The sequence below is a fragment of the Capra hircus genome, chromosome 9, assembly GCF_001704415.2.
Source record: "Capra hircus breed San Clemente chromosome 9, ASM170441v1, whole genome shotgun sequence".
NCBI classification, from domain to species: Eukaryota; Metazoa; Chordata; class Mammalia; order Artiodactyla; family Bovidae; genus Capra; species Capra hircus.
In genome coordinates this window covers 57,755-201,933 of record NC_030816.1, presented here as the reverse complement: position 1 = coordinate 201,933, position 144,179 = coordinate 57,755, and the positions used below count along the sequence as shown (strand labels likewise).

The window sequence follows — 144,179 nt, the reverse complement described above, 5'->3', positions numbered from 1 at the left end:
GTGTACATGTGTCAGTGTGCGCGTGCTAAGTTGCTCCATCGTGTCTGACTCTGTGCTACCTATGGACTGCAGCCCGCCAGTCTCCTCTGTCCATGGGGAGTCTAAGAACACTAGAGTGGGTTGCCGTGCCCTCCTCCAGGGGATCTTCCCCACCCAGGGATGGAAACTGCATCTCTTACGTCCTCTGTATTGGCAGGTAGGTTCTTTATCACTAGTGCCATATGGGAACATGTGTCAGTATAAGAAATTTATTGGAGGAAAAGCAGATTCAGTTCAGTTCAGTTCAGTTCAGTTCAGTCGCTCAGTTGTGTCCAACTCCTTGCGACCCCATGAATCGCAGCACGCCAGGCCTCCCTGTCCATCACCATCTCCCGAGTTCACTCAGACTCACGTCCATCGAGTCAGTGATGCCATCCAGCCATCTCATCCTCTGTCGTCCCCTTCTCCTCCTGCCCTCAATCCCTCCCAGCATCAGAGTCTTTTCCAATGAGTCAACTCTTCGCATGAGGTGGCCAAAGTACTGGAGCTTCAGCTTTGGCATCATTCCTTCCAAAGAACACCCAGGGTTGATCTCCTTCAGAATGGATTGGTTGGATCTCCTTGCACTCCAAGGGACTCTGAAGAGTCTTCTCCAACTCCACAGTTCAAAAGCATCAATTCTTCAGTGCTCAGCCTTCTTCACAGTCCAACTCTCACATCCATACATGACCACAGGAAAAACCATAGCCTTGACTAGACGGACCTTAGTCGGCAAAGTAATGTCTCTGCTTTTGAATATGCTATCTAGGTTGGTCACAACTTTTCTTCCAAGGAGTAAGTGTAATTTCATGGCTGCAGTCACCATCTGCAGTGATTTTGGAGCCCAAAAAAATAAAGTCTGACACTGTTTCTACTGTTTCCCCATCTATTTCCCATGAAGTGATGGGACAAGATGCCATGATCTTCGTTTTCTGAATGTTGAGCTTTAAGCCAACTTTTTCACTCTCCTCTTTCACTTTCTTTTTTTTTTTTTCCTCTTTCACTTTCATCAAGAGGCTTTTTAGCTTCTCTTCACTTTCTGCCATAAGGGTGGTGTCATCTGCATATCTGAGGTTATTGATATTTCTCCCGGCAATCTTGATTCCAGCTTGTGTTTCTTCCAGTTCAGCGTTTCTCATGATGTACTCTGCATATAAGTTAAATAAGCAGGCTGACAATATACAGCCTTGACATACTCCTTTTTCTATTTGAAACCAGTCTGTTGTTCCATGTCCAGTTCTAGCTGTTGCTTCCTGACCTGCATACAGATTTCTCAAGAGGCAGGTCAGGTGGTCTGGTATTCCCATCTCTTTCAGAATTTTCCACAGTTTAATGTGATCCACACAGTCAAAGGCTTTGGCATAGTCAATATAGCAGAAATAGATGTTTTTCTGGAACTCTCTTGCTTTTACCATGATCCAGCAGATGTTGGCAATTTGATCCCTGGTTCCTCTGCCTTTTCTAAAACCAGCTTGAACATCAGGGAGTTCACAGTTCACATATTGCTGAAGCCTGGCTTGGAGAATTTTGAGCATTACTTTACTAGCATGTGAGATGAGTGCAATTGTGCAGTAGTTTGAGCATTCTTTTGTATTGCCTTTCTTTGGAATTGGAATGAAAACTGACCTTTTCCAGTACTGTGGGCACTGCTGAGTTTTCCAAACTTGCTGGCATATTGAGTGCAGCACTTTCACAGCATCATCTTTCAGGATTTGAAACAGCTCAACTGAAATTCCATCACCTCCACTAGCTTTGTTCATAGTGATACTTTCTAAGGCCCACTTGACTTCACATTCCAAGATGTCTGGCTCTAGATTAGTGATCACATCATCATGATTATCTGGGTTGTGATGATCTTTTTTGTACAGTTCTTCCGTGTATTCTTGCCACCTCTTCTTAAGTCCTAGATTCCCTCTCTATTACATTAATTCAATCATTCATTCAACCAATGTTTATTGACCATCTACTATGTACTCCTGCAGACGGTGAAGGACAGGGAAGCCTGGCGTGCTGCTGTCCATGGGGAAAGAGTCCGACAGGACTGAGCGACTGAACCACAGCAACTATATGCCAGGCACCAGATACCCTGGTAAGAGAAAGAAAGTCAGACAAGGTTTCTGCTCTCATGGATTATACATTCCAGTAGACAAGACAAAACTGAAATATCAGTAGTAGCCAATGGATAAGACAATTGCATGTTCTGATAAAGTGTCGAGAAGAAAAGAAAGAAGGAGCTATGATGGAAAAGCACAGCAACAAAGAGGATCCCTCTGAGAACACAGCATCTGGAATGAGACTAGAGGGAGGAGCTGGAGCCAGCCATGTTTCAACCCTGTGCTGGGCTCATCTTAGCAACTCCTGTGGCCACAGAAAGGTTCTGTGAGCAAAACGTTCCTGCACTGATTGTTTCATTTTATGACAGTTAATTAATACAAAATGCATTTTTTCCTCCTGCTTTCATAGAATCCTGTTTTCTAATTCCAACGGAGCATTCTGAGAGTGAAGGGTCCCAGTTTCCATTCTATAGCAGCAATTTTTATCTTCTCCCAGATTCCTGTCACATAATGGATGTGCCCACATCTGAAGAGGGTTTCTGTAGGTAACTTTTGCTTCAGGTTAGAAATCTGATAATAGGTTCCTTCTGCTGTCTGGCTCTCATCTACTTCCTTTATTGTTAAAGTTTAGTGTTGAAATAAATGTTTCTGAATTTAGGAAGACTTTACCAGAGACTAAACTTAATTTTGTAAAAAATGCTATATATATATTTTTGCTTTGTTGTTCATTTAGAGGTTTACTTAGGGGTGTATATATATATAGTGGGGTATTTTTTGCATCCTTTGGGTTATTACAGGTTTTTTTCCCATTTATTTCCTTAAAATACAATGATAATCATGAATTTGTTGTAAGTACCAACAGGAAAGTAAAACTTTAGAAAGTCTCTTCTCATCAGTTAGTTGTAATGTTTTTAAGATTTATGAATTATGGATTAACTTTTGTCATCATTAATGATGATGACTACTGTCTGTTAGACTTTCACTGTGTGCCAGATTATGTGCTAAGCATTTCACATTCATTACTTCATTTAATCTATTGAGTATTATATTCTGTTTCAAGTGAAGGAACTGAAGTTCAATAAATAAAGCTCAAGAACTTCCCTAAGGACGCAGAGTAAATATTAGAGGCAAGAACAATTCAGGAGTTGTTGTTTTAGTCACTAAGTTGTGTCCGGCTCTTTTGTGACCCCATGGACTGTAGCCCATCAGGCTCCTCTGTTCAGGAGATTTCCCAGGCAAGAATACAGGAGTGAGTTGCCATTTCCTTCTCCAGAGGATCTTCCCATCCCAAGGATCAACCCTATGTGTCCTGCATTGGCAGGCAGTTTCTTTACCACTGAGCCACTAGGGAAGCCTGATTGATAAAATATGTCATTAAGTAAGGTAATATTATAAATGGGATAATACTTATATTAAACATTAATGGGCCTGCTCAGAAACAAACAATGGAATGACGAAAGTAGTATACATCCAGTAATTGTTATAAGGAAATGATAATTCCACCAAACAGTATTTGCCAAGTCCATTATAATCACGTAAAAGAATTTTCTTTTCTGAAACCACTTGGACTGTGAGATCTTAGTTCCCTGACTGGGGATGGAACCCATGCTCCCTTGCATTGCGAGTATGGAGTCTTAACCAACAGACAGCCAGGGAAGTCTTATAAACTCTGCTTTTTATTAAAGTGCTTAGCCTATTAAATTTTTTTTTTTTTTGGCCATGCCATGTGGCATGCAGGATCTCAGTTTTCTGACCAGGGATGGAACCTATGTCCCCTGCAATGGAAGTGCAGAGGCCTAATCACTGCATAGTCAGAGCATTCTCCCTATTAACATTTATTGTAATTATTGGGTTTAGGTCTACCATTTTACCATTTTCTTTGTTCCTTCGGCTTTTTGTTCCTCTTCTTCTTTTGGATTGTTTGGAGATTCTTTAGAATTTCATTTTATCTATGGCTTTTAAGCTGTATCGCCTGGCATTTGTTTTTACTGTTTGCTCTAAGGTTTACAGTACACACCCTTAACTAGAAACCTTGCAACTAGATTGGCCCATTCACCTTTCATACCTGTCCTTGAAGCTATAATTGCTTTTTGGTTGTTGTTGGATTTTTTTTTTTTTTTCTTTTTGTCTGTGCTGGGTGTTTGTTGCTGTGTTAGGGCTTCTAGTTGTGATGAGCCGGGGCCACTCTCTAGTCGTGGGGAGCTGGGGCTTCTCTGTAGCTGTGAGGAGCTGGGGCTCCTCTCTAGTGGGGGTGCTCAGGCTTCTCACTGTGGCAGCGTCTCCTCTGTGGCATACTGCCCGTAGAGCACGGGCTTCAGTATTTGTGGCCCAAGGGCTTAGTTTCTCTGCAGCTTGTGAGATCTTCCCCAACCAAGGATTGGACCTGTGTCCCCTGCATTGACAAGCAGATTCTTTGCTTTTAAATTTGTTTACCTTGTTTTATTATGTATTTTTGGCTGTGCTGGTCTTTGTGGCTACTCTCAGGCTTTCTCTAGTTGGGGCCAGTGGGGGCTACTCCCTAGATTCCGTGCTTAGGCTTCTCATCGCGGTGGCTTCTCTTACCACGGAGCTCAGGCTCTATGGCATGACTAGAGTACATGGTTGCAGTGCATGGGCTCAGTAGTTGTTGCACATAGGCCTAGTTGTCCTGAGGCACGTAGAATCTTCCTGAACTTGCAAGCGAACGCTTGCCCCCTACATTGGCAGGTGAATTCCTAACCACTGGACCACCAGGGAAGTTTTCCCTAAGAAGGGTCTTATTGTCTTGCTTAAGTTTCACTGAATGAACTGACTTTCCTTTACCAGATTTGGGAAGTGTTCAGCCATTATTTTTCCATAACATAGTGATTAATGTTGACCGTCTACCCCAAATTTTTAAGTAGTTCTACCGATAGCATATAGATACTTCCTACAACTAAAAATATACATACTTTTTAAATTTTGAGGCAATTAGTTAACAATGGCACAGGAATACAACTCATTCTGTATTCATTCACTCATTCATTTAATACACAATTACTGGGCAGGATCTGTTTCAGGTGCTGAGGATAGGCTAATAAACACACAAAATTATATTAGTTAACACTTAGAAAATGTAACAAATATTAAAAATATACATTAAACGGGAACTCCCTGGAGCTGCAGTGGTTAGGACTTTATGCTTTCACTGCCAAAGGTCTGAGTTCAATTCTCGGTTGATCCCACAAGTTGTGCAGTGTGGCAAACAAACAAAATAAATTAACTTACTTAATTATCATAACAACTCAGTAACATTAGCATCCCTATTTTACAGATGAGGAAACAGAACTTAAAGAGATTAAGCAATGTTGTCAAAGGTCACATATCAGAGCTGGACTTTGAACCTAACTAGTCTGGCTCTAGGATGTGCACTTTAAAATCCTCGCTGACTGAAAAATAAATAAAATCCTTGCCACTTTACCACTGAAGGCCAAAAAATCGAGGCCATAGAGATGGGCAGCTGTTACTTTTAGCCTCATGAGCACAAGGTAAATCAAGACTAAACTCTTGGGAACTCCCTGGTGGCACAGTGGTTAGGACTCTGAGATCTCACTGCAGGGGAGCCCAGGTTCAATCCCTGGTTAGGGAACTAAAGTCCCACAAGCTGTGCAGCATGGCCAAAAAATAAAAAAAAAAACAAAAGACTAAACTCTCTTTCAGCTTGGAGAGTTTATTATTACAGCAAAGGTTAGTACAGTTTAACTGGAATTAGTGGAATCAAATGGAATTAATGAAATCAAGCGAGGACACAATACAGTACTATACAAAAAAGGAAATAGTCATCATGCTGCTGTGGATCCATAAGATAAATTCATGGAGAGACTGTTAACAGCTTTTAAGCACATGAGTTAAAAGCCACCTGGGCTGCCCAGGTGGCACTCAGTTCAATTCAGTTCAGTCACTCAGTCATGTTCAACTCTTTGTGACCCCATGGACTGCAGCACACACCCTGTCCATCACCAGCTCCCGAAGCTTGCTCAAACTCATGTCCTTTGGGTCGGTGATGCCATCCAACCATCTCATCCTCTGTCATCCCCTTCTCCCCATGCCTTCACTCTTTCCCAGCATCAGGGTCTTTTCCAATGAGTCAGTTCTTCGCATCATGTGGCCAAAGTACTGAAACTTCAGCTTCAGCATCAGTCCTTCCAATGAATATTCAGGACTCATTTCCTTTAGGGTGGACTGGTTGGATCTCCTTGCAGTCCAAGGGACTAGTGGTAAAGTCCAGGTGGTGCTGGTAAAGAATCTGCCTGCCAAAGCAAGAGATGCAAGAGATGCTGGTTTGATCAGTGGCTTGGGAATATCCCCTGGGAGTAGGAAATGGCAGACCACTCCAGTATTCTTGCCTGGAAAATTCCATGGAGAGAGGAGCCTGGTGGGCTATAGTCCACGGAGTCACAAAGAGTCAGACGTGACTGAAGGCACACCCACGTGTGCACACACACACCTACATTCACATGGTGGCTTTTAGATTCTTTTTTCATTTTGAGTGAGTGTCTTCTAAAAAAAATTAGATGATCTAAGAGCTTACCATAGTGGTTCCCCAGATATTGAGACTTGGTTTTCCCTTTTCATTAATGACTGTGTGCCATGCTGTTTCCCAAGCAATCATTTAATGTAAGATGGTTGAGTGTTTTTAAAGTTTCTAAGTTTCTAAGGGAACCTGAGTTCAGTCCCTGGTCAGGGAACTAGATCCCACATGCCATGACTGAGAGCTCACATGCCACAACTAAAGATTCTATACGCTGCAACTGAAAAAGGAAAAAAAAAAAAAGATCTCGAGTACCCCAACTAAGACCTGGTGCAGCCAAATAAACAAATAAATATATCTTATAAAGGTCTCTAAAGTTCTTTTTGCAGTAAGAACAGCTTGCTGGTAGATATATGGGAAGCAAACAGTACTGGAAAAACAGAGGCGATGACATAGCAGCAATTGAAAAAAAAAACTATGTTAAAATAATTTTCTGAAAAAGATATAGGGCATTTAATCTTGGAAAGTACAAGGATGTGAAAGGACTTCAGGATTAAGGGTAACTAAGCTGCTCGGAGAAGGCAATGGCACCCTACTCCAGTACTCTTGCCTGGAAAATCCCATGGACGGAGGAGCCTGGTAGGCTGCAGTCCATGGGGTCGCGAAGAGTCGGACATGACTGAGTGAATTCACTTTCACTTTTCACTTTCATGCAGTGGAGGAGGAAATGGCAACTCACTCCAGTGTTCTTGCTTGGAGAATCCCAGGGACAGAGGAGCCTGGTGGGCTGCCATCTATGTGTCGCACAGAGTCGGACATGACTGAAGCGACTTAGCAGCAGCAGCAGCAGCAAGCTGCTTTTGATTTTTAAAGATCCTATCCTAGTTTTAAAAACTTTAGCATTTATAACTTTACAATATTTAATACATAGCATTGCCAAGATTCTGAAAATGAATCTGATAGGCAAATTAATAAGCAAATCTAAACTGCCTGATGTTAAATACAGAGTGCAAAGCAAGGTCATTGTGGCATCTTCTTAGTAAAGAAACTTCACTCTATGACAAGATTCCAGCTAACTAGGACTCAAATAACAACAAAAAAGAATAACAAGCAACAATTAAGATTTATTGGATGTTTACCAGGTTCCAGGCATTGAGTTAAGCACTTTACATTGACTGTCTTTATTCTTGCCACAGTCCTCCAGGGAAGATATTATTTATTATTATCTGCACTTTACAGATATGAAAACTGAGACTTAGGTTAAATCACTTGCCTAACATCCCATCACCAGCTATGGTGGACCCAACATGGATTTGGGTGAAGGCTTTCTGACTGCAGATCTGTCTCATTTTGTTTGTTTGTTTGTTTTTTTTAGATCTGTCTCATTTTGAAAGCACTAGATAATACACACATCAGGTAATAAAACAAACAAAAGGAAAAAAGAAAAATTCCCTGTCAACTATTGTTCTAACTTGGTACAAAAAACCATGCTCAGCACTTGAGATTCTTACCTTATTCTTACAGCAGCTTTACAGGGTAAGTACTATCATCTTCTTTTGATAGAGGAGGGATCTGAAGTTTAAAGAGGCCAATACATTTGGCCAGAGCCACACATTCAGCAAGTGATGGATCCAAGATTTGGACCCAGGTCCATTTGTCTCTGAAGCCCTGGTGTTCTTCACCGCTTCTTTCGGGGACTCAGTGAATACCCCAGGAAGATCTTGCTCTCTGTTTCTATCTGTGACGGTGCAAACTCTCCTTTCTCACCTTTTCTAGGGCAATCATCCAAAACACCCACCCTCCAGGGCCTCCTTTCACTGACCAACTCCCACAGTTCCTACCCAACCAGGTGAGACTCTGAGTAGATCTCCTGTCTGCTGTCCTCATCCACTGCCCCAATCTGTGTCCTTCCTGACTGCTCAAAAGCACCCTAGGCTTACCTGCTTCCAGCGCTCATGTCCCACTGGAGTCACCTGCACAGTTTGTTTCCTGTCCCTACCTCTCCAGAGTTCTGCCACACATACCATGCAGCAGTGATTGTTTTTGTCTCTTCAATGTCTTACTAAGCATCTGGCACACAGAGGTGGTTGTTCGTGACCGTGCTCAGCTTGTGGGATCTTAGTTCCCCAACCAGGGATCAAACCTGGCACAGAGTCCTAACCCCTGGGTCACCAGGGAATTCTCTCAACTAATGTTCGATGGCTGGATAAATAAACAGTGACCTCTGAAGTCCTATTCAATTATTATATTGTACTGAAGGCCATAAGTTGAAAGTTGCTGCCATTTATGGAACTCACACACATACACACACACAGTCACATAGTCACATATATTGGTGAATTGACAGTTCTAATATTTATAAGGAATGGATTAAAGTACTCATTATTAGAATGAATAATTACAATTGGCAGAGTAAATTTCTCTGTGATTTGAACAGATTTTTCTTTCTTGCTTTTTGAAAGTGCTAACAAATTTTTTTCTAATTAAAAGAGCACTAATGTGTGAAAGTGCTGCACTCAATATGCCAGCAAATTTGGAAAACTCAGCAGTGCCCACAGGACTGGAAAAGGTCCGTTTTCATTCCAATCCCAAAGAAAGGCAATGCCAAAGAATGCTCAAACTACCACACAATTGCACTCATCTCACATGCTAGTAAAGTAATGCTCAAAATTCTCCAAGCCAGGCTTCAGCAATATGTGAACCATGAACTTCCAGATGTTCAAGCTAGTTTTAGAAAAGGCAGAGGAACCAGGGATCAAATTGCCATCTGCTGGATCATGGTAAAAGCAAGAGAGTTCCAGAAAAACATACTTTATTGACTATGCCAAAGCCTTTGACTGTGTGGATCACATTAAACTGTGGAAAATTCTGAAAGAGATGGGAATACCAGACCACCTGACCTGCCTCTTGAGAAATCTGTATGCAGGTCAGGAAGCAACAGTTAGAACTGGACATGGAACAACAGACTGGTTTCAAATAGAAAAAGGAGTATGTCAAGGCTGTATATTGTCACCGTGCTTATTTAACTTATATGCAGAATATATCATTAGAAATGCTGAACTGGAAGAAACACAAGCTGGAATCAAGATTGCTGGGAGAAATATCAATAACCTCAGATATGCAGATGACACCACCCTTATGGCAGAAAGTGAAGAGGAACTAAAAAGCCTCTTGATGAAAGTAAAAGTGGAGAGTGAAAAAGTTGGCTTAAGCTCAACATTCAGAAAACGAAGATCATGGCATCTTGTCCCATCACTTCATGGGAAATAGATGGGGAAACAGTGGAAACAGTGTCAGAGTTTATTTTTCTGGGCTCCAAAATCACTGCAGATGGTGACTGCAGCCACGAAATTAAAGGATGCTTACTCCTTGGAAGATAAGTTATGACGAACCTAGATAGCATATTCAAAAGCAGAGACATTACTTTGCCGACTAAGGTCCGTCTAGTCAAGGCTATGGTTTTTCCTGTGCTCATGTATGGATGTGAGAGCTGGACTGTGAAGAAGGCTGAGCGCCGAAGAATTGATGCTTTTGAACTGTGGAGTTGGAGAAGACTCTTCAGAGTCCCTTGGAGTGCAAGGAGATCCAACCAGTCCATTCTGAAGGAGATCAGCCCTGGGATTTCTTTGGAAGAAATAATGCTAAAGCTGAAACTCCAGTACTTTGGCCACCTCCTGAGAAGAGTCGACTCATTGGAAAAGACTCTGATGCTGGGAGGGATTGAGGGCAGGAGGAGAAGGGGACGACAGACGATGAGATGGCTGGATGGCATCACAGACTCGATGGACGTGAGTCTGAGTGAACTCCGGGAGATGGTGATGGACAGGGAGGCCTGGTGTGCTGCGATTCATGGGGACGCAAGGAGTTGGACGCGACTGAGAGACTGAACTGAACTGAATGTTTGTAAAAATGGTCTGCATCTTCAGTTACATTATCTCAGTTCTGTAACATACATGTCATAATATACTGTACAGTAGGATAATGAGTTAAAGGGTGACTTTTCACCGCAAGATCACACAGCTAATAAATAAAATTGCTTGGGGACTTCCCTGGTGGTCCAGTGGCTGAGACTGAGCTTCTAATGCAGGGTACTTGGGCTTAATCCCTGGTCAGGGAACTAGATCCCACATGCTGCAACTAAGACCCAGCATAGCCAAATAAATAAATAAATAAATAATTTAAAAAATAAAAAGGAATAATTCTAAAAATAAATTGCTGGGAACATACTCCGGCTCTTCTTTTAATCCAGTGTTTGTTCTATGTGTGTTCTATCTATGTATGTTAAGTAGATTTAGTCATGTTCAACTCTGGGCAATCCTATGGACTATAGCCCACCATGCTCTTCTGTCTATGGGATTCTCCAGGCAAGAGTACTGAAGTGCATTGTCATACCCTCCTGCAGGGCATCTTCCCAACCCAGGGATCGAACCTGCGTCTCTTGTGTCTCCTGCATTGGCAGGCAGGTTCTTTACCACTAGTGCCATCTGGGAAGCCCAGTGTTTATCTATGAAGACACAGATATTGTGGAGTCACAATAAGTAGTTAGGGAAGATTATTTATCCTTTCCTTTATACCGAATGGGAAAGCATATATCCTGGTAGGCACTGGATTTGACATCATGAGAGCAGTAGCAGAAGTATTTTTAGTTTCCTTAATATTCCTGGCATATCCTTTATACTTTCTCTAAACTGCTAAAAAAAAATGAGTAACATTTCGTTGTATAACTTCTGTACATTTTTTTTACTGTGTACCTATTTCAACATGTTTGCAAATAAAATGATAGCAAAAAGCTTATCTTCTCTACTGAATTAAGTTAGCATCACAACGAACGGCATACCAATTGAGGGCAGGTGTTCTCCTGCCTATAGAAACATGGTCTTTACTAGGTAATTGAATGCCCTTGGTGGTATCTTTTCATGTCATTGCATATTCGAATTGTGAGGTAGGTGCTCAGTATGAGTAACGAGCAGACCCATGTAACACATGAACTGAGAAGCAAAGACTTGGGTATCACATCTGTAAGCAGCAGACAGAGGTCTCCTTGAACCAAAACCTCTGCAATTTTCATTAGATTGTACTGCCTAGATCTGCTGGTAAAAGTCAGGACTAACTCTCTGGTCAGATTTTTTTGGGTTTCAATGCTGCTCTGCTGGACACAATGTCCTCACAGAAAAGATCTCCAATATGTATTAAGTGTAAAAAGCAAGGCGATATATTTTATTTTACTACTTTTGCAGAAATGAAGCGAAACTTTAAAAAAGAATTTATGTCTGCATTTGCTTATTACCCACATACTCTCAGTTGCCTACAGGCTCTCCATCTGTAAAGTATGGGTGCTGGGATTACATTAAATATTGCAAATATCAGAACAGTGTCTGGCACTCTGAAGTACTATTTTACTTGGATTCTCAGTTCAAATTCCCTAGCATAATCATTTTCTAAACTACCCTTTTAAAAATCGTTTTCAATTGCAGAGGCAAGATGAAAATGTGGCAAGCTACAGCAAAAATGTAATTACTTAAAGCTGCTCTAAATTTGGCCCGAAACAGAGCGATTAGCCAATACCGAAAGACGCTTGGTGAATCACAATTACTGTACAGATATCCCAAAGAAATTGTTCACTACTTTACTGAATAATTTATTTGGTTATTACCAAGATCTTCCCCCCACCCCTCCCAAAAAGGGTCGCGAAGATATTGACGACAATGTATTTCAACAGCTTGCTACCCTGAAGGGTATTAAGCAACTTGAAGGAAAATCAAGCAAAATAACGACCTTAGATTGCGATCCCCAAAACACATTTACAAGTCTCAACAACGTTATTGTTACCGCTTGAGCATCTAAGTTAAAGGCACACTGTAACTGCTGTAACGTCGTGGAAAAAGATGTGCTAGGATTACAGCACTGCAAAACTGGGGGTCCGGGGAAAAGGGCGGACGCGCGAAGCTAACGAAAACCATCCCCCTCCCCCCTGCCCCTCGGCCACGCGGGGTTTTCAGCCTCCTCCCGGGCGCTTCCTTCCGCCGTCCGCGTCCAGAGAGTGACCTCAAGCCGGGGGCGGGGCCGGGGCGGGGCCGCCTCGGCGCAGAGTGAGCAGATTCCGCGGCCGCCGCCCCCCCGGCCTGCCCACAGGTGTCGGAGCGCACGCGAGGCGCGGGCTCGCCCTCGCGTGCACGCCGGCGCGCCCTGCGCCGCGCGAGGCTGCCGTGCGACGCGCTTCCCGCCGCGCTCCGCGTCCACCCGGAGCACGGACGTGGGCTCTGCTCCGAGCAGCGGCTTGGGGCCGCCGTCTAACCCTGACTCGCTCTGTGGCTCGAGATCTCTCCTGTTCTCTAAAGTCTCGGCCCTTAGCGCAGCAGGGCTAAGAGCACCCGGTCGGTGGTGCTCAGTAGGTCACTTATGGGATCAATCAAGGACTATTGTAGGATTTTGCAGTTCCTTAAGAACTATTTTGAAGGATTTTTCTGGAAGGTATTTATAAAGTGTATATACGGATCCGCCCGCTCAGGCCTTGGGGACAACTTTCAATTAATTGTGCCTATTTTACAGAGGTCACGTGTCTCACTTTTATTTTTTTCTAAACTGAAATTATATTGGATGTTTTCCTCTTACCAATATCTGCTTTCATTTTGATTTTTCTTTCTTAGATTAGATGGATCTGCAATTCTGGATTTCATGTAAAACTTTGAAATATTCAACTTTTGGTGTCTTTAGTCTTTGTTGCCTTCCCTCCTGTCACTAAATAACCGGTTCTTAAAGTTTCCAAAATGTTGTCAGTCCTGTTAGTATGACCTCCAATAATGTACACACCTAAACCATCTGAGGAGTATGGAAAGAAAGCATGGTAAAGAAGCGTGTAAAATAATAAATCTAATGTGGCAACCTAATCTTAATATGAAATACTGTGCTGTTAATATCACTGTCGTACACAAATATGACTGTGGGAATATAGTTCCAAGAGATTAGCCATTAATTAATATTTCCAAGTTAATAAGAGCAGAGGTATTTGCATTGTTCTATTGCTAGTGATTTATTTTCACTTGTACTTCTTACATCTTTATCTTATTACAAACATGGACTAGCATATCAAGATGATTTCATTCCACATGTATATGACTGGGTAAGGACACTAGGAAAACGCACTGTGAAAAAAGAATTTGTGGAAGAAGAAAAGCTAGAAATATAGACATTATAGAAAAGGCTTTTGTTGCTAGAAACAGATATTACATGTGTTTCTAGAGAAACTTCATATGGCCTACTTTCTTTCATGAAAACTATATCAATGCTAAAACAAGCCTACAGACTCCTAATAAAGAAAGAAAAACTTGATTTTTAGAAATGTGTGGCTGCAAAGAATGTGTACAAAGGCTGTAACAAAAGACTTTCTTTTATAAAGGAAAGGCATTTGGATTCTGAGAAGTGACTGGAAGCTAGGATTGGAAGAACTGTATTATAGAATGAAATTGAAAGTAAACACCATGGAAATTTGCCTATAACTGCTTCCCACTGTTTTATATATGTTTTCCTCTTCTGATTTGATTGTGGGTTCCTCTCCAAAAGGAGGTACTTCTTTTGCACATGCCACAGAGTTTCACTTTGCCCTGGACACATAGTAGGTTCTCAAACTGTGTTAACAGATTGGCTGAAAAAGTTGTCCTGATGTGCTATATGTGGAAGAAGAGACAAAATGTGTGTTACTCTGTCGTGTCCGACTTTTTGCGATCCCATGGACCGCAGCCCACCAGGCTCCTCTGTCCATGAAATTCTCCAGGCAAGAATACTGGAGTGGGTTGCCATTTTCTTCTCCAAGAAAATGATCTAGTAATTAAGCTCATTAAATATAAAGCTTCTTCTGCAGGAGTGTTTCTGAGAGTCTGCCCTTATTGCTAAACTAAAAAGGTCTCATCCAGTCTCACCTTAGATTTATGCCTAAAATGTAGTTAGAATCAACAGGATGAGGGAAAACAAAGCTATTTACTTAGACGGGATAGGCCATTTTTGGGAAGCAGTGATTTCGCAGCAGTGTCGGAGACTGTAAACTGCGTGGATAAGCTTGCTGATGCTGTAGATCTTAGTCTCTACATGAGATCATGTGGAAAGGCTGAATATGAGAAACTCTTTTTAGGTTTTCCATGCTGGCAATCAATCAAACGACTGTACACTGGAAAATGTACCAGAAGACCAGGCACAGACTCACGATTTCGTTAACGTAATAACACTAGAGTTAGAAGTAAAGCAAACTGCAGGATTTAAGTCTATTCTAAACTGAAAAACTGGACATCTGGAGTACCACATGGCGTGACTGTGTGGTATGAACTTTGAATAAAAGCTATGAATGGCGAAAGCAAAGAGGCTGCCTCTGGAGCTTATTCGTCCGGCTGCTCGCCTCCGAACCGAACCAGTCGTGGACTCTCCGGCCCTGTCGGCCTCCGCCCTCGCCCGCCGCCCGGGTCCCCGGGCCTTAGACTTCTCTCCAGTCGGAAGGGGCGCGGAGGGTAGGAGGCGGTGAGACACCAGCCCTGGTACAGCAGGAGGCTCGAGGAGTTGGTCCGGAACCCGCGAAACTGCAAGGCTGGGGACGGGAGATGGACTGCGGGTTAAAGGGCTACCCTAATATCGGTGTCTGCAGTTAAACCGGGAATGGTATAGAGGGAAGCTTCTGGATGTCCCCACCCGGCCGCCTCCTCGCCGCCCCACCCCCCAGCTGTGCAGCCAGTAATTCATACAAAAGGACGACTCGCCTCTGCCCCGGGAAGCCCAGGGACCGTCGATAAACTCCCACTACCCTGGAACCGAGGGAGCGCTCGTCCCCGCCCCCCACCGACCCGCTCTCGTCCTCCTCTGGGTCTAGAGGAGCATGCGCGGGGCGCCCAGCGCTCGTCTGTGGGCTGAGCGTACATCGCCTACGGTCCCCGAGACGTTGGGGGAGGGGATGGAGATTGAACTGGTGCCTGGTGGAGGCGGCGCGGGGTAAACTGGGAAAGTGGTGTCGTGTGCTGGCTCCGCCCTTTTCCCCGAGGGTGGGGGAGAACCGTATATAAGTGCCGTAGTCTCCGTGAACGTTCTTTTTCGCAACGGGTTTGCCGCCAGGACACAGGTGAGTGCCGGGTGTGGCTTCGGTGGGCCCGGCCTCCCCCGACGGCCGCGGCCTTCGCGTGCGTGTACTTCCCGCCGCGCCCGTGGGCATCTTCACCATGTTCTTGACCCGAATTTCGGGGTGTGAGCGGGTGGGGGTGGGGGTGGGGTGGGCAGAGTTCGAGGCCTTGCGCTTTTCTCGCAGTACCTTCGCCTCGTGTTTGGGTTGAGGCCTGGGCTGTGGCACCGTGGCCGCTGCGTGTGGATCCTGCCGCACTTTGCCGCCCTGTTCCCCCCACCCCGCCTCCACACACACACTATTGAACAACTCCACACAGCCGCGGGTTTTTCGGCCGGGGCGGTTCACCCGAGGCCGGCCGGGGGCTGACAGGATGGGCTTCTCGGCGCTCGTCGGGATCTGGGGTGGGGGGCGGCCGCGAGGCGCAGAGGACTTGGGCCGACTTCCCCCGCGCACATGCCATCGCGGCCTCGCTGGCCCGAGGCGGGGCGGGAGAGCCGTGGCGGCCGGGCGAGCAGAGCGCCGCCCCACCCGGCACCAGTTGCGTGCGCGGAAAGATGGCCGCTCCCCGGCCCCTCTGCACGGCTTCAAAATGGAGGACGCGGCGGCCCGGGCGGGGAGCGGCCGGTGAGTCACCCGCACAAAGGCCCCGGCCCCGTCCCAGCCTGGCGCCGCTTCCTTGGGACACCCAGCCCCGGCCCCCGCGGCCGACCGGGTGCCGTCCTGGCCTCTCGATGCCTCGAGGTTCTAGAGCTACACATGGGGTGGGGGAGGGGAATCTGGACGGTGGAGCTTATGGGTGGAGACTTGAGTTGGGCCAGCTTGGCACTGGTTGTAATGCTCCTTGGAATTTGCCCTTGGAGTTTGGATCGTAGCTTTTTCTTCAGTTTCCAGACAGTGGTTTAAAGTGTTTAACACACCTCCACCCCTTTCCAATTAGGTGTCGTGAAAACCACCGTTAAACCTAAGCCAAAATGGGAAAGGAGAAGACCCACATCAACATCGTTGTCATTGGGCACGTAGATTCAGGGAAGTCTACCACGACTGGCCATCTGATCTACAAATGTGGCGGGATCGACAAGAGAACAATTGAAAAGTTCGAGAAGGAGGCTGCCGAGGTAGGCAAAATTAGAATGAATATTGGCTGAGCAAGTGCATTTGAGTGGCAATTTTCCGAAAACTAGCCACTAGTCTAGACTTAGTAGTTAAAAGGTATATTGCAAAGTTTGCTAAGTCAGTTAACTTTTGAAAATAAGGTAAATGCACTTAAGTGTACAGTTGTAAGTGAAATCCAGCATTTTTTCCAAGTTAGGGAAAAGAATTTCGTGCTGGAGTTCATGTTTTAGTTACCAAGTAATTGTCCTTAATCTTTCTAGATGGGAAAGGGCTCCTTCAAATATGCCTGGGTCTTGGACAAACTGAAAGCTGAACGTGAGCGTGGTATTACCATTGATATCTCCCTGTGGAAATTTGAGACCAGCAAGTACTATGTTACCATCATTGATGCCCCAGGACACAGAGACTTCATCAAAAACATGATTACAGGCACATCCCAGGTTTGTGAGACTAAAAACTACTGAAAATAACTTTTTGGGTCTGTCTTTACACTGGCAAAGCCGTGGATCCTTTTTAAGAACTTAGTTTAACAGGATGTGGACTTGTTTTCTTTCAAAGGCTGACTGTGCTGTCCTGATTGTTGCTGCTGGTGTTGGTGAATTTGAAGCCGGTATCTCCAAGAACGGGCAGACCCGTGAGCATGCCCTTCTGGCTTACACCCTGGGTGTGAAACAACTAATTGTTGGCGTTAACAAAATGGATTCTACTGAGCCACCCTATAGCCAGAAGAGATACGAGGAAATTGTTAAGGAAGTCAGCACCTACATTAAGAAAATTGGCTACAACCCCGACACAGTAGCATTTGTGCCAATTTCTGGCTGGAATGGTGACAACATGCTGGAGCCAAGTGCTAATGTAAGTGATTTTCAAGTTTTTAAGACTTAAGGTCTGTAATGGGGTTTAGTTTGATGGTAACCCAGCCTTTCTTGTTTTAGATGCCATGGTTCAAGGGATGGAAAGTCACCCGTAAGGACGGAAATGCCAGTGGAACCACCTTGCTTGAAGCTCTGGATTGCATCCTGCCACCAACTCGCCCAACTGACAAACCCTTGCGTTTGCCTCTCCAGGATGTCTATAAAATTGGTGGTAAGTAGAATAAAACCATTAGAATTTGTTAGAATTTGTCTGGGTTGGTATAATACTACCGGCCTCCGTTTGAGGCATTAAGTTCTGTAAACGTTTATTTTAGGTATTGGTACTGTCCCTGTGGGTCGTGTGGAGACTGGTGTTCTCAAACCTGGCATGGTGGTCACCTTTGCTCCAGTCAATGTAACAACGGAGGTGAAGTCTGTAGAAATGCACCATGAAGCATTGAGTGAAGCCCTTCCTGGGGACAATGTGGGCTTCAATGTCAAGAACGTGTCTGTCAAAGATGTCCGTCGTGGCAATGTGGCTGGTGACAGCAAAAATGATCCACCCATGGAAGCTGCTGGCTTCACAGCTCAGGTAACACTTAGAGACAAGTTTTTATTGCTATAACTTTAAGGGTTTTTGAGACACAACTAAATGCAAGTCGTCTTTCCAGGTGATTATTTTGAACCATCCAGGCCAAATCAGTGCTGGATATGCACCTGTGCTGGATTGTCACACAGCTCACATTGCTTGCAAGTTTGCTGAGCTGAAGGAGAAGATTGATCGTCGTTCTGGGAAAAAGCTGGAAGATGGCCCTAAATTCTTGAAATCTGGTGACGCTGCCATCGTTGATATGGTTCCTGGCAAGCCTATGTGTGTCGAGAGCTTTTCTGATTATCCTCCCCTGGGTGAGGATGTTTTTCTGCTGTAATTAAAAACTAAATTTTAGAAGTAAACTTAAAGGTTTGAAAAATGTCTCTAATGGTAATACAATGTTTGTTTTTCATAGGCCGTTTTGCTGTGCGTGACATGAGACAGACAGTCGCTGTGGGTGTCATCAAAGCAGTGGACAAGAAGGCAGCTGGAGCTGGCAAGGTCACCAAGTCTGCCCAGAAAGCTCAGAAGGCTAAATGAATATTATCCCCAATACCTGCCACCCCAGTCTTAATCAGTGGTGGAAGAACGGTCTCAGAACTGTTTGTCTCAATTGGCCATTTAAGTTTAATAGTAAAAGACTGGTTAATGATAACAATGCATCGTAAAACCTTCAGAAGGAAAGGAGAATGTTTTTGTGGACCATATGTTTTGTGTGTGGCAGTTTAAGTTATTAGTTTTTAAAATCAGTACTTTTTAATGAAAACAACTTGACCAAAAATCTGTCACAGAATTTGAGACCCATTAAAAAAAGTTTAATGAGAAACCTGTGTGTTCTTTTGGTCAACACTGTAATTCCCTATAGTACTACTTTGGTAAGAGTTGCTTATAAGCTATTTCTAGTAAAACAATTTTCAAATTATGGGTTTGTATTTCTAGGGTGGAGCTTCAGGTTTGTTAACCTTAAGTTGAGAGCTCATCTGTTTTAATAACATCTTAAGCATTGGTGCAACACTTTCTAGGTTAGGACAGATGAGCAAAGAGTAACTGTTTTATATGTAAGCTAGTTTGTAAGGTCAGATTCTATAGTATAGAAGCTCCTATTGCATATAAAATTTTGTATGGTTACATAAATGAATAAATCTATGTCATTTAGTTTCCAGTTATGAGTATGTGCATTCACATTTATAATAAGTAGTTAATCTAAAATGTGAGGCTTAAACAGTATTGAGTACTGCCCTGCTAGAGTTAATTGTATACAGGTTCTAGGGAAAATAAAAGACTAGGAAAAATAAAAGATGCTGGAGGCTAATTGTGTTTCCTGTCACTTAAATAGAAATGAACTTTATAGGAATTTTTATTTAATGGGCAAGGTTGGGTGATGAGAACATTGCTACATTGGCGAGGAGGGTATGGCCCATTTGGGTCTTGAGCGTAGGTTCATCTAGTTAATGTTTTCAAAGTTAACTGCCATTTAAAAAACTAGAAAGGAAGTTGGAAAGTTGTCATTTGCAGGTTGCTATAATTTGACAGTTGAATGAAAATAACCCTTAACACCAGAGGAATTTTGTAACCTGTCAATTGCAGGGCTTGGTCACAAATGGGAAAAGCTAGGTAGTCAGCTGATAATTGGTCTCTGGGTATAAGCAATGTAATTCTAAGTTAACCTTGGTTTTGATAGTAAGTCTTAACACATTTGTAGAAACTGAGTAATTCTGTATCTGATAACTTGGCTTTTATAATATGAAAGGAAAATTAATCCAGCTGAAACTGGTGAAATCACACCAGATAGCATTCTAGAAGCCTTTTTTGCAAATAGCATCCTGTGAAAGGTGGATTGTTAATTGCAATTTTTCCTTGATAAAAATAATTTATATGGCCATTGGTAGGGGCTCTAAAATGACAAAAGATTTGGTCCCTAGCTTGTTCCTTAATGTTTGACAGGTATGGGGTTAACTGAATAAAGATTGCTAGCTAGTAAATAGTGAAGATTTGTCTTCACAAGCAAGGTTTCATTGCAGAAAATAGCTTTCATTAAGTAAGTTTAAGGAGAGCAAGACAGTTGGCATACTTGGAGCCATAGATTTGTCTGTACAGAATTTCTGTGAGCGCCACCTACTGGTGGTCACTACAGACTAGTTTAAAACATGAATTTCTAGATTCAGGATGAATGTTTTGCTCAGTTTTTTATACAGTTGCCTTTTTCAGTATGAACTGACTGAAAAGATTTATAAAGCAAACTGGTGCTTGACCTTAAACCCCATTTTTAAAATTGCCTAGCTGTTGAAATGGAATCATGTTGAAACTTGGCCCCAGGAATTCTTGTGTGGTTTCAGAATGAGAGGCAGTATGATTTCTGAAAAAATGATTCTTAATCCAATTTCCACAATAGGCAGTCTAGTTGAGTTTTGGCCAGATTATGCTTTGGGGGTTTTTTCAAGAGCATGAGCAATTCGTTTGGGTTCTGGTCTGCCCAAAAGCAGATTGCATATTCTGAAGAGCTTGATTATTAGTAATTTGCAGAATGGGGTATATAATACCAGGACAGGAGTACAGATTTTTTTATTAAGTATTTACCTTTGTTACCTTTTGTTAGGTTGAGCACTGAGCTCATGCCAAAAACAGGCTGTTTCTGGCTCTATATACAATTCTTGAAATAGGCAACTCTAGAAAAGGGATGAAAAGTTGTGTGTCAAGATGTCCTTTTATGTTTTCAGTGGATAGGTGTTAGATGTCCTTTTGAAATGCTGCAGCACTATATATGGTCACTTGGGAATTATTAAAGGTATATTATTCCCTTGTATCTTGAATGAGCAGCATGAGTTCTCAATCTTGTGATAAGAGAAGAGCAAGCTCTTCCATATGAGAAGGTGGAATGAAATGTGTTTTCCTTTATTTGCAATGTTTCCTGAAATTTTTCCTGATCTGGTTTTGCTTTTCATGACTTCTCTCCTTTTTTCTTCCACCTTTCTTCTCACCACCTTTTTTCTTCTCACCCAGGTGGCATCAGAGTCCTCTGTTTGCAGGCCTCTGGGAACTTCCTAGACAAGTTAAAATCATAATTGAAGTTGCATTGCTTGCTCAGGTGATAGTGATTTAGAAAAAACCACATGGCTTCTGAAAGGTCATTGACCTCTGATCCAGTGGAAAACTTGGAAAGGATCATAATGGGTGTCTTTTCTAAATAGGTTATGCTACATAGTCCTGCTGTTAATAGAAATGAGTGAGATTAGTGCATTTGTTACATACCTGGGACAACCTTCAGCAGGCCCATGGATCTCCAAGCCTTGAGTGCTCAGTGAGAACAAAGATCACGTTAATATTTCAAGTAAGCAATAATAGAAAACAGTGGAATATTTTAAAGTTCTTACCACTTTTTTCATTGAGGTCCTTAACCTAAAATTTACCCTGTAAAAGCGTTTTGCAAGTTTTGGTAAAGTTTACCAAAAAACACTTTTATTTACCACAATCATGGTATAGAATATTCCCATCACCTTTCCCCCTCCCTCAAATTCCCCATGCCCCTGTGTGGTCAATCACTCTTCTCTACCTCTTATTCTTGGTAACTACTGACCTATATTCTTTTCCCGTTTTGTTTGCAGCAGTGTCAGAAACCTGAATTGATACCATATGTAGCCTTTGAATCTGGTTTCTTTACAGCATGATGCCTTTGAGATCTGTTTTGCATGTATCAGTAATCTGTTCCTTTTTAATAACTATAAGCTTGTTTACAGCTGAGGGACATTGGTTGTTTTGGATAATTACAAATAAACCACTAAACATTCACGTATAGGTTTGTGTGTGATTATAGGTTTTCATTTTCCTTTTGTAAAAACCAAGGAGTGGGATTGCTTATTAGTTCTTGGCAAGTGTATACTTTTTAAGAAACTGCTAAAATTTTTCAGTGAACCTTAGTAATTTAGGTGAAGTAGTTAAGTTTTATTTTGATATGAATTTTTTGAAAATAATTCATTTGGCTGTTATTGTCGGGTCTCAGTTGTGGCACATGGGATCTTAGTTATATCACTATCTCCCATTGTAGCACAGCTAGGGGCCCTCTAGTTGTGGCATATAGGGTTAGTTGCCTGACCAGGGATCGAATCCACATCCTCTGAATTATTAATCATTGGACCACCAAGGAAGTCCTTGATGTGATTAATTTTTTAATGAAAATTAATTTGAATAAGGTTTCCCTTGTAGCTCAGTAAAGAATCTACCTGCAGTGCAGGAGACCTGGGTTCGATCCCTGGGTTGGGAAGATCCCCTGGAGAAGGAAATGGCAAACTGCTCCAGTATCTTTGCCTGGAAAATGTCATGGATAGCGGAGCCTTGTGGGCTGCAGTCTATGGGGTTGCAGAGTTGGGCTCGACTGAGTGACTAAAGTGTTACACTGAGACTCTAGGACGGGGCGCCAGACACTATTCTCTTCCACACACTTGGGATAGGATTGTGAACAAAACAGATAAAAGGCTGTGCTCTTTGAGTTGACAGTCTACTGGGGGAACTAGATACTGAGTTAAGTAGGTAAAATTGAGTTCTGGTGATGCTCTTAAGGGAAAGAAGGATGCTGTGAGCAGGAAAAGTGAAAGGGATGTAATTTAGATTGTTTAGAGAAGGTTGTCAGAAATAGCTGAGATATTAAAGGATAAGTAAAAATTAGTTGAAAAATGTGAAAATGTTGCACTACTTTGTAACAATTACATAGAATCAGAAGCCTTGTGGGTGTGAATCACTCGGTTGTGTCTGACTGGAAGCTCACACACTGTAATCTGCCAGGCTCCTCTGTCCATGGAATTATCCAGACAAGAATACTAGAGTTGGTAGCCTATTCCTTCTCCAGGGGATCTTACCAACCTAAGGATCAAACCTAGGTCTCCTGCATTGCAGGTGGATTCTTTACCAGCTGAGCTACCAAGAAAGCCCTAGAAAAGTCTTGAAAACCTAAAAACCATTGAACTGCTCAAATCGATTTTGAATATTCTCATTGCAGTTTTTGGTTGATTACTTTCTCAGTGTGGGGTTGTCTGAGGCACAGTTGCTAGGTTGTGTCTGACACTTTCTGACCTCATTGACTAGCCCACTACTCTCTTTGACTCCACTAGGCTTTTCTGTTCATGGAATTTTCCAGGCAAGAATACTGGAGTGGGTTGTCATTCCTATTCCAGGGGATCTTTGCGGCCCAGGGATTGAACCCTCGTCTCCAGCATCCCTTTCCTTGGCAGGCAGGTTCTTTATCACTGAGTCACTTGGGAAAGCCCCATAGTGCTATCACTCCTATTACAAATGAGAGACAGGAATGGAGGCTACTAAATCATCCCGTTGCTGGATGAAATTTTTTCTTTAAATATTATTGCTGGTAACATAACTAGGGTATTCTCTTGGTCTAACTGAATGATTTCATTTTCTTTTGTAAGAGTTAATAATTTACCTGAAGACGCCAGTCAGTACCTCTCAGTCACACCTGAGCTAAACACTTCAGTTCCTACAGCTGTTTCTTAAATTGAATAGTTGATTTACAATGTTTTTTCAGGTGTACAGCACAGTGACTCAGTTATATGTGTATATATTCTTTTTCAGGGGCTTCCCAGGTGGCTCAGTGGTAAAGAATCTGGCTACCAAGTAGGAGACATGGTTTCCATCCCTGGATTGGGAGCTGGTAACCCACTCCACTATTCTTGCCTGGGAGATCCCTATGTTTCATGAGGGCTATATTCCGTGGGGTCGCAAGAGAGTTGGACATGATGTAGGGACTTAACACTTTTTCCCCAGACTCTTCCTATATAAGTTATTAAAAAATATTGAATATAGTTCTCTATACTATATAGTAGATTTTGCTGGTTATATATTTTTATTTTTTTGTTTTTTTCTTGGCCTCACTGCATGGCAACACGTGGGATCTTAATTCCACATTTAACAATGGATGGAACCCACACACCCTGCAGTGGAAGTGCAAAGTCTTAACCACTAGACTGCCAGGGAAGTCCCTGGTTATCTTTTTATGTATGATTCCATTTATGTGAAATGTCCAGACTAGACAGAGCCAGAGAGAAAGCAATGATTAAAAATATTCTAAATTTAGTGATGGTTACACAACAGTAGATATACTCCAAACCGTTGACTTATACTTTAAAGAGGTGAATGTTGTATGTGAGTTACATCTCATAGCTTTTTTAAAAAATGTCAGGTATCAGGACAGCCCAGAGGTCAGTTGTTAAAGGCCAAATGTCCATCATGGGCTGATTCTGCAGTCTGTCTTTGATCCACACACTAAACAAAGCAGTTACTACACAGATTACTAGTTCCTTGCCCTAGTAGAAATCTGCACAATTGCGGGATCTCAATTTCTCTAAATAGGCTGATATTAGGTGGGGTGTGTGAATGTGTGTATGGCTTGTGAATTAAAGTGACTTGACGCAGAACCACCTGTGTAGCAGGCCCTGGCTGGCTTTTGGGTATGTGAGTGGGGAGAGGAAGGAAGGTGTCCCAGTTTTCTGTTATTTAATCACTAAGTCATGTCTGATTGCAACCCCATGAACCATAGCACACCAGGCTTCCCTGTCCCTGTGCTTCTCTATCTCCTGGAGTTTGCTCAAGATCGTCCATTGAGTTGGCAATGCTATCCAACCATCTCATCCTCTGTTGCCCCCTTCTGTCCTCAATTTTTCCCAGCATCAGTCTTTTCCAATGAGTTTGCTCTTCACATAAAATCACCTGTGACCATTTCATGTGGCCTGGGTTTCTTGGTGGCAGGCACTGGGTTCCATGAGTGAGAATCCTAAGGGAAACAGATGGAAGCCTTATTATCTTTAATAGGACTCTCATGTAATGTCATTTCTGTAGTCGCTGGCTCACTCCAGAAACCCCAGCTCTAGGTGAGAGGAGTGTCACTGTCATGTGGTAGGAAGAGCATGTGAGACGGAAGTTGTGGTCGTCTTTGGAAAATACGGTATTTTTATGATAGTCTGTATAGTGCAGTCTCAGTCATGTCCAACTCTGGGACCCCATGGACTACAGCAGCATGCCAGGCCTCCCTGTCCATCACCAGCTCCTCCTGGAGTTGACTGAAACTCATGTCCATTGAGTCGGTGATGCCATCCAACCATCTCATCCTCTGTCGTCCCCTTCTCTGCCTTCAGTTTTTCAGGGTCTTTTCAAAGGCATCAGTTTTTCACATCAGGTCGCCAAAGTATTGGAGATTCAACATCAGTGTTTACAGTGAATATTCAGGACTGATTTCCTTTAGGATGGACTGGTTGGATCTCCTTGCAGTCCAAGGGACTCTCAAGAGTCTTCTCCAACACCGAGTTCAAAAGCATCAGTTCTTCGGCACTCAGCTTTCTTTATAGTCCAATTCTCACATCCATACCTGACTACTGGAAAAACCATAGCCTTGACTAGATGGATTGTTGTTGGCAAAGATGTCTCTGCTTTTTAATATGCTGTCTAGGCTGGTCATAGCTTTTCTTCCAAGGAGCAAGTGTCTTTTAATTTCATGGCTGCAGTCACCATCTACAGTGAGTTTGGAGCCCCCAAAAATAAAGTCTGTCACTGTTTCCACTGTTTACCCATCTCTTTGCCATGAAGTGATGGGACCAGATACCATGATCTGAATGTTGAGTTTTAAGCCAACTTTTTCACTCTCCTCTTTCACTTTCATCAAGAGGCTCTTTAGTTCTTCACTTTCTGCCGTAAGTGTGGTATCATCTGCATATCTGAGGTTATTGATAAGTCTCCCAGCAATCTTGATTCCAGCTTGTGCTTCATCCAGTCCAGCATTTCACCCGATGTACTCTGCATATAAGTTAAATAAGCACGGTGACAATATAGAGCCTTGACTTACTCCTTTGCCAATTTGGAACCAGTCTGTTGTTCCATGTCCATTTCTAACTGTTGCTTCTTGACCTACATACAGATTTCCCAGGAGGCAGGTCAGCTGGTCTGGTATTCCCATCTCTTGAAGAATTCTCCACGGTTTGTTTTGATCCACACAGTCAAAGGCTTTGGCATAGTCAATAAAGCAGAAGTAGATGTTTTTCGGGAACTCTCTTTTTTGATGATGCAGCGAATGCTGGCAATTTGATATCTGGTTCCTCTGCTTTTTCTAAATCAGCTTGAACATCTGGAAGTTCATGGTTCATGTACTGTTGAAGCCTGGCTTGGAGAATTTTGAGCATTACTAGTGTGTGAGATGAGTGCAATTGTGTGTTAGTTTGAGCATTCTTTGGCATTGCCTTTCTTTGGGATTGGAATGAAAACTGACCTTTTCCAGTCCTGTGGCCACTGCTGAGTTTTCCAAATTCAGTGTGTATATGTTAGTCCCACGGAGAAGGCAATGGCACCCCACTCCAGTACTCTTGCCTGGAATATCCCATGGACGGAGGAGCCTGGTTGGCTGCAGTCCATAGGGTCACTGAGAGTCGGACACAACCGAGCAACGTCACTTTCACTTTTCACTTTCATGCATTGGGGAAGGAAATGGCAACCCACTCCAGTGTTCTTGCCTGGAGAATCCCAGGGACGGGGGAGCCTGGTGGGCTTCTGTCTGTCGGGTTGCACAGAGTCGGATGCGACTGAAGCAACTTAGCAGCAGCAGCAGCAGCTGTTTCTTAACCTAGATACTTTCCATGCCATTCTCCCAGATAGTTTATAGCTTTAGAGTGTTTTCACCAAAATTAAACATTATGACCGTGGATACATTAAAAGACTGGTTTCTTAACCTAGAGTGTACTTTCATTAATGTGATCCAAGAGATAGTCACCCAAATTTCTTAGTTTGCTAAACTGATATATTTGACTAGATCTTCGGAGTGCTGTAAATGGATAAAAGCTGTCCTTTTCATCATCTAGCCAGTGGGTACAATACTATCTATCTCTTAAGACTGCTGTGATGGTGAAAAACTGCCAATAAAAGGTAACTTTTATCATTACAGTCATTTGGAAGATCAGTTACTTTGAGCAATACCACTGTTTCTCTGGACTTCCCTGGTAGCTCAGCTGGTAAGAATCCAGAAGACACGGTTTTGATTCCGTGGTTGGGAAGATCCCCTGGAGAATGGAGTGTGGCTACCCACTCCAGTATTCTTGGGCTTCTGTGGTGGCTCAGATGGTAAAAAAATCTGCCTGCATGCAGGAGACCTGGGTTTGATCCCTGGGTTGGGAAGATCCCTTGCCATCCCTTGGGCATGGCAACCAACTGCAGTATCCTTGTGTGGGTAACTCCCATGTTCACAGAAGCCTGCTGGGATGAAGTGCATGGAGTCACAAAGAGTCGGACACAACTGACTAAGTGCAGCACACTGTACTTCTGGATTATTCTAAACATTACCTGATTTTTAAATATAATTCCATTTATATGGAATATCCAGAATAGGCAAATCCATAGAGACAAAACTGATATTTAAAAAATTACCTTTGGCTGTGTTGCGTTTTTGAGTTCCAGAAAAACATCTTCTGCTTTGACTATGCTAAAGCCTTTGACTGTATGGATCACAACATACTGTGGAAAATTCTTAAAGAGATGGGAATACAAGACCTCCTGGCCTGTCTCCTGAGAAATCTGTATGGAGGTCAGGAAGCAACAGTTAGAACCTAGCATGGAACAATGGACTGGTTCCAAATTGGGAAAGGAGTATATCAGGGCTGTATATTGTCACCCTGCTTACTTAACTTTTGCAGAATACATCATACGAAGTGCCAGGTTGGATGAAGCACAAGCTGTAATCAAGATTGCTGGGAGAAATATCAATAACCTCAGATATGCAGATAACACCACTCTTATGGCAGAAAGCAAAGAGGAACTAAAGAGCCTCTTGATGAAAGTGAAAGAGGAGAGTGAAACAGCTGGCTTAAAACTCAACATACAGAAAACTAAGATCATGGCATCTGGTCCCATCACTTCATGGGAAATAGATGGGGAAACAATGGAAACAGTGACTATTTTTTTGGGCTCCAAAATCACTGCAGATGGTGACTGCAGACATGAAATTAAAAGACGCTTGTTCCTTGGAAGAAAAGCTATGGCCAACCTAGATAGCATATTAAGCAGAGACATTACTTGTTAACAAAGGTTCATTTAGTCCAAGTTACAGTTTTTCCAATAGTCATGTATGGATGTGAGAGTTGGACTATAAAGCAAGCTAAGCACTGAAGAATTGATGCTTTTGAACTGTGTTGTTGGAGAAGACTCTTGAGAGTCCCTTGGACTGCAAGGAGATCAAACCAGTCTATGGTTAAGGAAATCAGTCCTGAATATTCATTGGAAGGACTGATGCTGAAGCTGAAGCTCCAATACTTTGGCCATCTGATGTGAAGAACGGACTCTTAAGACCCTGATGCTGGGAAAGATTGAAGGCAGAAGGGGATGACAGAGGACGAGATGGTTGGATGGTATCACCGACTTGATGGATATGAGTTTGAGCAAGCTCTGGGAGTTGGTGATGGACAGGGAAGTCTGGTGTGCTGCAGTCCATGGGGTTGCAGAGTTGGACACAACTGAGCGACTGAACTGAGTCTTCGTTGCTTTTTTGTTGTTGTTTGGGTTTTCTCTGGTGTTGAGCAGGGGCTACTCTTAATTGAGGTGTGTGGACTTCTCAATGCAGTGGCTTCTCTTGTTGCAGAGCACAGGTTCAGTTCCGCTCACAGGCTCAGTGATTGCAGCTCTTGGGCTCTAGAGCATGGGCTCAGTGGTTGTGGTGTAAGAGCTTAGTTGCTGCATGACATATGGAAGCTTCTCAGATCAGGGACTGAACCCACGTCTCCTGCATTGGTAGGTGGATTCTTACGCACTGCACCACACGAGTAAGTCCCAAAGTTGACTGATGCTTGCCCGAGACTGGTGAAGGGGGACTAGAGAATGATCTTTAATTCAGGCTTTCTTAGATGGGGTGATGAAAATGTTCTGGAAGTAGATAGTGACTGGTAGTTTTGTGACCTTGCAAATGAACATACTAGAAACCACTGAACTGTATATTTCAAAAGGGTAAACTGTGTTATAAAAAAAACATGTATATGTACATACATATGTGTATATATAAAATGGCAGAAAACGAGTGACAGCCAAGGGTCAGAGTCCTGCTGTTACTATGCTTGAGCACAGCCAAGGGATCCTCTGCCCTCACTCTCACTGACCTGCCATGAGAACTGATGTTTTTAAACATAAGTTATATTTTAGGAAGATCTCTTTTAAGTTGTACTGAATTTTTTTTTTAAACAGGTAAACCTTTATTTTGGAATAACTTTAGATTTATAGAAAAGTTGCAAAGATAAGTAAAAGCGCCCATATACCCCTTACCTATTTTGTTTCTCCTCATGTTATCATCCTGCATTACCATAAAACATTTATCAAAACTAAGAAGCCAACATTAGTCTCTAGACTTTATTCAGATTTTGTCAGTTTTTTTTCAAATGGCCTTTTTATCTGTCTCAGGACACAACCCAAGATACCACTGTGTGATTAACTTTAAAAACTCAAATGTTCGGAGTTTACATCTCTGCTATACTTTATCATTTTGTTGAGATAATTTTGCATTTGGAGCCATGTTAAATAAAAATGGGGGCTTTGTCATTTATACATCTAGTATTTTGTGTTTCTGTAGTTTTACTTTAATTATTGATAAGTACTGAGCAAACCAGGTCCAGAAACAGGGAACTTGGTATTACATTAGAGAGCTATTGTTTGACTTTGGTCTCACCAATTGCAAATGCACCTAATAATACAATAACCTGTACCATACTTTACCATTTTAATCACAGGGTTACCACAGTGAAAATTTTTTCTTTTTTTTTCAGATTTTATTTTACAATACTGTATTGGTTTTGCCATACATCAACATGAATCTGCCACGGTGTACACGTGTTCTCAATCCTGAACCCCCCTCCCACCTCCCTCCCCATACCATCTCTCTGGGTCATCCCAGTGCACCAGCCCCAAGCATCCTGTATCCTGCATCGAACCTAGACTGGTGATTTGTTTCTTATATGATATTACACGTTTCAATGCCATTCTCCCCATAGTGAAAATTTTATCAAATGTTTGGTTAAAGAAAAGTGAAGTAGGTGAAAGCTTTAAATTGACTTGGCCTTTTTGAGCAGACCAAAAAAAAAAAAAAAAAAAATCTGCAGAATTTACAGTTTCTATTTTAACCAGTCTACACTTTCCCTAAAAGAGTTCAGGTAGTTTTGGTTTTTTGTCAAAGTTAATAACATATGCAGTCTGGATATTGCCTTTAACACTGTCTCTTTTGATACATTGTATAAAATGTAGGTTATTGCTTGCATAAAGCCAAATCAATTTTAAAACGGACAGAATCAAAAGTAGGTAGTTTATTTTAGTGAGAGTAACTGACAGCAAAAACCAAGCCAAGAGAGCGTGGTATGATCATGTACGTGTGGTTAAACAACAGATGGTTAATATAAAAAATAACTAAAAACCCGAAAATATTCCACTTGGTTGAGTTTTCAGTAAAATCATGTGGTTGAGAGAATACCCTAGTTGGTGTTGCACTAACCATAGGGTTGCCACATAAGGAGTTTGAGTTCCGGTGCTGTCTGGAGGAACCCAAGGTGGGGATGTGGTCTTCTCAGCCTGCTGGTGAAGCCATCTGCAAAATTTTCAGAGATTTGGGTTGTAACCTTTCAGATGTAAGGATTGCAGCTATGCCATTGCAACAAAGGAAGGACCTGATCTAGACTTGACCCGTAGCCCCTCTCTTTTAACTATTGCCATACCTTCCTGATTGATCCTTTGGACTTCTCTGTTTAGCCTCCTACAGGATTCTGTGTAGAAACTGGCAACTCGGTAAATGTCTGAGAAGTGAGGTGGTTTTTATTCAGTCATGGTTCGGTATAAAAAACACTTTCCCAAACTAACTGTTTGAGTCTAGGGGTTGCATCTCTTGGAACTTAATTTCTCATATTTTATATAGCTGCTTATAAGTTTTTTTCTTCAAATCTCTGATACCTGTCTCTGCAGTTTGTTAAATTGCCCCCCTTGAGGTTTTTCTGTATAAAATTGGAAATAAAATCAGTCAAGTTTCACTGTTTGAAACACCACATGCTTGCACTCATGTATATAGTCTGGTCTTGTATTAAATACAGTAGAGTCTAGATGTTTTGTTTTAAATTTATGCAGTGTGTTTTTATGTATATTTATGCATTTAAAACTTTCAATTTCCCATGTATCAAGAGGGTACAGACTGGACTTCCCTGGTGATCAAGTGGTTAGGCATCTGCCGTGCAATGCAGGAGACAGGGGTTCTATCCTTGGTCCAGGAGGATTACACGTGCTGCCTGTGAGCTACAACTGCTGAAGCCTGTGCACCCTAGGGCCTGTCTCTGCAACAAGAGAGGCCACTGCAGTGAGAGCCCTGCACACTGGAACTAGAAGAAGCCTGCTGCAGCAATGAAGACCCAGTGTAGCCAAAAATAAATTTTTGAAAATTTATAAAAGGGTACAGACTAACTCTAAAACAGAATTAAAAGAAAAACCAACATAAGACTAAAAATGAATTAATCAGGAGGCACTGGATTTTAAAAAATAGTCTAGCAAACACTTAAAAGAAAGCGTAACTCCATAAATACGTAGTATGAAATGGTCTGCAAAGAGTGAGAGTGGGAACTGAAGGGTAAGCCAAAACAGACTTCTACCCTATGTTGTTTAACAGGGAGGAAGAAACACTTTATCCAGTGGAGGAAAAAACCTACTTGAAAGTGACAGGCATTGTGAAGTCAGAATATCTGAGATCCACGCTCAATAGCAACTTGGAATTACATTCAGATCACATCACTTAATCAGGCACAGCACAGGGAGAGACCAATGTCTTGTTTTTAAAAGCTTTTTAGAAAAATTTGAGGAATGTATGTGTGTGTGTGTGTGCTTAGTCGCTCAGTCATGTCCAACTTTTGTGATCCCGTGCACTGTAGCCCACCATGCTCCTCTGTTCATGGAATTTTCCAGGCAAGAATACTGGAGCAGGTTGCCATTTCCTACATGGAACAAATATGCCTCTTAAAATTTATGAAATATAGTTTGTACATAAATTACTGAAACAAAAGTATTAGAGCACTTGCTGCATATGACAAAAAACTAATTTCATGATCTGATAATGAATTGCAGACAGCACTTACAAAAACGTAGATTTAGCTCAGTGACAGTCAAAGGTGAGGTTTCTAGATTAAAATAGCTGCATTTTTTTCTTTATGGCATAAAAACATAGGACCTCAGGGCTTCCCAGGTGGTTCAGTGCTAAAGAATCTGCCTGCCAATGCAGGACACAGGTTCGATGCCTGGTCTGGGAAGATTCCACATGCAGCGGAGCAAATAAGCCCAAGCGCCACGACTACTGAGCCTGTGCTCTAGAGCCCAGGAACCACAACTACTGAGCCCACGCACCGCACCTGCCGAAGCCTATGCACCTGCAGCCTGTGCTTCACAACAAGAGAAACCACCGCAGTAAGAAGGCTGAGCACCCAACTAGACAGTAGCTTTCACTCCATGCAACCAGGGAAAAGCCAGCGTAGTAACGACCCAGCACAGCCAAAAAATAAGTAGATAAAGCAGCACAGGATCTCAACCTATGTATCTGTCCACAGGCATCAAGTATATCCAAAAGTATATCCAAAAGTACATTTGAAAAAAATTTGCTTGCCCACAAATTACCATAGCCCACCTTAGCTGGAACAGCTTTTAGACTTGAATTTCTGTAACAATGTGAGTTCACTTTTCTGCACAACTGCTCTAGTACTTCCTTCAACAGTAAACAGTACAAATTATTTGTCATCTAGGTTCCTGAGCCATCACACATTATAAAGTTATAGCTTTGTTTCTGCCACAAGCTACCCAGTGGATATTTAATTATGAGGGAAAGTCAGTGACTCTGACAGTTGGCTGAGCATCAGAAACACAGATGTGTTAGGAAGGAAGTTAGACATGAGCAACAAGGGGAGGCTTGGCTGAAAGGGAGGAAGGCTGATCTCTAAACTCCAGCTCAGATGCACCCAGGAGAGCTGACATATGCTATAAAATAACCAGAGACTTTTCAACTGGTGCACATGCGCCCTGGGCACACAGTGGATACAAAATAACCACAGGGGCTTTTCCAAGGAACTTTAGGCAGTTAGGAGCCCAGTAAAGACTCTGATGCTGGGAGGCATTGGGGGCAGGAGGAGAAGGGGATGACAGAGGATGACATGGCTGGATGGCATCACTGACTCGATGGACGTGAGTCTGAGTGAACTCTGGGAGTTGGTGACGGACAGGGAGGCCTGGCATGCTGCGATTCATGGGGTCGCAAAGAGTCGGACACGACTGACGACTGAACTGGACTGAAGGATTCAGGAATATTTTACATCTAATTTTAACACACTGAATTATTGGAAGACATATACAACATAGCTTACAATTATTAATTGGCCTTGAGCGTATGCTTATTTGCATTCCTTTTCATTGACTGGTGGTGGGTATAAGCCTACTTTGCACACATCATAACCAAAGGAGGAGACTGGGAGTACAAAAAGGGGAAGCCAAGTGGGATCAGGTTGAAGAATGAGGAAGACTCCTTTAGGATCAGCCTGCTCCCATGTCTTGGGAGTGTCTGTTTAATAAAAGATCTGTCTGCTTGAGCTGAACTGGGCTATAACTTGTCTGTTGTTTTTTATACTCTTTAACCACTGCTCTAAATTTTTGTTGTAATGACAGGAACTCAGGAAGAGAGATAAACTGACTTGCCAGATGCCAAGACATTTCCAATGAAACTAAATTAGAATTGCCTGTGATAAAGTTGGCTGTCTACAAGCTAGTATTGAAAATTCCGATGTCTTAACTAGATCAACTGTAAAGAACCTGCAATGCAGGAGACCCTGGTTTGATTCCTGGGTCAGGAAGATCTGCAGGAGAAGGGATAGGCTACCCATTCTAGTATTCTTGGGCTTCCCTGGTGGCTCAGCTGGTAAAGAATCTGCCTGCAGTGCGGGAGACCTGGGTTCAATCCTTGGGTTGTGAAGATTCCTTGGAGAATGAAATGGCTACCCACTCCACTATTCTGGCCTGTAGAATTCCATGAACTGTATAGTCCATGGGGTTGCAAAGAGTCGGATGTGACTTTCACATTTTTCAACTAGGTTTTGGGGCTTCCTAGGTGGCACTAGTAGTAAAGAAACTGCTTGCCAATGCAGAAGAAACGCAGGTTTGATCCTTGGGTCAGGAAAACCGCTGGAGGAGGGCATGGCAACCCATTCCAGTACTCTTGCCTGAAGAATCCCATGGACAGAAGAGCCTAACAGGCTACAGTCCATAGGAGAGTCAGATACAACTGAAGCAACTTAGCACATATACACATCTAGGTCTAAGAATCACTGTTCAGTGACATCCCTCGTGGTCCAGTGGCTAAGACTCCATGCTCCCAATGCAGGAGCCTAGGTTAGATACCTGGTTGGGGAACTAGATTCTGCATGCTACAACTAAAGCCTGACACAGCCAAATGAAAAAAAATTTTTTTAAAATGTTTTAAAAACATTTTTTAAAAGATTAAAAAAAATCACTGCTCAAGGGCTTGCCAATCATACATACTTCATTTTTTATAACAGCTTTATTGATATGTCACATACTATAAAATTCACCCTTTTAAAGCGTACAATTCAGTGTTCTTTAGCATGTTCACAAAACTGTACAACAATCTAATTTCAGAACATACCACCTTAAAAACAGGTGCCCTTTTAAAGAGCAAAAACGCTACCTAGAGGACGGCCTTTCCAACTCATTGGGTGAGTTAGCACACCAGCCTCAGGCCTAGACCAAATGCTGGGGGGCTGCCATGACCAAGATTACGCTAAACTAATGAAGAGTTTAAGCTTCTGGGGCTGTGGAAGGAAAGAGTGAACAAAAGCATGGTTCTTTAGGCAAGGAGGAGGGCAGTGTACAGACATGGCTATCAGGAAGACAACTAGCAGTGTTTCTTAACGTTTCCAAGTGTTGTTTCTCTTGTCTGTAGAACAGGAAGAAAACTGCTTTATCATGGATTAAAGAGCAAGAATCTATGTAAAGCCCTTAACTTCGTATCTGACACACAGTAAATGTTATTAGGTAGTAGCTACTCTTTTAAAAGAAGGCTGAGCTCCAAAGAACTGATGCTTTCGAATTGTGGTGCTGCAGAAGACTCTGAGAGTCCTTTGGACAGCAAGATCGAACCAGTCAATCCCAAAGGAAATCAACCCTGAATATTCACTGGAAGGACTGATGCTGAAGCTGAAGCTCCAATACTTTGGCCACATGATGCAAAGAGCCAACTCACTGGAAAAGACCCTGATCCTGGGAAAGACTGAAGACAAAGCAGAGGGGGAGGCGACAGAGGATGAGATGGTTGGATGGCATAAAGACTCAATGGACCTGAGTTTGAGCAAGCTCAGGGAGATGGTGAAGGACAGAGAGGCCTGGCATGCTGCAACCTAAGGTATTGTAGAGAGTCGGACATGACTTAGCAACTGAACAATGAAAAGCATAACTCTCCCTATGGGGTTATGTGATTTCTCTTAGATTTTAGTTAATAGGAAAAAGTTTTCTTTTGGTCCCCTTGATGGGACAGAAAGAACTGGGGTTTAACATTTAAATGCAATGTGCCTTTTCCTCAGATAATCTTTAAGTCTGAACCCTTCTCTTTAAAATATCTCAATTATATTTTTAGAAATAAGAAGGGGATAAGTTATCAATCAGCAGGTTTTAGAGTCTGAGATACAAGTTAATTCGTGGCTTTTAAAATTGTTATACAATATAAATTTTAACATCTTAATCAGTTAAAAAAAAATTTATTTGGCTGTGCCAGGTCTTAGTTGCAGCACAAGGGATCGTCGGTACACGGGATTTTTTTTCAGTTGTGGCTTGCAAACTCATAGTTGTGGCATGTAGGATCTAGTTTTCTGACCAGGGATCAAACCCAGGCCCCTGCATTGGAAGCATGGAGTCTTAGCCACTGGATCACCAGATGAAGTCCCAGCATCTTAAATTGTTTTTAACTGTAAGGTGGTTTTAAGTACATTCACATTGTTGTGCAACCATTAACACCATCCTCCTGCAGAACTCTTCATCTTGCAAAACTGAAACTCTATCAAACAGTAAATTCCCATTCCTCCCTTGCCCCAACTCCTGGCAATCACCACTCTACCTTGTCTCTGTAAATGTAACTACTCGAAATACCCCATGTAAGTGGAATAATAGTCTGTCTTTTGTGACTGGCTTATTTCAGTTAGCATAATGACCTGAAAGTTTGTCCAAGTTGTAGCTTGTGTCAGAATTTGCTTCCTTTCAAAAGGCTGAAAAATATCTCATTCCATGTATATACATTGTTTATCCATACATCTGTTGATGTGCTTAGGTTGCTTCCACCTTTGGTTATTGTGAATAATGCTATGAACATGGCCCTTGAACAGATCTCAGACTCTGCTTTCAATACTGTTGAATATATACATGCATGTGAGATTTCAGGGTCATACGGTAACTCTACTTTTGAGGGGAACTGTCACCCTGTTTTCCAAAGTGGCTACACCATTTTACACTTCCACCAGCAGTTCTAAGTGTTCCATTTTCTCCACAGTGTTCTCAACATTTGTTGTTCTTTTTAAAAAATATGTATTTATTTTGCTGCACTGGGTCTTAGCTGTGGCATGCCAGATCTTGGATCTTTGTTGTGGCACCAGGGCTCTTTAGTTGCAGCATGTGGGATCCAGTTCCCCCACCAGGATCGAACCCATGCTCCCTTTACTGACAGTGCAGTTTTAGCCATTGGACTACCACAGAAGTCCCAACATTTATTATTTCCTGTTTGTTAACAGCCATCCTAACAGGTATGAAATGGTGTCTCTTTTTTTTTTTTGGCCACACTGTGCAGCATTTAGAATCTTAGTTCCCTGACCAGGGAGAGAAACTATGCCCCAACAGTGTAAGCTTGAAGTCTGGACACCGGACAGTCTAGGGAGTCCCTCACTGTGGTTTTGATTTGCACTTTCCTAATGACTAGGGATGTTCAGCATCTTTTCACGGGGTCATTGGCCATTTGCATATCTTCTTTGGAGTATGTCTACTCAGGCCTTTTGCCCATTCTAATATTCTTTTAAATGCCTTTTACTTTTTGCTGTACCAGGTGGCTTATGGGATCTTAGTTCCCCGACCAGGGATCAAACCTAGGCCCTGACAATGAAAGCACTGTGTCCTAACCACTGGACTGTCAGGGAATCTCCTCAATTGTGTCTTTAATCTGGCTTTTAAATTAGGAAATATTTTCTGATTGAATAAAATGGCCTGAATATAAAAAATAGGCTTTAGTATCATAACAGGAGCAGTGACAAGCAGGGATAACAGTACAGAAAGATACAGGACATGAAACGAAGAGAATGTGAAGACAGAAGAGAGACGGAGAAAGGCAAACGCGTAAGTATGCAGTTCTTAATATGTTATAAATCTTTTTATCCCATGTAATTATTCAGTCAAGTTTTAGTTTTGCCATCTCTTGCCTTTAGTACTATTTTTTCATTTATTCAAAAAACACGTTCTGTCTACAACCATGCCGCTGCCTGCACTGAAGAGGTTTGCATGTTGATAAGAGTAAGTTAGAGTAGGACAGGTATTGAGAATTAAGGTGGATGAGGTAAGCGCAACAAGAGAAGATTGTGAACAGGGAGCCTGGGGAAAGTTTATCAATTACGTGCACCTTCTAGCGTAAGCAGCTTTGCCAACCCCGAGGGAACCCCTAGTCTGCTGGTGGCGTCCCTGCTACTTCTGACCACTTCTCCTGAGCAGGGCATTCTTCTAGGAGTTGAAATTTCTGAAGGGGAAAAGTCATGGCTATTCCAATGGAGGCTGAAACTCAAAAGTGACAAACCAGTTTAAAACTCAAACACCTGTCTATAAAGTAACTTCGTAATTCATGGCTGTGATGGTTTAATTTAGCATAGGTCCTTATCTTCATATTCCCTCCCTCCTCAACCAATTTGACAAGTGCTTAGTGTTTCTTAGTCATTTCCTTTTTTGGCCGCTCAGTGTGGCTCGTAACATCTTAGTTCTCTGACCAGGGATTGAACCCATGCCCCTCCGTTGGAAGTGCAGATTCTTAACCATTGGACAACCGGGGAAATCCCTCATTTCCTCATTTTAAGTTTGGTGTTCCTGTTGAAATGAACTTCAGTATGTGCCCAACTTTTCAAACTACCAGGCTATGTGGTCTGTGGTGGGTGGAGGAAATCATAAGGCCAACTTCTGTTGGATGCTGACTGTTGTCATTGTTGGGGGATTCCCATGGAGTAACTGGACTAAGGTTACATTTTCAGCTGATTTGTTCTGAAATATTCTGTTAAGTGAGATAATTTTGTATAATATATATAACAATATATTTTAAATTGTGGATTTCAAGAGGTTTCATATCCTAAACTAAATGCAGAAGCTAAAACATATGTTTTCTATCAAACATTTTTCAGTAAGACAGTTACTACTGTAATGGAATCACATTATAAAACCCAAGCTTCTTTATATGTGGTGTCATCAGGCCCAAAGTACAGCTGTTGAGAACCTTCCAAAGCATTTAGGAATTTTTTATTTCCTCAAAATAAATTTTCGCTATATTCCATTCAATAAGCACCCTACTCACTGCTTTTACTCCTGCAATTAGCCAGAAAAAGAAAAGTTTACAATCAATGGTTCCCCTCTAGTGATAAACAGTAGTACAAAATACCCTCTTTTAACAAACACCATACAGAAGTGTACTCAATATGCCTCTGTGGTAAGAATTCTGCCTAGGAATGGCCATAATAACTAAAAGTTACCAGTTACTGAAATTACTACATGAAGTATCAAAAAGAATTCATCATTGCTAAAACATCCAGCATTACACATACTGTGTTGGCCAAAAAGTTCACTCTGGGTGTTCTGTAACATCTTCTGAACAAACGTTTTGGCTAACCCAATGCTTTTTACTTGCTACTGATCCTGGACTGTGTTATGGAAAGGCAAAATTAGATGAAACTCATGGAAACTGAGCTACGTCCAAGAGGCTATATATGATTATAGCAAGAAGATATTTGCCCCACATCCATAATCAGGCTTAACACACAGATCTGTAACCAAAGTGATTTCAGGGTGCTTAGAACTGTCTGAGATACCTGCTTTGGCTTGAGGCTGACATGGGAGCTTCTCCCCGGACTGACAGGAAAGGTCTAAGTTGGCATTTCCAAGGATAAGTAGGGTCCTCTTGTCCACTTGGCTACATTCATCCTCTAGTCAGTGAAGAAAGGTCAAGGTGTCTGAGGAGTTAGCCAAAGACCTGGCTGGTCACCACCCCCGACCCCTATAACCATGTATCACAAGTACTGGAGAGTACCAGCGCCATTGAGATTTTTCTGTCAATTCTGACTTTCAACAGGGGAACTTTAGTCACCATGCTGCAGCCCAGCACTGGAAATTAGCTGAATGATTCTGGATGATTTTGTACAGTTTCAAATTTTTAGCCTTAAGAATTTGAGGGCTTTGAAATAACACAACTAAGCAGAAGCCTGCCAACTTTCAAAACTAATTCAAAGATAAGACTTTTAATTTGGTACCTTTTATGGACAAAGTTCTTATTATTTATTTTTGGCCACGCCATGCAGATCTTAGTTCCCTGACCACGATTCCAACCTGGGTCCCCTGCAGTAGAAGTGCGGAGTTCTAACCACTGGACCACCAGGGAATTCCCAGTAAATTAGTCCTTATGAGTAGGCAAATTCGCAAGCTGAGATTTTTTTTTCAGGTTCTGTTTTAGTTCCACTGTATTTCTCTTTGATGAACACTGCCCAAATTTATATTAATAGGTATACTGTATTAGAACACCTGAAACAAAGAGTATAAATACACTTTATAACTATTTCTTCAGATATACAAAAAAGCAGAATTATAGCCTATTTATAAATTAATGACAAAGCCACAAAACCTAATTAAGAGTGTAGACAGGAGATAAGAAGTATTTATATTTAGCACCTGTTAAAATAACCTTATTTTTTATTTTTATTTTTAAAGTTATTTTAACAGGTGCTAAACATAAATACTTCTTATCTCCTGTCTACACTCTCGTTCAGATTAACTCTTCTATCAATAGAAAGCTACAACTGACTCTCTTCAAGTCTGTCTGTATCACGTAACTGTTGATCAATTTTGGGAACTCTATTCATAGCTGCCTGTCTTTGCTGAGCGGTCTTCACAAATCTGAGCAGGTTGACGATGGCAGCAGCTGTCACTCCAGGTATACGACTGGCAGCCCCAATCTAGGAATTAAAACCACAAGAGAAACATAAATGAGCTATGTCAGTTATAAGCAAATATATTTTCCTCTTGATAATGATCTGTACGTTATAGTTTATAAAATATTTTCAAAACTTTATCTTAATGTATTGTCAAAATAACTTTACAAAGTAGGTAAAAGAAATGTGGTTATAATTAATATCTTCACTTTAAAAACAGGGGAAACCGAGCCTCAGAGACATTAAAATGACTTGTCTAAGATGATATAACTAACAGATGTTAGAGTACCTAACCTTTTCTTTTTGTTAAACTATAAACTAACATCACTAGCAGTGTGCTGGTCAGCACCCTATGACTAATCTCAGTGATATTTCTATGGTATATTTTTGCAGTGAAATGTATGGCTTATTCACTCCACGTGGTATAATAGACCTCATATCAGTTCACGTCTGTTTTGCCACCAAATGACTCTGTAGCAAACGTTTGCCAGAGCTTTCAGTATTTCAGAATTTTGGTTAAGAGGTGAACTCTGATGACCAATATAATGCAATTGAACTTTTCTGTGATAATGGAAAATTTCTGTAACACTGGCAGTGTAAAAATATAACTGTACAGTATGACAGCCAATAGCCTTTTGTAGCTACTGAGCATCTGAAATGTGGCTAATATGACTGAGGAGTTGAATTTTTAACTTTATTTCATTTAAATTACTGTAAATGGTTGCACTTGGTTAGCGGCTATCATATTGGGCTGTGCAGCCTATGACTATCCACAAAAACATAACCCAAAATGAGTAAGATACAGCTATAAAACTTAAGGCCTCTCTGCTGCTTTCCATGATGACTATGACTAAGAATACCATATTAGTTGATGCAATCACTCCTCTTTTAAAAAAATCTTTTCAAAATTTTTTGCAGGCCATGGCTTTGTTAAGTGTCCCTTTATTTTATGATCCACTGAAAAAAATTTAAAAAAACCCAACGCAATGCCCATTAAACTATGATACACCATCAATTTTTAAGCTACAACTCAAGAGATGTTAAAAATGTATCTCAGAATCAATAAATACAGCCTACAAGTCTTTCAATATTTGTTATTACAAATTCACTGCTGTATGCTGCCAAGTTTTTAACAGATGTGTATAGCGTGTACACAGTTTTTAACAGATGTGTACAGCCCATGTACTCATGCAAATGCAAACCACACACAGACACACACAGGATCACGGGTGGGGGCCTCTCTGGCCCTCTACTTCCTCCTACTGGCTTCCAAGGCAACACTATGGAACTCCTTGGAGGGATCCAAGCAGTGATCTGAAAACCACTGACATGTATTCTATTTTAACCTAAAGTAGTTTAAGTCATGCATATAAACAAGCGTGCACATAGTTGGATAATTATAATCAACCCAATTCTTGACTTCCAGATACATATTTAGACTAAGCTTTTTTATCTCTCATAAAAAATATAATGACACCTGTCATATAAAGAGAATATGAAAATAAGAGGTTAAACTTTTTATGATGACATAAAACATTAGTTATATGGCCACTATAAATCCAGCTTTTAAAAATTAAAGCATTGGCTCTTTATGATCTGTTCCTGTCCACTGCCTGTTTTCTTACCGTCTGTGGGCGACTGAAATGGAGCTTCTCTCGAACTTCATAGGACAAAGATATATCCTTGAGAGTCAAATAATCTAGGTCCTTTGGTAGTTGGAGAGCTTCATCTCTCTGAACTTCCTTTATTTCTTGTTGCTGATGGAACAGTACTGATTCATAAGTGGCTGGTGAACGAAATTAATTATGTTGTGATACTCAGATAACATTAACAACCTACATGTTTCTAGCTTTTTACAATTTACAGAGAGCTGTTGCATATATGATCTCAGTATCACGACAGGTGGGGAAGGTGTTCCCTTTCACAGAAGAGGAGACTGAGGCTAAAATAAAAGAGAGGGAGTACCTTGTGTATTAACTACAATATTCTGTCTGGCAGTTTATTCCATGTCCTTCTCATTTAAAAAATCTAGAAAATTTTAAGTAAAAAAAAAAAAAATTGCTTTCTTTCTCAATGCAAATTTTGGTGGAACACTTTCTTCAATTGGCTATAGGTTTGAAGTTCTAAAGATTAGGTGTTTCTCCAAGAAGACGGTTTTCAAATAAAGCTATAATTGTTAAAAGTATATATTCTTGGATGATAACATATAATTTAAATAAATTAACTGACGTTTTATTCAGAGTGAAGTTAGAAAGACAATTCAGCAATTATTTTGTAATTAACGCGTCCCATTTTTAGAAAAATAAATCCAAGACCTTCATTCTGTCCTGTTTAAGAAAAGCAAGTCTTCCCTAGAGGTTCTGGAAGCTTCTGCTTCTATCACTTGGCTGGTAGCCAGAAAGTCTCAGCTCTGAGCCTGGCTCCACCAATAAATTACCCTCTGACAATGAACACATCATGATACTTCTGGGCCTCAGGCACCTTATCTAGAAATGTTACGGGCTGACCCAGAGACTTATGATGGTCTTTTTGACAACAAAGGAGAGCTGTGAGGTGCACAGGCCTTGCAGACAGATATACTAGGTTCAGAGCCCAGTTCTGCCACTCCCCAACTGTGTGACCCTGGGCAAGTTACAACTATCTGTAAATTAAGACATAATGCTAGTAGCTATCCTTTACACGACACTTTTTAAGTATCAAATGAAATAATTCACATAAAGGGATTAATATAACACATCAGCATGACAAATTGTAATGAAATTTTATGACTCAGGAATAGACTATAGGATCACAGAATATAAATAATGTATATATTAAAGATATATTTAATTTTTCAAATATGTATAGCAAAACATGAGAGATAGTACAAAGAAGACTCTGAAACTGATTTCTGCCTTCCAGAAATTTGTCTAAGGACTTCCCTGGCAGTCCAGTGGTTAAGACTTCACCTTCCAATTCAAGGGGTGCAGGTTTGATCCCTGGTCAGGGAGCTAAGATCACATATGCCTCAGGGCCAAAAAAACCAAAACATAAAACAGAAGCAATGTTGTAATAAATTCAAGAGATTTTTTAAATGGTCCACATTAAAAAAAAAGAAAGAAAAAACTTATCTAGTGGAGGATCTAGGTAGTGATTTGAAAACTACTGATATATGCTATATTTTAACCTAGTGTGGTTTCTTTTAAGCCATGGGTATTAGTTAGAGTCTTTATATATGCCAGTCTTAAAGAGCAGGGCAAAACAGTAACTACTCCATGGCTGAAGTCAGGGTTTCCTATAAACAAGTTGAAGATAATTATTTTGGACCATTTATTGGACACAGTAAACCAGCAAACCAAGTTTAAAATACAGAGTTTAATCACCTTTTCCCAGATGCTAACGGCCTAAATGTTCAATAAAGTAACCTTTACTCAATAGAGAGATCATGATGTTGAGATATAAGGTTAACAATACTTCTTACACATTAGCAAATGACCAGGCATGCTCATTTGTAAGAATGATAGGCAGCACGTGGGTCATTCTATATAAGCAGTCAAAGCATAGCAGGGTGACAGACCTCTCTGGAGCTGAAAGAAAATGTTACTGCTAGAAGGACTGCAACATTCTTACCACCTTCGCCGGTCCCCAAGGAGCCTGAAGGCCTTTCCTGTTTGAACAGTCCACCTTTTACCGTGCTTTTCCTACCCTTCTCTCCCATCTCATTCTGGTTCCTGACTTTTTCTGCACACAATTTTCCAGAGGAGGAAAAAAAAAATCTTCTATCACAATGCAGAAGCTAATGCTATTATCAGTATTTCTGTTTGAATTTTTTTTTTTTTTTTTGGGCATGCGGGATCTTCCCTAACCGAGGATCAAACCTGTGCCCCCTTCATTTGGAGTATGGAGTCTTAATCACCAGGGAAGTCCTGAAATATTTTTTTTTTATAAAGAAAAAGTTAAAAATTGCAGTACAACTCCAAAAGTCACATGTGACTTTGATGGTCAATATATTGACTAAGAGTGTGAGAACACACCAAATGTTATAACATACAGGAGCAGACTCTGAACTTCTTTGCCTGATACAAAATAAGTCTTTGTTAATGGAAGAGTATTATAACATATCATCAAAGCCAAAGATAGCATTATTTTCCTCATTATTAGAACATTTAAGTGGAGAAAACATTAAAAGAAAAAGTTCAAAAGGAGAAAAGATTTTTTTTTTTTTTTTAAAGGGAGCTCTACAGTGGCACTTCCCAACATGAAATATACACACAGATCACCTAGGGAATCTTGTTAAAATGCAAATGCTCACTCAGTGGGTCTGGAGTGGAGCTAGAGATTGTGCATTCCTAACACATTCTGATGTGTTACAATGCTACCCGGGAAACCTACTCGGAGTGGTCAGAGCCTAAGACGGTAGGTCTTAGGCTGGTCTTACGGTAATAATGGCTCCTCTTGACACAGAGCTCTCTGTGTATCCGCAGTTCATTCATTATTAGCACAAATGAAGAAGACAGCACACAGACATTCTCAGTAAAAAATTTTCTACCTTCTATTTTCAGTCTTTCGGCCAGCTCTCTACATAGGGTGTACTTCTTCAAGGGCTCTGGAACAGCCCTGGCCAACAACTCCATGTCAACTTCCTCATACTTCAGAACATCAAGAGCTCTACAAACACAGAAAAGTTTCATTAACACAAGGGTCCATATTATATCAGGCAGATTAAGAACAAAATTCCTTGAAAGTAATACCAAATCTCAGAATAAATAATATCAATGTATTTCTAATTTTCCCCAAGTATACTGAGCAAACACAGCAGCATCTGCGACACAGCGAGACCTCCAGAAGATCAGCATGTGATTCTCAGGCTGAATCCTGTCGAAAGCGTTTCTGCATCTACTGAGATTATCATGTAATGTTTATCTTTCAGTTTGTCGATATGGTGTATCACATTGACTGATTTGCGTATACTGAAGAATCCTTGCATCCCTCAGATAAACCCGACTTGATCATGGTGTATGATCTTTTGAATGTGTTGCTGAATTCTGTTAGAATTTTGTTGATTTTTGCATCTATGTTTATCATAATATTGGCCGGTAATTTTCTCTTTTTGTGATGTCGTTGTCTGCATTTGTTATCTGGGTGATGGTGGCTTCATAGAATGAGTTTGGAAGTGTTCCTTCCTCTGAAATTTTTTGAAAGAGAGCATGTGATTCTCAACTCCTTTCCTTTATCAAGATGGGTAAGTAGTTGGTAAAGTGGTACTGCAACAATCCATTTGTCCTCTGGAGCTTTCCTATTAGGACAGAATATCCTCTGAAAACAAGGGTGTGACTGAACTCCCTAAGAATTCATATCTAAGTCACATTAAGCCCACGTCCTGTGAATGCGTCATCCTTCTACACGCATGCTCAGAACCAACTAAAGGAGATCTCCTGCTTGTTCCAAGACTGGAAAATACCTTGCAGTTTCCTTCTCATTTTGCTTGGTTCTCATAAGGTTTCACTGATCTGTACACTTTCCCTACACTACACTTACTGCCTTAATTTTATTTTTATTTACTTTGCCCCCCTCTTTCAATAGATTGCTTTTTTGATCAACTCTGTCCACCCAAAATCAATTAAACCAATTAATTTATCAAGTCAAAAGAAAGTCAAATCTGCCCATCCCAGGGTCCCAAGTCCCTTCAGGCCTCCCAGATGTGTTTTTTTTCTTTTTTTGCAGCTCATTCTATCACCACAGTCTTGTGTCACACTCTCTGCAGAGGCCTGTCTCATCTCAGACAGTCTAGGAAAGGCCAGACACCTCTTTGCACAAGGAGCTGTCAACTTTGTTGTGCTCCACAAGATGAATTATGTCAATTAATTTCAGAAGTCTCATCAGATAAGCTATTGATACAATGAAACCAAATAACCCTAAACTCCAAAAGGGGTTGTCCTTTCAGAAGTTATAGAACAAGACTTCCCTGGTGGCTCGTGGTTAGGAATCACCTGCCAATGCAGGGAACATGGGTTCAATCCCCGGTGTGGGGAGATCCCACATGCTATGGGGCAACTGAGCCTGTGTGCCAGAACTACAGAGCTCACTCGCCTTGGAACTGGTGCTCTGAGACATGAGAAGCCATCACAACATGAAGCCCACGCTCTGCAACCTGAGAGCAGCCCGCACCAGTCACAACTAGAGGAAGCCTGCATGTAGCAATGAAAACCCAGGGTGGCCAAAAATAAAATAAAAAAAATTATAGAACCTACAGGAAAATACCTCCTAATGACTAACCAAAAAGAGAGCAATCTTAGAGGATCGTGACCTCAAAGAAAAGCCTATGACCATTTAACTTTTAAGAAGGTTTTAGGGTTCCCTGGTGGTCCAGTGTTGAAGTTAAGAATCTGCCTGCTAATGTAGGGGACGTGGGTTTGATCCCTGGTTTGGGAAGATCCCACAGGCCATGGGGCAACTAAGCCCGTGTGCCACAACTACTGACCCAGCACTCTGGAGCCTACCAGCTGTGACTACTGAAGCCTGTGCTCGTCGACAGGAGAAGTCGCTGCAATGAGAAGCTCCAGTTCCGCAGTGAAGAGCAGCTCCCGCTTGCTCCAACTAGAGAAAGCCCACAGGCAGCAGTGAAGACCCAGAGCAGCCAAAATAAATACATCTTTTAAAAGGCTTTTAAGCAATTTGTTTAGAAGGCTTGGAACTATTTTCAGGTCCAAACTTCAAGACCAGCTTTGAATAAAGCCTAAGCGTCAGAGTACAGAGGGCTGCCACTGAAGGACACGTTAGCACACTTCTGCAGAACACAAGAGACAGTTTCTGCACTACCTGACGCATCAGTGGGTCTCCCTACGATCCTGACAGGCAATGTGCGCACATGCTCTGTGGATCTCTTTTGTCAAAACGGTAGCTCAAAGTCTAGTCCCACTTCTCAGCGCCTGGCGGACAGCTTGCTATGTGTGCGGCAGACACAATACATGTCCTTGGACCAATTTTCTATCTTTCTGGCTTTATATGTCTAGGAATTGATCAAGTGAGTTCTTTCAGGGAGGCTCAACACTAGATTATAAATATTCTACCAAAATCAAACAGGAGGATGAGGGCCCTGTTTCCTTCTGAAAGGAAAGACACCTGAATTAACAAGAAAAGCATTTGGTCAAATTACTGTTTAAAAAAAGGTTACCTTAACAAAATGGGTACTCTTGGGATTAGGTAAAAATATAAAACTGACAGCCCCCTCCTTTTTCGTATTTTTATTCATCAATTAGCATTCTAAACAGTGTTGAAAACAATCACTTCCCTTGCTCTCACTATGACCTCAATCCACATGAGTCACATCGAATGCAAATTCTAATTATATAAAATCTAACACAGTGCAATATTTGATCTATGTTAAGCATAATGCTATAAATTCTTCTGCAAAGTTTGAAATAATAATAAACTCTCTTAAATTTAAACAAATAGCTGGACAACAGAGTGAAATACAAAACTGTGCTTATACTACTACCATCTCCCAGTACCACTTAACTGGTAAACAAATAAATCTGCCACCCTTATCTGTGAACCAAGCTGTCTTTCCTGTGAATGAGACCCCCTGGTTTAGGTGACAACCATGCAGATTCTTTATTATTTATTGTTGCTAAGTCACTTTAGTCATGTCTGACTCTTTACTATCCTATGGACTGTAGCCTGCCAGGCTCCTCTACCCATGGGATTCTCCAGGCAAGAATACTGAAATGGATTGCCATGTCCTTCTCCAGGGGATCTTCCTGACCTAGGGATTCAACCCACATCTCTTAGGTTTCCTGCATTGGCAGGTGGGTTCTGTACCACCAGTGCCACCTGGGAAGCTGATTATTTATTGTTACTATAATTAAAAACCTGCTTACTATCCTCTATCAGTGGTGCCAGTGCTTTGGGAAATTCTCATGAAAATGAAAATTTGGGAACATAAACTGTAAACAAAAAACACTGTGATGAGATGAAAGTCAAAGACATGTTATGCCTGGCTGTTAGTTAAAAAGAGAGCAGTTAGAGAGATTGGGGATGATAAAAAGTGGCATTAAAATGAATATACCATTAAGTCTACAAATTTCCTCACAAGCAAAACAAGGACTGAGAAAAAGAAAACTATCAACAAAAAACATACTGGAGACACAGCAGCAAGATCAAGTCAGCACTGTGTGCTTCTAAGACACAATGATTGTAGATTTATACCTTCCAAACCCACCCTCCAATCCCCCTCTCCGCATTAGCTTACATTTTTTAAATGGGAAAAATCAGTGGTGACTGATGTAAATTCTGAATTACATGAGGTTTTCAGAAATGCATCGCTGAATCATAAAAGCTCTCTATTAATGTCCTTTAGAGTCCATACAACCAGAATGGTAAAAACAAGGACAAAAAAACTCCTAAAATGTAGCAAGGGACTCTTTAAGAATTGATAACACTGCTTAATCAAAGTTTCCCTGCTATTGTTCATAGGTAAGATGAGACCATTCCAATTGTTCAATGCCTAAAAAAGAAAGCAGATTATGCTATTTCTTGGTTTATGCCCTCTAGATCTTAGGAAAGGCAGAACTCAATGGGAACCACAGAGAAATAAAATAAAAAATAATTTAGAATCATGTATATTGTCATTCGTGAGTAAGGAGATTAAATTATCTCTAAAGAATGTTGAAAAGAAGCAAACATAAGAGCTGCATTCATTTAAAATGTGTAGCTAGAGAATCTACAGGTAGGATCTGAGATGACTCCATTTTTCTATAAAAAGAAAGTTTATACAAAAAATGCATACCTGAGAGGCAGACTTTTACCACTACTTATAGAAGACTCTGGAATTAAGTTTTTCCATTTAGTACTTAAAAACTCAATCGATTTTAGCATAGAAATGCCTTCTTCTAAAGAAGACTTCATCCAAGAAGCTCTTTCATATCGTTGTTGGGACACACAACCAGCTTCCTTGTACCCTAGAAGGGGGAGGGGGAGATTATAATGAAAGAGGTCTTAAAGGAGAGAAAGTCTGGTTGCAGGACTCAGTGTAAGTTACCTCGGAATGTGAGCCTGCTGTCGGCGTTATCAGGACGCAGTGACAAACGGAACTCGGCTCGGCTGGTAAACATGCGGTATGGTTCGTTGGTGCCCAGTGTGGTGAGGTCATCAATCAAGACTCCTATGTAACCTTCTGTTCGGCTAATGACAAAAGGAGGCTTGTGTCTGACCCGAAGACTTGCATTGATTCCAGCTATCACGCCCTACAAGAGGACTGAAATGTTTAAAAGGCCATTATGAAATGAACCAAGAGCTATCCTATTCAGACACTACCTGGAAAAAATGGTTCAGGCAGTAAGGAAGCAGGCCTGCCCAGAAGGGACACAACAAAGACAGAAAATGTGGTTCACATTTACAAACAGAATATGGGTAATGTACCACTTTAGAATGCTATAATTCATTGTTTTCAAAAATATCTACTATTCTTGATAAACCAGGTGGCTAATCTTTAAAAAAAAAAAAATCCACTAATAAGACTTTTTTAGCCTTTTCCCACTTCCAACTAAAAATAACATAACTTTCTGTTTAAAAAGGAGTAACAACAGGGTAATTTTCAATAAAGTTAGGTTAAAAGAACTAAATTTTCTTTTTTTAAATTTCAGAAGCAATACAAAAATCTAATCAAAATATGCAACTGGATCTAGGAGCTCAGAAAAGAGTAACAAAGACACAGTGTTTTAAAAATCCTGTTGTATACAGAAGCCACCCCCATATGTCCTGAAATAGAAGTCAGTTTTCTATTACAGTTACGAGTTGTATCTAAGCTCTATATAGCAATCATGACAGATGTCAAGAGGAGGAACACCAGTTAAATAGTCCTTTTCTGTTTATAGTAACATTTGAACCACTTCTTACTTGAGCTGCAGCTTCCTCGTAACCAGTAGTGCCATTTATCTGTCCAGCAAAGAACAGCCGCTGCACCAAATGAGTCTCGAGAGAAGGAGAGATCTGCCGGGGGTCCATGTAATCATACTGAACACCGTAACCTGGCCAAAGAACAGATGGTACAAAAAGCAAAAACAGGGCTGGGTTTGCCTCAAGGCAGAGATGCAAAGATTATCATTAAATGCTCTTCAAATGTGAAGACTATTTTATTAACAAACGTGCAGATGCTGGGTTTTGTCTTCTGGGGCTCTAAGCACCATGACTGTAGCTTCAATTTTCCGCTGTCTGCTAAGCAACGCTGAGCTCAGACCAAAGGGCAGCTGGCAGTCTCTTTACCTGGCTGAATCATTTTAGCGTTCTCCAAGCCTCTGATGCATGTGATCATTTTCTCCTGTAATTCAGCTGGCAGTGTCACAGATAACCCTTGGGGGTAGATGAGGTCAGAATCCATTCCTTCAGGTTCCAACCAAACTTGATGTACACGGTTTGGAAAACGCAAGACCTTTGATTCAATGGAGGGACAGTATCTAGAATAGGACATTGGAATTAAAAAATGTAATGAAACAAACAAAAGAGGGTTGACATTATTCCTTACTGCAATTAAGCACTGGTATTTTGTCCTTACCGGGGTCCTCTTGTAGTTTCCTTAACGTGACAGTTAAGGTGAAGGTTCTCAAGGACAATCTCATCCACTCGAGGGTTAGTGTGAGTCAAGTAACATGGCAGCTGATCTTCTGGCTAAAACATGGGAACTCGTCACAACACTGTTTCACTTCTCTATTAGTTTGCCTCTAATTCAAATAAATTCCATACATGATATAAACTTACTTGTACAGACATCAAATCTATGCACAAAGCCAAATACTAATGGTGAAATATGCTTGTTAAAAACAACCCAAAAGATGAACCTAAATTTACACAAGCCTCCAGATCAACAGTTCACAAGAAATATTGATGATGTAGGAACATGTTTAAGGCACCAGAGCAGTGAAATCAGACAAATCTACAAATCTAGAATGTAGGAAATTCCAGAAATGTCTGAGTTTCTTCCCCATGTAGATGTCAAAGAGGCTCCCCTGGTAGCTCAGGTAGTAAAGAATCCACCTGCAGTGCAGGAGACCCTGGTTCGATTCCTGGGTCGGGAAAATCTGGAGGAGGGCATGGAAAACCCACTCCAGTATTCTTGCCAGAAGGCCCATGGACAGAGGAGCTTGGCAGGCTACAGTCCATGGGGCTGCAAAGAATTAAGACATAACTGAGCGACTAAGCACAGCACAGCACACAGATGTAAAAAAGAGAGGAACTATTATAAGATATGTAATGTATGAACCTCATTCGGTTCTTGGTTCAAATAAAACAACTATAAAATACTAGGAATGCACTTGGAACATTGTAGTTCAACTATACTTCAATTATATATATATTTAATACTAGGGAAAATTGAGCACTGAGTATCAGATGATATTAAGAAATTATATTTTGCTATGTGCGCTAATAGTATTATGGTTGATTTTTACAAAATCCTTATTTGTTAAAGACATGTACCAAGGTATTTCTGGATGAAATGATGTCTGAGACTTACTTTAAAACTCAGTAAGACAAAGTGTTGAGGAAAGATAAGAATGTCAAAAGAGGGAATTCCCTGATCGCTTAGTGGTTAGGACTCCACACTTCCACTGTAGGAGGCATGGATTCAATCCCTGGTCAGGGAACTAAGTTTCCACAAGCTGTGCAGCATGGCTAGATAAATAAATAAATAGCCACTCATCAGGGTAACACTCACCCAAAATTAGGACCGTCAACTACTGGCCCTTAATTCTAAACACACAATATAGAGCTTGTTTTTTTCTTAAATTACAAGAACAGGTAAAAGTAGCCTGTATCTTCAAAAGTATCAGTACTATTAAGACTGAGGAACTATTTCAGATTAAAAAGAAATGACAATTAAATGGAATATATGATGCTAGGTTGGAAAAAGAACATTGGGACAAAAAAATTTATTGGGGTGGTCAGAAAACTCTGTAAATTTTATTTTCGATAACAGCACTGTCAATGTTAAATTCCCCAAATTTCATCACTGCATTGAGGTTATATGAGGATGTCTTTGGCTTAGCTGAGATGCAGACTGAGGTATTTAGAGGTAAAGGGTCATGATCTCTGCAACTTACTCTTAAATGTTTTGGGAAAAGAAAAAAGAACAAAAATAAACGTGTATGTTACTGTTCTATATGTTAAATATATGTATCTATGTCTATATATACGGAGAGGGCAAGTAACAGTCCTACAACTTTTCTGTAATTATTTCAAAAAATTTAAATAGGTAAAGTTACCACAGCAATGAAATTTAAGAATTTATGGGATTTGGGGAGGGAGGTGGAGGGAGGGTCAGAATGGGGACCACATGTACACCCATGGCTGATTCATGTGAATGTATGGCAAAAACCACCACAGTACTGTAAAGTAATTAGCCTCCAATTAAAAAAAAAAAATTTATGAGGAAATACCCAAGTAGCCAAATCAGCTAATCCTTCTAAAGAACACATTTTTGTGCCCTAATTAATAGTGATGAAAAATGAATACAAAAAAAAAGTCTATATTCCCTGTTTAAAGCCACATTTTCATAAATTATCTCACCTTAATCCACACTGTCTGATTGATAAAGCTGAATGGTATGGATGGATTATCTGGTGTCTGCTTGTTTAGAATGCTGAAATTAACGGATTCTTTGGCAATTCGGGGTGGAGTCCCAGTCTTCAATCTTCCCACCACAAACCCCAACTTCTCCAGAGTCTGAGCCAACCCTATGGAAGGCTGATCCCCTAAACGTCCTGCTGGATGCATCTCCAAGCCGATTACAATCATGCCTCTCAGAAACGTCCCAGTAGTCAGAACCACACTCTCTGCATACACTGTACTTCCATCCGCTAAAGGACAGGAAAGAGAACAAAACTCATGCTCTAATTGTCACCATGGATCAAATTAGAATGTTACGCTTTTGTAAGAGAACTACAGAAACATTTGTCTTTAGAAACCTGAAAAAGATTTTAAATCAGTAAGAAGGCTATATGTTACCAATCTGAAGAATCCAAAAGACCTGAGATGGAGAGGATAATGTATTATCACAGATACACATGTTCCCAAAGTCTTGTCAGCACTGAATAGCTGGTCTCGGTTAATTTTTTAAATTAATTAAATTTAGACTTCTAGTTAAATTTAACAGATCCCACCTCACATCATTTCTTCTCCTTCTTAAAATTCCGAAAGAAAATAAAGGAGCAAAAAAGATATGAAACCACAAGAACCACAAGAATGGGAAAGAACTTGTCAAAAGATAAAAAACTTCAAATATTTTTGAAAGATAGAAAGTGGTTGGGGGGATAGATAAATTAGGAATTTGGGATTAACATATACACACCACAATAAATAAAATAGTCAACAAGGACCTACTGTATAACACAAGGAACTCTACTCAATATTCTATAATAACCTACAGTGGAAAATAACCTGAAAAAAGAATGGATAATATACATTATATACGTTTAACTGAATCGTTTTGCTGTATACCTGAAACTAACACAATATTGTAAATCAACTATACTCTAACATAAAATAAATTTTTTTTGAAGTGGTTGGAAGAGTGATACCTGACTGAGCAGAGGGGAGAACACTATAACTCAAGAACCTGAAGACAACATACAGATGACAGTGAAGTACTCTGCCCTGCAGCAGTGCAGAAACGGGAGGACTGAGTGTGAGAACTGTGGGAATGTAGCTGGGGGTTGAAGATGAGAAAGAGCTGAAATTCACATATAAAGGTTTGTCTATAGATGGATCTACCATACAAGAAAATGTAGGTTAATTCTTTGGGTAATAGAGAGTTACTGTTAATGGGTACAGTATTTCAACTAAATTTCAAAAGTTCTAGAGATGGAGAGTGGTGACAGCTGCACAACACTGTGCGGGTACTTGACGGCGTGGAACTGTATGTTTAGAAATGGCTACAGCGGCAAACTTCATGCTATGTACATTTTACTACAATAAAAAACTGATTATTAGTAAGCTATAAAAAACTGATTATTAATAAGCTATAATGGAGAAGACTGAAAAAGAATATATATATCACTTCACTGTACATCTGAAACACTGTAAATCAACTACACTTCAGTAAAAAAAGTTAATTAAAAATTGTATTGTTGGGCCCATAAAATATAGATAGGGTCCAAGAAATAGCATTTGAAGACACTAATTTAAATAACAAGTAAAAATAATTAAAGAGGATAAAGGGCTACCCTAATAAAAACAATATAATCATCAGTCTGGAGAGGAAAGGAGGCAGAGAGAAAGGGAAATGAAAATAAAAGTAGTAACTGTTCAACATAGGGAAGTCTCGAAACGCTGACAGAAGAAAGGGAAGATTAAGTGTATTACAAAAAATCATAGTTACTAAGGTAATCACAGAACAAAAGCCATGAACTTGTAGGAAAGACACATAGCTCCCAAAAAGCAAAGCAAATATAGACTAAGTGGTTAAATAAAGTACAGCAGAGTGTGTACAATATGTTACTACTGTGTGTGGGGGTGGAATATATATACCTATGCGTGAAGTCAAGGATAAAATCACAGACAGAAAGACCACACCAGTGCCTAGGAATGCTCCTGAGGAAGGAAACCGGCTGCCTGGAGCACAAGATGAGAGACAGCCCACCTTTTCACTCTGCCTTCTTTCATCCCCTTTAAACTGTTGATGTCGCAAAAGGAACATTTAAGTTTTTAAATACCTGGGTTGAGTTCCTGACTGTGATATTTTCTAGCTGTGGGACTTGGGGAAACTACTTGAACTTTACGAAAGTTGGCTTTCTAATCTATAAAAAAGATATGCCTACATCATAAATATACTTATATGGAATTTAAAAAATTCAGGTGGAATGTAGAGCAAATTGAAAATTTCTTCAGATGCCTGGCTTTAATTGCCTGTGGTAAATGGCAATTTTTCTTAAAAAAATTTTTTTTAGGCATTAGCTGGCTGCAGCTACCATGTTTGTTTATTATTAATGTGGCAGTTATTTATTAAGTAATTCACTATAATTATTTATTAAATATTATATTATGATCTATTAAATCCTTACTATATGCCAACCTCAACATTAAGTCACACTTTTCTCATTTGGTGAAATATACATTACTCTCCCAATTTTGTAGATGAAGAAACTGAAACTCAAAGCTAAGTCTGAACACTAGTCTAATTCCAAAGCACCTTCTCCAGTCAATGTATTTTCTTTTTACTCTTTGATTCCACCAAATTCCTCACAGTAAAGTTTGAGCAGTATCATTCTGCTTTTCTTCATTTTGTCTTTCCTTTTACCTTTTAATTAGAGGATAACTGCTTTACAATGTTGTGTTGGTTTCTACCGTAGAACAACTATATGAATCAGCCAGACGTACACATATGTCCTCTCCCTCTTGAACCTTTCCTCTGATTCCCCATCGATTCCACCCCTCCAGGTTGTCACAGAGCCTTGGATTGAGCTCCCCGTACTATACAGCAACTTCCCACTTGCTATCTATTCTACACATGGTTTTGTATACGTTTATTTTTTTTCATTTTGGATTTATTTATTTTTAATTTTACTTTACTTTACAATACTGTATTGGTTTTTATACGCTTTAACGCTACTCTCTCAATTCGTCCCACCCTCTTCTTCCCCCACTGGGTCCACAAGTCTGTTCTCTATGTCTGTGTCTCTATTGCTGCCCTGCAAATAGGTCCATCAGTATCATTTTTCTATATTCCATATGTATGTGTTAATATACGATATTTGTTTTTCTCTTTCTGACTTATTTCACTTGTTTAACAGGCTCTAGGTTCATCCACCTCATTAGAACCAACTCAAATTCATTCCTTTTATGGCTGAGTAATATTCCATTGTGTATATGTACCACAATCTTTTTCTCCATTCATCTGTCGATGGACATCTAGGATGCTTCTGTGTCCTGGCTATTGTAAACAGTGCTGCAATGAACACTGGGGTACACGTGTCTTTTTGAATTATGAAATTTTGTCAGGGTATATGCCTAGTAGTGGGACTGCTGCATTGTATGGCTACCACAGTATTTGATTATTGTTTTTACTTGTAACGCCAGATATGCTCAATGTCTATGTGGGATGTAAATTATAGGTGATGTATTTATGTCACAATAGCACTCTCAATATAAGTAATTCCTTATCCAACTGACACACTTTCTTGACTAATAACTCTAATTTTCCTTGGGTGAAATATACCAATCAAAAATATTTACCTTTTTACACCAATCTGAGGCCACAGAAGGCCATTAGGATGCAGTTTTGGTCAGTGGACTTCAAGAAGATGCTGGGCTAGACCTCTGTTAATAGGAAGGTGGAAATCCTCTTTGAAAGGAAATGCAGCTTGTTTGCTCTGTCTTTGTTTGGTCTTTAGCCTTTCCCTCTTTTTCCTTTTCTTTCTGATATGATAATGGATACCTGGATACGTGACTTTGGTCTTGTGAACACTGGAATGAAAGCTACAGCCACAGGCGATAGAGCAGGACGATGGAAGGGGCACGGGCGCCTGGTGACCTGGCTAGGACTTTCATGTGGATTGTCTACCCACGTCCTTCTTACTGTGTAGGACAAATACACTCAATTTTTTCTAAGCAGAAAAATTAATATGTATGTCCCATTCTAAAAAAATAAGTCTACAATAAAATTTAAACAGGGAAAACAAGTTAATAAGTGTATTTTAAATGATGAAATTTTTATGACTGATTTGAGATGTTATATGGCAGAAACCAATAAAACATTGTAAAGCAATTATCCTCTAATTAAAAAAAAAAAAAGGATAAATTTCTCCAGTGCAGCCCCTTCTACTGCTTTGTTCCTAGAAAGCTAACAGTCCAGTCCTCTGGCAGAAGACTGATTCTTCTCCTTAGGACTAACAGACGTAGATGTTTGGGAATTCCTCAACAAAAAAGCCAGTTTAATCCCTAATCATTAGACTGTACAGAGTCAGTCAAGCCATAAAATAACTATGCACACACAAATCTCCCAATTAGTGTTTGCAGTGAAGGCTAAAAAAGCTGAAGTGGTTAAGTCTTTAAAGGGAGAAAACAGAGATAAATTGCTTTTCCATTCTTCTGTAAAAAATATGTGCATGTGCAATTTTATTTTAAAAATTAACATGTAACTCAAATAAAAACATAAATAATCTTGTAAAATATAAATTTAAAATGTTTAAAGTCAGAACTAAGAAAAATAAAAATTATCACAGAAATACCAAGAGGAAAATACACAATTATGCAGGCTATAGAGTCCCAAAATAAGATGGTACAGAATGAGAATTTCATGGTGAAAATGAAATGAGGAATAGGATTTTTTTCTATACAGGTTCCCTCATACTTGAACAGAAAACACAACAATTTCCTAGAATAAGCAAAACATCTCCATACGCTACTCAGGATAGAATTTTCACATGGAGGTTGATACCATTATTAGTATCTATGAGCAGCACATACCCAGCACAACGCCACTGACACGGTATTTCCCAGTGTGCTCAGGCTCTGGTTCTGTAAGGATGAGATCTTCTACAGCTCCCTCCTGGACAGTAAGCAGCGGTGTATTGAGGATTTCTTTCTATCAAAAGAGAATTCAAGTTGAAAATAACTTGTTAAAAATAACTTGCCTGTTAAATAATCACTACAATCCTTCCTGTTTTCATGCCCTGTTCTTACCTGCATGTTCTGCTTATAAAGCTTCCTATCAATTTGAGCTCTCAGACCCCAAACAGCTGGTCCCTTGCGCCGGTTTAATACTTTGTAATGTATACCAGACTGGTCACAGATTCGAGAACACAGGCCATCCAAGGCATCGACTTCCCTCATTAAATGCCCCTTTCCAATGCCACCAAAGGAAGGATTACAGGACATCTGACCTAAAGAGAACAGACATAAACAAAATAAATATATGAGCATCTTGCACATAGTGCGTGCTTGATAGGGAAATGTCTGTACAAGTGACTAGAATCAGGTGATTAAAAATAAAAAACTTGATGCAAACACTAAAACTGCTGAAGTCCCAGTGGGACGCAAGAGTTATTCAGGGCATCTTGGAAGACAAACCATTGCTGGACGTTTCTTTTGAATCTTTCTCTTGTACATATTTTTAGCACTTCATTACGCTGCCTCTTCCTTTACAATGTGATTTTGAAAACTTTACCTCATGAAACCTTCCTAAATCAAGCATAATTTAAGAAATTTCTTTGTACTGGTTCACAGTTATAATTAATTATGTCTTCCATAAAGGCCATCTGCTGATCCTGTGACCAGCATTTAGGCCTCCAAAAGTTTTCATGGTCTCCAGAGGGAGGCTGAATAGTGCTGTCATTATGAGCATGGGTTAGTAGCAAGGCAGAGTTCTGGTTCAGTTCCTATATTTACCACTTATAAGCTCTATGTGATCTTGGCAAGTTGTCTAATATTCTGTATCTCAGTGTCCCTACAGTAAAAACAGGGATGACAGCTGTGTAGATTATTTTCCTCCTTCCTTTGATATAGAACCACTGTTTATTTAGGTAAATACTCTTCCTGATGAGGCTTTGTGCTTGGGGAGTTTGACCTAAACTTAGTTTAGGGATAAATCTTTACTGATCTAAAGTAATCCTGTTCCTACTTGCCAGTGAGTGGTTTGGTGTTAAAAGACTTCTCTTTCATCATGAATGGCAAACAAGTTTGTCAAAAAGTATTATTTCCCAGGTTATTAATAAAATAAAAAATTTTCTACCTCTGACTTTATTATGGCAGATGATATGACAGAATTGATACAGGACAATTCCTGCATTCTGTATTCCTATGGAAGTTTAACCTTCTAAGTCAAAGCTATCTTTCTGAGAACAAGCAGAAATACTTCATACTCCACAACATCAAAGTACCTTAAAAAAATGAGACTTTGATTTTAAGATAGCACTGTCATTCATTAAGCTCATTTATAAGAGTTATTAAATATCTCTGAAATCCATTTATTTAAAAAGAAAACTTAGGTCACATTGTATTGGTATAAAAATATAAATACAGGTTTTGATGGGAATTCCTTTATCCTTGACAAAACTACACCACTTATACTATTATCTGATCATCATATTTCAATAATAATTTTTGTTCATTCAACTTTCAAAATTATTATTATTGAAATGCAGTACTTGCTTTTTACTTGGGTAATCACATAGCCTCTATCCAAAAGAATCGCTGTTAACAAAAGTATATATTTCTTCACAGTTATAAACTGAATGGTTATTTCTAAACAGTATTTCAGTACAGAAAGCATAGTTAACATTTCAATTCCTGCTCCCTCGCAAGCAAAAGGCACAAGGAAAGACACAGGCATGCGTAATTTACAAGGTAGTGTCCTGCTGCTGCCGCTGCTGACTCGCTTCAGGCGCGTCCGACTCTGTGCGACCCCATAGACGGCAGCCCACCAGGCTCCCCCGTCCCTGGGATTCTGCAGGCAAGAACACCGGAGTGGGTTGCCATTTCCTTCTCCAATGCATGAACGTGAAAAGTGAAAGTGAAGTCGCTCAGTCGTGTCCGACTCTTCGCGACCCCATGGACTGCAGCCCACCCGGCTCCTCCGCCCGTGGGATTTCCCAGGCAGGAGTACTGGAGTGGGGTGCCATTGCCTTCTCCGAGATAGGGTCCTAGCTGGCCCTAGCTGGCATCTATGATGATGCCAGAGAGGGGTCTTACTTTAAATTATGGCCGTCCAGCCACTGCTTGTGAGGTGCCAAAAAGCACAGTTGGGTCCTAACCATAAAACTGGGGAATAAACATTCAGTATGAATATAAAATACAATTTAAAAAGTAGCCTCGTTCTTCAAAAGGGTTTCACAAAAATCTCGAGAAAAACACAATGGGTATTTAATAAACGAGTACTAATAACGTTGATTCACTCTTTAACCGAGGCAACAAGCTAGTAAAGGGCAAAAGACAACATTGAAATCAAGTATCACCAATGTTCTTAAAAGTTTGTTCTTTTCTTAACGTACCTCTCCCCCAGTTCTCCTCCAACCAATTACCTCTGTCAACAGCAGCACAATTCGTGGTCCACAGAATAGCCGAGACCAGAGTTCTGGCCCGGTCCCGCCTGATCTGCGAAACACACATCAGGCTAAAACAATATTCGGTAGGATTCTCACCAGAGTAACAGGAGGAAAAGGTACTGGGAGGGGGAGGAGGACCCTGGCAGCGTGCGTCTCTCTGCAAGCCTCACACCGCGCCACTCACCGATGGTGTCCACTCGGTGCGTGAGCAGCAGAGTCCGGGAGCCGCACCGAGCTGCTGCTGCGGCGGCTTCGGTCCCTGCGTGTCCTCCGCCGATGACCACTACGTCGAAGTGCGGCGTCCAGGGCGCCGCGCTGTCACCGCCGAACCGGACCGACGCAAGGTGCTGTTTGGTGAGGGAAGCCGCGACCCGGCGGCCACAGCCTCGGATACAGAACATTGCTGGAGAAACGCAAGTCTGTAACTCGGATCCTGACACGAGCGAGGGGAAAACACTTAAGAGAGAAAGCCTTCAGGGAGCAGCCATCTTGCTATGATGTCACAGCGTCACGTCTACGTCCAGCGTCGCCGCTGATTGGCAGTTTGGCGCGACTTTCCCGGCGAAGCGCGTTGGTGTGGACGTGGATTGGTGCCTGTGTACCTCGTTTCTTGCCTGGCGGAGGTTGTTGGATTACCTGTGGTTGGAGAAGGGGACGACAGAGGATGAGATGGCTGGATGGCATCACCGACTCAATGGACATGGGTTTGGGTGGACTCCGGGAGTTGGTGATGGCCTGGCGTGCTGCGGTTCATGGGGTCGCAAAGAGTCGGACACGACTGAGCGACTGAACTGAACCTCGTTTCTCGCCTGGCGGAGGAGGCTGTTTGTTGGATTACCTGTGGTTCTGGATTTTGGGGTCAGGGGAGACTTCTAGTCAGTCATCTTTTGTTCTTTTCAGCGAACTGCTGCCCTAATCACCAGGTGACTGCCTACAAACAATAATTTAGGTCCCATTGCTTCCCTGGTAGCTCAGACGGTAAAGCGTCTGCCTACAATGCTGGAGACCCAGGTTCGATCCCTGGGTCGGGAAGATCCCCTGGAGAAGGGAATGGCAACCCACTCCAGTACTCCTACCTGGAAAATCCCATGGACTGAGGAGCCTGGTAGGCTACAGTCCATGGGGTCGCAGAGAGTCGGACACGACTGAGCGGGTTTTGTTTTTTGTTTTGCTTTATATGAGTCTTCGAAATTTATGGTGCAGCCATCACCTTGCCTTCTGTTTATGAAGATTGGGATAGATTCCAGAGACATTCAAATGTATTTGTGGATGGAAGGTTCATGAGGGCTAGTTAGAAGAACTGAAAAGTTGAAGGTTAAATGTCCAGCCTTTTGGAACTGATAGTTTAAAGCCTCTTTGTGGTCAGGCACATTGCCTGCTCTTTGTGCATGCCCTAGTCAGCCAGTGTCTACCTCACCTGCACCCTACTCACATGACTGACTTTCCTACATGCTCTTGCCCCAGACCTTAGCTGGTGACTGCTGAGCCTGCTGAGGGGGTCATGACCCAGTAACTTCACCATGTAACTGCTAACCTCTCCCTTTCACTGGGAGGGAATTCTGCTGTGGTCTGTCCCCGCTCCAAGGTACGCAGTGGGGTGTCGCTGGAGGACCTTGTTGCAGACAAGCAAGCACTCCCTGTCCCTTAAACCATTGATGTCTCTGTGCTGACTCTAGGCTGTTTCTTCAGTTTTCAAGCTGTGCAAACACACCCCGGTTGAGGGGAGGAGGGTAGTGTACAACCCAACACCTTCTTTAGAAAGGAAAATTTTCACTGGTTGGATTGTGAAACGATCCATGTGGCCGTTTTATTATTCTGATTATTAATCTCTATCGAATACATAATTTTTGTCATTACATTATTAGTATTTTTCATACACAGTTTAAAGCTTACAGAAATACAAAACTTTGAGAGTTAAGGAACTTGTAACTTCCATCGGGGCCTTCAGACTTTCATCTCTAATAATTGTCAGCATTTTGTTGCTAATACCTTCTAATTTTTATTTATTAAAATAAAGACTGCACCAGGTCTTATTTGTGGCATGCGAACATAGCTGTAGCATGTGGAATCTAGTTCCTCTGACAGGGATTGAACCCAGGCCCCCTGTGTTGGGAGCGTGGAGTTTTAGCCACTGGACCACCAGGAAAGTCCCAGTGTCTCATTTTTTATAGTTATACCAATGCTACTGTTATTTTGCACATGTAATATATTACATGTGATTATATTGTTTTTTAGTTTGCTGCTTTTTTAAACAATTTTTTTTTTACTATCTCTATGCCAATATATATGAATCTATCTATCTCACTTTTTAGTGATCTAGTCAGTTGTTCATATGAACCATAGTTTATTTTTGAGCAGATGGCTATAGCAGTTGATTGCTAGATGGTGGGCATTCCTGGTTTCCATCCTGCGTTCCCTCACCGCTCACCATCCAGACATGTGGTGGCTTGATGGCTCCAACATCCTTTGTTTACTAATATGGCAAGCAGCACTCTTAGTTCACATTTCTAATTTTTTGATATTATGATCATCTTTGTACATATATCTTTTAAAAGTTATGGGACTCTTGGGCTTCCTTGGTGGCACAGTGGTAAAGAACCCACCTGCCAATGCAGGGGCCATGAGTTTGATCCCTGCCTAATCCAAGAGGATCCCACCTGCTGCAGAGCGACTAACCCCACGCACCACAACTACTGGAAGCCCGTGCACTGCAACTTAAGAGTAGTCCCCACTTGCCGCAACTAGAGAAAAAGCCCTCACAGCAATGAAAACTCAGCAGAGCCAAAAATAACTAAATAAAAACTATTAAAAAAAAAGTTATGGGACTCATTAAAAGTGAAAATTCTGGGTAAAAGGACTCCTCAATGTTTAAATTTTTCATAACTACTAAATTAACTTTCTAAAATCTTTGTGTCAGGTTGCATGGACAGTGTAAGATTATTTCATCTCATCGTAGCCAGCACTGGATTTTAATTTTTAATTATAAATGTATTTTCATTACCTTTTAATGAAAATATGGTCATACTGTGATCTATATACACTGTTTTGTAACCTACTTTTTTTTTTTGCTATTACAACATCATGATTTATTAAAGCACAGCATTCTGTACAACAAAGGGCCTTAACAGTGGTCTATTCTCAGCCAAATTTCTCTGTAAGTTAGTTTCTCTTAATAAAAAACATGTTATACTTTAAATTAATAATTTAACTGATGAGGAAGTTACCATAATACCTATTTTAACTAACCACCTATTGGACATTAATGTAAAATCCTGACATAGAATTTGATTTAAAACTTCTCAAAATAAATTTATTAAAGCAAGTTCCCTGTGAAAATATGTAAGAATGAAAGCCAGCATAATAGCAGGTGCAGTCTTTACATTTTATTAACCGTAAAAGATACTTTTTTAAAGAGTCTAATAGAGACATTAACTGTGCAAAACCTGATGAGATTTACAGTCTTAAATACAAGCACCAACACAGGAGATTGTGTCAGTTCAGTTCAGTCGCTCAGTCATGTCCGACTCTCTGCGACCCCATGAATCGCAGCACGCCAGGCCTCCCCGTCCATCACCAACTCTCGGAGTTCAACCAAACTCATATCTATCGAGTCGGTGATGCCATCCAGCCATCTCATCCTCTGTCATCCCCTTCTCCTCCTGCCCCCAATCCCTCCCAGCATCAGAGTCTTTTCCAGTGAGTCAACTCTTCACATGAAGTAGCCAGAGTACTGGAGTTTCAGCTTTAGCATCAGTCCTTCAAATGAACACCCAGGACTGATCTCCTTTAGGATGGACTGGTTGCATCTCCTTGCAGTCCAAGGAACTCACTCTCAAGAGTCTTCTCCAACACCACAGCTCAAAAGCATCAATTCTTCGCTGCTCAGCTTTCTTCACAGTCCAACTTTCATATCCATACATGACAACTGGAAAAACCATAGCCTTGACTAGATGGACCTCTGTTGGCAACATAATGTCTCTGCTTTTTAATACACTATCTAGGTTGGTCATAACTTTCCTTCCAAGGAGTAAGCGTCTTTTAATTTCATGGCTGCAATCACAATCTGCAGTGATTTTGGAGCCCCCAAAAATAAAGTCTGACACTGTTTCCATTGTTTCCCCATCTATTTCCCATGAAGTGATGGGACCAGATGCCATGATCTTCATTTTCTGAATGGTGAGCTTTAAGCCAACTTTTTCACTCTCCTCTTTCACTTGGATCAAGAGGCTTTCTAGTTCCTTTTCACTTTCTGCCATAAGGGTGGTGTCATTGGCATATCTAAAGTCCATTAAATCTACACTTAAGAGGATCTTTTCTTTATGTCAGCACAATCTCATTTATGAATTACACATGATATGCAGTTTAGGATCTATCTACATTATGTTTGTAACTGCGTGCTGCTGCTGCTAAGTCGCCTCAGTTGTGTCCGACTCTGTGTGACCCCATGGCCTGCAGCCTACCAGGCTCCTCTGTCCATGGGATTTTCCAGGCAAGAGTACTGGAGTGGGTTGCCATTGTCTTCTCCTTGTAACCTACTTTTGCATATAATAGTTCATCATGGACATTTTTCTATGCCAAGGAATACAGGTTTATATCATTTTCAAGGCTACACAATGTACTGTTTTATTAATAAGTATTTTAAAATTAGTAGCTTGAGCCTTTGATTAGAGAATCACAGGCCTACGTTTTCAATTTGACCATTCCTTTCACATGGTGTATATTTATTTATTTATTTTTAACTATTTATTTGTTTATTGGCTGTGGTGGCCTGTGCTGCTGTGTGGGCCTTCCTCTATTTGTGGCCAGCAGGGGCTGCTCTCTAGTTGCAGTGCACTGGCTTCTCATTGTGGTGACTTCTCTTGTTGTAGAGGACAGGCTTTAGGCTTCAGTATTTGCAGCTCCTGGACTCTGGAATAAAGCCAAAGTGAGCTGCAATTACAGGGGGCATGATCCTGCCCACAGCAGATGATAGGAAATGCTTCTTAAAATAATTGATTTATGAAATGGACTTGAAGTCAGTCATCCTAAAAGGAAAGCACAGTGGTTGGATTCCTTATTATCTGGCCTCCAAATACCTTCTTAGTCTTTTTTCTTTTGCATTTGCTGTTCCTTCAGCCTGTAATACATTTTTCTTTTAACCCTTGCCCTGCAACCACATCTCCCCACAAACTTTATGGTATTTCATGCTTAAAAAAAGAAGAATAGCATTCAGCAGAAAAGGAAGTTAACTGTAGGCAAGAAGGTGGACATTTGTATGGTAATCTTCCCCTTCACAGCTGTTTCTTTTTTGTAATACTGGATTATAACATGATGTGCTTCACCAGTACCATATTATGGGCTTCCCAGGTGGCACTAGTGATAGAGAATCCACCTACCAATGCAGGAGACACAAGAGACACAGGTTCAATCCGTCGGGCCCCGGGAAGAGGAAACAGCAACTCACTCCAATATTCTTGCCTGAAGAATTCCGTGGACAGAGAAACAGGCTACAGTCCATGGGGCTGCAGAGAGTCAGACACAGCTGTGGAACTGAGCACAGGTACCACACTGTATTTCTTCTCTGTATACACTACAGAAGGGTACTCACCACCAAAAGTTTAGTTTCCACCAGTCACCATACAGTTGACCCCCTTTACCCATTCACTTTCCTTCCACTCCCTTTTCCCTCTGGTAACCAATACTCTGCTCTCTATATCTGTGTGTTTTTGTTTGGTTTGGTTAGTTCACATATTTTGGTTTTTTTAAATTCCACCTATGAGTAAAATCATATGCTGTTTGTCTTTCTCCATCTGATGTATCTCACTTTGCATAATATCCTCAATATTGTTGCCCATGGAAAGATTTCATCTTTTAATGGCTGAGTAGTAGTCCATTGTACATATCTTTTTTTTTCATTCATCTGTCAATGGGCACTTAGGTTATTTCCATATCTTGCCTATTGTTAATTTTAATAATACTGTGGTGAACAAAGGGGTACATATCTTTTCAAATTAGTGTTTTTTTAAATTCATCAGATAAATACCCAGAAGTGGAATAATGGGATCATATGGTACTTCCTTGGGCTTCCCTGGTGGCTCAGATGGTAAAGAATCTGCCTGCAATGTGGGAGACCTGGGTGTCAGGTTGAACCTTGGTATCTTCATTTTGTCAATCCCCTGCTACTCCCTCTATTATGTGGAAACTGCGGGAAACGTCTTCCTGCAATGTTCCTCCAGCAGTTTCTACTGAAAAAAGTTACCATAGTGCGCACTTTCAAAGAGAAATGCTTGGGCTTCCCTGGTGGCTCAGTTGTAAAGAATCTACTGGCCAATGCAGGAGACACTGGTTTGATCCCTGGTCCAGGAGTATCCCATATGCCACGGAGCAACTAGGCCCATGTGCCACAACCAGTGAGCCTAGGCTCCAGAGCCGGGAGCTGCAACTACTGAGCCCATGTGCCACAACTACTGAAGCCCGCACGCCTAGAGCCCATGCTATGCAACAAGAGAAGCCACAGCAATTATAAGCTTGAGCATTGCAACCAGAGAGTAGACCCAGCAAAGGCAAAAATTTTTCTTAAATATATAATTGATTTAAAATAAATAAATAAAAGAGGAATGCTTAGCGGAATTCTGTTTATCAGTAAGCTTTTATTGAAGGGCGTGTTTGAAGCTGAGAGGCATTAAGGGGATAACCCACCCTCTTCCCCTGGGTATCCCCTCCTTTAACTTTTGCTCAAGTATCATTCTCTCACTATTTTACTGAGAGTGAAAGTTGCTCAGTCTTGTCCGATTCTTTGTGACCCCACGGACTACACAGTCCGTGGAATTCTCTAGGCCAGAATACTGCAGTGGGTAGCCTTTCCCTTCTCCAGCCCAGGGATCAAACCCAGGTCTCCCACACTGCGGGTGTATTCTTTACCAGCTGAGCCACAGGGAAAGCTGAAGAATATTGGAGTGGGTAGCCTATCGCTTCTCCAGCAGGTCATCCTCACCCAGGAACAGAACCGGGGGTTCTCCTACATTGCAGGCATATTCTTTACCAACTGACCTATCAGGAAATCAGTAGAATGGGAAGGACTAGAGATCTCAAGAAAATTAGAGATAGCAAGGGAACATTTCATGCAAAGATGGGCACAGTAAAGGACAGAAATGGTATGGGCCTAATGGAAGCAGAAGATATTAAGAAGAGGTGACAAGAATACATGGAAGAACTATACAAAGAAGATCTTAATGACCCAGATAACCACAATGGTGTGATCACTCACCCAGAGCCAGACATTCTGGAGTCCTAAGTTAGGTGGGCCTTAGGAAGCATCAATGAATGTTGAGTTTTAAGCCAGCTTTTTCACTCTCCTCTTTCATTTTCATCAAAAGGCTCTTCAGTTCCTCTTTTTTCTTGCTGCCATAAGGGTGGTGTCATCTGCATATCTGAGGTTATTGATATTTCTCCCAGCAATCTTGATTCCAGCTTGTGCTTCACCCAGCCTGGCATTTCACATGATGTACTCTGCATGTAAGTTGGACGTGATGGAAGTCCAGCTTTCAAGTCCTGAAAGATGATACTGTTAAAGTGCTAGACTCAATATGCCAGCAAATTTGCAAAACTCAGCAGTGGTCACAGGACTGGAAAAGGTCAATTTTCATTCCAATCCCAAAGAAAGGCAATGCCAAAGAATGTTCAAACTACTGCACAATTGCACTCACCTCACACGCTAGCAAAGTAATGCTCAAAATTCTCCAAGCCAGGATTCAACAATACATGAAGCGAGAACTTCCAGATGTTCAAGCTAGATTCAGAAAAGGCAGAGAAACCAGAAATCAAATTGTCAACATCTGTTGGATCATCGAGAAAGTAAGAGAGTTCCAGAAAAACATCTACATCTGCTTTATTGACTATGCCAAAGCCTTTGACTGTGTGGATCACAACAAATGGACTGGTTCCAAATTGAGAAAGGGAAAGGAGTACATCAAGGCTGTATATTGTCACCCTGCTTATTTAACTTATATGCAGAGTACATCATGTGAAATGCCAGGCTGGGTGAAGCACAAGCTGGAATCAAGATTACTGGGAGAAATATCAATAACCTCAGATATGCAGATGACACCACCCGTATGGCAGCAAGCAAAGAGGAACTGAAGAGCCTTTTGATGAAAATGAAAGAGGAGAGTGAAAAAGCTGGCTTAAAACTCAACATTCAGAAAACTAAGATCATGGCATCTGGTCCCATCACTTCATGGCAAATAGATGGGGAAACAATGGAAACAGTGACAGACTTTATTTTCTTGGGCTCCAAAATCACTGCATATGGTGACTGCAACCATGAAATCAAAAGATACTTGTTCCTTGGAAGAAAAGCTATGACCAACCTAGACAGCATATTAAAAAGCAGAGACATTGCTTTGCTGACCAAGGTCAAAGCTTGGTCAAAGCTTCTTTCATAGCTCCTAGTCAAAGCTATGGTTTTTCCAGCAGTCATGTTTGGATGTGAGAGTTGGACCATAAAGAAAGCTGAGCGCCGAAGAATTGATGCTTTTGAAATGTGGTTTGGAGAAGACTCTTGAGAGTCACTGGGACTGCAAGGAGATCCAACCAGTCAATCATAAAGGAAATCAGTCCTGAATATTCACTGGAAGGACTGATGCTGAAGCTGAAGCTCCAATACTTTGGCAACCTGATGGGAAGAGCTGACTCACTGAAAAAGACCCTGATGCTGGGAAAGATTGAAGGCAGGAGAAGGTGATGACAGAGGATAAGATGGTTGGATATGAGTTTGAGCAAGCTCCAGGCGTTGGTAATGGACAGGGAGGCCTGGCATGCTGCAGTCTGTGGGATTGCAAAGAGTCAGATACGACTGAGCAACTGAACTGAACTGAACACTATTTTAGTATTGTACGATTCCTCATTCCTGATTTTTCTTGCACTGTTTTTTTTTTTCCTGTTATTTCTTGCACTGTTTTCCCCTGGTAGCTCAGACAGTAAAGAAGCTGCCTGCAAGGTGGGATCCCTTGAGTCCCACCTTGGGGATCTCCAAGAGCCCCTGGAGAAGGGAATGGCTACCCACTCCAGTATCCTTGGACAGAGGAACCTGGCAGACTATAGTCCATGGGGTTGCAAACAGTTGGACATGACTGAGCAACTAACATTTCACTTCAACCCTTAAATGGTCCCATGTTCCATGTGTTATTTGGGCTTCCTTGGTGCCTCAGGTGGTAAAGAATCTGCCTGCAGTGCAAGAGACTGTGTTCAATCCCTCAGTCGGAAAGATCCCCTGCAGGAGGGAATGGCAACCCACTCTAGTATTCTTGCCTAGAGAATTCCATGGACAGAGGAGCCTGGTGGGCTACAGTCCGTGGGATCCCGGAGTTGGACATGGCTGAGCGTCTTCCACTTTTTTAAATACAGCTCATCATTTTCTGTGATATGGAGTAATTTATGTATGTATTATTTTATTGTGTTTTTCCCTGCCAGAGTGCAAGCTCTAGGAGGGCAAGATCTTTGTTTATCAGTATATTGTGAGCGCCTATGGTTGAGCTTGGCACATAGTATTTGTGCCAAATATTTGTTGAATAAGTGAATTACTGAGATAAACATGGGACATAAAATAAAATACATAAAATCATCTAGGTAAAATATATACCCATAAGCAAATCTCTTGTGTTTTCCTACCTGATAAAGTCCAAACTCCATATAGTCATTCCTTCTGTGATTTGGACATTGATTGCTGCTGCAAGATTGAGCAAAGAATGTTTTCCTTTTTTGACAGGTCAGCAGAAGAGGTACTTGATTGTGGTCTTGTGGCCTGTTGCTTGCACGCTTTTGGTTAAGCTAACACTAGTGCACTTTGAAAACAGCTAGAAGACAGCATTCTCCACTACTCTTGACTGGAAAATCCCATGGACAGAGGAGCCTGGTAGGCTGCAGTCCATGGGGTCTCAAAGAGTGGGACACGACTGAGCGACTTCACTTTCACTTTTCACTTTCATGCATCGGAGAAGGAAATGGCAACCCATTCCAGTGTTCTTGCCTGCAGAATCCCAGGTATGAGGGAGCCTGGTGGGCTGCCGTCTATGAGGTTGCACAGAGTCGGACACGACTGAAGCGACTTAGCAGCAGCAGCAGCAGAAGACAGCATTAAGCCGGCTACCTCAGCATTTACAGGATTTCAGGACAGGCATGGAGCCCTTGGAAGACAAAAACAGAATCACAGAGCAGAGGTCTTCAATGTGGAAGAGGCATACTCCTGCACATCCTGGAAGACAGTCCGAGGGACCTGCGATTTTAAGGAAATGGCTTCCAACTTTCAGCTTCCGTTTTACTCTTGCCTGAAATTGGTCTGCTTGAGAAGTGTGACTACACACTAGTCCTCCTTCCATTTTACAAAAGAAAGACATCTTTTAAAATTCAGAGAAGGATATATCAAAATACTGGTTTCAAGGAAACCTTTTAGAAAAGTAATCAAGGCATTTTGTCCCTTGACAGATGAATGGAAAACAATGTGTTTTATATACATACCTATCAATTCAGTCAGTCGTGTCAGACTCTTTGAGACCGCATGGACTCCACCACATCAGGCCTCCCTGTCCATCACCAACTCCGGACTTTGCTCAAACTTATGCCCATCAAGTTGGTGATGCCATCCAACCATCTCATCCTTTGTCGTCCTCTTCCCCTCTACATACATATAATACAATGAAATTATTCAGCCTTACAAAGGAAGGCTGAGACGTGCTACAACATAGAGAAACCTTGAGGACTTTATTATTGAATAAGCTCATCACGAAAGGGAAAATATGATTCCACTTACATAAGGAACCTGGATGGTCAGATTAGAGACAGAAGGGTGCTTTCCAGAAGTCAGAGCAAGCAGGAGGGAACGGGGTGTTAGTTTAATGGGTAGAGTTTCAGTTTTTCAAGATGAAGAATTCTTGAGACTGATGGTGGCAATGGTTTCACCCTGAACTGTACACTTAAAATGGTTAGGATGGTTAAAAAAAAAAAAAAGTACCAAGGCATGCTAAACCTAGGACTTTCTACCAAACATGTATTTCTGTAAAGGACTTGGCTTTAGAAATCGATACTTAAAAGCTTGTATTGAAATACTCTGGAATCACAACGGCCGAAGCAGTATTATTTAAAAATATAAGTGCTGATGTGCCGATGTTTGATGGGCTTTTGAGAACCAGTGGATAAAACTCACCAATAAGAACTTTACACTTTGATTGTGGGTGCTTTTAAAACGATGTTTTAAAAAAAGGTTAAGTAATATTTATTCCATATTCAATCCATATTATTCAATCCAATTATTATTCAACATTCAATTTATATGATTCCACCAGTAAAAAAAAATCTGTTTACTATTAATAAGAAAATCCTTTACTTATACTTGCATTTAGAAAGTTGCTCCGTCAAGTTCAATGTGTGAGATAGTTTTTCCCAAATGTTCTTAGGCGATACGCCATTAAACCCCTCTCGCTGTCAGAGCTCTTTTGCGCTTTCCTCGGTTCGCTTCTGCCTAGTTCCCAAGCCACAAGGCAGCGCTAGACGCGAGGAAATCCAGCGGACGCCTGGGCGCGCGCGCTCGCGCGGCCCCGCGCTTCTGAGGCGGGGGCGCGCCTCCGCGTGACCGCCCCGCCCCGCCAGGTTTTCCGCGCGTGCGCCTCACCGCGTTCGCTCAGTTCCCGCCACATTTTTAAGTTTCATTTCCTACCGCGACTGCCGGTTCCTCCTCCCGCGCGGCCTGTTCCCCGAGCTGGTCTCAGGGAAACAAGAGAACGCCAGCCATGGCCCCACCGCGGGGAAAGGCGACGCGGAGAGCTTCGGAAACCGCCTCCGGGGTCTCCGCGCCGGCTGTGGAGGGCGGAGCGTCCGCGGCGCCCAGCGAGCCCGCGGCTGTCCCCGAGGCCGCCCGGCCCCGCGCGCGCAGGTGCGGTCCCGCTGGGGCGTCGGGCTCCCGGAGGGAGAAGAGCCGCCTGGATCCTCGGGAGAAGCCGCAGGTGCGCGCGCGGGCGGCCCGCGCCGAGGACCAGGCGGAGGGCCTGGCGGCTCCGACCGCGGACGCAGAGCCTCCCGCGGTCCCCGGGCACCCCCTGCCCAGGGCTACCGCTCGCAGCCGGGCGACCCCGAGCTCCGCTCGGGCGCGGAGACCCCAGTCCGGGCCCCCGGACGGCCCCGGCCCGTGGGCCCCCGCTCCGCATCTCGGGCGAAGGGAGGAGGCGCCCGGTGCCTGGAAGCCCCGGGCCGTGCTGGAGAAGTTGAAGCTGAGCCGTCAGGCGATATCCATGGCGGCGGAGGTGGTGAACAGGTTGGTGGACCACCTGCTGCGGCGGCTGAACAGTTGCGAGTCGGAGTTCAAAGGCGTCGACCTGCTCGGCACCGGGAGCTACTACGAGCGCGTGAAGGTGAGCCGCCGGGCGCCTCCTCCGCGCCCCTCACTTCGCTTCGGAAGTAATGCTTGAGTGAGTGGTCTGTGACACCTGATAAAACGCTGATTTGTTTTGCCTTTCCATCTAGATTGTAAACTGCACCGTCAGAGAATGTTTTACACCATTTTGAACCCTATATGGCTGCTCATTGTTATTGGTCACAACTTGGAACCCTATATGGCTGCTCATTTTATTGGTGTGGGCTCAGTGCTATTTGAAGTTCATTGTTGAAGCTGAAACTCCAATATTTTGACCACTTGGAAGAGCTGACTCATTTGAAAAGACCTTGATGCTGGGAAGGATTGAAAGCTGGAGAAGGGGACGACAGAGGATGAGATGGTTGGATGGCATCACCGACTCAATGGGCATGAGTTTGAGTAAACTCCGGGAGTTGGTGATGGACAGGGAGGCCTGGCGTGCTGCAGTCCATGGGGTCGCAAAGAGTCGGACACGACTGAGTGACTGAACTGAACAGTGCTATTTGAGCTTCCCGGGTTAGCACAGTGGTCAAGAATCGCCTGCCAATGTGGGACACCTGAATTCGATCTCTGTATGGCGAAGATGCCCTGGAGTAGTAGTTGTTCGGTCACTAAGTCGTGTTTGTCTGACTCTTTGCCACACCATGGACTGCAGCGCACCAGGCTTCCCCGTCCTTCATCTCTGGGAGTCTGTTCAAACTCCTGTCCATTGACTGTGTGATGCCATGGAACCATCTCATCCTCTGTCTCTCCCTTCTCCCCCTGCCCTCAATCTTTCCCATCATCAGAGTCTTTTCTAATGAGTCAGCTCTTCGAGGTGGCCAAAGTGTTGGAGCTTCAGCTTTAGCATCAGTCCTTCTAATGAATATTCAGGGTTGATTTACTTTAGGATTGACTAGTTTGATTTCTTTGCTGTCCAAAGGACTCTGAAGAGTCTTCTCCAGCACCACAGTTTGAAAGCATCAGTTCTTCACAGGTCCAACCTTCTTTTAGGTCCATCTCTCACCTCCATACATGGCTACTGGAAAAAGCATAGCTTTGACTAGATGGATTTTTTTTGGCAAAGTGATGTTTCTGCTTTTTAATACACTGTCTAGGTTGGTCATAGCTTTTCTTCCAAGGAGCAAGTATCTTTTAATTTCATGGCTGCAGTCACTGTCCACAGTGATTTTGGAGCCCAGGAAAATAAAATCTGCCACAGTTTCTGTATATTCTCCTTCTATTTGCCATGAAGTGATGGGACTGGATGCCATCATTTTAGTTTTCTTAATGGTGAGTTTTAAGCCAGCTTTTTACTTTGCTTTCAGCTTCATGAAGAGGCTCTTTAGTTCCTCTTCATTTTCTGCCATTAGGTGATATCATCTGCCAGATGGTGATATCATCTGCATATCTGAAAATGAAAGTGAAGTCACTAAGTCGTGTCCGACTCTTTGTGACCCCATGGACTGTAGCCTATCAGTCTCCTCAGTCCATGGAATTTTCCAGGCAAGAGTACTGGAGGTTATTGATATTTCTCCCTGCAGTCTTGATTCCAGCTTGAGTTTCATCCAGGCTGTCATCTGCATGATGTACTCTTCATAGAAGTTAATTAAGTAGAGTGACAATATACAGCCTTGACGTACTGGTTTCCTAGTTTGGAACCAGTCCGTTGTTCCATGTTCGGTTCTAACTGTTGCTTCTTGACCTGCATACAGATTTCTCAGGAGGTAGGTAAGGTGGTCTGGTATTCCCCTCTCTTTAAGAATTTTCCACAATTTGTTGTGATCCACACAGTCAAAGGCTTTAGCATAATCAGTGAAGCAGAAGTAGATGTATTTCTGGAATTCTCTTGCTTTATCTGTGATCCAGCAGATGTTGGCAATTTGATCTCTGGTTCCTCTGCTTTTTCTAAATCCAGCTTGTACATCTGGAAGCTCTTGGTTCACTGTTGAAGCCTAACTTGAAGGATCTTGAACATTACTTTGCTAGCGTGTGAAATGGGTGCAATTGTGTGGTAGTTTGAACATTCTTTGGCATTGCCCTTCTTTGGAATTGAAATGAAAACTGATCTTTTCCAGGCCTGTGTCCATTGCTGAGTTTTCCAAATTTGCTGCCAGTTTGAGTGCAGCACTTAAAACGGCATCATCTTGAAGGATTTTAAATAGCTCAGCTGGAATTCCATCATCTCCACTAGCTTTTTTTGCAGTAATGCCTCCTTAGGCCCACTTGACTTCACTCTCCAAGATGTCTGGCTCTGGTTAGTGACCACACCATCGTGGTTATCTGAGTCATTAAGACTTTTTTTTGGTACCGTTCTTCTGGAGTAGCAAATGGCAACCCACTCCAGTATTCTTGCCTGGAAAATTCCAAGGACTGAGGAGCCTGGCAGGACAGACCACTTGGTCCCAACAGGTTGAACAGGACTGAGCAGGAACGCATGCAGGATATTTATCACAGGAAGATGTAGTGTATGTACCTGGTTTTGGATTTTAAATGCTTTTAGCACTGAAGACCACTCATAATTTCATCTAAAGCTACTTGAAAGCCAAGTGAGCAAAACTTATATCAACTATCTGTCTAGAGCATGATTCTTACTACATAAATATCAAACTGTTCAGTTCTATGGATGGTTCAAAGGAAAAGAGAAAGTTATTAGTTAGAACTCAAGGACAATTAAGACATTTAGAGAGCAGTGTCCAATCAGAATCACTCTCCTTTTTATTTATTTTTAAAAAACCTTATATTGGAGTATAGTTGAATATCAGTGTTGTGATAGTTTCAGGAGTACAGCAAAATGATTCATTTATACATATACATGTATCCTTTTTCAAATTCTTTTCCCATTTAGATTGTTATATTGAGCAGAGTTCCTTGTTATCCATTCACAAGTCTCCTTTTTAAAATCAAGCTGATGAAAAGAAACCCAATGAAATTTGTTTTATCTAAAACATATATTGATTTTTAAAAATTGATTATAAAAGGTCTTCATGTTCATTTTAGAGTTGACCTGGTGCCTGCCCTCCAGTAGTAGACCATGGCACAGCAGTACGAACCCTCTGTACCTCTGTCCTCAGCCTCTCCCATATTTGCCACTGTTCTGTGTTGATGTCCCTGGAAAATTCAGAAAAGCACATAAAAGAACAATATTATTGCTTTTTATTTTGTTCACTGTTATTTTGGTGTATTTTTTATTTTATGCATGCACTTGAATTTCAAAATGGGATTCCAAACTTTGTGACCTGATACTATTACTTTGAGAAGTAAAAGACGCTTCTCATTAACCTTTCACTTGGATTCATGTTGATGCATTTCCATTCATGTATGTAATATCAAATTCTGGGTGAAAATATGGAAATTTTCTTGTACAAATTCTCTGCGGGATTACCAATTCATATGTTGTTTTTTTCAATCCCCAGCACCTCACCCCAACCCCCATCTAAGCCAGCATCTTTCACCTGAACTTTTGCCCTTCTGATCTCCTTATTTACATTCTTGTATTATCTCTCCACAGAGGCCAGAGTAAATTTTCAAAAATAGAAAGCTAAAACCTGCATTCTCAATGAACACGGTGGAATAAATCTGAACTCCTTTCTGGGATCTGCATGTCCTCGCAGAATCTGGGCCCTGGCCTCCTCTTCAGCTTTGTTTCATGTCATCTTCCTCTTGTCCACATGAACCTATTTTTTGCTCATTGAGCTAAAATTTTAAATGTTAAAATTTTGACAATTCCAAGTTTGAGGAAGATATGAAGCAACTGAAACTCCCTTATGTTGATGATGGGAGGATAAATTGGTACTTCTTTTGAAAACTAAAAATTTTTCTAAAGTTAAAGGTTTGCCTGTCCTATGGTCCAGCAGTCCCATTCCTGGGTGTATAACCAATAGAAATGAGTGCCCGTGGCCACCCAAAGACATATGTAAGAATGCTCAGAATAACTATAATAATTAAACTCAGAACTATTTGTAGTAAAAATTGGAAACAATATTCAACAACAGAATACATAAATCTATTTTGGTATATTCCATTAATTCAATGGAATACTATAAAGAATGAGAAAGAACTGCCACTATAGATACAGTGATATGGATGAATCTCACAAACAATGATGAATGAAAGAAGTCAGATGTAAAGAGTTCCTACTATATGATTTAGTTTATATGATGTTCCCAAACAGGCAAACCTAACATTTGCTGTTAGAAGTCAGGGTCGTGTCTACTCTTGATGGAGGTTTCTGATCAGAAGTGGGAATGCTGCTGGGCATGATGGTAGAATGTAGAATTTAGAATGTCCACAAGGCTCATTGTCCTTACCGAGATTCAGCCATTTTTCTTGAATAAATCCTCCTTGGATTGTTGCAGGTCATTTGGTTAATTTACAAAGATCTGAAAAAGCTGAATTTGACCATTTCTGGAGGAGTGGATTTTCAGAGGCTTGTACTTCATTCCCACGGATGGCACTTCAAGTGTTTGTTTTACCCTTGTAGTATCTCCTAGTCAGCTTGGGCTACCATAACAAAATATCATAGACTGAGAGGCTTAAACAGTAGACATTTATTTTCTCACAATTCTGGAGTCTGGAAGTCCATGATTAGGGTGCCAGAATGGCTAGGTTCTGGTGAGGGCTCTCAGCCTGCTTTGCAGATCTTGTCCCTGTATCCTCACCGTGTTCCTCAGCACGTGTACAGAGGGACATGACTGATCTCACTTCTTCCAGTCCTGTCAACTAAGACCCTCCCCTTTATGATCTCATTTAACCTTCATTAATTCCTAAAAGCCCTCACATTGAGGGCTAGGGCTTCAGTATATGAGTTTGGAGAGGATATAGTCCACACACCACCTGGTACATCTCAATGTGGACTAGCCACATTGATGTGGGAGGCAAAAAACATAGGGCCACCAGATAATTGTGTTCAATAAGACAGTCCAGTACCCGTGTTTGAAGCTTACCATTAATGAGTGAAAGACTTGTGCATTTAAAATATTTATTTTTTATTTATTTTGGCTCCATGAGGTCTCCGTTGCAGCACGTGGGATCTTATGCGGTGGCTCGTGGGCTTCTCTGGAGTTGTGGTGCACAGACTAGAGTGCACAGGCTCTGTAGGTGCAGGTCTTGGGCCCAGCTGCCCCATGGCGTGTGCAGTCTTAATTCCCTGACAAGGATTGAACCCATGTGCCCTGCATTGCAGGGGAAGTCCCTGCATTTTTAATATAAGAAAGTAATCATTGATTATAATTGCTATCATTATTATTGCGGTAATGAAGAAGATTCTTTGATGCTCTTTATATATATGATGATATTTATTTTTTATCCATGCTGTGCAGCTTTTGATATTTTCGTTCCCCCACAAGGGACTGAACATGTGCCCTTGGCAGCAAAAACTTGGAGTCCTAACCACAGGACTTCCAGGAAATACTGTGAAGCTTTTAAAATGGTGGTGTTCAAAGACACTAATTAGTTAGTGTGTGACTTGGAGCTAATACTCAGTTTGGATGACAGTTAGCTATAAGGCGAGGGCCCTTGATCAACTAGCCAGGAGGTAACTACACACACTTTTGAGACCAGACAGGAGGGTGGCTCAGTGTGTAGCTTGTGACAAAAGGTAGCATCTTAAAGGTCTTTAATTTTATCAAGCTTTGAACTCAGGGAAAAAACTGGTACAGATTTTAAACCTTGAATAGTATTTTAAATTGTTTTTAAAAATGAGTATAAATGAGTGTAGAACCTGCAAGTGAAACCAATAATATTCTCCCAGCTCTACTAATCTCAGTGGGTATAAATATTAGGATTCTTGCTTTACACAGTATGATTTTAAGTGGAAATTTCATGAAAAAGATTGTAGTGGGTTGGAAAATATTTACAAGCAAACACAATCAGTGCTATTTTTCCTATTTCTTAGATTTCTGCTCCTAATGAATTTGATGTTATGTTCAAACTGGAGGTTCCCCGAATTCAGCTGGAAGAATATGACAACAGTAGTGCTCATTACTTTGTGAAATTCAAAAGAAATCCCAAAGGAAGTCCTCTGGATCAGTTCTTAGAAGGGGGAATCTTATCGGCTTCTAAGATGCTGTCCAGGTTTAGGAAAATCATTAAGGAAGAAATTAAAAATTTTGAAGGTAAGATCATTGACTTTTGATTCTTTAAGGTGTAATCATACCTACTAATTTCTTCTCCTAATCTTTTTTGATTTCCCTGCAGCAGACTGTTGACTGCACGCATGCCAAGTCATTTCAGTCGTGTCCAACTCTTTGAGACCCTACGGAACTGTAGCCCACCAGGCTCCTCTGTCCATGGGATTCTGCAGGCAAGAATACTGGAGTAGGTTGCCATGCCCTCCACCAGGGGATCTTCCTGACTCAGGGATTGAACCCATGTCTCTTAGGTCTCCTGCATTGGCAGGCGGGTTCTTTACCACTAGCACCACCTGGGAAGCCCAGACTGCCTTCTAGAAACAAGCTTTTGCTCTTAATTTTAGTCTACTACATTTTCTTGGTATTCATCCTAAATGTTGATTGGCTCTATTTTGTTTGTTTTTTGTTTTTTTTTAGCTGCACCATGTGGCCCTGCAGGATCTTAGTTCCCTGATCAGGGATTGAACCTGGGCTCCTGGTGGTGAAAGCACAGAGTCCTAGCCACAGGACTACCAGAGAATTTCCAGTTGGCTCTATTTTGATCTTCACTGAATATTTGCTGAGAAGCTGCCTGCACCCTTGGGTGTAGGTAGTTGAGTAAAATCAATGGGACTCCCCTCCTGAATTTGCAAAAACAAATTACAGTGTGTGCTTTGAAGGGAATGAACTGGGAGACGTGGTAGCAGTTGGGATAGAGTGGGTGGTGGAGTAAAGCCCTGTGGCAGAAAAGAGCTTGATAAGCTCAAGGAGCAAAAAGAGGGCCGTATGGACAAGGGGAGGAGTGACATGAAATGAAGTAAAAGTGGCGATGGGCCAGATTCTAGGAGGACTTGTGGATCCTGGAAAGGAGTTCAGATTTTATGCTGTGTTCCATTGAGAATTCAGGTCTTAATTAGAAGGTAATTGATTCCCTTGTGGCTCAGCTGGTAAAGAATCTGCCTGCAATGTGGGAGACCTGGGTTCATCCCTGGGTTGGGAAGAACCTCTGGAGAAGGGAAGGGCTACCCACTCTAGTATTCTGGCCTAGAGACTTCCATGGACTGCAAGGTCCATGGGGTCACAAAGAGCTGGACACAACTGAGTGGCTTTCGTTCATTAATGATTGATTGGCTTCATACTTTTAAAAATTTGCTCTGACTTCTGTGAAGAAGATAGTTTAAGAAGGCAGTTGGGAGTTTGGCTTTGGATAAGTTAGAGAATCCTATGGTGAAAAAGTATTGTAAAGTGAGAGGGTTCAGGAATGCTGGGGGGATGGCCTGGGGGGAAATTGAAGTATTAAGCAGAGTGGTAAGAAGAGGATCTCATTAGGGGCTGGAGAGAAGAGAGGGAGCAAAAGGAGACTATGCATGTTCTGCAGGAGTCATTAGTGTTTACAGCGCACTAACATCCAGATCATGTTTGCACTTGGTTTGGTTTGTTTTGTGGGGATTGTTGGTAAGTTTGACTCAGAAGTTTCAGTGGAGTCCTCAGCACATGAGAGAGAAGGGTCAGGATGCTGTAGAGACAGCATCATGGTAACTGTCTAGAAACTGTTGGCTGCAAAGGAAGTGGAAGGATGGATAAGTGGGGAGGCAGCATAGATGCAGGGTCGACGGAGAGTGTCCTTTAGGATGAGAGACATTGGATCCCCTTTGTGTGAAGACAGGAATGATCCGGTAGGAGGGGAGGCCACCGATGGGAGAGGGAGCGATGGAAGGAATGAGGTAAGAAGGAAGGGATCCAGAGACCATGTGTGGGGGTGCCTCTAAATGGTGGATGGACACTCCTAGGTGGTAAAAGGACTAAAGGAGACGTAATGGGTAAGAAGGAGGTGGGTTTCTGGATTTAGTGACAAAGAAAATGAAGGTATGCAGTGGGATTTTCTCCTTGGAGATACGTCCTCTCTCCCATTGTGGTCCTTTCCGAAAGTCTTATCTGGGAGCGGTCTTTCACTACTGCTTGTACATCCTGCCCCCCAAAGCCAGTATCTCTCCTCTAGAAGCCTTTCCCAGATTTCTGGCCAGTGGCCATCTCCAGTTGGGTGTCCCACATGTACCTAGAACTCAGTGTAGATGAAATGAAGTTCATCTCAATCCAGTCTGTCTTCCTTCAGCCAACTCTGTGTTGAACAGTAGACTCAGCGTCAACCGTTTCTCAGGCCAGCGTCGGGGGATGGCTTCCCCGACTCCTACCTTCTCCCTTACCTCACAGATTCAGGTTTACCTACCAGTTCAGTTCAGTTGCTCAGTCTTGTCCGACTCTTCGCGACCCCATGAATCACAGCACGCCAGGCCTCCCTGCTCATCACCATCTCCCGGAGTTCACTCAGACTCACGTCCATTGAGTCAGTGATGCCATCCAGCCGTCTCATCCTCGGTCGTCCCCTTCTCCTGCCCCCAATCCCTCCCAGCATCAGAGTCTTTTCCAATGAGTCAACTCTTCGCATGAGGTGGCCAAAGTACTGGAGTTTCAGCTTTAGCATCATTCCTTCCAAAGAAATCCCAGGGCTGATCTCCTTCAGAATGGACTGGTTGGATCTCCTTGCAGTCCGAGGGACTCTCAAGAGTCTTCTCCAACACCACAGTTCAAAAGCATCAATTCTTCAGCACTCAGCTTTCTTCACAGTCCAACTCTCACATCCATACATGACTACTGGAAAAACCATAGCCTTGACTAGACGGACCTTAGTCGGCAAAGTAATGTCTCTACTTTTGAATATACTATCTAGGTTGCTCATAACTTTTCTTCCAAGGAGTAAGTGTCTTTTAATTTCACGGCTGCAATTACCATCTGCAGTGATTTTGGAGCCCCAAAAATATAGTCTGACACTGTTTCCACTGTTTCCCCATCTATTTCCCATGAAGTGATGGGACCGGATGCCAGTTCTATTAATTTGAACCTCTTTATTGCTTTCACTTCTGCTACATGGGTCTTTTTTAAAAAATAAAAATTGTCCATAATCGAGGTGAACAACGTGATGTTTTGATACACATAATGAACTGACTAGCACGGTCTAGGTAATTAGCGTCTTCTCTCAGAGTTGCCTTTTTTGTATGTGAAGTGAGAGTATCTGAAACCTACTCTCTTGGCACATTGCCCGTAAACAGTACAGTTGTACTAACAGTCACCACGCTGTACGTTAGATCTTACTCTCCCTACATAACTGCAACTCTGTACTCTTGGATGAACGTCTTCCCATTTTCCCCACCTGCCCACCACCTGGTAACCACTGTTCTACAGTCTGCTGCTATGTATTCGACTTTTTTAGATTCTTTGTATAAATGAGGTCATGCATTTTGCTTAGCACAATGACTTCCACTGCTGACCTGTACCTCCGCAGGAGACACTCAAACACAGTTCTGTCTCAGTCTCTGTGGGGTCTTTGGGTCCTGGTGTGCACAAGGTTTGTTTGAGCCCTCTGAGCATCTCTGGCAGGTATGGGGTTTGATTCTAAATGTAATTTTGCCCCTCCTACCGTCTTGCTGGGGCTTCTTCCTGCTCTTGGACGTGGGGTAGCTCCTTAAAGATGCTCCAGCGCTGCTCAGCCTCTGCATTGGGAGCGAGGCGTCTTAGCCACTGGACCGCCAGGGCTGTCCCCGAGTGTCTTCTGAGTGTCCTCTGAGATAGAGGGGTCATGCTCAAACTTGGAAAACAGAGCTGAGTAACAGCTGACTTACCTGCTCCCACAAGCAGGGTTTCAATGCAGGCCTGACACACCCTGACACATGGGAAGCACTCAGATGGCCTGCCCAGGATGCTGAGACTGGATAGGAAGTTGTGGGGGGGCTCCTGTCTCGCCCTGCTCTGCCCCTTCCTTGGGTGGGGACCCCAGCAAGGCTGGTGGAGCTTTGTCTCCCAGGCTCTAGCTCCCTCTCCTTCTGTGTCACTGGCTGGGCAAGGGTCCATCCTCCCCAAAGGTTTGCTTGTATCTGGTTCACTCTGTTCCCTCTTCCTTTCTTTCCTTTCATACTGTCATCTTAATCCCTTTAAGACCTGAGGCCTCAAGCCTAGACCGTGTCAGCTCTTTTAAATGTTCAAGCTGGATTTAATAAAGGCAGAGGAACCAGAGATCAGATTGCCAACATCTGCTGGATAGTTGAAAGAGCAAGAGAGTTCCAGGAAAACATCTGCTTTATTGACTATGCCAAAGCGTTTATTGTGTGGATCACAACAAATTGTGGAGAATTCTTAAAGAGATGGGAATACCAGACCAGCTGACTTGCCTCCTGGGAAATCTGTATGCAGGTCAAGAAGCAACAGTTAGAAATGGATAGGGGGAAAAAAAAATGGATATGGAACAACAGACTTGTTCCAAATTGGCAAAGGAGTAAGTCAAGGTTGTATATTGTCACTATGCTTATTTAACTTATATGCAGAGTACATCATATGAAATGCTGGACTGGATGAAGCACAAGCTGGAATCAAGATTGCTGGGAGACATCAATAACCTCAAGATATGCAGATGATACCCCACTTATGGCAGAAAGCGAAGAACTAAAGAGCCTCTTGATGAAAGTAAAAGAGGAGAGTGAAAAAGTTGGCTTAAAACTCAACATTCAGATCATGGCCATCTGGTCCCATCACTTCATGGCAAAGAGATGGGTAAACAGTGGAAACAGTGACAGACTTTATTTTTGGGGGCTCCAAACTCACTGCAGATGGTGACTGCAGCAATGAAATTAAAAGACACTTGCTCCTTGGAAGAAAAGCTATGACCAACCTAGACAGCATATTAAAAAGCAGAGACATTACTTTGCCAACAACAATCCATCTAGTCAAAGCTATGGTTTTTCCAGTAGTCATGTATAGATGTGAGAGTTGGACTGTAAAGAAAGCTGAGCACCAACGATGCTTTTGAACTGTGGTGTTGGAGAAGACTTTTGAGAGCCCCTTGGACAGCAGGGAGATCCAACCAGTCTATCCTAAAGGAAATCAGTCCTGATTGGAAGGACTGATACTAAAGCTGAAACTCTTAATATTTTGGCCACCTGATGCGAAGAAATGAGTCATTTGAAAAGACCCTGATGCTGGGAAAGATTGAAGGTGGGAGAAGGGGATGACAGAGGATGAGATGGTTGGATGGCATCACTGACTCCATGCACATCAGTTTGAGTAAGCTCCGGGAGTTGGTGATAGACAGGAAAGCCTGGCATGCTGCAGTCAGTGGGGTCACAAAGAGTAGGACACGACTGAGTGAGTGAACTGAACGACTTCCACATTCATCCACATTGTTACAAATGGCAGGATTTTCTTCCTTGTTAAGGCTGAATAATATTCCATTGTCTGTATATGCCACAGTCTCTTTACTTATTCATCTGTCAGTGGATTTTCTCCATATCTGGGCTATTGTGAATAATGCTGCAGTGAATGACAGTTGATCCCTGTGCCTTAATGCTCACTGCCTCTCTGTACGACAGGCCTCTGCCCTCTAAGTTGGTCTGTTGCTGTGTTTTTGTTTTTTTTTTTTTAAATTTGGCTGCACCACATGGCTTGTAGGATCTTAGTTCCCAGACCAGGGTTTGAACCCCTACCCTTGGCAGCATCAGCTCGGAATCCCAACCATTGGACTGCTAGGGACTTCCTGCTGAGGACTTCTAAATCACCTCTCTCCATGCTGGTCATCCTACCTCGTATGCAGGCCTCCCTCCAACTGCCAAACAAATATTGAAATGAAAATTTAATCACAGCGCTCCCAGATCCCACAGTCCTTGGGGGCTCTTCATTCTATATATGAAACAGAATCTTCATGATACCCCCACTGCTTGAGGGGTATCAATCAATACTGGTTAAATGAGTAAAACACTGCCTTGTGGGGTCATTTTCTTCTTTAGAACTAATTTTTGTCTTACAGTTAGTATTTACAGATCTCCAATTATAGTTATTTTTCCTGTGTTAGAGAAAAATGGATTGATAAGCCCTTTCTTCCTTATTATATCTTTAAACAGATACTGATGTCATTATGAAGAGGAAGAAAAGAGGGAGCCCTGCTGTAACACTTCTGATTAAAAAACCTAGAGAAATATCTGTGGATATCATCCTGGCTTTGGAATCAAGAAGCAGCTGGCCTGCTAGCACCCAGAAAGGCCTGCCCATCAATAACTGGCTTGGAGCAAAAGTTAAGAGCAATCTAAAACGACAGCCATTTTACCTGGTACCCAAGCATGCAAAGGAAGGAAGTCTTTTCCAAGGTATCTTGATTATGAAGCTTTATGTAAAGATATCCATAGATAAAAGAGTCGTTAATGTTACATCCTAGGGCAGTGAAAGATCAACTGGTGCTTTTGGCGTTTCAAGAACTGTTGGGCTAAGATGAGAGTTTGGTGAGAGATGGAATTGCAAAGGGCATAATTTTAATAGTAATATCGAATACTCAGCTTTAAAATGTTTATTAGCCCACGTTTGAATGTTGTTTTTGTTTGTTTCTTGCTAGTAAAGGAAAGTAGTACTGGCCTTGCAATCTGACTGCCCTGGATTTAAATCCTGAGGCTTCTTCCCTCATTAGGTGTGTCATCTGGAGCTAGTTATCAAGCCCCTCTAAACCTGTTTTGGTCATCTGTGTATGTGGGTTAATCAAAACTACTTGAAAGGTTCTGGGAAGATAAAAATGAGGCAGTGCTTGCAGAATCCCTAGTTGAATTAATAGCAGCTGTGTATTCCTGATGTTATCACCAGAGCCTCAGCTGTCACTCCAGCCTTGTTCCTCTCTTTCCTCTGTCTGCTTCCACTGCTCCCCATGCCACTGGCAGAACTTCCTTGCAGCCTCAGCTGCAGTTCTGCCCACTGATTGGGTCTCCTCACCCGTGTACCCTGGTCTCCTGGGTCAGGACAGGTTTTCAGGTGGTGCTCTTGGGTAACATTCAAATTGTGAAGACTGGGCTGAGATAGTCTACAGGTGAAGCTGAATAATGGCGATATCTTCTGAGGTAGAAAAATATTCACCTATTATTTTCTTTTTCTCTCATAAATTATAAAGGACTTTTAGCACCTACTACTGCTGGACTCCAGGGAAATTGGAGGACAGATAACAAATGAAGTCAAGTTATCCGATAACAGATGAGATCAGATAACAAATTAACATATCCGAGAAATCGTCCATCATGCTTGGTTTGATGGATTGTTTTGTGGACACACATCATAACTTTATATTGCATATATGTAGGAGTCATTTTCTGTAAGAAAAGTTGTTTATAACAAGGAATTACATGTATCATAATTTTATGAAAGAAATATAACTTCTGGAGAAGGGTGTACAGTTTCTACAAGGGCTATCCCAAGAAACCCTCATTGCATGTGATACAGAAGTCTCAACAGGACCCATACTGCTCTCTTTGTGGCCCTTGGCCAACTACGTTGGGGTTGACTGGGAGACTCGTCAGCCTAGGGATGAGGAAGCATCCTTCAGTGGCCATGTGCCTATACAAAGGCCAGTGTGGTTGGATAGTTCCTCATATCCATGCCCAAGATAAAAGTGGAGGCGGTCAGGCACTCAGCTGACCTCTGCTCTGGTACCCTTGGCTGCTCTCCATCTCTCCTCATTTCAGATTATTCATATGTAGGCAAAACCCTGTGGCTATGTCTGTGTGTATGTGTGTATCTGAGTGGCTAAGAGGGGCAATGAAAATAACTTGTATTATCAATAGATAGGCATGTATTACACCTATTTTAGCTTTTTTCTTTTCAAATGTCTTATTACAAATTTCCTGGTCACAAGGTATATTTTAAAATATATACTTTGTTTGATTTTTTATCAAAAATTTCAATCTGTTTTAATCAAAATCAAATAATATGATTTTGATATTATCAAAAAATGAAAAAATTGATATTATCAAAATAATAATACAGGTGTTGTTACCAAGAATATAATTATTTTTTAAAAGTATAAACTTTATTTGCAGTTCTTTTTGTTAAGATAAAAGACAGTCAAAATATTAAGTTTATTTTTTTACCTTAATACTTGAAACATATAGTTTTTATTACACTAAAATGTACAAACATTAAAATACAAATTCCTTCAAACTGGTAATCATCCATAGTTGGCTTTATCTAACAAAAGGGATTGAACGTCAACTAAATGAAAGTATCATCATGTATAAAATAAAGCTAGAAGATATTTCTTTGCGTTAAAGATCATTTTCAGAATGATACTTAATGAGCATGGCAAGGACTATACATTTCATCACATTTATCAATACCTCATTTCAAGGCATGTATGCAATTAATGCTAAAATAGAAAAAAAATGAGTAAAGCTGCAGTGTTCTCAAATATCTAAATAGTCTGCCTGCATTTTAAATTCAATTAAATGCAGAAAAGTTATTCATCAATTTCAGTTCTGATATTCCAGTCAATGAACATGAAAAGCTTTATTTAAAAAGAATAATCCATACACTGTTGATGGAAGTGTTAAATGGTACAACCACTTTGAGAAACAGTCTGGCAGTTTGTTTTTTTAATTTTTATTTTATTATTTATTTATTCATTATTTTACTTTACAATATTGTATTGGTTTTGCCATACATCAACATGAATCCGCCACGGGTGTACCTGTGTTCCCAATCTTGAACCCCCCTCCCACCTCCCTCCTCAGAGGGACTGGCAGTTTCTTATACAGTAAAACATATGTCTTCCGTAATCCAACATGAAGTCCATAACACATTTATACAAGAATATATGTAACAACCAAAATCTGTAAATAGCCCAGAAGTCTGTCAAAAGATAATGGATATAATATTTATAAACTAGAAGACTACTCAGCAACAGAAATCAGGGAACTACTGATAAAAGAGGGTCTTAAAAACATTAAGACAGGTGAAAGAAAAGAGAAGCAAAAGGTCTGTACTGTGTAAGCTCAATTATATTACATTTGAGAACAGGCGAGATTTATCTGTGGTTTTTTATTTTCAATTAGAACATTGGTTGCCTGAGGTGACTGGGGATTGATTAGGCAGGAGCACAAGAGAGCTTTCTGGAGTGATGATAACTTTTTAACTCCAGATACAGCTTAAATTACACAGGTGTAGTCATTTGTCAAAACTCATCAAATGCAATATTTAAGATTTGTGTGTTTCACTGTTTGCAAATCTTACCTTAAATATCAAACACACAAAGATAAATACTGGCCTCTGAAATACCCATGCTGAAATGTTTATGGGTAAAGTATTCTAGCTAATTCCACAACTTGTTTAAAATAACATTTTTCTCGGGCATCCCTGGTAGTACAGTGGTTAGGAATCCACCTGCCAGTGCAGGGGACATGGGTTTGATCTCTGGTACGGGAAGATCCCACATGCCATGGGGCAGCTAAGCCCGGGCACCACGAGCTACTGAGCCTAAGGCTCTAAGACCTAGAGCAGCAACTACTGAGCTCATGTTCTGCAGCTACTGAAGCCTGGTGGGTTAAGCTAACCAACTCAGCATGCTTAACATTCATTTTCATTATTGTTTCTAATTTTAGACATTGGATTTTAAATGTTGATTTAGTTTTGTTTTTTTAAATTTATAAAGCATTCATATGGTCCCAAAGTCAAAGCTACAGAAAGAAGTATTCTTAGGGAAACACAGCTTCCCTGTATGTTTCTTCTACCCTCTTCTCTCCTTTCCCGATTGGAAATCCATTAATTGTTTTGGGTTTACCTTTTGTTTTTAAAAAGTACAAGCATTTTGTGTGTGTGTATATATATATATATATATATGCATATATATGTATATGCATATATATATTTATTTATATGCAACCCCCTTTTTAAGATGAGTACAATTTTTCTATTTTTACTTAATAAGATGTCCTGGCGATCATGCCATAGCTCTGTATAGAGATAGCACTCATTCCTTTTTTTGTTTTTTAAAATACTTCCATGTATTTATTTTCTTTTGGCTGTGCTGGGTCTTCATTGTTCCTTAGCCTTTTCTCTAGTTGTGGAGAGCTGGGGGCTTCTCTCTAGTTGTGGTGCACAGATTTCTCATTGCGGCAGCTTCTCTTGTGGTGCACGGGCTTCAGTGGTCGTGGCCCCCAGGCTCTAGGGCACAGGCTGTATAGTTATGGTGCACGGGCTTAGTTTCTCCATGGCCTGTGAGATCTTCCCAGATCAGGGACCTAACCTGTGTCTCCTGCTGATCCTCTGTTGCCAGGTGGATTCTTTATCACTGAGCCAACCCGGAAGCCCAGCAGTCATTTCTTTTTTTAACAGAATTTTTATACTCTTTTTAAAGGTTACTTTCTATTTAGAATTATTACGAAATATTAGCTGTATATTTCCTGTGTTGTATGATGATACATCCTTGTAGTCTTATCTTACGCCCAGTAGTTTGTCTTTCCCACTTCCCCACCCCTGTATTGCTCCCTCCACTGGTAACCACTTGTTTGTTCTCTTTTATCTGTGAATCTTATTGTTATTTTCACTAGTTTAATTTTTTAGGTTCCATGTATAAATCATGTCATATAGTGTTTTTGTCTTTCTCTGCGTAATGCCCTTCAAGTCTGTCCACGTTGCTGCAGATGGCAAAATTTCATTCTTTTTTTTAATGACTGAGTAGTAGTCCACTGTATATATACCACAGCTGCTTTATCCATTCGTCTGTTGATGAACACTTGTGTTACTTTTATATCTTGGCAATTGTGAACGATGTGGCTGTGAACACTGAGGTGTATGTACCTTTTCAAAAACCTCACTAAGGGTTTTTTGAGCACCCGTTCCTTTTTACAGTCTATTTTTGCAGTTTGTCAAGGAATAGTAAATCCATATCTAATTTTGCTAGTATTGCCAAAGTCACCTCCATACAGAATTTACCAATTTGCATTCCCAACAGCTGTGTGTAGGAGAGTGCCCATTTCACCCTCAACATCATCAGCAGAACTCATTAAACTTTGGAGTGTTTGCCAATAATTCAAAAAGGGAGAAATGAAGCCTCAATGTCATTATTTAAAATAAACTTTTAATTTTAGAATAGTTTAAGATTTGCCAAAAAAGTACAAAGATAGTATAGAGAGTTTCTATATACCACATAACCAATTTTCCATTTTAGCATCTTACATTAATATGACACACTTGTCACAATTAATGAACCAATATTAATGTAGTCCTGTTACTCAGATTTCCTTGGTTTTTACCTGATGTCCTCTTTCTGTTCCAGGAGCCCATGTAGTTTGCTACATTCCATTTAATCGTCGTGTCTCCTTAGTTTCCTCTTGACTGTGACAGTTTTCCCAGTCTTTCTTTGTTTTGATGACCTTGACAGTTTTGAAGAGTACCAGTCAGGTATTTTGTGGAACAGCCCTCATTTGGCATGTGCCTCATGTTTTTCTTGTGATTAGATTGCAGTTCTGGGTTTGGGGGAGGACTGCAGAAGTGAAGTGCTGTTCTCATAACATTGCATCAACAGTACATCGTGGGCCTGACTTAGCACTGCTGGTGTGGACCTTAATCTCCTGGCTCAGGGAGTGTTTGCCAGGATTCTTCCCTATTAAGATCTTCTCTTTCCCCCTTTTCGTACTGTGCGTTTTGGAAGGAAGTCACTGTGCACAGCTCACACTTAAGCTCACCTCTTTAAGAACAGAGTATTTACACAAATTATTCAGAATTCTTCTGCATGGGAGATTTATCTCTAATCTGTTTACTTAAATCATATCAGTATGGACTCATGGGTATTTGTCTCATATTTTGGGCTATAATTCAATACTGCTTTCATTTTGTTGCCTAAATTGTTCTAGCTTTGGTCTTCAGGAGCTCTTGCAGTTGGCTCCTATATCCTTTGGACATATGTCCCATAATTGTGGGGTTTTTTGTATTTATTTTCAGCACTAACTCACTTTCTGGCACTACAAGATGCTCCAGGCTCATCTTGTATAGTTCCTGCTTCAGTCCTAGAATCAGCCATTTCTCCAAGGAACTCTCTGGGTCCTTTTATTGTAGAGTGTGTACTAGAACTGTAGAAGTGTGATCTAGGTGCTGCGTGTGTTCTGCTGCTAGAGTGTCATCCCTTTCAGCTGGAGGAGCAAGGAAATATTTGTATGTATACTATCCCCAGGATATGCACAGCTCACTACCTGTATCTGTATCAAGTGGTACATGAGTTCATGCTGATGTCTCTAACTGTAATCCATTACCACGTGGGTCATCCTGCCTTCCCTCCTTGCTATCTGTAACCTTTCCTTCCAACAGTGAGAAGCCTGGCTCCTACCATCTGCCACCCACCTAGCCCATCGTTCCTTGTTCAGTTCCCACCCACACATATGGGCGCGTCAGAATTGCAAACCCATTCCCCCGTGTGCCTGGGGCACGTGTACTGTTCCTTTCACCTTCAGTCTTACAGATTCCATTTCCAAAGCAACTTTAGTCAGCACCTTTTGCCCCCAACCCCTTCAGGGAGGTTGCGTCATATGTTTGTGATACAGTTAGAGCCCCTTTGCACAGTCTGCATTCCTTCCTGAGATCCCCTGACCATCTAAATGACTTTTTAAGTTTGTGTACGTTAAGTTTCACTCTTCATGCCATGAAGTCCTATTGATTTTGACAAATGCATTGCATCATTATCTATAATTACATAATAGTTTCACTTCCCTGAAAAGTCCCTCTACTTACTCAACCTTCACCATTCCAAATCTCTGGCAACCACTGATCTGTTTACCATCTCTATCCAGAATGGCATGAATGGATTGTTTTAAATGGATTTATATAGCAGCAGTGAGCACACCTCTCTCTGTGCCACCTTTTCCATATATTTATTATCTGTATATTGTGTACATATTATATGCTTTATTCTGTCCCCCCCAAATCTTTGTCTGTCCATGGGCTATATACCATTATGTCATACATAATGTCACTTTATAGGTCTTGATATTTGCTTTCCCACTCTGTCCTTCTTCAAGAGTGTTTTAGATATTCTTGACCCTTTGTTATTTTTATAAAAATGTTGGTATTGTCAAGTTCCACAGTCATTTTTTTCTGGAGTTTTGATTGTGAGAGCGTTGACTCTACAGATGAATTTGGGAAGATGTGATGTATTTATAATAATGAGTCTTTAATTCATGTGCAGCTGCACATCTCTGTTTATTTGGATTGCCTCTAATAGTTTTCAGTGAAGTTTTAGAATGTTCTTCACAGAAATTTTGTATATCTTTTATCAGATTTACTCATAGGCAGTTGTAACATTATGAAAAGTTGTAAAACAGAAAAGTAGACTGAAGAATATATGGAACTCACACATAACCTGTCATTCTGTTTCTTTTGTATTTTCTATATACACGATTATATCATCTATCAGTAATGATGGCTTTGTTTTTCTCTTTCCAGTGCTATCACCCTATTTTTCCTTCTCTTACTGTGCTTGCTACGATAGCTATTGCATGTCAAACAGAATGAGGATAGCAGCCTGCCTTCCTGTTTTCAAAGAAAAAGCTTCAACTTTTTAATGTTAGATTATCATATTGCTATCATCAGATCAAGGTTCCATCTGCATTTAAATTACTGAAAGGTGTTTTAACGATGAATGAATATTAAATTTTATTGGCTGCATTTTCTGCTTCTGTTGAGTTGGTCATATGTTTCTCCCCTGTTCTGCTAATGCGACAGGTTGTGTTGATTGATTTTTAAAACGAAAAACCAATTCCTGGTATTAAAACTCAACAGTGATAGGATGGGTCAGAGCTATCCATGGTAAAACTTGGGGAGATGGGGGAAATCATTCTATTCTTATGTAAACTTCCAAAAAATAGAAAAAAAGGAAACGTACCCTGATTCATTTTGCATAAATACTAAAACTTTGCAAGGATAGTATAAAAGAATAAACAAAAAATTTCAATCAATGCAAATTATTATAGAGACAAAACATCAGCAAACAGAATTTAGCAACACATAAAAACCAATAGATCTTACCATAGCTCACTATATTAAGCTCTGACTTCTTCCGCTAATTGTTCTCTATCTTGGCCCATTGTTTGCTTGGTCAAATCACTTGTTTTAATATGTAATCACATTATTTATCCGTTCACTTCTTTTGGTCTGTCTCCCCCTAGAAATTTTTCAGAATTATATTATAATGAAGGAAATCACTTAAATATTTGTTGTTTGTAAATTGATGTTTTTGGTAAAGTGCTTTTCTGTTTTTGTTTTGGATATTAAGAGGAAACATGGCGGCTGTCCTTCTCTCACATTGAAAAGGCCATTTTGAAAAATCACGGACAATCTAAAACATGCTGTGAAACTGATGGAGTAAAATGTTGCAGGTAAGCTCCTTATTTTGTAAATGACAGACATACTAATAGAATGCTTAGTTCTTTGTTGACTCTAGTTGAAACCTGAAGATTACCACTGCTGGGTTGAGTTCTGGGGGCAGCACGTGGCTGGATTGCCCAGGGGTATTGGAGTAAGCATGAAACCAAGGACGCCGGGTCTAAGGGACTAAGGAAAGAATGTTGTTAGAAGGCAATGCTGGGACCTCCCTGGTGGTCCAGTGGTTAAGACTTCAGCTTCCAAATGCAGAGGGTGTGGGTTCGATCCCTGGTCGGGAAGGTAAGATCCCATGTGCCCTGAGGCACAAAAACTAAAACAGAGAACAGAAGCAGCATTGTAACAAATTCGATAAAGACTAAAAACGGTCCACATTAAAAAAAATAATCTTAAATAAAAAGGGACTGCTGGGGAGCATAGACCTGAACCTGGATGCTGTGGACGTCTGAGAGGAGGAAAGAGTGGAGAGTGTGAATACTAGTCATGACTAGCCATGACAGTTGGGTTTGCCTTAATGTTCTGGTTGGTTCAAGGCAATGAATAATAATGTTGCATAATGGGAAGAGACCAAAGGACCACTCTTATTGGATTCTGGGGCTTGCTTTGAGATGGTTTAGCTATGAGGAAGGCTAGGGAATGACAAGCCAAGTTTGAAACAACACTAAGATGTTGGTAATTATTTTTCTTGATTAGCATACTTACCATAAAGTACTGAGTTTTGAAAAGAATCATTCATTTCAGTTTTTAAAGTCGGGCTTTCCTGATAGCTCAGTTGGTAAAGAATCTGCTTGCAGTGCAGGAGACCCCGGTTTGATCCCTGGGTCGGGAAGATCTGCTGGAGAAGGGACAGGCTACCCACTCCAGTATTCTTGGACTTCCCTTGTGGCTCAGCTGGTAAAGAATCCGCATGCAATGTAGGAGACCTGGGTTCGATCCCTGGGTTGGGAAGATTCCCCGGGGCGGGGAAAGGCTACCCACTCCAGTATTCTGGCCTAGAGAATTCCATGGACTGAATATAGTCCATAGAGTTGCAAAGAGTCAGACATGACTGAGTGACTGTCACTTTCACTTTCAAAGCTGAATAGAATAAGGATCACAAAAGTTAAAAGGTTAAAGCAAGGATACCCAAAGTGTGAGCACAGGGGGTCTTTAAGGCTTCACATGCAGGTTTTGAAAAAAGCATTAAGAAAAGTATATTGTTGATAAGGCTTAATAATTGTATAAACGTTAAATTTTGTCAGCTACCAAAATAACTGAATGATTAATGTAAATCAAAATAAGACAATGATTTTATAAAAATTAAAACAAGATTTTTCTAAATATTAAACTGGATGAATAATGTAAAGTATCTGCTAGTTTTCCTGTAGTTGAATTAATCCTAATAGAATAAAATACTTAAGCTATGAATGAAGAAGAAGGAAGGAGAAAATATGTTTTTGAAACTTTTAAAGTATGTATTTGAAAAAATAATTAGGTTTTAGAATGATTCTAATTATATTATTTATACATATAATTGGGCTGCCCTAGTAGCTCAGCAGTAAAGAGTCCACTTGCAATGCAGGAGATGTGGGTTCAATCCCTGGATTGGGAACATCCCCTGGAGGAGGGCATGGCAACCCACTCCAGTATTCTTGCCTGGAGAATCTCATGGACAGAGGAGCCTGGTGGGGTACAGTAAATAGGGACAGAAAGAGTCCTACAGGACTGAAGTGACTGAGCACATACGCACATATACATACCTTTATTGTTTTTTGTGTCTTTATAAAAAATGTATTATATATCTGTATTGTTTATTACATCTTTGTATGTTTTTCCTGTAAGATGCCTAAAGTTCTTTGTGGAATGAAAAAGGTTGTAAAGAAATAAAACTAAATGCTTCTCTTTTCTGTTCAACAGGAAAGAGTGTTTAAAGCTGATGAAATACCTTTTAGAACAACTGAAAAAAAAGTTTGGAAACCGAAGAGAACTGGATAAGTTCTGTTCTTATCATGTGAAGACTGCCTTCTTTCATGTCTGTACCCAGGACCCACATGACAGTCAGTGGCATTACAAAGACCTGGAGCTCTGCTTTGATAACTGTGTGACATACTTTCTTCAGTGTCTCAAGACAGAACACCTCGAGCACTATTTCATTCCTGATGTCAATCTCTTCTCTCGAGACAAAATTGACAAGCTAAGTAAAGAATTTCTGTCAAAGCAAATTGAATATGAGCAAAACAATGGATTTCCAGTTTTTGATGAATTTTGAAATTTTACTTTTAAGAAGAATCCAAGAATTAGAGTGACTTTATAATAATTGAAATGTATCACAACAGTGATTGACTAAAATGAATATAATTATTCAGCCATCAGGTTGTCTTCATCAAGTCTAATCAATATAAAAGGATGGATTATCCTAGAAAAGAGATTATGTAATAGAAGCAAAGGAGTATTTAAGGGTCTCCCTGGTGGTCCAATGGTTAAGAATCTACCTGCCAATGCAGAGGACATGAGTTTGATCTTTGCTCTGAGAAGATCCCACATGTCCCGGGGCAACTCAGCACGTGTCGCAACTACTGAGCTTGAGCTCTGGAGCCTGCAAGTCGCAACTGCTGAGCTCATGTGCTACAGTATCCCCTAGAGCCTGTGCTCCATAACAAGAGAAGTCACTACAGTGAAAGGTCCTCAAACTACTAGAGAATAGCTCTCATTCTCTGCAACTAGAGAAAGCCCTCATGCAACAATGAAGACCCAGCCATAAATAATAAGTAAAATATAAAATATAAAAGCTTCATCAGAGTGGGGTGAAAAGAAGGACAAAATACAGATCACCTCAATTAAATTCATCAAACACTTACTGAACAGCACTCCTCACCTAGCACAAATGTGTGGAAGGTGGCAAAAGACAGTGTTAGAAATGATCATTGCCTCTATGAACGGGTAGATTTTGTTGAACATATGGACATATTTGGAAGCAGAGTCCTGTCCTATGTGATAGGATAGGTAAGAAGGAAATGAAAAAATTGGTTCTGCATGTCTTGGGAAATTGATTAGCTTTTATAGAAAAATATAGGATACTTTACTACATGGCTAAATAGAAAACAACTTATTTTCTTTTACTTTAATAATTTTATATGTATTTCTAAAACAATAATACACATACGGTACAAAACTCAGAGTATGAAAATGTTACCCTCTCTCTGTACTCGGGAAGCATTCGACTTGAGGGAGCTGCTGCTTGTTAACTTTTTTCTATTTATGTATTTTGCACATTTTCTTATTGGCTATTTTATAGTTTTCTCATCGTCATTTTATTTTGTTATCATTCTCATGTAATGAATAACTTCTGTGTGGATTGTCTATATCATTTTTTGTGTCTCTTCGTGAGTGAGGTTTTAAAATTTACTTCTTGAACTTATCAGTCTTTATGCTTATGTGCAATTTTATGTATCTTGTTTAACAACCTAATGTGTTTGAACATACTAATCATTGGACATTTGGAGAAGAGTTTCAGTGATAAATAAATAGAAAATCGAGCAAACAAAAAAATCCAAGCTTCTTTTAACTCCAGGAAAAATTGTATGCAAGAAAAGAAAATTAATCATAGTCTAGTTTGAGAAAATTGCTCAGCTGTATTTATGAAGTCAAAGTAATAACTTTGACTGATACAACTTTTAATTGTATCAGAATTATGATTAGTTATATGGAGAAGATAGGTTAACAGTCTGAGTGCTTATGTGTAACGATGGTGGAGTTGGGCTATATTGGTTTTCTACTGCTGCGTTAAACTTACCATGAAATTAGTGGCTGAAACAATACACATTTATGATCTCACTGTTTCTCTGGGACAGGATTCTGGAATGGTTCTGCAGAACACCTCACAAGACTTCAATCATGGTGTAAGTGGGGGTTGCAGTCTTATCTGAGGCTTGCCCAGAGAATTCAGTTTCTTACGGTTGTAAGACTGAAGACTTCAGTTTCTTGCTGACTGTTGGCCAGAGATTGTCCTCAGCTGCTAGAAACTGCCTTCAGTTCCCTGCCATGTGAACCAGCCAGCATTGGCAGCCCTCAGCATGTCAGCAGTTCACTGCTGGCAAGGGAGGGAAAAACTCCAGCAAGAGGGTGTAACAGTCTTATTTCACCTAACAATGAACACATAATCGTGTGTATCTCGTAACCTTTACCACATAATTGGTTGAAAGCAAGTCACTATTTCCACTCATATTCAAGGGGAGGGGAATCACTGAAGAGTGTTATGTCAGTTTAAACAACTGTATAGTTAGGGGGAAGACAGTTCCCCTAGATCAGTCCTGACACCAAATGCAGCTTGAGGAGGTTCTCCAAATCATTCTTAGGTTTGATAAGTCACTGGAAGATAGAACTCAACTGACACCAGTATATTCATGGTTACAGTTTATTACAGGGTAAAGATACAGGTTTAAATTAGCCAAGGGAAAATGTCCACGAGGGTACCAAACACTGAGGTTCTGTTCTTTTTTTCCCTGGGAAGTCATGGGTATGTTTTTTATCTCTTGTCATTCATGAATATCAATAAACACAAATACTGCCAAGCAGGGAAGCTCACCTGAGTTGAGAGTTTTTATTGGACCTCAGTGATTGTCTTGATTAAATGCTGTGTTTTCAGTTTTGTTATCAGTTATCCTAGCTTTTGGGCTTCCCAAGTGGCTTAGTTGTAAAGAATCCACCTCCCAAGGCAGGAGACACAGGTTTGATCCCTGGGTGGGGAAGATCCCCTGGAGGAGGAAATGCCAACTCTCTCCAGTATTCTTGCCTGAAAAATCCTATGGATAGAGGAGCTTGGTGGGCCCTAGTCCTTGAGGTTTCAGAGTTGGACACAACTGACTAACACTTTGACATATGTATATGCATATGCTGGGCACAACTGAGCAATTTTCACTTTCACATACATGTATAATTTTACTTATATGTACATACGTCATGTCTTGCCAAAATATTTCAAAGTAATTTACACATATCACTATACTTCATCCTTAAGTAGATCATCATCCTCCCCAAACCAGTAATTCCCTACCTCATACTATTCTCATACTAACAATAATTATCTAACATTACCTGATACCCTTTTCTCCAACTCTCAAAATCTGAGAACTTTGAAAGGCAGAAGTCCTATCCATAAGTGATAAGATATTTCCTTAAAGTTTAATAAATGTAATTGATACATTATGGTTGATAATAGTTGAGTATAATGAAAAATGTTCTGGTCTGTCACAGCACAGCACACAGCACACCCTAGCTTTACATGAGTTGAAGAATTTTCATCTTTTATTTCTGGTATGCCAGATCCCTCTTGAAAGCCCTTGATTACTTATCCTGTTTCTTCTGTTTTATCTATGCAACTTAACTACCAGGTAAAATTTCCTCATTTAGGAAGATATAGTCACACTTGTGAATTCATATTTGACATACAGTGATCCAGTGGTTAGGAGTTTGCGTTGCAATACAGGGGACATGGGTTAGATCCCTGAATTGGGAAGATTCCACATGTTTGGGGGCAACTAAGCCCGTGTGCCACAGCCACTGAGAGTGCAGCCTAGAGCCCGTCTCTGCAACAAGAGAAGCCACTGCAATAAGTCTGCCCGCCCCAGCTAGAGAAAACAGGTATAGCAGGGAAGACTCCGTGCACACAAAAATAAAAGGAGTCAGTCGTTTTTCACCAAACTTGTATTTTCTAATCTGTTAATTTCTACTTTTACCTTTCCTTTTCTCTACAATCTGCCTATCAGTAATACCAGGAAACTTACTGCATAAGTAAATAATATAAGATTAGGTAATGAGGGCCTAACTAATTATACACAAACATAAATACTAAATGTTAATATTAGTGATTATCATATAGGGAATAGAATACTACACAAAACTATAGGGAAAAGTAAGAGAACATCAGTCATATGTTTTCATGCAGATGAATTTATCCAGGATTTATTCTAGCATGGGGTGCTAGTCTAAAATGTAAGGAATAGCTGTTACATATTTTGGTCCCATGAAATCCTTTCACTGTTTCATCTCAAGGTAGGTTAAGTGTTAAAGTACTAAATAATATTTGGTAAGTCTAAAAGGCTATGGAAAAAGATCAGTTTGTTTCTTTTTTCATAAAAAAATTTATTGTGTTGACAACTTTTTCACAGCTTTGACAACACTGAAAAAGCTTTTAACTCTTTAAAGACTGCTATTGAGAAAGATCAATTTGTTTCTTTTGTCATAGAAAAAAATTTACTGTGTTAGCTTCTTTTTCACTGCTTTGACATCATTGAAGAAGCTTTAAACACTTTAAAGGCTGACCTTAACACAGCAATATTATAGGAGATAATATTTACTTTTCTTTAAATATAGTAAACCCCTATGTAAAAATGTATATACTCCTTAAGTAAAAAATGCTATAGTTCTTAAGATCCATACATGAAATTTCAACTCAAATTTAAGTACCTGGGGTTTTACAAAAACAAAATACTGAATTCTACATTTTTAAACACTTGTTTTAAGAATCAGTCAAGTCTCTCCAAACTGCCATCATGAATCCAGTACTTCCATATATTATTTAAATTTCTCCAAGAAAACTTGAGAAATGTAAAAAAAAAAAACCCCAAAATTCATGTTCCCAAATCCTTAAAAAATTTAATTTTGATAAAATTTACTGTTCTAACCATTTCAAAGTATATAGTCTAGTAATATGAAGTAGCAGCTATCCTAATTGAGGTGTGGTGAACTTTAATATGCATTTCCCTAGTGATAAGTGCGGAGAAGGCAATGGCATCCCACTCCAGTACTCTTGCCTGGAAAATCCCATGGATGGAGGAGCCTGGTGGGCTACAGTCCATGGGGTCGCTAAGAGTCGGACACGACTGAGTGACTCCACTTTCACTTTTCACTTCCATGCATTGGAGAAGGAAATGGCAACCCACTCCAGTGTTCTTTCCTGGAGAATCCCAGGGACAGAGGAGCCTGATGGGCTGCTGTCTATGGGTTTCGCACAGAGTCAGACACAACTGAAGTGACTTAGCAGCAGCAGTACCCGTGATAAGTGACCATCTTTTCACTTGTTAGCCATTTGTATGTCTTCAGGAAATGTCATTCAAGTCCTTTGCAAGTTTATTAGTTTTTATTGTTTTAATTGAAGTTTAGTTGATTTACTATGCTGTGCCAATCTCTGCTGTACAGTATCTTTGCAAATTTTAAAATCAGGTTGTTTTGTTCAGTTTTAGTTCTCCATGTTGTTGCCATTAATCTCTTGTGCTATATGATTTGCAAAAGTATTTTCCCCACAGTTTGTTCATATGGCCCCCTACTGGGCATTTATGTTATAGTCTTCCTGATGCAAATACTGCTGTAATGTGTAAATCTTTACTTGCATATACAGAGGTATTTATAGATTACATTCCTAGAAAGGGAATTGCTGGAGTAAAAGGTATATGGCACCCCGCTCCAGTACTCTTGCCTGGAAAATCCCGTGCACGGAGGAGCCTGGTAGGCTGCAGTCCTTAGGGTCGCTAAGAGTCAAACACGACTGAGCAGCTTCACTTTCCCTTTCACTTTCATGCATTGGAGAAGGAAATGGCAACCCACTCCAGTGTTCTTGCCTGGAGAATCCCAGGGACAGGGGAGCCCGGTGGGCTGCCGTCTATGGGGTCGCACAGTCGGACACGACTGAAGTGACTTAGCAGCAGCACTTAAAATTGCTGCAGTTCAGTTCAGTTCAGTTCAGTCATTCAGTCGTGTCTGACTCTTTGCGACCCCATAAACTGCAGCAGCCAGGCCTCCCTGTCCATCACCATCTCCCAGAGTTCACACAGACTCACGTCCATCGAGTCCGTGATGCCATCCAGCCATCTCATCCTCGGTCTTCCCCTTCTCCTCCTGCCCCCAATCCCTCCCAGCATCAGAGTCTTTTCCAATGAGTCAACTCTTCGCATGAGGTGGCCAAAGTATTGGAGTTTCAGCTTTAGCATCATTCCTTCCAAAGAAATCCCAGGGCTGATCTTCTGAAGGGACTGGTTGGATCTCCTTGCAGTCCAAGGGACTCTCAAGAGTCTTCTCCAACACCACAGTTCAAAAGCATCAATTCTTCGGTGCTCAGCCTTCACAGTCCAACTCTCACATCCATACATGACCACAGGAAAAACCATAGCCTTGACTAGACGGACCTTGGTCGGCAAAGTAATGTCTCTGCTTTTGAATATGCTATCTAGGTTGGTCATAACTTTCCTTCCAAGGAGTAAGTGTCTTAATTTCATCTGCAGTCACCATCTGCAGTGATTTTGGAGCCCCCCAAAATAAAGTCTGACACTGTTTCCACTGTTTCCCCATCTATTTCCCATAAAGTGATGGGACTGGATGCCACGATCTTCGTTTTCTGAATGTTGAGCTTTAAGCCAACTTTTTCACTCTCTTCTTTCACTTTCAAGAGGCTTTTTAGCTCTTCTTCACTTTCTGCCAGAGGGTGGTGTCATCTGCATATCTGAGGTTATTGATATTTCTCCCAGCAATCTTGATTCCAGCTTGTGTTTCTTCCGGTCCAGCGTTTCTCATAATGTACTCTGCATATAAGTTAAATAAGCAGGCTGACAATATACAGCCTTGACATACTCCTTTTCCTATTTGGAACCAGTCTGTTGTTCCATGTCCAGTTCTAACTGTTGCTTCCTGACTGGCATACAGATTTCTCAAGAGGCAGATTAGGTGGCCTGGTATTCCCATCTCTTTCAGAATTTTCCACAGTTTATTGTAATCCACACAGTCAAGGGCTTTAGCATAGTCAATAAAGCAGAAATAGATGTTTTTCTGAAACTCTCTTGCTTTTTTGATGATCCAGCAGACGTTGGCAATTTGATCTCTGGTTCCTCTGCCTTTTCTAAATCAGCTTGAACATCAGGCAGTTCACGGTTCATGTATTGCTGAAGCCTGGCTTGGATAATTTTGAGCATTACTTTACTAGCATGTGAGATGAATGCAATTGTGTGGTAGTTTGAGCATTCTTTGGCATTGCCTTTCTTTGGAATTGGAACGAAAACTGACCTTTTCCAGTCCTGTGGCCACTGCTGAGTTTTCCAAATTTGCTGGCATATTGAGTGCAGCACTTTCACAGCATCATCTTTCAGGATTTGAAACAGCTCAACTGAAATTCCATCACCTCCACTAGCTTTGTTCGTAGTGATGCTTTCTAAGGCCCACTTGACTTCACATTCGAAGATGTCTGGCTCTAGGTGAGTGATCACATCATCATGATTATCTGGGTCATGAAGATCTTTTTTGTACAGTTCTTCTGTTTATTCTTGCCACCTCTTAATATCTTCTGCTTCAGTTTGGTCCAGACCATTTCTGTCCTTTATTGAGCCCATCTTTACATGAAATGTTCCCTTGGTATCTCTAATTTTCTTGAAGAGATCTCTAGTCTTTCCCATTCTGTTGTTTTCCTCTTTTTCTTTGCACTGATCGCTGAAGAAGGCTTTCTTATCTCTTCTTGCTATTCTTTGGAACTCTGCATTCAGATGCTTATATCTTTCGTTTTCTCCTTTGCTTTTCCCCTCTCTTCTTTTCACAGCTATTTGTAAGGCCTCCCCAGACAGCCATTTTGCTTTTTTGCGTTTTTTTTCAAGGGGATGGTCTTGATCCCTGTCTCCTGTACAATGTCATGAACCTCAGTCCATAGTTCATCAGGCACTCTATCTATCAGATCTAGGCCCTCAAATCTATTTCTCACTTCCACTGTATAATCATAAGGGATTTGATTTAGGTCATACCTGAATGGTCTAGCAGTTTTCCCTATTTTTTTCAATTTGAGTTTGAATTTGGTAATAAGGAGTTCATGATCTGAGCCACAGTCCGCTCCTGGTCTTGTTTTTGTTTACTGTATAGAGCTTCTCCATCTTTTGCTGCTAAGAATATAATCAACTGATTTTGGTGTTGACCATCTGGTAATGTCCATGTGTAGAGTCTTCTCTTGTGTTGTTGGGAGAGGGTGTTTGCTATGACCAGTGCATTTTCTTGGCAAAACTCTATTAGTCTTTGCCCTGCTTCATTCCACATTCCAAGGCCAAATCTGCCTGTTACTCCAGGTGTTTCTTGACTTCCTACTTTTGCATTCCAGTCCCCTATAATGAAAAGGACATCTTTTTGGGTGTTCTAAAAGGTCTTGCATTACTACCTAATTGCGGAAGAGTTTCTACCAAATTATACCTCCACCAGCTCCATTATGCTCTTAATGATCTTTCTGTACAACTTAATGTTTTTTTCTGACCTCTGAATTGATACTTCTAAGATACATTAACTAGAATTTAGGTGACAGATAAAGAATAACATCTGTTAGTGATTCTTAGAGATAACACTGATTGCAATACACACACCTAACAAAGCCTAGTTAAACAAAATAGGTATTTGAAGATCCATGTGTTATTCAAATTTTACCTCTTTTAAGTAGGCTGGTACCACTTTTCAACAGACAATAAAACTTGTGGGGTTTTCCTTGAGGTCTTCCTAGTTTGTTTTCCATTTCTTTTTTCAGTTTAATTGCTTTATATCTCTCACATAAGATCCTCTGAAGCCATTAAATATATATATATTGTTTATTTTATTTTTTTTGGTAATGGGTTTTTAAAATTTTATTTATTTATTTTTACTTTTTTACTTTTTACTTTTACAATATTTTACTTTACAATACTGTATTGGTTTTGCCATACATTGACATGAGTCTGCCAAGGGTGTATATGAGTTCCCAGTCATGAACCCCCCTCCCATGTCCCACCCCATATCATCTCTCTGAATCATCCCTGAACACCAGCCCCAAGATCCTGTATCCTGTATTGAACCTAGACTGGTGATTCACTTCTTACATGATAGTATACATGTTTCAGTGCCATTCTCCCAAATCATCCCACCCTCTCCCTCTCCCTCAGAGTCCAAAAGTCCGTTCTACACATCTGTGTCTCTTTTGCTGTCTCGCATACAGGGTCATCATTACCATCTTTCTAAATTCCATATATATGTGTTAGTATACTGTATTGGTGTTTTTCTTTCTGGCTTACTTCACTCTGGATAATTGGCTCCAGTTTCATCCATCTCATTAGAACTGATTCAAATGTATTCTTTTTAATGGCTGAGTAAGACTCCATTGTGTATATGTATCACAGCTTTCTTATCCATTCATCTGCTGATGGACATCTAGGTTGTTTCCATGTCCTGGCTATTATAAACAGTGCTGCAGTGAACATTGGGGTACATGTGTCTCTTTCAGTTCTAGTTTCCTTGGTGTGTATGCCCAGCAGCAGGATTGCTGGGTCATAAGGCAGTTCTATTTGCAATTTTTAAAGGAATCTCCACAATGTTCTCCATAGTGGCTGTACTAGTTTGCATTCCCACCAACAGTGTCAGAGGCTTCCCTTTTCTCCACACCCTCTCCAGCATTTATTGTTTGTAGACTTTTTTTTTTTTTCTTATTTATTTTTTAATTTATTTTTTTTAATTTTTATTTTTACTTTATTTTACTTTACAATACTGTATTGGTTTTGCCATACATTGACATGAATCCACCATGGTGTTTGTAGACTTTTGGATCGCAGCCATTCTGACTGGTGTGAAATGGTACCTCATTGTGGTCTTGATTTGCATTTCTCTGATAATGAGTGATGTTGAGCATCTTTTCATGTGTTTTTTTTTCTTTTTTTTTTTATTAGTTTTGCCATACATTGACATGAATCCACCACGGGTGTACATGCGTTCCCAAACATGAACCCCCCTCCCACTTCCCTCCCCATAACATCTCTCTGGGTCATCAACATGCACCGGCCCCAAGCATGCTGTATCCTGCATCGGGCATAAACTGGCGATTCGATTCTTACATGATAGTATACATGTTTCAATGCCACTCTCCCCGATCATCCCACCCTCTCCCTCTCCCTCTGAGTCCAAAAGTCCACTCTACACATCTGTGTCTCTTTTGCTGCCTTGCATACAGGGTCGTCATTGCCATCTTCCTAAATTCCATATATATGTGTTAGTATACTGCATTGGTGTTTTTCTTTCTGGCTTACTTCACTCTGGATAATCGGCTCCAGTTTCATCCATCTCATCAGAACTGATTCAAATGTATTCTTTTTAATGGCTGAGTAATACTCCATTGTGTATATGTACCACAGCTTTCTTATCCATTCATCTGCTGATGGACATCTAGGTTGTTTCCATGTCCTAGCTATTATAAACAGTGCTGCGATGAACATTGGGGTACATGTGTCTCTTTCAATTCTGGTTTCCTTGGTGTGTATGTCCAGCAGCGGGATTGCTGGGTCATAAGGCAGTTCTATTTGCAATTTTTTAAGGAATCTCCACACTGTTCTCCATAGTGTGCACTAGTTTGCATTCCCACCAACAGTGTAGGAGGGTTCCCTTTTCTCCACACCCTCTCCAGCATTTATTGCTTGCAGATTTTTGGATCGCAGACATTCTGACTGGTGTGAAGTGGTGCCTCATTGTGGTTTTGATTTGCATTTCTCTAATAATGAGTGATGTGGAGCATCTTTTCATGTGTTTGTTAGCCATCCGTATGTCTTCTTTGGAGAAATGTCTATTTAGTTCTTTGGCCCATTTTTTGATTGGGTCGTTTATTTTTTTGGACTTGAGCTGCATGAGTTGCTTGTATATTTTTGAGATTCGTTGTTTGCCAGTTGCTTCATTCGCTATTATTTTCTCCCATTCAGAAGGCTGTCTTTTCACCTTGCTTATAGCTTCCTTTGTTGTGCAGAAGCTTTTAATTTTAATTAGATCCCATTTGTTTATTTTTGCTTTTATTTCCAGAATTCTGGGAGGTGGATCATAGAGGATGCTGCTGTGATTTATGTCGGAGGGTGTTTTGCCTATGTTCTCCTCTAGGAGTTTTATAGTTTCTGGTCTTACGTTGAGATCTCTAATCCATTTTGAGTTTATTTTTGTGTGCGGTGTTAGAAAGTGATCTAGTTTCATTCTTTTACAAGTGGTTGACCAGTTTTCCCAGCACCACTTGTTAAAGAGATTGTCTTTACTCCATTGTATATTCTTGCCTCCTTCGTCAAAGATAAGGTGTCCATAGGTGTGTGGATTTATCTCTGGGCTTTCTATTTTGTTCCATTGATCTATATTTCTGTCTTTGTGCCAGTACCATACTGTCTTGATGACTGTGGCTTTGTAGTAGAGCCTGAAGTCAGGCAGGTTGATTCCTCCAGTTCCATTCTTCTTTCTCAAGATTGCTTTGGCTATTCGAGGTGTTTTGTATTTCCATACAAATCCTGAAATTATTTGTTCTAGTTCTGTGAAAAATACCGCTGGTAGATTGATAGGGATTGCATTGAATCTGTAGATTGCTTTGGGTAGTATACTCATTTTCACTATATTGATTCTTCTGATCCATGAACGTGGTATATTTCTCCATCTATTAGTGTCCTCTTTGATTTCTTTCATCAGTGTTTTATAATTTTCTATATATATAGGTCTTTAGTTTCTTTAGGTAGATATATTCCTAAGTATTTTATTCTTTTCGTTGCAATGGTGAATGGAATTGTTTCCTTAATTTCTTTTTCTACTTTCTCATTATTAGTGTATAGGAATGCAAGGGATTTCTGTGTGTTGATTTTATATCCTGCAACTTTACTATATTCATTGATTAGCTCTAGTAATTTTCTGGTGAAGTCTTTATGGTTTTCTATGTAGAGGATCATGTCATCAGCAAACAGTGAGAGTTTTACTTCTTCTTTTCCAATTTGGATTCCTTTTATTTCTTTTTCTGCTCTGATTGCTGTGGCCAAAACTTCCAGAACTACGTTGAATAGTAGCAGTGAAACTGGGCACCCTTGTCTTGTTCCTGACTTTAGGGGAAATGCTTTCAATTTTTCACCATTGAGGATAATGTTTGCTGTGTGTTTGTCATATATAGCTTTTATTATGTTGAGATATGTTCCTTCTATTCCTGCTTTCTGGAGCGTTTTTATCATAAATGGATGTTGAATTTTGTCAAAGGCCTTCTCTGCATCTATTGAGATAATCATATGGCTTTTATTTTTCAATTTGTTAATGTGGTGAATTACATTGATTGATTTGTGGATATTGAAGAATCCTTGCATCCCTGGGATAAAGCCCACTTGGTCATGGTATATGATCTTTTTAATGTGTTGTTGGATTTTGATTGCTAGAATTTTGTTAGGGATTTTTGCATCTATGTTCATCAGTGATATTGGCCTGTAGTTTTCTTTCTTTGTGGCATCTTTGTCAGGTTTTGGTATTAGGGTGATGGTGGCCTCATAGAATGAGTTTGGAAGTGTACCTTCCTCTGCAATTTTCTGGAAGAGTTTGAGTGGGATAGGTGTTAGCTCTTCTCGAAATTTTTGGTAGAATTCAGCTGTGAAGCCGTCTGGACCTGGGCTTTTGTTTGCTGGAAGTTTTCTGATTACAGTTTCAATTTCCGTGCTTGTGATGGGTCTGTTAAGATTTTCTATTTCTTCCTGGTTCAGTTTTGGAAAGTTGTACTTTTCTAAGAATTTGTTCATTTCTTCCACATTGTCCATTTTATTGGCATATAATTGCTGATAGTAGTCTCTTATGATCCTTTGTATTTCTGTGTTGTCTGTTGTGATCTCTCCATTTTCATTTCTAATTTTATTGATTTGATTTTTCTCCCTTTGTTTCTTGATGAGTCTGGCTAATGGTTTGTCAATTTTATTTATCCTTTCAAAGAACCATCTTTTGGCTTTGTTGATTTTTGCTATGGTCTCTTTTGTTTCTTTTGCATTTATTTCTGCCCTAATTTTTAAGATTTCTTTCCTTCTGCTAACTCTGGGGTTCTCCATTTCTTCCTTTTCTAGTTGCTTTAGGTGTAGAGTTAGGTTATTTATTTGACTTTTTTCTTGTTTCTGGAGGTATGCCTGTATTGCTATGAACTTTCCTCTTAGCACTGCTTTTATAGTGTCCCACGGGTTTTGGGTTGTTGTGTTTTCATTTTCATTAGTTTCTATGCATATTTTGATTTCTTTTTTGATTTCTTCTGTGATTTGTTGGTTATACAGAAGTGTGTTGTTCAGCCTCCATATGTTGGAATTTTTAATAGTTTTTTTTTCCTGTAATTGAGATCTAATCTTACTGCATTTTCATCAGAAAAGATGCTTGGAAAGATTTCGATTTTTTTGAATTTACCAAGGTTAGATTTATGGCCCAGGATGTGATCTATCCTGGAGAAGGTTTCCTGAGCACTTGAGAAAAAGGTGAAATTCATTGTTTTGGGATGAAATGTCCTATAGATATCAATTAGGTCTGACTGGTCTATTGTATCATTTAAAGTTTGAATTTCTTTGTTAATTTTCTGTTTAGTTGATCTATCCATAGGTGTGAGTGGGATATTAAAGTCTCCCACTATTATTGTGTTATTGTTAATTTCCCCTTTCACACTTGTTAGCATTTGTCTTACATATTGCGGTGCTCCTATGTTGGGTGCATATATATTTATAATTGTTATATCTTCTTCTTGGATTGATCCTTTGATCATTATGTAGTGGCTTTCTTTGTCTCTTTTCACAACCTTTGTTTTAAAGTCTATTTTATCTGATGTGAGTATTGCTACTCCTGCTTTCTTTTGGGTCTCTATTTGTGTGGAATGTCTTTTTCCAGCCCTTCACTTTCAGTCTGTATGTGTCTCTTGTTTTAAGGTTGGTCTCTTGTAGGCAGCATATATAGGGATCTTGTTTTTGTATCCATTCAGCCAGTCTTTGCCTTTTGGTTGGGGCATTCAACCCATTTATGTTCAAGGTAATTATTGATAAGTATGTCCCATTGCCATTTACTTTATTGTTTTAGGTTCGGGTTTATACGCCCTTTTTGTGTTTCCTGTCTAGAGAGTATCATTTAGAATTTGTTGGAGAGCTGGTTTGGTGGTGCTGAATTCTCTCAGCTTTTGCTTGTCTGTAAAGCTTTTTATTTCTCCTTCATATTTAAATGAGATCCTTTCTGGGTACAATAATCTGGGCTGTCGGTTATTTTCTTTCATCACTTTAAGTATGTCTTGCCATTCCCTCCTGGCCTGAAGAGTTTCTATTGAAAGATCAGCTGTTATCCTTATGGGAATCCCCTTGTGTGTTATTTGTTGTTTTTCCCTTGCTGCTTTTAATATTTGTTCTTCGTGTTTGATCTTTGTTGGGTGTTTCGTCTTGGGTTTACCCTGTTTGGAACTCTCTGGGTTTCTTGGATTTGGATAATTATTTCCTTTCCCATTTTAGGGAAGTTTCCAACTATTATCTCCTCAAGTATTTTCTCATGGTCTTTCTTTTTGTCTTCTTCTTCTGGGACTTCCATAATTCAAATGTTGGAGAATTTCATATTGTCCTGGAGGTCTCTGAGATTGTCCTCATTTCTTTTAATTTGTTTTTCTTTTTTCCTTTCTGATTCATTTATTTCTACCATTCTATCTTCTATTTCACTAATCCTATCTTCTGCCTCTGTTATACTATTTGTTGCCTCCAGAGTGTTTCTGATCTCATTTACTGCATTATTCATTATATATTGAGTCTTTTTTATTTCTTCTAGGTCCTTGTTAAACCTTTCTTGCATCTTCTCAATCCTTGTCTCCAGGCTATTTATCTGTGATTCCATTTTGATTTCAAGATTTTGGATCATTTTCACTATCATTATTCGAAATTCTTTCTCAGGTAGATTCCCTATCTCTTCCTCTTTTGTTTGGTTCGGTGGGCATTTCTCCTGTTCCTTTACCTGCTGGGTATTCCTCAGTCTCTTCATCTTGGTTATATTGCTGCGTTTGGGGTGGTCTTTCTATAATTTGTGGAATTTCCTCACTGTGGGTGGGGTTGTATCAGTGGCTTGTCAAGGTTTTTTGGTTAGGGAGGCATGTGTTGGAGTTCTGGTGGGTGCAGCTGGATTTCTTCTCTCTGGAGTGCAATGAAGTGACCAGTAATGGGTTATGAGACGTCAGTGGTTTTGGAGTAACTTTGAGCTGCCTGTATATTGAAGCTCAGGGGTGTGTTCCTGTGTTGCTGGAGAATTTGTGTGGTATGTCTTGCTCTGGAACTTGTTGGCCCTTGGGTGGTGCTTGGTTTCAGTGTAGGTATGGAGGCATTTGATGAGCTCCTATCGATTAATATTCCCTGGATTCAGGAGTTCTCTGATGTTCTCAGGATCCAGACTTAAGCCTCCTGCTTCTGGTTTTCAGTTTTATTTTTACAGTAGCCTCAAGAATTCTCCATCTATACAGCACCTATGATGAAACATCTAGGTTAAAGATGAAAAGTTTCTCAACATTGAGGCACACCCAGAGAGGTTCACTGAGTTACATGGAGAAGAGAAGAGGGAGGGGGTAGTTAGAGGTGACTTGAATGAGATGAGGTGGGATCAAAAGAGGAGAGAGCAAGCTAGCCAGTAATCACTCCCTTATGTGCACTCCACAGTCTGGGCCGCTCAGAGGTGTTCACTGAGTTATACAGGGAAGAGGAGAGGGAGGAAGTAGAAAGAGGTGGGCAGGAGGATAAAAGAGGGAAATGAAAAGGAGAGAGACAGATCCAGCTAGTAACAAGTTCCCTACATGTTCTCCACTGTCTGGAACACACAGAGATTCATAGAATTGGGTAGAGAAGAGAAGGGGGATGGAGGAGATAGAGGCGACCTGGTGGAGAAAAAAGAGAGTCTAAATGGGGAGAGAGCAGTCAAGCCAGTAATCTCACTCCCAAGTAAAAATGGGTACTGAAGATTTGGTTCTTAAAGGTGCAAAATTGACGACAAATACCAAAAAGCAAAGATTAAAAATCTAGAGTAGAGGTTGGATTTTCAAAAATACAATATTAAAGAAAAGAAGAATAAGGAAACAACCTCCACAAAGCCACAAGAATTATTAAACAACAACAACAACAACCACAAAAAGACTATATACGGTGTTTGCTTTAAAAATAGTGTCTTTTTTTTGGAAAAGTAATAGTAGGTTATAAAAATATAAATTAAAGGAGAAATAGAGGACTTAGAAACTTAAAAAAGTTAAAAAAAAAGAAGAAGAAAAAGAAAAGAAGAAAAAACAATCACACAACAACATCAACCAAAAAAAAAGAATGATCGTAAAAATAGTAAAGATATATCTGGCCCTTTCTCTGGTGTTGTCGACAGTGTGGGGTAACTTCCAAGGCAGTTCTCTCTGTTTATCTTCTTCTGTTTGCTGGTCTCTTCAGTGTCTGATTTCTGCCCTGACATGGGGCGGTGGTGGACACTTTTTTTTTTTTTAGGCTCACTTGTTCAGTCGCGCTGTGGGGAGGGAGGGATGCTGCAAACAAATCACACTGGCGTGTGCTCACAGTGTCTCAGCCACGCTGGGCCTGCCCCTGCTTGTGGCGCACTGCTCAGGCTCTACGTTGCTCCTCCAGGAACCATCTGAGGCCGGCCCTAGGCTGCATGCACCTCCCCGGTCTAAGCTGCTCAGGCTCGGTGCTCAGGTAGCCCTCCGAGGTGCAGATTCGGTCGGGCCTGTGTTTTGTGCCCTTCCCAGGTCCGAGTAGCTCAGGTGTGTGGCGAGCGCGGTGGCTGCGATTTATCGACTTTCCCGTCTCTGCTGCTCGGTTTTCTGGGTGTACCTCTGGCGTCCCTTCTCAGGCGGATGATGACTGTCCAGAACCCCCAGAAGTCTTAGTTAGCAAAGAAGCCTGCTTGCATTTTGGTAGGTAATGTCTCTCTTGGGCTGCGATTGCCCCCTTCCAGCCCTTACGGCTCTGGCTGCGGTCACTGGAGGGGGATGGTCTGCAGCCAGCTATTTCTGTTCCATCCTTTGTTCTGTGCACGGTCCTGGTGGTGTCTTATGTTCGAGCTTTTTGCTTTGTAGCTATCCCGCAGTCTGGTTTGCTAGCCCAAGTTAGTTCGCTCTGGTTATGCGCGGGGCGTTTTGGCCCGATTCTTCAAAAGCACTGCAGCCCACACCTCCCGCACCTCCCTGCCCAGCCCCCACTTGCTAGTGGTGGATGCAGGCGTCTGTGCTGCTTCTCCACTGGGGGATTTACTGTTGGGCTCATAATCTGTCGGTTTTAATTATTTATTTATTTTTCTTCCCTGTTATGTTGCTCTCTGTGCTTCCAAGGCTTGCCAAGGACTCAGCAGCAAGACTGTTTCCTGGTGTTTGGAAACCTCTCTTCTTAAGATTCTCTTCCCGGGAAGGGAGTCCCATCCCTAGAGCTCCCTCTCTACCTCCTTTGTCTCTTTTTTCATCTTTTATATTTTTTCCTACGTGTTTTTGAAGACAATGATATGCTTTTCTGGGTGCCTGATGTCCTCTGCCAACATTCAGAAATTGTTTTGTGGAATTTACTCAGCGTTGAAATGTTCTTTTGATGAATTTGTGAGGGAGAAAGTCGTCTCCCCATCCTATTCCTCTGCCATCTTAGAACCGCCTCTCTAAATATATTTTTAGGATTGAGATGATTCTTTCAATGTAACAGCTTTTCTACAATATGCTGAAATGCCTCCAGATCTTGAGAGAATCTCCACAGTGATCGCAGGACATCTTCCAAGCAAAGTGAAACATGTCCCTCTGTGCCCTAAGCACTGAATCCTCAAGCTCTAAAATCCAAATTGATCTTACAAAATACCCATCAGTAAGTGCACTGCTCTCTTGCTCACATGGCCCATCAGTTACTTCCCAGTGCCCCTACCTGGGGCTACTGTCTGACTTCTATGCCTGAGAATGACTCCTGCTTCCTCTAGAAAATTAATTCACTGGTGATCTAATTATTTCTAGTGATAAGGGTAATAGATACCCTCATACTCTTTCAAAGAAGAGGGGAAAAGAACTTCAATGTAACTTGATTTATACTCATTATGTTTCAGCTAGCAAAATAGAATAAAAACAACAGCAGCAAAACCTCAACTCTGCCATTCAAACAACAATTGGAATCTAAATGATCCACAGTTATTTAAACAGCATGTTTCAGGGGTTTTATGATCATGCTCACAGGGAAAAAAAGGTCCCCTTACATATGCCAACTTTGACACTGAGTATAGCTAAATTGAGGCACTATGGAAATAAACCCAAGACTGGAATCGGAAACAGCTACATGCCACTAATCACAGAGGGGTCTGATGGTTCTGGAACAGGCCAAAAAGACACGGATAACATAGCAAAGCAGGTTCTGGGCCAGCAAGAGAGTTGGCTTTACTGCTCAGCAGTAAAATATCCGCCTGTAATGAAGGTGATGCGGAGACATGAGTGATCCCTGGGCCAGGAAGATCCGCTGGAGGAGGAAATGGCAACCCACACCAGTATTCTTGCCTGGGAAATCCCATGGACCAAGGAGCCTGGCAGGCTATGGTCCATGGGTTTTCAAAGTGTTCGACACCACTGAACAACTTCAAATGAATAAAACAAGATAAGAATAGTCAGGAAAATGGAGAGCCAGCGTTAGCTCTTTTTGTGAGTAGACTATGCTTACTTAACCTGCTCTTCCATTATCCCCTATTCTGTGCACATATTCTTCGATGTTTCAGAAAGTTGCAGAAGAATGTAAACTTCCAAACTCATTCTAAGAGGCCACCATCACCCTAATACCAAAACCTGACAAAGATGCCACAAAGAAAGAAAACTACAGGCCAATATCACTGATGAACATAGATGCAAAAATCCCTAACAAAATTCTAGCAATCAAAATCCAACAACACATTAAAAAGATCATATACCATGACCAAGTGGGCTTTATCCCAGGGATGCAAGGATTCTTCAATATCCACAAATCAATCAATGTAATTCACCACATTAACAAATTGAAAAATAAAAGCCATATGATTATCTCAATAGATGCAGAGAAGGCCTTTGACAAAATTCAACATCCATTTATGATAAAAACTCTCCAGAAAGCAGGAATAGAAGGAACATATCTCAACATAATAAAAGCTATATATGACAAACACACAGCAAACATTATCCTCAATGGTGAAAAATTGAAAGCATTTCCCCTAAAGTCAGGAACAAGACAAGGGTGCCCAGTTTCACTGCTACTATTCAACGTAGTTCTGGAAGTTTTGGCCACAGCAATCAGAGCAGAAAAAGAAATAAAAGGAATCCAAATTGGAAAAGAAGAAGTAAAACTCTCACTGTTTGCAGATGACATGATCCTCTACATAGAAAACCATAAAGACTTCACCAGAAAATTACTAGAGCTAATCAATGAATATAGTAAAGTTGCAGGATATAAAATCAACACACAGAAATCCCTTGCATTCCTATACACTAATAATGAGAAAGTAGAAAAAGAAATTAAGGAAACAATTCCATTCACCATTGCAACGAAAAGAATAAAATACTTAGGAATATATCTACCTAAAGAAACTAAAGACCTATATATATAGAAAATTATAAAACACTGATGAAAGAAATCAAAGAGGACACTAATAGATGGAGAAATATACCACGTTCATGGATCAGAAGAATCAATATAGTGAAAATGAGTATACTACCCAAAGCAATCTACAGATTCAATGCAATCCCTATCAATCTACCAGCGGTATTTTTCACAGAACTAGAACAAATAATTTCAGGATTTGTATGGAAATACAAAACACCTCGAATAGCCAAAGCAATCTTGAGAAAGAAGAATGGAACTGGAGGAATCAACCTGCCTGACTTCAGGCTCTACTACAAAGCCACAGTCATCAAGACAGTATGGTACTGGCACAAAGACAGAAATATAGATCAATGGAACAAAATAGAAAGCCCAGAGATAAATCCACACACCTATGGACACCTTATCTTTGACGAAGGAGGCAAGAATATACAATGGAGTAAAGACAATCTCTTTAACAAGTGGTGCTGGGAAAACTGGTCAACCACTTGTAAAAGAATGAAACTAGATCACTTTCTAACACCGCACACAAAAATAAACTCAAAATGGATTAGAGATCTCAACGTAAGACCAGAAACTATAAAACTCCTAGAGGAGAACATAGGCAAAACACCCTCCGACATAAATCACAGCAGCATCCTCTATGATCCACCTCCCAGAATTCTGGAAATAAAAGCAAAAATAAACAAATGGGATCTAATTAAAATTAAAAGCTTCTGCACAACAAAGGAAGCTATAAGCAAGGTGAAAAGACAGCCTTCTGAATGGGAGAAAATAATAGCGAATGAAGCAACTGGCAAACAACGAATCTCAAAAATATACAAGCAACTCATGCAGCTCAAGTCCAAAAAAATAAACGACCCAATCAAAAAATGGGCCAAAGAACTAAATAGACATTTCTCCAAAGAAGACATACGGATGGCTAACAAACACATGAAAAGATGCTCCACATCACTCATTATTAGAGAAATGCAAATCAAAACCACAATGAGGCACCACTTCACACCAGTCAGAATGTCTGCGATCCAAAAATCTGCAAGCAATAAATGCTGGAGAGGGTGTGGAGAAAAGGGAACCCTCCTACACTGTTGGTGGGAATGCAAACTAGTGCACACTATGGAGAACAGTGTGGAGATTCCTTAAAAAATTGCAAATAGAACTGCCTTATGACCCAGCAATCCCGCTGCTGGACATACACACCAAGGAAACCAGAATTGAAAGAGACACATGTACCCCAATGTTCATCGCAGCACTGTTTATAATAGCTAGGACATGGAAACAACCTAGATGTCCATCAGCAGATGAATGGATAAGAAAGCTGTGGTACATATACACAATGGAGTATTACTCAGCCGTTAAAAAGAATACATTTGAATCAGTTCTGATGAGATGGATGAAACTGGAGCCGATTATCCAGAGTGAAGTAAGCCAGAAAGAAAAACACCAATGCAGTATACTAACACATATATATGGAATTTAGGAAGATGGCAATGACGACCCTGTATGCAAGGCAGCAAAAGAGACACAGATGTGTAAAGTGGACTTTTGGACTCTGAGGGAGAGGGAGAGGGTGGGATGATCGGGGAGAGTGGCATTGAAACATGTATACTATCATGTAAGAATCGAATCGCCAGTTTATGCCCGATGCAGGATACAGCATGCTTGGGGCTGGTGCACGGTGATGACCCAGAGAGATGTTATGGGGAGGGTGGTGGGAAGCGGATTCATGTTTGGGAACGCATGTACACCCGTGGTGGATTCATGTCAATGTATGGCAAAACCAATATAGTATTGTAAAGTAAGATAAAGTAACAATAAAAATTAAATAAAAAAAAGAAAAGAAATATAGATCAATGGAACAAAACAGAAAGCTCAGAGATAAATCCACACACCTATGGACACCTTATCTTCGACAAAGGAGGCAAGAATATACAATGCAGTAAAGACAATCTCTTTAACAAGTGGTGCTGGGAAAACTGGTCAACCACTTGTAAAAGAATGAAACTAGATCACTTTCTAACACCGCACACAAAAATAAACTCAAAATGGATTAAAGATCTCAATGTAAGACCAGAAACTATAAAACTCCTAGAGGAGAACATAGGCAAAACAGTCTCCGACATAATTCATAGCAGGATCATCTACGACCCACCTCCCAGAATACTGGAAATAAAAGCAAAAATAAACAAATGGGATCTAATTAAAATTAAAAGCTTCTGCACAACAAAGGAAAGTATAAGCAAGGTGAAAAGACAGCCTTCTAAATGGGAGAAAAAAAAAAGCAAATGAAGCAACTGACAAACAACTAATCCCCAAAATATACAAGCAACTCAATCAGCTCAATTCTAGAAAAATAAATGACCCAATCAAAAAATGGGCCAAAGAATTAAATAGACATTTCTCCAAAGAAGACATACAGATGGCTAACAAACACATGAAAAGACGCTCAACATTATCAGAGAAATGCAAATCAAGACCACAATGACGTACCATCTCACGCCAGTCACAATGGCTGCGATCCAAAAGTCTACAAGCAATAAATGCTGGAGAGGGTGTGGAGAAACGGGAACCCTCTTACACTGTTGGTGGGAATGCAAACTAGTACAGCCACTATGGAGAACAGTGTGGAGATTCCTTAAAAAACTGCAAATAGAACTGCCTTATGACCCAGCAATCCTGCTGCTGGGCATACACACTGAGGAAAGCAAAATTGAAAGAGACAGGTGTACCCCAATGTTCATCGCAGCACTGTTTATAATAGCCAGGACATGGAAGCAACCTAGATGTCCATCAGCAGATGAATGGATAAGAAAGCTGTGGTACATATACACAATGGAGTATTACTCAGCCATTAAATAAATACATTTGAACCAGTTCTAATGAGGTGGATGAAACTGGAGCCAATTATCCAGAGTGAAGTAAGCCAGAAAGAAAAACACCAATACAGTATACTAACACATATATATGGAATTTAGAAAGATGGTAATGATAACCCTGTATGTGAGACAGCAAACGAGACACAGAGGTGTATTGCAGACTTTTGGACTCTGAGGGAGAGGGAGAGGGTGGGATGATTTGGGAGAATGGCATTGAAACATGTATACTATCATGTAAGAAATGAATCGCCAGTCTAGGTTCGATGCAGGATACAGGATGCTTGGGGCTGGTGCACTGGGATGTCCCAGAGAGATGGTATAGGGAGGGAGGTGGGAGGGGGGTTCAGGATTGGGAACTCATGTACACCCGTGGTGGATTCATGTTGATGTATGGCAAAACCAATACAGTATTGTAAAGTAAAATAAAGTAAAACAAAACAAAACAAAATTAAAGATGCAAAAAAAAAAAAAGGTCCTGTATCATCTGAACCATTCAAAGATATATGCCTTTAAGGTAAATTAGGAGAATGTCTCCCACTGCCAACTATTTCCTTAATATCCAGTTCAAACTTTAGCCTGAGATATTTCTCAGAATTTGATGAATATTCAGAACTCCAACAATTACAGTTCTTGGATCTGCAAATGAAAGCAGATCTCAGAAATGGATTGTATAAAAAGGTGCTATCATTCAGGCAAGCCCAGGCACTATACACCTTTAAACTGCAATATTGTATAACTGTAGCTGGTACAAAGTTTTCAAATGCTCTCTGTCGATCTCTCTGTTCTCTGTTACCATGCAGAAACCACTGAGAGACATGGATACCCAGGTTGCTTGATAAATGATCACCCTTGAAGCAAAAGATAAAGCCAGGGATCTAAGTGTTTATTTTTGTTTTTTAAATAAATGAATTTATTGATTTATTTTTGGTTGCACTGGGTCTTTGTTGCTGTGCGTGGGCTTTCTCTAGTTGAAGGGAGTGGGGGCTACTTTTTCTTGTGGTGTTCAGACTTCTCATTGTGGTGGCTTCTTGTGTTAAAGAGCACGGGCTCTAGGTGCATGGGCTTCAATAGCTGCAGCACATGAGCTCAGTAGGTGTGACTTGGGAGCTTAGTTGCCCGGTGGTTATGTGGGACCTTCCCGGGCCAGGGTTGGAACCCATGTCCCCTATATTGGCAGGTGGATTCTTAACCACTGGACCACGAGGGAAGCCCCTGAGTGCTTATTCTAATACCACCATCAAGTCATTAGTTTTACTTTCATTAGCAGGGGTCTGAAGTAACATATTGGGATATGAGTTAAAAGTTTGGTTTTGGATATGTTAACTTAGAGATTCCTATGATATATTGAAATGAATATTGAGAACGTAGTTGGATATGGGTTTAGAGATCAGAGGATCAGTTTGGGCTGCATGTAAATATAAATGGCATTGATGATGGGTGAGACCATCTAGGTAAGAGTGTGGATTCATTTCTCATTAATCAGTGGTCATTGATCATCTGATGTGCTAAATGTTCTAGATGTCTGTGATCTATTCTGTACCTTATAATCATGTAGGACAGACACGCTGGTAGTAACAAATGGAAAACAATTATCTTGTAAAGCAGAAAGCAGTTAGTGCTGTGGTGAAACATGAGAGGGTTCAGGCATGCTGTTTGTATATTATTCTCTGGGAACCGAGTTCCAGAGATGATTCCAAGGAAGCAATACCTATCTGAAGCAGAGAAATATAGCTGGGAATTCTTGGAGCTTGTCAGGGAGGTGATCAAACTGTGCTTCTCTCTCATCAATTGCTCTCAAAATATAAAGAAATAAGGAAGAACATTAAGCTCATGATCCTCTTATTAATTATATTTTATGCACTAGAAAGTAAGCAGCACTCATTCCAGCTGTAAAACACCTGAAGACAAAACAATAGTAATAGACTTGAAATATGGTACATCTTGAATATCCAAACAATTTCTTAGAGAGAACACAATCTATGTTTCTTAAATAACCGAACCCAAGAATTTTTTAATTTATCCTTTTTCAGAACCTCAAGCAATATATGCTGCTTTCAGATTTTGGCACAAACTCTTTCTTGAAAAACTCTGCAAAATTCTCTTGTTTCTAAGTTAGCTGCTGTAACAGATGTATATGAACATATTAGTTGAACTTTTTATAAACTTCTATTTACTTCACATAACACACCTCAACAGAGGCTCTCAAATAACAAATGATTCTGCTTGTTGATTTCATTAAGGAAGAAAATTAGAGATACCAAGGGAACATTTCATGCAAAGATGGGCTCGATAAAGGACAGAAATGGTATGGACCTAACAGAAGCAAAAGATACTAAGAAGAGGTGGCAAGAATACACAGAATAATGGTACCTAAAAGATCTTCACGACCCAGATAATCATGATGGTGTGATCACTCACCTAGAGCCAGATATCTTGGAATGTGAAGTCAAGTGGGCCTTAGAAAGCAACCCTACGAACAAAGCTAGTGGAGGTGATGGAATTCCACTGGAGCTATTTCAAATTCTGAAAGGTGATGCTGTGAAAGTGTTATACTCAGTATGCCAGCAAATTTGGAAAACTCAGCAGTGGCCACAGGACTGGAAAAGGTCAGTTTTCATTCCAATCCCAAAGAAAGGCAATGCCAAAGAATGCTCAAACTAACACACAATTTCACTCATCTCACACACTAGTAAAGAAATGCTCAAAATTCTCCAAGCCAGGCTTCTGCAATACGTGAACCGTGAACTTCCAGATGTTCAAGCTGGTTTTATAAAAGGCAGAGGAACCAGAGATCCAATTGCCAACATCTGCTGGATCATTGAAAAAGCAAGAGAGTTCCAGAAAAACATCTATTTCTGCTTTATTGACTATGCCAAAACCTTTGACTGTGTGGATCACAGTAAACTGTGGAAAGTTCTGAAAGAGATGGGAATACCAGATCACCTGACCTGCCTTTTGAGAAACCTATATGCAGGTCAGGAAGCACCAGTTAGAACTGGACATGGAACAACAGACTGGTTCCAAATAGGAAAAGGAGTACGTCAGTGCTGTATATTGTCTCCCTGCTTATTTAACTGATATGCAGAGTACATCCTGAGAAAGGCTCGGCTGGAAGAAGCACAAGCTAGAATCAAGATTGCCGGGAGAAATATCAATAACCTCAGATATGCAGATGACACCACCTTTATGGCAGAAAGCAAAGAATAACTAAAGAGCCTCTTGATGAAAGTGAAGGGGGAGAGTGAAAAAGTTGGCTTAAAGCTCAACATTCAGAAAACTAATAAGATCATGGCATCTGATCCCATCACTTCTTGGAGAATAGATGGGGAAACACTGGAAACAGTGTCAGACTTTATTTTTTGGGGCTCCAAAATGACTGCAGATGGTGACTGCAGCCATGAGATTAAAAGACGCTCACTCCTTGGAAGGAAAGTTATGACCAACCTAGATAGCATATTAAAAAGTAGAGACATTAATTGTTTTCCAACAAAGGTCTGTCTAGTCAAGGCTATGGTTTTTCCAGTTGTCATGTATGGATGTGAGAATTGGACTGTGAAGAAGGCTGAGGGCCGAAGAATTGATGCTTTTGAACTGTGGAGTTGGAGAAGACTCTTGAGAGTCCCTTGGACTGCAAGGAGCTCTAACCAGTCCATCCTAAAGGAGATCAGTCCTGGGTGTTCATTGGAAGGACTGATGCTGAAGGTGAAACTCCAATACTTTGGCCACCTCATGTGAAGGGTTGACTCATTGGAAAATACCCTGATGCTTGGAAGGATTGGGGGCAGGAGGAGAAGGGGATGACAGAGAATGAGATGGCTGGATGGCATCACCGACTCGATGGATATGAGTTTGGGTAAACTCTGGGAGTTGGTGATGGACAGGGAGGCCTGGTGTGCTGCAATTCATGGGGTCGCAAAGAGTCGGACATGACTGAGCAACTGAACTGAACTGAACCAGCAACCTTCAGTGTGTGGATGTGCCATAATCAACATGTGACTTCAACTCTTGTTGAATTGGTTGGGTTTATTCCACTTAGTCCTAAGGGGGAAATGAGCCTGTACGTGGGTAAATGTCACTTCCACTCCCATTGCCTCACTGAGAACTACTTGCATGTAAAATTACGTTTGCCCTCTGGAATCCAGAGGATGTGAGGTACTTAAGAGGCTTCATGCAGGACCACTGCAAACAGATCAGCTCCTGAGCAGAACAGAGCCCTTGGTCTAGGGTGCGTGTTTATGCAAGGAGGTGGGTTTCAGATGCACTCACTGTCATGGGGCCCAACCGTGGCCACTTGTTTCAGTTGGGACTTTGGCAGGAGTCCTGGCTACTCCTGCTACGGATCCACCTGCATCTGCCCACATTAGAATACCTTTGTACCTGTGTCTCCTGAGCCCACACACACCAGGAACCCATCCAGTGTTGATGGAGCCTGAGAAAATGACCACCCATGCATGCATTTATGCAATTCTGTGTCCAAACACTCTGTATAATTGGGAAACTGGGACCCTCAAGAGGTAGCGACTGGTTTAGAGCTCAGTATGTGGGCATAAGGGGCTTCCCAGCTGGCTCAGCGATAAAGAATTCGCCTGCCAGTGCAGGAGATGCAGGAAATGTGGGTTCAGTCTGAGTTGGGAAGATTCCCCTGGAGGAGGAAGTGGCAACCCATGCCAGTATTCTTGCCTGGAGAATCCCATGGACAGAAGATGCTGGCGGGCTGCAGTCCATGAGTCACAACGAGCTGGACACAACCGAGTGAGTGAGCAAGCATGCACGTGTGTGGGCAGAATCCAGAAGAAAAGTGATGATTCCAGCTTTGTAGGCCACCACTCAATCCCTCCATCATATTTAGTTTGGAAATGAAACATCTTAAGATCTTGGTGAACACGAGCCATCCCCTTACAATTCAGGCCGTTTATCTCTCTGCATTATCATAACTGCAGAGGTGTGCACAAACAGAAACAGACTCTGAAGTTGGGGACCATGGGAGGGTGGTTAAGGAAGAACAGACACAATGGAAGTGACAAGTGAGAGAGGAGAAAGAAGTTGGAGACAGCTCTCCCATGGATCAGGCACACCTACTGCCCTGGCGATCCGTCTGGAGGTCACAGTATGACGGGGATTCTGAAATACCTACAGTCCTGCCTGCACTTGGGCCATTTCCATAGTGTCCTCCATGGGACAGGGCCTGGGGCTTTACAACCCACCACTCTCAAATCCGAGAGACTGAGCGCACACCCTATCTCCTAGGATAGACAAGCTACACACAAGAGGGACTGTTTCTTTCCTTGGATGCTTATGTTGGCTGACCCCAAGGGTTCTGTGCACTTGAAAGGTCTGTTAACCTTAGTTCTCCAACCACGACCCACTGTGCTGTATGAGCTTGGGAAAAATGCTTTCCACTCACGGAGGTCCCTCAGAGGAGAGAGAGCTTGGGGCCTGGGGAACCAAGAGCATGCAAAAGCAGAAAGGAAGACACACATGTGGAGTGGTGGGACAGAGGGGGTCATCTGCCTTGTCAGCCAGGTCAACTTTGGTGATCACTAGGGTGACAGGTGTGCCAGTCAGCTGGCCCTCACATCCAGAGGTAAGACTCTGAATTCATGGATATTATTGATAGTAAAGGTTAGAAAGTGCTCCTTGGGGGTCATAGCAAGTGTCACATCGGGCAGAACCTAAATCTACATTAAAGATAATTTAAAGGCCAAGGGCAACAGTAGAGTTTAATAATATGGAAGGAGACATACCTGGCTTTCTCTTCAAGCTAAAGATAATGTTCACTACATTTCATGTGTAGAGAAATTCACTTAAATAATTCATATTATGGCTGTACACATCTGGCTTCTAGATTCTACAAGGCTATGTCTTAATAATTTTAAAATGTCTTTTTAATCAAGTGGGCACTTGATTATATGCCCACTGAATCTCAGAACCACAAACTTTTGGAAAACACTTAGCATCCCTATCCACCTCCATTTTACAGCTAATTAGTGCAGTCGCCACTTTAACAATGACACAAAGTTTCCTGACACAAGGATTATGGTCCTCTATCACTGAGGAAGGAAAAATGAAGAACTTTCCTTTTTCAAAGTTCAATGGACATATCCAGGATATGTGTCTTATTTTAAAAAGAGTGACATTCAGTAAATATTTGGAAGATACAAACATATTGTCTTAAAGAATAGTTAAGATTTGTGGGTTTTTTACCCCCAAACACAGAAACGCAAGACAATTTCACTCTTCCCATTAGCACTGAAACAAAATGGGTTATTTGAGATGTGGGAACTGTCACTAAATGTTGACATTTTCAGTTCAGCCCTCAGTAGGTGTTTTTATTTATGTATTTATTTAATAACTTTCTAATATTCTTTTGGTGTTTTTATTTATTTATTTTATAACTTTCTAATATTCTATTAATCTTTTTTTTAACTTTGAACTTTTTATTTTATATTGAGGTACAGCCAATTAACAATGTTGTGGTAGTTTCAGGTGAACAGAGAAGGGACTCAGCCATATATGTAGGTGAATCCAGTCTCCCCCTAACACCCCTCCCATCAAGGCTGGCACACAACATTGAGCAGAGCACCACACACTATACAATAGGTCTTTGCTGGTTATCCATTTTAAACACAGCAGTGTGTACATGACCTTCCCAACGTCCCTAACTATCCCTTCTTCCCCACAACCATAAATTCGTTTTCTAAGTCTGTGAGTCTCTTTAATAGGCATTTTAAAATGTCTTCAATTTCAACCCCCGTGCCCTTTGTGTGAATCATGGGCATCATAATTGGATTGTGAGGCACTTCCCTGGCGGACCAGTGGTTAAGACTCCAGGCTTCCTCTGCAGGGGGTGTTGGTTCCATCCCTGGTCAGGGAGCTAATATCCTATATGCCATATGGCCAAAACAAACAAACAAAAATAACTGGGTTGTAACACATTTTTTCCTTCAATACGAGTCACCCTACTACTACTACAGGTGTACACCTGACACCACCTGTAAGTCTCTTCTCAGTTTCCCATTGCATGTGGCACCGTGGTGGGAGGATGGTTTTACCTTTAGTGACATCAATCAGTTCTTTCACCTACAGGGTGATGGGGGTCAGTGTCCATATCGCATTCATAGAGGAGAAATGGCACTGCAGCTCACCTTTACATATAAGTTCATCTCTCCCATATACAAACTAGAAGAAATCAGTGAAAAGGAACAGGGGCTGATGAGCCAATGTCTCAAGTTCTCACCTGAGTCCAGCTTTGTTGTTGTTTGGTCACTCGGTTGTGCCCAACTCTTTGCAACCCCAAGGACTGCCGCACACCAGGCTTCCTGTCCATCACCGTCTCCCAGAGTTTGTTCAGTCATGTCCATTGAGTCAGTGATGCCATCGAACCATCTGATCTTCTGTCATCCCCTTCTCCTTCTGCCTTCAATATTTCCCAGCATCAGGATCTTTTCCAATCAGTCAGTTCTTCACATCAGGTGGCCAAAGTATTGGAGCTTCAGCTTCAGCATCAGTCCTTCTAATGAATATTCAAGATCGATTTCCTTTAGGATTGACTGGTTGGATCTCCTTGCAGTCCAAGGGACTCTCAGGAGTCTTCTCAAACACCACAGCTCAAAAGCATCAATTCTTTGGTTTTAAGCCTTCTTTATGGTCCAACTCTCACATCCATACATGACTACTGGAAAAACCATAGCTTTGACTAGACGGAACTTTGTTGGCAGAGTAATGTCTCTGATTTTTAATATACTGTCCAGGTTCGTCATGACTTTCCTTCCAAGGAGCAAGTGTTTTTTAATTTCATGGCTACAGTCACCATCTGCAGTGATTTTGGAACCCAAGAAAATAAAGTCTCTCTCTGATTCCACTGTTTTGCCATCTATTTGTCATGAAGACCGGATTTGTAATGGGACCGGATGGCATGATCTTGTTTTTTTGCATGTTGAGTTTTAAGCCAGGTTTTTCACTCTCCTTAGCGTGTGAATAACAGACAGTTCATCCTTTGGGCTTGAACTGGGTATTTTCCAGTCATTCTAAACTCTTTTAAAATTGACTCCATACACTGGATACATCACACTGAGGAGGATCATGAGTTCCTGGATTTAGGAGTCACGTCACACTCTCATTATTATCCTACAGTTAAGGGATAAGCCCCTTCTCATAGGATTAAGAAACTCTACACATCAGTGCAATCAGTGAAATGAGTGGCTAGCTTTGAAGATGAGCTGACTTGGGGACAATTCCAACTGTGTCTCTCACAGTTCCCATCATTATGTAGAGAGTATAAACACTGGAGAAGCTACCATTCTCTGTGCACATCTCACACTTGCCCACCAAGCATATTCCTCTCACCATGCTGTCACATGTCATGGCCCCATCCCTCATGCCACTGGCTCTAAGGCTGCTGTCCTACTGCACCAACCAAACTTTTTTTTTTAATATCTGGAAATGAAATTCAATAGTAATCATTTTAGCAACTTGACAAAGTAGGTTTTCAGTTAAGTTCAGTTCAGTCACTTATTCGTGTCTGACTCTTTGGGACCCCATGAATTGCAGCACGCCAGGCCTCCCTGTCCATCACCAACTTCCAGGGTTCACTCAGACTTACCTCCATCGAGTCAGTGATGCCATCCAGCCATCTCATCCTCGGTCGTCCCCTTCTCCTCCTGCCCCCAATCCCTCCCAGCATCAGAGTCTTTTCCAATGAGTCAACTCTTCGCATGAGATGGTCAAAGTACTGGAGCTTCAGCTTTAGCATCATTCCTTCCAAAGAAATCCCAGGACTGATCTCCTTCTGAAGGGACTGGTTGGATCTCCTTGCAGTCCAAGGGACCCTCAAGAGTCTTCTCCAGCACCACAGTTCAAAAGCATCAATTCTTCGGCACTCAGCCTTCTTCACAGTCCAACTCTCACATCCATACATGACCACTGGAAAAACCATAGCCTTGACTAGATGGGCCTTAGTTGGCAAGGTAATGCCTCTGTTTTTGAATATGCTATCTAGGTTGGTCATAACTTTTCTTTCAAGGAATAAGTGTCTTTTTATTTCATGTCTGCTAATGATTTAATGGATAGGACACCCTAGACATAGGCCATAAAAATTTTTTAATGCACACACTGGACTTCCTAAATATCAAAAACTTTTGTGTCAAAGACATTTTCAACCAAGTGAAAATGCAACCGACAGAATGAGAGATCATATTTACAATTCATAAATTTGATAAGGGCTTAACGTCTGGAACAGAGAACTTTTAAATGTAACTGAAAAAAACAAACAATGTGAAAAGATATTTTCTTAAAGAAGACATATGCAGGGTTAATAAGCATATGAGAAGATGTTCAACAGGACTTTTCTGGCGGTCTAGTGGTTACAACTCTGTGATTCCACTGCAGGGGGTATGGGTTTGATTGCTGGTCAGGCAACTAAGATCCAACATGCCATAAGGTGTGGCCAAAAAGAAAAAGAGTGTGAGAGAAAGTATTGACAAAGGTGTGGAGAAACTGGAACCCTTGCGCATGGTGGTGGAAACAGAAAATGGTATAGTTTTGTGGAGACGAGTGTGAACATTTCTAAAAAGAAATTTTAAAAATTGCCATATGATCTAGCAATTCCACTTATGGATAGTGTAGTGTTAGTCACTCAGTCGTGTCCAACTCTTTGCGACCACATGAACTCTAGCCCACCAGGTAAATTCGCTTAGGTATTCAGTAATATTGGAGAAGGTGATGGCATTCACACACTATCAAAGTAATGCTCAAAATTCTCCAAGCAAGGCTTCAACAGTATGTGAACTGAGAATTTCAGATGTTCAAGCTGGATTTAGAAGAGGCAGAGGAAACAGAGATCAAGTTGCCAACATCCATTGGATCATAGAAAGACAAGAGTTCCAAAAAAACATCTACTTCTGCTTTACTGACTACACCAAAGTCTTTGACTGTGTGGATCACAACAAACTGTGGAAAATTCTTCAAGAGATGGGAATACCAGACCACCTGACCTGTCTCCTGAGAAATCTGTACACAGGTCAAGAAGCAATAGTTAGAAGTGGACATGGAATAATGGACTGGTTCTAAATTGGGAAAGGAGGATGTAAAGGCTGTATATTGTCACCTTTCTCATTTAACTTATATGCAGAGTACATCTTGCAAAATGCCAGACTGGATGATGCTTAAGCTGGAATCAAGATTGTAGGGAGAAATATCAATAACCTCAGATATGCAGATGATACCACCCTATGACAGAGAGTGAAGAGGAACTAAACAGCCTCTTGATGAAGGTGAAAGAGAAGAATGAAAAAGCTGGCTTAAAACAACTCAACATTCAAAAAACCAAGATCACGGCATCCAGTCCCATCAGTTCATGGCAAATGGGGAAACAAGGACAGACTATTTTCTTGGGCTCCAAAATTGCTACAGATAGCGACTGCAGCCATGAAATTAAAAGATACTTACTCCTTGGAAGAAAAGCTATGACCAACCTAGATAGTATATTAAAAAGCAGAGACATTAGTTTGCCAACAAAGGTCCGTCTAGTCAAAGCTGTGGTTTTTCCAGTAGTCATGTATGGATGTGAGAGTTGGACTATAAAGAAAGCTGAGCGGTGAAGAATTGATGTTTTCAAACTGTGGCGTTGGAGAAGACTCTTGACAGTCCCTTGGACTGCAAGGAGATCCAACCATTAAATCATAAAGGAAGTCAGTCCTGAATATTCATTGGAAGGACTGATGGTGAAGCTGAAGCTCCAATATTTTGGCCACTTGATGTGAAGAACTCACTCATTGGAAAAGACCCTGATGCTGGAAAAGACTGAAGGCGGGAAGAGAAGGGGACTACAGAGGATGAGATAGTTGGATGGCATCACCGACTCAACGGACATGAGTGTGAACAAGCTCTGGGAGTTGGTGATGGACAGGGAAGCCTGTTGTGCTGCAGTCCATGGGGTCTCAAAGAGTCGAACATGACTGAGTGACAGAACTGAACTGATACCAAAAAGTTAATATTAATAATAGATTATTCATTCTAAATTTGGTACGATTTGTCCTCATTGTTAAAGCATATAATTCTGGCCATAGCAGTTAGCTGATACTTGAGCACATAATATATTGCAGCAAATTCTGGATTAATAAGATAGCATCTTTTTTGTATTACCTTTCAAATACGTTGAATAAATCTTTACATTACTATTTTTTTGTTTGGGGCATTTTGATTAACCATATCTTAATGCTTGATTTATTATTAGCTTAAACTTTTCTAAAAACATTCTGTTGAAAGATGTAAATTCTGTTAAACTAAATAAAGATTTTACTAAGACAGCATTAGAGAGAATACCCTGGGGGTTCAGTGGTTAGGACTCGAGACTTTCACTGCTGGGACCCTAGTTTAATTTCTGGTCTGGGAACTAAGATCCCTTAAGCTACACACAGAGATTAAAAATAAAAGGCATTAGAAATTTATAGAGCAGTCCCTAAATTTTGACTATAGACTTGCTTTTACAGTCAAAGACCTATAAAAATGCTTTCCTCTTTTAACGTAAAGCTATGGTTCAAATATATTATTAAGTCATTTTCAATTACAGACAATGATATAATATACATTTCAATTTTGCACAGTTAGTGTACTATTTCTGAAAAAAAACTTTTGTAGTTTGTGACCATATCTAAAATCAAAAATAATCTAGGAATCTTTGCAATAATTGATTCATTGTGTACTCATTTTGTTGTCTTAGAACAGATCTTAATAAGGTCAGTTTTCCTAGAAACAGACCATCTCATAAAGTGTTTTAAATAATGGTGAAATGAGCATGAGAATCAGATGATGCTCCTTTTGTTATATGTATTCTTTCCCTTGTCTTTTTTTTTTTTTTTACAGAATATAATATAGTTGATTTACAATACTGTGTTAGTTTCAAGTGTACCAAGAATGATTCAGTTATATATATTTCAGATTATTTTTCATTATAGGTTATTATAAGATATTCAATATAGTTCCTTGAACTATAAAGTAATGCCTTGTTGCTTATTTTATATATGGTAGCTTGTATCTATTTATCCAATACTCCCAATTTATCCTTCCTCATAAGTTTGTTTTCTATGTTGGCCAATCTATTTCTGTATATAGATTCACTGTATATATATTCATTTGCATTATCTCTTTAGATTTCACACATAAATTTTATATATATATATATAATTTGCCTTTCTTTGTGTGACTTATTTCATTTAGTATAATAACCTCTAGATCCATTTATATTGATGAAAATAGCAATATTTTATTTTATTGTGTGCATGTAAGGTCACTTCAGCCATGTCTGGCTCTTTGTTACCCTATGGACTGCAGCCTTCAGGCTCCTCTCTGTCCATGGGATTCTCCAGGCAAGAATACTGGAGTAGGTTGCCATTTCCTTCTCCAGGGAATCTTCCCAACCTAGGGATCCAACCGGAATCTCTTATATTCTTTTTATGCTGAGTAATATTCTATTTTGTGTATGTGCATATATGCATGTATATATATGTATGTATGCATGTGTGTGTATATACACATTTCATACCTTCTTCAACCAATCATCTATTGATGAGCACGTGGGCTGTTTCCATATCTTGGCTATGGTAACTACTATGAACATGAAAGTGCAAGTATGTCTTCTCCATGGTAATTTTCATTTTCTTTGGATACAATACCCAGAGGTGGAATTGTGAGATTATATAGTAGTTATGAGAAGAGTGGAGAAATGACTCCAGAAATAATGAAGAGATAGAGCCAAAGCAAAAACAATGCCCAGTTGTGGATGTGACTGGTGATGGAAGTAAAGTCTGATGCTGTGTTATGTTCATGAATCAAGGCAAATTGGAAGTGGTCAAACAGGAGGTGACAAGAGTGAACATCGACATTTTAGGAATCAGTGAACTAAAATGCACTGGAATGGGCAAATTTAATTCAGATAATCATTATATCTATTACTGCGGGCAAGAATCCCTTTGAAGAAATGGAGTAGCCCTCATAGTCAACAAAAGAGTCCGAAATGCAGTACTTGGGTGCAGTCTCAAAAATGACAGAATGATCTGTTTCCAAGGCAAACCACTCATTATGACAGCAATCCAAGTCCATGCCCCAACCAGTAATGCTGAAGAAGCTGATGTTGAACAGTTCTATGAGGACCTACAAGACCTTCTAGAATTAACACCAAAAAAAGATGACCTTTTCATCATAGGGGACTGGAATGAAAAAGCAGGAAGTCAGGAGATACCTGGAGTAACAGGCAAGTTTGGCCATGGAGTACAGAATGAAGCAGAGCAAAAGCTGACAGAGTTTTGCCAAGAGAACGCACTGGTCATAGCAAACACTCTCTTCCAACACCACAAGAGATGACTCTACACATGGACATCACCAGATGGTCAATACTGAAATCAGACTGATTATATTCTTTGCAGCCAAAGATGGAGAAGCTCTATACAGTCAGCAAAAACAAAACCAGGAGCTGACTGTGGTTCAGATCATGAACTCCTTATTGCCAAATTCAGACTTCAACTGAAGAAAGTGGAGAAAATCACTAGACCATGCTGGTATGACCTAAATCAAATCCCTTATGATTATACAGCAGAAGTGACAGATAGATTCAAGGGATTAGATCTGATAGATAGAGTGTCTGAAGCACTATGGATGGAAGTTTGTGACACTGTACAGGAGGCAGTGATCAAGACCATCTCCAAGAAAAAGAAATGCAAAAAGGCAAAACTGTTGTCTGAGGAGGCCTTAGAAATAGCTGAGTAAAGAAGGGAAGCTAAAGGCAAAGGTGAAAAGCAAAGATATACCCACTTGAGTGCAGAGTTCCAAAGAATAGCAAGGAGAGATAAGAAAGCCTTCCTCAGTGATCAGTGCAAAGAAATAGAGGAAAACAATAGAATGGGAAAAACTAGAGATCTCTTCAAGGAAATTCAGTTCAGTTCAGTTCAGTCACTCAGTCGTGTCCAACTCTTTGCAACCCCATGAACCGCAGCACGCCAGGCCTGCCTGCCCATCACCAACTTCCAGAGTCCACCCAAACCCATGTCCATTGTGTTGGTGATGCCATACAACCATCTTATCCTCTGTTGTCCCCGTCTACTCCTGCCCTCAATCTTTCCCAGCATCAGGGTCTTTGCAAATGAGTCAGCTCTCCGCATCAGGTGGCCAAAGTACTGAAGCTTCAGCTTCAACATCAGTCCTCCCAGTGAACACCTAGGACTGATCTCCTTTAGGATGGGCTAGAGATACCAAAGGAATATTTCATACAAATATGGGCACAAGAAAGGACAGAAACTGTATGGACCTAACAGAAGTAGCAGATATTAAGAAGAGGTGGCAAGAATACACAGAATAACTGTACCAAACAGATCTTCACGACCCAGATATCCATGATGGTGTGATCACTCACCTAGAGCTAGACATCATGGAATGCGAATTCAAGTGGGCCTTAGGAAGCATCACTATGAACAAAGCTAGTGGAAGTGATGGAATTCCAGTGGAGCTATTTCAAATCCTAAAAGATGATGCTGTGAAAGTGCTGCACTCAATATACCAGCAAATTTGGAAAACTCAGCAGTGGCCACAGGACTGGAAAAAGTCCGTTTTCATTCCAATCTCAAAGAAAGGCAATGTCAAAGAATGCTCAAACTACCACACAATTGCACTCATCTCACACGCTAGCAAAGTAATGCTCAAAATTCTCCAAGCCACGCTTCACCAGTAGGTGAACTGAGAATTTCCAGATATCCAAGCTGGATTCAGAAAAGGCAGAGGAACCAGAGATCAAATTACCAACATCCACTGAATTATCAAAAAAGCAAGAGAGTTCCAGAAAAACGTACTTCTGTTTTATTGACTATGTCAAAACCTTTGACTGTGAGGATCACAAGAATCTGTGGAAAATTCTTAGAGATGGAAATACCAGACCACCTGACATGCCTCCTGAGAAATCTGTTTGCAGTTCAAGAAGCAACACTGAGAACTGGACATGGAACAACAGACGGTTCCAAATTGGGAAAGGAGTATGTCAAGGCTGTATATTGTCATCCCTCTTATTTAACTTATATGCAGAGTAAGTGCAAGTAAGTAAGTGTTAGTTGCTCAGTCGTGCCCGATTTTTTGAGACCCCGTGGACTGCAGCCCACCAGGCAGGCTCCTCTGTCCATGAGATTTTCCAGGCAGGGATGCTGGAGTGGGTTACCATTCAGTTCAGTTCAGTTCAGTCGCTCAGTCGTGTCCAACTCTTTGCGACCCCATGAATCGCAGCACGCCAGGCCTCCCTGTCCATCACCAACTTCCAGGGTTCACTCAGACTCACGTCCATCGAGTCCGTGATGCCATCCAGCCATCTCATCCTCAGTTGTCCCCTTCTCCTCCTGCCCCCAATCTCTCCCAGCATCAGAGTCTTTTCCAATGAGTCAACTCTTCACATAAGGTGGCCAAAGTACTGGAGTTTCAGCTTTAGCATCATTCCTTCCAAAGAAATCCCAGGGTTGATATCCTTCAGAATGGACTGGTTGGATCTCCTTGCAGTCCAAGGGACCTTCAAGAGTCTTCTCCAACACCATAGTTCAAAAGCATCAATTCTTTGGCACTCAGCCTTCTTCACAGTCCAACTCTCACATCCATACATGAGCACAGGAAAAACCATAGCCTTGACTAGAGGGACCTTAGTCAGCAAAGTAATGTCTCTGCTTTTGAATATACTATCTAGGTTGGTCATAACTTTTCTTCTGAGGAGTAAGCGTCTTTTAATTTCATGGCTGCAGTCACCATCTGCAGTGATTTTGAAGCCCCCCAACATAGTCTGACACTGTTTCTACCTTCTCCATATATGTGGAGTACATCATGTGAAGGGCTAGGCTGGACGAATCACAAGCTGGAATCAAGATTGCAGGGAGAAATATCAATAACCTCACATATACAGATGACACCACCTTATGATAGAAAGTGAAGAGGAACTAAAGAGCCTCTTGATGAAAGTGGAAGAGGAGAGTGGAAAAGCTGGCTTAAAACAACTCAACATTCAGAAAACTAAGATCATGGCATCTGGTCCCATCACTTCACGGCAAATAGATGGGGAAACAATGGAAACAGTGATAGACTTTATTTTCTTGGGCAAATAGTGACTGCAGCCATGGAATTAAAAGGTGCTTGCTCTTTGGAAGAAAAGCTATGACCAACCTAGATGGCATATTAAAAAGCAGAGACATTACTTTGCCAACAAAGGTCCATCTAGTCAAAGCTGTGGTTTTTCCAGTAGCCATGTATGGATGTGACAGTTGGACTATAAAGAAAGCTGAGCACTGAAGAATTGATGCTTTTGAACTTGGTGTTGGAGAAGACTCTTGAGAATCCCTTGGACTGCAAGGAGATCAAACCAGTCAATTGTGAAGGAAGTCAGTCCTGAATATTCACTGGAAGGACTGATGCTGAAGCTGAAGCTCCAATATTTTGGTCACTTGATGTGAAGAACTGACTCACTGGAAAAGTCCTTGATGCTGGGAAAGATTGAAGGTGGGAGGAGACGGGGACTACAGAGGATGAGATGTTGGATAGGATCACTGACTTGATAGACATGAGTTTGATCAAGCCCTGGGAGTTGGTGATGGACAGGGAAGATTGGCGTGCTGCAGTCCATGGGGTCACAAAGAGTCAGACATAACTGAGCGACTGAACTGAACTATGTTTTAATTTTATTTTTAAATTTAAATTTACTTATTTTATTTGGAAGCTAATTACTTTACAATATCGTATTGGTTTTGCCATACATCAACATGAATCCACTATGGGTATACACATGTTCCCCATCCTGATCCCCCTCCCACCTTCCACCCCGTATCATCCCTCTGAGTCATCCCAGTGCACCAGCCCTAAGCATCCTGTGTCCTGCATTGAACCTGGACTGGTGATTCATTTTTTATATGATATTATACATGTTTCAATGCCATTGTCCCAAATCATCCCACCTTCTCCCTCTCCCACAGAGTCCAAAAGACTGTTCTATACATCTGTGTCTCTTTTGCTGTCTTGGATACAGGGTTATCATTACCATCTTTCTAAATTCCATATATATGCGTCAGTATACTGTATTGGTGTTTTTCTTTCTGGCTTACTTCACTCTGGATAATAGGCTCCAGTTTCATCCACCTCATTTGAACTGATTCAAATGTATTTTTAATGGCTAAGTAATACTCCATTGTGTATATGTACCACAGCTTTCTTATCCATTCATCTGCTGATGGACATCTAGGTTGCTTCCACATCCTGGCTATTATAAACTGCTGCGATGAACATTGGAGTACATGTATCTCTTTCAATTCTGGTTTCCTCGGTGTGTATGCCCAGCAGTGGGATTGCTGGGTCATAAGGCAATTCTATTTCCAGTTTTTTAAGGAATCTCCACACTGTTCTCCATAGAGGCTGTACTAGTTTGCATTCCCAGAAAAGTTATGACCAAGCTAGATAGCATATTCAAAAGCAGAGACATTACTTTGCTGACTAAGTTCCCTCTAGTTGAGGCTATGGTTTTTCCAGTGGTCATGTATGGATGTGAGAGTTGGATGGGAAGAAGGCTGAGCGCCGAAGAATTGATGCTTTTGAACTATGGTGTTGGAGAAGACTGTTGAGAGTTCCTTGAACTGCAAGGAGATCCAACCAGTCCTTTCAGGAGATCAGCCCTGGGATTTCTTTGGAAGGAATGATGCTAAAGCTGAAACTCCAATACTTTGGCCACCTCATGCTAAGAGTTGACTCATTGGAAAAAACCCTGATGCTGGGAGGGATTGGGGGCAGGAGGAGAAGGGGATGACCGAGGATGAGATGGCTGGATGGCATCACTGACTCGATGGACATGGATCCGACTGAAATCCGAGAGTTGGTGATGGACAGGGAGGCCTGGAGTGCTGCAATTCATGGGGTCACAGAATCGGACACGACTGAGCGACTGAACTGAACTGAACAACAGTGTAAGAGGGTTCCATTTTCTCCACACCCTCTCCAGCATTTATTGCTTGTAGACTTTTGGATCGCAGCCATTCTGACTGGCGTGAAATGGTACCTCATTGTGCTCTTGATTTGCATTTCTCTGATAATGAGTGATGTTAAGCATCTTTTCAAGTCTTTGTTAGCCATCTATATGTCTTCTTTTGAGAAATGTCTATTTAATTCTTTGGCCCATTTTTTGATTGGGTCATTTATTTTTCTGGAATTGAGCTGATTGAGTGGCTTGTATATTTTTGAGATTAGTTGTTTGTCTGTTGCTTCATTTGCTATTATTTTCTCCCATTCAGAAGGCTGTCTTTTCACCTTGCTTATAGTTTCCTCTGTTGTGCAGAAGCTTTTAATTTTAATTAGATCCCACTTGTTTATTTTTGCTTTTATTTCCAATATTCTGGGAAGTGGTCATAGAGGATTCTGCTGTGATTTATGTCGGAGAGTGTTTTGCCTATGTTCTCCTCTAGGAGTTTTATAGATTCTGGTCTTACATTTAGATCTTTAACCTATTTTGAGTTTATTTTTGTGTATGGTGTTAGAAAGTGTTCTAGTTTCATTCTTTTACAAATGATTGACCAGTTTTCCCATCACCACTTGTTAAAGAGATTGTCTTTACTCCATTCTATATTCTTGCCTTCTTTGTCAAAGATAAAGTGTCGTAGAGCCTGAAGTCAGGCAGGTTGATTTCTCCAGTTCCATTCTTCTTTCTCAAGATTGCTTTGGCTATTCGAGGTTTTTTTGTATTTCCATACAAATCTTGAAATTATTTGTTCTAGTTCTGTGAAAAATACCACTGGTAGCTTGATAGGGATTGCATTGAATCTATAGATTGCTTTGAGTAGTATACTCATTTTCACTATTTTAATTCTTCTGATCCACGAACACAGTATATTTCTCCATCTATTAGTGTCCTCTTTGATTTCTTTCACCAGTGTTTTATAATTTTCTATATATAGGTCTTTAGTTTCTTTAGGTAGATATATTCCTAAGTATTTTATTCTCTTCGTTACAATGGTGAATGGAATTGTTTCCTTAATTTCTCTTTCTATTTTCTCATTATTAGTGTATAGGAATGCAAGGGATTTCTGTGTGTTGATTTTATATCCTGCAACTTTACTATATTCATTGATTAGCTCTAGCAATTTTCTGGTGAAGTCTTTAGGGTTTTCTATGTAGAGGATCATGTCATCTGCAAACAGTGAGAGTTTTACTTCTTCTTTTCCAATCTGGATTCCGTTTATTTCTTTTTTTGCTCTGATTGTTGTGGCCAGAACTTCCAAAACTATGTTGAATCATAGTGATGAAAGTCGGCACCCTTGTCTTGTTCCTGACTTTAGGGGAAATGCTTTCAATTTTTCACCATTGAGGATGATGTTTGCTGTGGATTTGTCATATATAGCTTTTATTATGTTGAGGTAGGTTCCTTTTATTCCTGCTTTCTGGAGAGTTTTTTTTAAATCATAAATGGACGTTGAATTTTGTCAAAGGCTTTCTCTGTGTCTATTGAGATAATCATATGGCTTTTATTTTTCAATTTGTTAATGTGGTGCATTACATTGAGTGATTTGCAGATTTTGAAGAATCCTTGCATCCCTGGGATAAAGCCCACTTGGTCATGGTATATGATCTTTTTAATGTGTTGTTGGATGCTGATTGCCAGAATTTTGTTGAGGATTTTTGCATCTATGTTCATCAGTGATATTGGCCTGTAGTTTTCTTTTTTTGTGGCATCTTTGTCAGGTTTTGGTATTAGGGTGATGGTGGCCTCATAGAATGAGTTTGGAAGTGTACCTTCCTCTGCAATTTTCTGGAAGAGTTTGAGTGGGATAGGTGTTAGCTCTTCTCGAAATTTCTGGTAGAATTCAGCTGTGAAGCCGTCTGGACCTGGGCTTTTGTTTGCTGGAAGATTTCTGATTACAGTTTCAATTTCCGTGCTTGTGATGGGTCTGTTAAGATTTTCTATTTCTTCCTGGTTCAGTTTTGGACAGTTGTACTTTTCTAAGAATTTGTACATTTCTTCCACGTTGTCCATTTTATTGGCATGTAATTGCTGATAGTAGTCTCTTATGATCCTTTGTATTTCTGTGTTGTCTGTTGTGATCTCTCCATTTTCATTTCTAATTTTATTGATTTGATTTTTCTCCCTTTGTTTCTTGATGAGTCTGGCTAATGGTTTGTCAATTTTATTTATCCTTTCAAAGAACCATCTTATGGCTCTGTTGATTTTTGCTATGGTCCCTTTGTTTCTTTTGCATTTATTTCTGCCCTAATTTTTAAGATTTCTTTCCTTCTACTAACCCTGGGGTTTTTCATTTCTTCCTTTTCTAGTTGCTTTAGGTGTAGAGTTAGGTTATTTATTTGACTTTTTTCTTGTTTCTGGAGGTATGCCTGTATTGCTATGAACTTTCCCCTTAGCACTGCTTTTACAGTTTCCCACAGGTTTTGGGTTGTTGTGTTTTCATTTTCATTCATTTCTATGTATACTTAGATTTCTTTTTTCATTTCTTCTGTGATTGTTTGGTTATTCAACAGTGTGTTGTTCAGCCTCCATAAGTTGGTATTTTTTAGTTTTTCTCCTGTAATTGAGATCTAATCTTACTGCATTTTCGTCAGAAAAGATGGTTGGAATGATTTCAATTTTTTTGAATTTACCAAGGCTAGATTTATGGCCCAGGATGTGATCTATCCTGGAGAAGGTTCCGCGTGCACTTGAGAAAAAGGTGAAATTCATTGTTTTGGGATGAATGTCCTATAGATATCAATTAGGTCTAACTGGTCTATTGTATCATTTAAAGTTTGTGTTTCCTTGTTAATTTTCTGTTTAGTTGATCTATCCATAGGTGTGAGTGGGGTAATAATGTCTCCCACTCTTATTGTGTTATTGTTAATTTCCCCTTTCATACTTGTTAGCATTTGTCATACATATTGTGGTGCTCCTATGTTGGGTGCCTATATATTTATAATTGTTATATCTTCTTCTTAGATTGATCCTTTGATCATTATGTAGTGGCTTTCTTTGTCTCTTTTCACAACCTTTGTTTTAAAGTCTATTTTATCTGATATGAGTATTGCTACTCCTGCTTTTTTTAGGTCTCTATTTGTGTGGAATATCTTTTTCCAGCCCTTCGCTTTCAGTCTGTATGTGTTCTGTTTCGAGGTGGGTCTCTTGTAGACAACATATATAGGGGAATTGTTTTTTTTTTTTTTTTAAATCCGTTCAGCCAGTCTTTGTCTTTTGGTTGGGGCATTCAACCCATTTATGTTTAAGGTAATTATTGATAAGTATGTCCCATTGCCATTTACTTTATTGTTTTGGTTTCGTGTTTATACACCCTTTTGTGTTTCCTGTCTAGAGAATATCCTTTAGCGTTTGTTGGAGAGCTGGTTTGGTGGTGCTGAATTCTCTCAGCTTTTGCTTGTCTGTAAAGCTTTTTATTTCTCCTTCATATTTGAATGAGATCCTTGCTGGGTACAGTAATCTGGGCTGTCAGTCATTTTCTTTCATCACTTTAAGTATGTCTTGCCATTCCCTCCTGGCCTGAAGAGTTTCTATTGAAAGAGCAGCTGTTATCCTTATGGGAATCCCCTTGTGTGTTATTTGTTGTTTTTCCCTTGCTGCTTTTAATATTTGTTCTTTGTGTTTGACCTTTGTTAATTTGATTAAAATGTGTCTTGGGGTGTTTCACCTTGGGTTTATCCTGTTTGGGACTCTCTGGGTTTCTTGGATTTGGGTGTTTATTTCCTTCCTCAGTTTAGGGAAGTTTTCAACTATTATCTCAAGTATTTTCTCATGATCTTTCTTTTTTTCTTCTTCTTCTGGGACTCCTATGATTCGAATGTGGGAGCGTTTAATATTGTTCTAGAGGGCTCTGAGATTGTCCTCATTTCTTTTAATTTGTTTTTCTTTTTTCCTCTCTGATTCATTTATTTCTACCATTCTATCTTCCACTTCAGTAATCCTATCTTCTGCCTCCATTATTCTACTATTTGTTGCCTCCAGAGTGTTTTTGATCTCATTTATTGCATTATTCATTATATATTGACTCTTTTTTTTTATTTCTTCTAGGTCCTTGTTAAACCTTTCTTGCATCTTCTTAATCCTTGTCTCCAGGCTATTTATCGTGATTCTATTTTGATTTCAAGATTTTCGATCATTTTCACTATCATTATTCGGAATTCTTTCTCAGGTAGATTCCCTATCTCTTCCTCTTTTGTTTGGTTTGGTGGGCATTTATCCTGTTCCTTCACCTGCTGAGTATTCCTCTGTCTCTTCATCTTGTTTATATTGCTGAGTTTGCGGTGGCCTTTCTGTATTCTGGCAGTTTGTGGAGCTCTCTTTATTGTGGAGTTTTCTTGCTGTGGGTGGGGTTGTATGGGTGGCTTGTCAAGGATTCCTGGTTAGGGAAGCTTGTGTCGGTGTTCTGGTGGGTGGAGCTGGATTTCTTCTCTCTGGAGTGCAATGAAGTGTCCAGTAATATGTTATGAGATGTCAATGGGTTTGAAGTAACTTTGGGCAGCCTGTATATTGAAGCTCAGGGCTGTGTTCCTGTGTTGTTAGAGAACTTGTTGGCCCTTGGGTGGTACTTGGTTTCAGTGTAGATATGGAGGCGTTTGATGAGCTCCTGTCAATTAATGTTCCCTGGAGTCAGGAGTTTGCTGGTGTTCTCAGGATTTGGACTTAAGCCTCCTGCTTCTGGTTTTTAGTCTTATTTTTACAGTAGTCTCAAGACTTCTCCATCTATACAGCACTGTTGATAAAACATCTAGGTTAAAGATGAAAAGTTTCTCCACAGTGAGGGATACCCAGAGAGATTTACAGAGTTATGTGGAGAAGAGAAGAGGGAGGAGGGAGTTAGAGGTGACTCGAATGAGATGAGGTGAAATCAAAAGAGGAGAGAGCAAGCCAGCAATCACTTCCTTATGTGCGCTCCACAGTCTGAACCGCTCAGAGATGTTCATGGAGTTATACAGAGAAGAGAAGACGGAGGAAGAAGACAGATGTGGCCAGGAGGATAAAGAGTGGAATCAAAAGGAGAGAGACCAATCCAGCCAGTAACCAGTTCCCTAAGTGTTCTCCACCATCTGGAACACACAAAGAGATTCACAGAGTTGGGTAGAGAAGAGAAGGGGGAGGGAGGAGATAGAGGCGACCTGGTGGAGAAAAAAGAGAGTCTAAATGGGGAGAGAGCAGTCAAGCCAGTAATCTCACTCCCAAGTAAAAATGGGTACTGAAGATTTGGTTCTTAAAGGTGCAAAATTGACGACAAATACCAAAAAGCAAAGATTAAAAATCTAGAGTAGAGGTTGGATTTTCAAAAATACAATATTAAAAAAAGAAAAGAAAAACAAGGTCATAAAAATTATAAAAAAATATATATATGAAGTTTGCTTTAAAAAATAGGGTCTTTTTTTCAAAGTAATAGTAAGTTATAAAAATGAAAATTAAAGGAGTAATAGAGGACTTAAAATTAAAAAAAAGAATGATCATAAAAATAGTAAAGACATATCTAGGAGTTTCTCTGGTGTTGTTGTGGGCTGTGTGGGGGTCCGTTCATTTTTGGATATTTCCTTGGTCTGGCTTGTATTTCTCAAGATGTATAGGCCCCTTCTATATAGTCGGTACTAATGAAAGGGTTTTAATCTATTGCACCTGTCACTTCCAAGGCGGTTCCCTCTGTTTTGGCTTCTTTTGTTTGCTAGTCTCTTCAGTGTCTGATTTCCACCCTGACACAAGGGGGGCAGTGGTGGACACTTTTTTAGGCTCACTTGTTCAGTTGCACTATGGGGAGGGAGGGATGCTGCAAACAAATAACACTGGCATGTGCTTGCAGTGTCTCAGCCACACTGGGCCTGCCCCTGCTCACGGTGCGTGTGCCCTTCTTGCCCACAGTGCTCAGGCTCTATGTTGCTCTGCTGGGAACCATCCGAGGCCAGCCCTGGGCTTCATGCACCTCCGAGGTCTAAGCTGCTCAAGTTCAGGCACTCAGAAAGTCCTCAGAGGCACAGACTTGGTTGGGCCTGAATTTTGTGCCCTTCTCAGGTCTGAGCAGCTCAGGTGATGAGGTGTTTGGTGAGCGCGATCACTGTGACTTATCACCTCCCCTGTCCCTGCGCTTGGTTTTCTGGGTGTACAACCAGTGAGCCTTCTCAGGCGGATGGTGACTGTCCAGAACCCCAAGTTGTCTTAGTTAGCAAAGAAGCCTGCTTGCAGTTTGGTAGATAATGTCTCTCTGGGGCTGCAATTTCCCCTTTCCGGCTCTGGCTGCCTGTCACCAGAGAGGGATGGTCTGAAGCCGACTAGTCCTTTGTTCTGTGAGCAGGCCTGGTAGTGTCTTAAGTTAGGGCTTTTCGCGTGGTAGCTATCCCACAGTCTGGTTTGCTAGCCCAAGTCAGTTCCCTCAGATTCAGGCCTGGTCCTTACTCTAAGCAATGCAGCCCGCACCTCCCTGCCCAGCCCCCTCTTGCTAGTGGCAGGTGCAGGCATCTCCACTGCTTCTCCGCTGGGGGAGTTACCGTTGGGCATGTAATCTGTGGGTTTTATTTATTTATTTATTTTTCCTCCCAGTTATGTTGCCCTCTGTGGTTTCAAGGCTCCCCACAGACTCAGCAGTGAGTGTGTTTCCTGGTGTTTGGAAACTTCTCTCTTTTTAATACTCCCTTCCTGGGACAGAGCTCCATCCTTACCTCTTTTCTCTCTCTCTCTCTTTTTTTTTTTGTCATTTATATTTTTTCCTACCTCCTTTTGAAGACAATGAGCTACTTTTCTGGGTCACTGATGTCCTCTGCCAGCATTCAGTTGTTTTGTGGAATTTACTCAGCGTTTAAACGTTTTTTTGATGAATTTGTGGGGGAGAAAGTGGTCTCCCCGCCCTATTCTTCCGCCATCTTCACTGATGCTTCTGAACGATGTTTTTAATATTTTGACTGTTTTCCATAGCAATTGCAGCAATTTACACTCCTACCAACACTGCAAGAGGGTTCCTTTTGCTGCAGGTTATTGCTAGCATTTATTTCTGATCATTTTTATGTCAGCTATTGTAAGAGGTGTAAGGTGATCTCTCAGTAGGGTTTTGATTTGCATTTCCCTGATGGTTAGTGATGTTGAGCACCATCTTATGTATCCGATGGCCATTTCTATAATCAGGTTAATGACCCAGCAGAGAATCTGATGGTGGAAACACGCAGCTCTTTTCTAGGGATGGAATAGAGGGGATTTTTTTCAAGTGGCATAAAAAGCTGATGACTCTTGTTCTCTAGGTGGTAGTTCCAAGGGGTGAGACACATGTCCAGCAGGAAAGCAGGCATGATGAGAGCAGGGCATCACCAGTGTCATCAGCAGAGAGGTTGGGACATTGATACATTTAGTAATTTTATCAATCCTGCACAAGAGGGGTAGGGGGAGAGTGGGAAGCATGTCCCTCTCCAAATGCTGTTCTGAGCATCCTGCTCTGCCATCAGATGGGTGGCAGGTGGCGCAAGAACTCGTCCTTTCTTCTGTGTGCAGGGCTCCAGTGCAACCTGTCCACTTACTTGCAGGCCATTCTTCCCTGTGGCCAAGAGATTCCGCCCCCCTCCCCCCTGCCTCAGGATGGCTGAGGAGGGCATCACAGTACCTTTGGGACAAGTGCCTGTGTGTGGCCACGTCTGAAGGAAAAGAGATCTCCCTGTTGGTGCCATGGCATCTGAGGAGAGGCTGTGGGGCTCTTGTCCAGGACATTATTTTCTTAAACAGCAGCACAGAACCAAGATTGCTGGGAGAGGTATCAATAACCTCAGATACACAGATACACAGATGACAGATGACACAACCCCTATGGCAGAAAATGAAGAGTAACTAAAGAGCCTCTTGTTGAAAGTGAGAGAGGAGAGTGAAAAAGCTGGCTTAAAACTCAACATTCAGAAAACTAGGATCATGGCATCTGGTCCCATCACTTCACAGCAAATACATGGATAAACAATGGAAACAATGAGAGACTTTATATGTTCTTGGGTTCCAAAATTATTGCAGATGGTGACTGCAGCCATGAAATTAAGATGCTTGCTCTTTGGAAGAAAAGCTATGAGAAATCTAGACAGCATGTTAAAAAGCAGAGACATTACTTTGCCAACAAAGGTCTGTCTAGTATAAGCTATGATTTTTCCAGTAGTCATGTAAGGATGTGAGAGCTGGAGTATAAAGAAAGCTGAGCACCGAAGAATTGATGCTTTTGAACTGTGGTGTTGGAGAAGACTCTTGAGAGTCCTTTGGAAAGCAAGGAGATCCAACCAGTCCATCCTAATGGAAATCAGTCCTGAATATTCATTGGAAGGACTGATACTGAAGCCAAAACTCAAATACTTTGGCCACTTCATGCAAAAAACTGACTCATTGGAAAAGACCTCGATGCTGGGAAAGAGTGAATGTGGGAGGAGAAGGGGACAACAAATGATGAGATGGCTGGATGGCATCACCGACTCGATGGACATGAGTTTGAATAAACTCTGGAAGTGGGTGACGGACAGGGAGGCCTGGCATGCTGCAGTCCATGGGGTCACAAAGAGTCGGACACGACTGAGCGACTGAACTGAACTGAACTGAGAAGCACAGAGATTTCCTTTTCTGGAAGCTCCCCTGTCTTTTCCTCTCTACTTTCTATATTATTGTTTAAATTTTTTTCATTTTAAATCTTTTTTTATTGAAGTATAGATGATATACAAAAAGTCTGTGAGACAGTGATTCACAATTTTAAAACTATGTACTCCATTTATGGGACCTTTCCCAATGGCTCAGTGGATAAAGAAGCCCCTTCAATGCATTA

The 144,179-nt window shown here is 41.0% G+C and overlaps 3 protein-coding genes across 3 annotated transcripts; 2 read left to right on the top strand and 1 right to left on the bottom strand.

Annotated features, from left to right (window-relative positions):
- Positions 15,472-22,007, top strand: EEF1A1 (eukaryotic translation elongation factor 1 alpha 1). Its single transcript, XM_005684428.3, has 8 exons — positions 15,472-15,658; positions 16,596-16,773; positions 17,032-17,211; positions 17,330-17,626; positions 17,707-17,857; positions 17,961-18,217; positions 18,297-18,531; positions 18,633-22,007. Exons 2-8 carry the CDS (start codon positions 16,630-16,632, stop codon positions 18,755-18,757), a joined length of 1,389 nt encoding a protein of 462 aa, XP_005684485.1. The 5' UTR covers positions 15,472-15,658; positions 16,596-16,629; the 3' UTR covers positions 18,758-22,007.
- Positions 38,763-61,003, bottom strand: MTO1 (mitochondrial tRNA translation optimization 1). The gene is made up of 12 exons (XM_005684427.3): positions 60,664-61,003; positions 58,120-58,319; positions 57,904-58,021; positions 53,008-53,297; positions 50,999-51,111; positions 50,710-50,900; positions 50,344-50,474; positions 49,487-49,691; positions 49,235-49,406; positions 44,996-45,114; positions 42,093-42,253; positions 38,763-40,491 (listed from the first exon to the last, which is right to left on the bottom strand). The coding sequence occupies exons 1-12, from the start codon at positions 60,878-60,880 to the stop codon at positions 40,330-40,332; spliced, it is 2,079 nt and encodes a 692-aa protein (XP_005684484.2). The 5' UTR covers positions 60,881-61,003; the 3' UTR covers positions 38,763-40,329.
- Positions 72,167-97,727, top strand: MB21D1 (Mab-21 domain containing 1). The gene is made up of 5 exons (XM_013966327.2): positions 72,167-72,859; positions 78,737-78,956; positions 84,896-85,138; positions 93,067-93,169; positions 95,070-97,727. The coding sequence occupies exons 1-5, from the start codon at positions 72,242-72,244 to the stop codon at positions 95,419-95,421; spliced, it is 1,536 nt and encodes a 511-aa protein (XP_013821781.2). The 5' UTR covers positions 72,167-72,241; the 3' UTR covers positions 95,422-97,727.

Coding starts and splice junctions, on each gene's coding strand:
- MB21D1 (XM_013966327.2), top strand. CDS start 72,242: ATGGCCCCACCGCGGGGAAAGGCGACGCGGAGAGCTTCGGAAACCGCC. Junction 78,957..84,895: donor AGAAATTAAAAATTTTGAAG/GTAAGATCATTG, acceptor ATCTTTAAACAG/ATACTGATGTCATTATGAAG. Junction 85,139..93,066: donor GGAAGGAAGTCTTTTCCAAG/GTATCTTGATTA, acceptor TTGGATATTAAG/AGGAAACATGGCGGCTGTCC.
- MTO1 (XM_005684427.3), bottom strand. CDS start 60,880: ATGTTCTGTATCCGAGGCTGTGGCCGCCGGGTCGCGGCTTCCCTCACC. Junction 45,115..49,234: donor GGTAAAAGTCTGCCTCTCAG/GTATGCATTTTT, acceptor CTGTGTTTGTAG/AGCTCTTGATGTTCTGAAGT. Junction 40,492..42,092: donor ATTTCAGTCGCCCACAGACG/GTAAGAAAACAG, acceptor TTTAATTCCTAG/ATTGGGGCTGCCAGTCGTAT.
- EEF1A1 (XM_005684428.3), top strand. CDS start 16,630: ATGGGAAAGGAGAAGACCCACATCAACATCGTTGTCATTGGGCACGTA. Junction 18,218..18,296: donor CTGCTGGCTTCACAGCTCAG/GTAACACTTAGA, acceptor TCGTCTTTCCAG/GTGATTATTTTGAACCATCC. Junction 18,532..18,632: donor TTCTGATTATCCTCCCCTGG/GTGAGGATGTTT, acceptor TGTTTTTCATAG/GCCGTTTTGCTGTGCGTGAC.